The following is a 144179-nucleotide window of genomic DNA, read 5'->3' on the forward strand; positions in this document are numbered from 1 at the left end:
ATACCTCCCCCACTTCCCTCATCCCCCAGTCTTTCTGCCAAGGGAACAAGGAACAGTAGGAGAAATATCAGGGTCTAAATGGTGCCAGAAGAATAAAATTAAATTTAGGTCCACCCACCGCAGAAACGGACAGGAGCAGTGGACTCTTCTCCCACAGATGGAAATGAAATTATCAGGTAAGCATAATTTATTTTTTCCATCTTAATGGAAGGAGAATCCACTGCTTCATTCATTACTTGTGGGAACAAATACCCAAGCTCTAGAGGACACTGAATGAAAAAAAATGGGAGGTTAAAAGGAGGCGGACCCTAAACTGAGGGCACCATAGCCTGAAAACATCCAAACTCCCGACACAAAAACTGCTTCACCAGGAGCAGGAGGACAAAAAGGAAAAGGTATAAGTAACTGCCCAACAGTTAGAACCAGCAAGGCCCTTTTTAGAGACTGCTCAGAATCCGTAGACTCGACCGAGCCCAAAAGCCTCTGAGGAGACCAGCCCGCGAATAAATTCACCAGAATGGAATAAGGACGACTCAGATAAGGGCGTCCAAAAGGACCTCCAGAAACACAAAAGGACTAGGGCATCTTGAAGAAAAAAAAACAAGGGTAACTCCAAGAGAGAAAATAAGGATGAAACAGGGCAAAACCGACGAAAACCCTACCGACCTAGCAGAGCAAGGGAGGAAAATCCAAACCCCTATCTGCATGGATTCCAAGGGACCAAAGTAAAGCCCTGAAAACTAAAAGGGAGAAAGGAAGGAAGAAAGGAAGAACCCCTCCCCTACGCAGAGTGCCAACTCGCACCCGGGATAAAGCAATCGAAAGACAAACCGTCTCCGGGAGCCTCGAAAAACAGCATAAGAATATCTGAATATGTTCCTCCGAAAACCCATAGGCTTCCTGCTTCAAATGTGGTCTAAGCAAACACAAGTCGCCAAACCTAGCCATCAAGCTAGTAAACTGCACAGGACCGTCTTCAGTAAGAAAAACTCCAAAGTAGTGCAGAACAAACACCTACCCAAGAAAAGCAGGAAAGGAAGGAAAGAACCCAGAACCAGCAGAGAAAAAATATCTGCTGAGAAGGGATTTATTGCGAAGTCTCTCTTCTAAGGAAGGTTCACAAGATCTATCTATGATACACGGACAAAGTGCAACAGATCAGACAGATCCCTGACCCTCACAACGGGCAACGGACCCAGCACCAAAGTGATTGGCAATGTCCGAAAGACAAAAGGAAATAAAAAAATTCCTCAAATCACCAAGACCTTCAGGAAGGAAAAGGGAGGGGAACCAGCCCCCCAAAAAGAGCTCAGGTTCCAGAACCCAGTCACAGCTCCCTTCCCAAAGGCTAAGGGTACTCCCAAGAGAAGACCCTCTATTGAACTACAGTAATGGCATGTCACAAGAAAACCAGCCCTTCACCTGAAATTCTGCACGAAAGGCAGGGGGGATATCCCCACTAAACAGAGGAAGAAAGGACCTCCGAGTACCAGGCGGATATTGTGGAATGCCAAGTCCACCCCAAAAGGGGGGGGGACACAAAAAAACAGAACAGCTCACCCACACATAGGTATGGAGTGTAAAGCTGTAGATGGACTCAAAACATCAAGTACCGAATGAAGAACATTCAGCCCCTATGGTAACCCCAGCAGAAATGTCCAATTCTCTGATAAGAGAGAGAAAAATACGCTCATAGGAACAGAAGATGTCCCGGAACTGGGCCGACCCGAACTAGTCCTATGGGATCTGGATACAGAAACCCAAAATGTCCAGTCAAAGACAAGGACAAAAAAACCCAGACCCCAGACCCGGCTTTAAACAAAACTAATAACCCCTGAGAAACCACCAGGTTACCCCATCCGGAGCAGATCTTGCACCACAAGGTGATCGAATCCCAGTCACATCCAAGGCACCTTAGACACTGAAGCAACTCTGTGTCTGGGATACTTACGTGAGAGTTCAAAGACCCCAGGGGGATACAAACTCCCAACCTAAAGGGCGCTAGGCAATGAGAAAAGCAACACAGCGACTCTGGTTGACCCCTAAAGGCTCTAGGGACAACACCCACAAAGTCCAAAGACCAAGGTAAACGAACAAGAGAACAGAACCCAAACCTGGGAAATCTGGATTGAGAAGATAACAGTCTCCAAGATCCTCTCAGGATTAACTTCCTGAAAGCACTGCAACCGCTAAGATTTACGATAAACGAGGATTTTAACCTCTGGCGGATGAAAACTCAAACGCCTAAACTGGAGCAACACCCAAAGGAGACCACATAAACTGTTGAGCTCAAAAAGAATGGGAGTAGATGAGATCCCGTAAGTAGGACAAAGACCAATAGGCCCTAACTTCCAGAAACTGATGATCAGAAGGCCAAATGACCCCCCCGTCTGACGAGCCCTGGTTAACAGAACACGGACAATATCTCATCAACATCTCCCTACCTGGAAGATGTAAGTGTGCCAATGCCATAGATATGGCCACGCGGAACCGTGCCATAACCTCTGGAAGAAACAAGCCACCTTCCGGAGAAGGAGTAATGGCATTAAGGACACCTGCTTGCGTAACCAAAGAAGGTTCTAGGGTACTCGCCTTTGCGGGATATGGGGTCCCCAGGGGCGGATGGCTTGGCGGACTCTAAGTTGCCCGTTTCGGGAGAAAAGAGCACTCATGGGCGTAGATTACCCAGGCCATTTCATACATCCGTCTCCAAAAAATCAGAATCCCCCATAACTTGGATAGAAATTATTGATAGAAAAAATAAAAACGGCACTACACCTCCAATGGCTGGGGAACCACCTCCTATGACCCAGAACACTAGCAAAACAGACTTTCCCCTTCCCCATGCGGCCAGAAATACGAAAAACTTAAATTATGCTTACCTGATAATTTTCTTTTCTGCAGATGGAAAGAGTCCACAACTGCATTCATTACTTTTGGGAATTCAGAACCTGGCCACCAGGAGGAGGCAAAGACACCCCAGCCAAAGGCTTAAATACTCCTCCCACTTCCCTCATCCCCCAGTCATTCTGCGAGGATCAAGGGACAGTAGAAGAAATATCAGGGTGAAAAGGTGCCAGAAGAACAAAAATAACAGACGCCCCACAGAAAATATACTGGAGGGGAGCTGTGGACTCTTTCCATCTGAAGAAAAGAAAAATGATCAGGTAAGCATAATTTAAGTTTTTCTTCATAAATGGAAAGAGTCCACAGCTGCATTCATTACTTTTGAAAAAACAATACCCAAGCTATAGAAGACATTAAATGCAAAAACAGGAGGGTACAAGAGGCGGCCCATTCTGAGGGCACCAGGCCTGAAAACCCCTACCCAACAAAATCCTGCTTCGTCCAAAGCCAAGAACAACTTGAAAAAAAGGAAAAAGCCTAAGGACACTGATCGACAGATAGTCCACAACCTTGCTAGAGACCACAGGGACTAGACTAGACTGAGTCCAAGAGACACCGTCCCCAGCAGTCGGTCTCCAAACACACCCCTTACTAAAGAAAGGGAACAAACTACCGTATTCTTTCACAAAGAAGAAAAGCTACGGAAAAACATGATTGTACTTGTAAAGCACGGCTAATCCCCCTTAAGGGACTCAAGGTGCTACTCATTTTATCAACCTCGAAAGGAGGAAAGGCTGAGTGTACCTTGCCGGGGATCAAACTTGCAACCCTCGGTTCGCTACAGTGCAGAGTAGCCACAGTGCATTAGTATGCTGAGCTAACTTCCAGCTAGCATAAGGAACTCCAGAAAAAAAACCTAAAAAGGGCACAACGAGTCCTAAATAAAAACACAGAACAAAAACCAGAGAAACCGGATCAGGCTAACAGAGACCCACCAAGTCTCATAGAAACAAGGGGAGGCAACGCCCAGACCCCAGAAATACAGAAACCACAGGATAAAGCCGGGAGTCTGAAACAGAGAGAGGATCTTCCCCTAACAGTTCAACCGTATTCTAGAAAGCAACTGAAGACGAAGGTCCCCAAGTCGCAAAAAGGTATCTCAGAATACCGAAATATTCAGAACGAAACCTCGTGCAGCAAGCTCAGATAGGTCTGACGAACACCTGAAGCAAAAACACTGCATGCTGCAGCCATCTAAAAATGAAATACTTGCAGGGAAAATAGAAAGCAGCTGAAGATAGAATCCTTCAGATTGCTACGTATCCACTAACCAGCAGATAACGTCGCAGGCTATGAGCCGCCAGTCCTTCCCACAAATCTTGAATGTGGAGAAAGGAGAAACCTCAAAAAGGCTTACTGTACCTTGAATGCTCCGAGGACAATATAGCAGAGCAATAGATCTCAGATCCTGCTCCAACACCAGACCAGCCCAAGCGACAGTCATGTCTGATAGACAGGGGAGCAGAAATACCACAACCACAGGCCCCCAGGGAATGGAAAGAAAAAAAGGGGACTCACCCACCCCACAGAGTTCAGGTGCCAACCCAATCAGTTCCTCCAAAAAAAGTCACTCCCAAGAAGAACCCCCTAGGACCAGAACAGAGAAAAGTGCAATAGATCCGTAGGAAGACCTGTCACAACTCTCTTAGACAGTCTCTACGTAGAGAGATCAATTTCCAACAGGTGGAACAGAGCCCACAGAACCGCAGATGCTGCCCCTTACAGAAATAAGTCACCTGATCCAACCTCCTACACACAGGAAAGGACAAAGACCTTCCAGAGAGAGGAAACCCCAACTCATAAGGAAGAGAAACTATCCCCTCCAAAGGGAAGGGCACAGATAAGAAAAGCGTACATGTCCACAAGACATGAAGCCATAGTATGATCAAAACACGGACCGAATGAAAAATCATCCAGACACCACTGTTGACCCAACAGAGAAAAAAACTCCCCATAGAGGAGCACACTCTGTCCGAAGGACAAGACAGGCCTTAAAGTTTATAACCAGTACCCGAAGGTGGATGTGAACTCTGGCCTACCTGCTTGCAAGCCCAATGAGCTAGCCCCTATGTTGCAACATAGGGTCCCTGAAAAAAAAAAACTGGGTTGTCCCGAACCAGTCCACCGTATCATAAGTCTCCAGACATCCAAGAAGGATCCAAGACAAGAACTCCAGACCCGGGACCCAGAATCGTCCTAGAACGAACAACACCCTCAGGGAACACAAGATACCCTGTCTGAAGCAATCAGACCTCACAGGGGATGAGAACCAGGAAACCCAGAGAACGGGTACAGGACTCACTCGTAATTCCCAACCCAAAGGGAAGAGAATACCCTTAGCCGGACGTCAACACCCCCCCAGCAAGGTATTAGGCTGCAACAAAGTCACGCAATTTCTCTAGAGCCCAAAGGGCAGCACTAAGGGAAATGAAAACGAGAACAGAGTGACTCGAAAGAGAGTAGAAAGAAAGGCTAGTCTCCATAATCCTTTCAGATTAACGTTTCAGAGGACCACACCCAATGGAGAAGAATGCAAAGCATCCCGAACCCAGGCAGAAAAATATCCCCTAAGCAAAAAGCTTGGAAAAAGAGACAACACCTCCTATCGCCCCTGATATGGAAACAACTAACTCCCGAAGGAAGACAGAGCCTCACTGCCTTCACTTCCTAATTAAGTGGCCAAAGCCATAAGAAAAACAGGACAAAGTCCAGAAAGTCTCGACCCAAAGAAAGATAACCTCTAAAAGGAACAAGTCCTAAAAGGACACTTCTAAAGAGACCATGAAAGGCAACACCGTAAGAATGGTGGTATGAAGGCCCTAAATCCTCCAAGCCACAACGGGAAGGAACACTCTAGTTCCCGAAAAATTTGGAAACGGCTGAGCATACCGCCGAATATCGAAAACTTCTGACACTTCTCTGCCAACCTCCTGGGACGAAAGGCAAAGAATGACTGGGGAATGAGGGAAGTGGGAGGAGTATTTAAGCCTTTGGCTGGGGTGTCTTTGCCTCCTCCTGGTGGCCAGGTTCTGAATTCCCAAAAGTAATGAATGCAGCTGTGGACTCTTGCCATTTATGAAGAACATGGAGACTAGAAATGTGACCACGTCTAGCCACAAGGTACACCGTGCAGGCCTGAAAAAAGCACGCCAAGGCCACAAGGGCCGCACAGCCTGACAAAAAAGACTGTTATGTTCCGATAGCCACGAGCCCAAGAGACACTACACATTAGCAGACAGAATCCCATAACAAACTTGATTAAAGTCCCCCCTGTTTAATAACCCCCCTCAGGAGATTCCATAAGATTAAGGAGTCCCACTGAGACCCTGCTTCTTTGTTTACATTACACTTCACACATTGGAGTAAAATGAAACGATCTTACCGAAATCCACACCGTGGAACAGGAACACAGCCTTTCAAGTGTGGCAGATGGTAGCCCCGCTTCTGACATGGACTTGAGTGAACAAAGCAGGCAGCTAAACTCGTCAACGTTGATTGCTAAGGAGCTGTTAATATGAGTCGGGATGGTTTCGAAGAAAGATTCTCTCTGCATCTCCGGACTGTAACATTCATCCATGCTCTCACTGAGAGGCTGACAGGACCGCTTAAAACTCCAGTCCTATTTCGAAGAGTACTACCCTCCATAAGAGACTATCTTTAATCTTCCAACACTTCTCTGCCAACCTCCAGTGACGAAAGGCAAAAAAATTACTGGGGGATGAGGGAAGTGGGGGAGGTATTTAAGCCTTTGCCTCCTCCTGGTGGCCAGGATCTGAATGAATGAAGCAGTGGACTCTCCTCCCATTAAGATGCAAAAATCTCTCATTCTTGGATCAATTTTCCTCTTGCAGCCACGTCCAGAAATGTTGGATTCAGTCCCATGTGTCTTAAACTTCATAATAATACTGGCGACAGTGCTCAGAGGAACATCAATCTCTTTAGAGATGGACTTGAAGCCTTTACGTTGACCATGCATGGCTATTTACTTTTTTCTAACCTCAGATAACTCTCTTGTTTTCCTTTTCTATGTTCAATGTGAAACACATCAGAGTAGGTGATGTTCTCCATTTAAACTGGCTGAATGAGTGATTAGAAGATTGAAAACTTGTGATACTAATTTAAAGAGAATAGTCTGCTTGAGGTATTACTAAAAATCAATTCTTTATTGTAGCTTCTAAAGGATATCAATATTATCGTACAGTTAATTTTAGAATGTCTTTATAGAATAAGAAAAAAATTGCTCCATACATTGTGCACAATTGCATACTGTATGGATGACAAAAACAAATGACTTACCAGATAATTTCCTTTCCTTTGATACAGGGAGAGTCCACAGCTGCATTCATTACTTTTGGGAATACAGAACCTGGCCACCAGGAGGAGGCAAAGACACCCCAGCCAAAGGCTTAAATACCTCCCCCACATCGTGCAGGGGCTCAAGACTGGCTTTAATACTTAATTCCATATAAATACATTATTCTATATGCTGTTTTACCCTACATGTTATCATATTTTCCCCCCCAATACTATTGCGGCTAGGGGTGAATGTAACCCTCCGTAATCATAGGAAGAGTTAGGTAGCCTCTGCCCTACCTAAAGCGCATGCCCTAGGCATGAGCTAAAACTATATAATTATTAGATAACCTAAAAGTACTGCGAATGTGTTACTTGTTATAGAGATATACTGCATATAATTATACCCTGTTAGAAGGTTCAAAATGGCTCTTATGCTGTTAGATAACCTCCTATAGCTACCGTGATATTAAAAAAAAAAAGCCAGGAATGGCCTTAGTTTGTCTCTGGAGGTGGAAATTTAAAGGGACAGTCTACACCAGAATATTTATTGTTTTAAAAGATAGATAATCCCTTTATTACCCATTCCCTAGTTTTGCATAACCAACACTTATATTAATACACTTTTTACTTCTGTGATTATCTTGTATCTAAGCCTCTGCATACTGCCCCTTATTTCAGTTCTTTTGACAGACTCATTGTAGCCAATCAGGACTGGCTCATAGGAACTCCATGTGTGTGAGCACAGTGTTATCTATATGAAACACATGAACTAACAACGCCCTCTAGTGGTGAGAAACTGTCGAAATGCCCTGAGCTAAGAGGTGGCCTTCAAGGGCTTAGGAAATAGCATATGAACCTCCTAGATTAAGCTTTCAACTAAGAATACCAAGAGAACAAAGCAAAATTGGTAATAAAAGTAAATTGGAAAATTGTTTAAAATTACATGCCCTATCTGAATAATGAAAGTTTGTTTTGGACTTGACTGTCCCTTTAAGTAAAGTTTATTATGCAAATACCTTATCCCTAACAACATGTTATTTATTATTGAAGTGTTTTTATAGTTCCTAGAGGTCCAAAAGTGGCCCATATAACTTAAAAGTATTATTTACTCTGATAGCATTCGTAGTAATTTTCATACATTAATAAAAAACCTCCACTCGGTCCCGGTGTCAACCTAAGATAAGCCTGTTGGCCTAGTCGGGCTTTATTTCTTGGACCCTACATATGTGAGTGTTCACTTATGATATAATTCTATTATAAAATGGGAAGTTGTGTTATGCTACATTTTAGTTTTGTGCTCTAGAATTAATTTTGTTAGGTGTATTACTTGTGTACATAATAAGAGCATTGGATAACACTTGTGTCTTGTAGCTCCTTCACTGGGGACACCCACCATCTGTATATGTTCATATATTTTTGTGTCAATGTGAGACGAATTGTCCCAGGTTGTCTTTACTTCCTCTATAAAAAATATATTTGAACAAAAATTTTTTTTTACAAAAATAATACCTCCCCCACTTCCTTCATCCACCAGTGATTCTGCCGAGTGAACACGGAACAGTAGGAGAAATATCAGGCTGAAAAAGGTGCCAGAAGAAAACAACAAATTTTTAGCTGCCCATCGTAGAGTATGGGCGGGAGCTGTGGACTCTCCCGGTATCGAAGGAAATGAAATTATGTTTTACTTCTAAATACAGGGAGAGTCAACAGCTGCATTCATTAATTACTTTTGGAGGAAAAATAGCCAAGCAATAGAGGACACTGAATGCCAACCACGGGGGGGGGGGGGGGTGATTGTTTTTTTTTCTCCATCGCCTGCTAGGAGTTTTAAGGAATCTCTCTTGTCCTTTCCATCCTTTGCGTTGGATTTGGATTGGAGTTCCTAGGGTAGGCCCCAGGGTGGTTCTTTGGATGCCGTTTGTTCTTTCAGACAGGAAGGCTCTTTAGGCCTTTCTGGATACTGTATAAAAAATAAAAAAAAACAACCTAGATCTCAAGAAAAATCTAGGATCAGACGAGGTTACTGAAAACAATACAGTCCCTAAAAAACGATTTCCTCAACAAGAAGACAGAAAAATATCTATCTCCCTGAATAAAGGAAGAGAGAACCGGATATCAACCCTCAAGAGGAAGAAGAAATAAGCTCTGCATAGAGAGCATAAAAAAAACAAATAGAACGAGAGAACCCCTATGGAGCACCAATAGAGGGAAAAATGTCACCTCTGCAAAAAGGAACCAGGGAAAAAAAAAAAAAAAACACTCCAGAAGAGTCACCCGTCCCCCCTCTCATCAGGCCAGGAAAAACATAGCTCCTAAAGAAAACTGCCACAGCAGAATTCAAACTCCAAGTCAACAGCTTTGTTAAGCAGGGTAATAACTCGTAGGCCACTTGGACTGCACACAATCCAATATCAGACGCCCAACCAAGATGATTTAAAGGACCAGTCAACACTTTAGATTTGCATAATCAACAAATGCAAGATAACAAGACAATGCAATAGCACTTAGTCTGAACTTCAAATGAGTAGTAGATTTTTTTTATAACAAATTTCAAAGTTATGTATATTTCCACTCCCCTTGTACCATGTGATAGCAATCAGCCAATCACAAATGCATATACGTATAGTCTATGAATTCTTGCACATGCTCAGTAGGATCTGGTGACTCAAAAATTGTAAATATAAAAGACTGTGCACATTTTTTTTTTAATGGAAGTAAATTGGAAAGTTGTTTAAAATTACATACTGTATCTGAATCATGAAAATGTTTTTTAACCTGAGTGTCCCTTTAAAATAGGACCAGCCTGATATCTAAGATAGAAGGGCTTCCTTTGGACCGAAGGAACAAGAAAACAACCTCTTGAGAAGAAAGAAGAGAGGTAACTAGTACCCAAACAGGTCCAGCCTGATATATAAGATACAACATATCTGTTATAAACCTCAAAAAGAACAGAGATAACCAATACCCAAAAAGGGCCAGCCCTTTATGTAGGAGGGTCAAATGGAAAATTCTAAAGTTCTAGCAGGGCCAGAAAACTGAGAATAATAAGCTCCGAAGCTTAAACATAGTCTCAGACACATCAAGGAAACATCGCCCCAAAGTGTTTTGCGTTTTATATTATATATATATACTTCCATCGGAAGATCCCATCAATCGCGACCATGAAAATCACTAGTATCAGAATCCCAGAGGCGAAAAGTCTTCATAAGAATAGATAGTATCAGAATCCCAGAGGCGAAAAGTCTTCATAAGAAGAGATACTACACAATCTCGAGCTCTAAAATAAAACCTATCCCAACCGGATTATCACAAGTGATAGCCAAAAGGAAAGTGAAACCAACAGGTCCAGCCCGTCATGCCACACAATTCCTCAAAAGCTCAGAACTGGGAATCTGATATAACAAAGAAATAACAAATAGAGACAATAAGGAATAGGATCACCATCCCTCCTGTTGTCTAAACAAGATCACTATCTGATTCAGAAGACTAAGATTCAGCTGGTGGATCAGAACTGGTAACCTCCAACGTCGCCAAAACCTCTCTCAGTACACGCAGACGAGCTATTCTAAATCTAAAAGCAAAATTCACCTCCGGAGTATCTGGGGACTCAGACTCTGGAGGTAGCACCTCTGACGCTTTAGAGGACACCGCTTCCCCAGAAGACTCCTCGGATCCATTCGTCCTCTTACATGCCGGACTTTGAGTAGGAGCACACAGATTAAGTCTTCTCTTGCACGTGGCAGGAAGATGTAAATGCGTTAAAGCTAGAGATATGGCAATGTGAAACCGTGCAGTAACCTCTGGTGGAAAGAGACCTCTATAGACCCTCAGGAGAAGGGGTAACAGTATTCTGGACAACTGCCGGTGTAGAAAGAGAAGATTCTAGGGAAAAACCTCATGGGATGCAGAATCCTCAGAGGCGGATGGCTCAGTGTTCTCAAACCTCTCAACATTGGAAGAGGAGAACACTCTATGGTGGCATACGGAACATAATTGAGAGGGCTTGGTTACCTGGGCCTCCTCACAATATACACAAGTATCAAAATCTGACACAGAGGAACCTCCCTCTAACATAACAGAATCCTCCATAATTCCACTAAGTAGCTTATGGACAAAAACAACTGGCACCATACACCCCCAATGGCTGGGGCACTTACTACCTCCTATGACCCAGACAGGTAAAGAAACAGATCCTCCCCGCAGACGCTCGGTCAGGAATACGGAAATGGAAACACAAAAAACGTGACTGCACCGGTCACACAGAGGCTGACAAGACTACTAAAAACTCCAGTCCCATCTCGAAGAGTACTACCCTCCATAAGGAACTACTCCGTAATTCTTCTGTTACTTCTCTGCCAACCTCCTGTGACGAAAGGCAAAGAATGACTGGGGGATGAGGGAAGTGGGGGAGGTATTTAAGCCTTTGGCTGGGGTGTCTTTGCCTCCTCCTGGTGGCCAGGTTCTGTATTCCCAAAAGTAATGAATGCAGCTGTGGACTCTCCCTGTATTTAGAAGAAAATATATTTTAATTTTAAACACTTTTCAGGATGAATGGTGCATTATTTGATTAAAATGCAAAGGGTACAAATACATTCAGCCACGTCTATATAACACTTATATAGTGTTTAATGTACCTTTTATTTCTATCATTGCTTTTATGTCAGTTTGGAAAGCTTATGTGTACATCATACCTTACTTTTCATAGGGTAGTTTTACAATGTGAGATCATTAGAATATCAAACATAAGATTGTCCAAATTGCAGTTGCTAAAACCATCTTTAAATTTTAAAACTAAAGAAAAAACATCCATTAAAGACAATATTGAAAGTGATGGCCAGGCGAGTCGGTCAGTCTTAGAGACATGATACCCAAATGTTGAAGCATTTGAAAATGATGCAGCATAGCTGTAAAAAGCTGGCTATAAAATATCACCTGAATATCGCTATGTAAAAAAAGGAAGATATTTTACCTCAAATTTCCCAAGTATTCACACATCACTGTAAAGAGACTTTAAGCAGCCACTCTGGATGCTTGTCCCAGGACTTGCAAGGGAGTGTGCATCTGTCATGTTATTTTGTGAAATCGCATGAGATCACAGCAAAGGCAAAGCATTACCTCAGTACTGCTGATGGGCTATTTTTTTTCAACTTGCACCTGGACAGCAGCTGAAGTATTACCGTTTACACAGCACTTACTCTGGTGAACTGAAGACATTTTGAGGTAAAATATCTTCCTTTACATAGAGATGTTAAGGTGATATTTTCTTGACAGCTTTTTACAGTTATGCCGCATCATTTTCAAGTGATTTAGCATATGAGTATTATGTCTCTTTAATAGAAATGATTAGATGGTTAATGTTGGTAATTGAAAAGTCTTTATAGGACTTTTATAGCATTACTGGCACAGAGACAACCCTTTAATTACCTGGATGTACCCTGCATGTCCTTTTTTTGGAACCCTGTATTAAAGTGGGGCTCGTCAAAATCAACAAAATGCACTATTAAACCCCTTAGAATAAAAATGACAGCCACTATCCTTAAGGGTAAAGTCAAAATTAAACTTTCATGGTTTAGATACTGTATGCCATTTTAAACAACTTTTTTACTTTTGTTATTAAAAAGTTCTTCATGTTCTTGATATCCTTTGTTGAAGAGGACCTAAGAAGCTTATATGTCTATGGTAGCAATGTTTGCAACACTGCATTGCTACAACCATTGTTGCAAACACTGTTGTCATAGAATCCACACATGCATGCTCCTGAGCCTACTTTTCAACAAAATGTAGCCACCAATCAGCAAGTGCTAACCACTAAAAAATGGGCCGGCTCCTAAGCTTACATTCCTGCTTTTCCAAATAAAGATACCAAGAGAATGAAGAAAAACATAATTTATGCTTACCTGATAAATTTATTTCTCTTGTAGTGTATCCAGTCCACGGATCATCCATTACTTGTGGGATATTCTCCTTCCCAACAGGAAGTTGCAAGAGGATCACCCACAGCAGAGCTGCTATATAGCTCCTCCCCTCACTGCCATATCCAGTCATTCGACCGAAACAAGACAAGAAAGGAGAAACCATAGGGTGCAGTGGTGACTGTAGTTTAATTAAAATTTAGACCTGCCTTAAAAGGACAGGGCGGGCCGTGGACTGGATACACTACAAGAGAAATAAATTTATCAGGTAAGCATAAATGTTTTCTCTTGTTAAGTGTATCCAGTCCACGGATCATCCATTACTTGTGGGATACCAATACCAAAGCTAAAGTACACGGATGATGGGAGGGACAAGGCAGGAACTTAAACGGAAGGAACCACTGCCTGTAGAACCTTTCTCCCAAAAAAAAAAGCCTCCGAAGAAGCAAAAGTGTCAAATTTGTAAAATTTTGAAAAGGTGTGAAGCGAAGACCAAGTCGCAGCCTTGCAAATCTGTTCAACAGAGGCCTCATTTTTAAAGGCCCAGGTGGAAGCCACAGCTCTAGTAGAATGAGCTGTAATCCTTTCAGGGGGCTGCTGTCCAGCAGTCTCATAGGCTAAGCGTATTATGCTCCGAAGCCAAAAGGAGAGAGAGGTTGCCGAAGCTTTTTGACCTCTCCTCTGTCCAGAGTAAACGACAAACAGGGCAGATGTTTGAAGAAAATCTTTAGAAGCCTTAAGTAAAACTTCAAGGCACGGACTACGTCCAGATTATGCAAAAGACGTTCCTTCTTTAAAGAAGGATTAGGACACAATGATGGAACAACAATCTCTTGATTGATATTCCTGTTAGAAACCACCTTAGGTAAAAACCCAGGTTTGGTACGCAGAACTACCTTGTCTGAATAAAAAATCAGACAAGGAGAATCACAATGTAAGGCAGATAACTCAGAGACTCTTCGAGCCGAGGAAATAGCCATCAAAAACAGAACTTTCCAAGATAAAAGTTTAATATCAATGGAATGAAGGTGTTCAAACGGAACTCCCTGAAGAACTTTAAGAACCAAGTTTAAGCTCCACGGGGGAGCAACAGGTTTAAACACAGGCTTAATCCTAACCAAAGCCTGACAAAATGCCTGGACGTCTGGAACTTCTGCCAGACGCTTGTGCAAAAGAATAGACAGAGCAGAGATCTGTCCTTTTAAAGAACTAGCTGATAAGCCTTTGTCCAAACCCTCTTGGAGAAAGGACAATATCCTAGGAATCCTAACCTTACTCCATGAGTAACTCTTGGATTCACACCAATAAAGATATTTACGCCATATCTTATGGTAGATTTTCCTGGTGACAGGCTTCCGAGCCTGTATTAAGGTATCAATGACTGACTCGGAGAAGCCACGCCTTGATAGAATCAAGCGTTCAATCTCCATGCAGTCTCAGAGAAAGTCGATTTGGATGATTGAAAGGACCTTGTATTAGAAGGTCCTGCCTCAGAGGCAGAGTCCATGGTGGAAGAGATGACATGTCCACTAGGTCTGCATACCAGGTCCTGCGTGGCCACGCAGGCGCTATCAGAATCACTGATGCTCTCTCCTGTTTGATTTTGGCAATCAGTCGAGGGAGCAGAGGAAACGGTGGAAACACATAGGCCAGGTTGAAGAACCAAGAAGCTGCTAGAGCATCTATCAGCGTTGCTCCCGGGTCCCTGGACCTGGATCCGTAACAAGGAAGCTTGGCGTTCTGGCGAGACGCCATGAGATCCAGGTCTGGTTTGCCCCAACGATGGACCAGTTGAGCAAACACCTCCGGATGGAGTTCCCACTCCCCCGGATGAAAAGTCTGACGACTTAGAAAATCCGCCTCCCAGTTCTCTACGCCTGGGATGTGGATCGCTGACAGGTGGCAAGAGTGAGACTCTGCCCAGCGAATTATCTTTGAGACTTCTAACATCGCTAGGGAACTCCTGGTTCCCCCTTGATGGTTGATGTAAGCTACAGTCGTGATGTTGTCCAACTGAAATCTGATGAACCTCAGTGTTGCTAACTGAGGCCAAGCTAGAAGAGCATTGAATATTGCTCTTAACTCCAGAATATTTATTGGGAGGAGTTTCTCCTCCTGAGTCCACGATCCCTGAGCCTTCAGGGAGTTCCAGACTGCGCCCCAACCTAGAAGGCTGGCATCTGTTACAATTGTCCAATCTGGCCTGCGAAAGGTCATACCCTTGGACAGATGGACCCGAGAAAGCCACCAGAGAAGAGAATCTCTGGTCTCTTGATCCAGATTTAGTAGAGGGGACAAATCTGAGTAATCCCCATTCCACTGATTTAGCATGCATAATTGCAGCGGTCTGAGATGAAGGCGCGCAAATGGCACTATGTCCATTGCCGCTACCATTAAGCCGATTACTTCCATGCACTGAGCCACTGACGGGCGTGGAATGGAATGAAGGACACGGCAAGCATTTAGAAGTTTTGATAACCTGGACTCAGTCAGGTAAATTTTCATCTCTACAGAATCTATAAGAGTCCCTAGGAAGGAGACTCTTGTGAGTGGGGATAGAGAACTCTTTTCCACGTTCACTTTCCACCCATGCGACCTCAGAAATGCCAGAACTATCTCTGTATGAGACTTGGCAATTTGAAAGCTTGATGCCTGTATCAGGATGTCGTCTAGATACGGAGCCACCGCTATGCCTCGCGGTCTTAGAACCGCCAGAAGTGAGCCCAGAACCTTTGTAAAAATTCTCGGGGCAGTGGCCAACCCAAAGGGAAGAGCTACAAATTGGTAATGCCTGTCTAGAAAGGCAAACCTTAGGAACCGATGATGATCTTTGTGAATCGGTATGTGAAGGTAGGCATCCTTTAAGTCCACTGTGGTCATGTACTGACCCTCTTGGATCATGGGTAGGATGGTCAGAATAGTTTCCATTTTGAATGATGGAACTCTGAGGAATTTGTTTAGGATCTTTAGATCCAAGATTGGTCTGAAGGTTCCCTCTTTCTTGGGAACCACAAACAGATTTGAATAAAATCCCTGTCCTTGTTCCGTCCGCGGAACTGGATGGATCACTCCCATTACTAGGAGGTCTTGCACACAGCTTAGGAATGCCTCTTTCTTTATCTGGTTTGATGATAATCTTTAAATATGAAATCTCCCTTGTGGAGGAGAAGCTTTTAAGTCCAGAAGATATCCCTGAGATATGATCTCCAACGCCCAGGGATCCTGAACATCTCTTGCCCACGCCTGGGCGAAGAAAGAATGTCTGCCCCCACTAGATCCGTTTCCGGATAGGGGGCCGTTCCTGGACTGCTTGCCCTTGTTCCAGGACTGGTTAGGTTTCCAGGCCTGTCTGGAATGAGCAACAGTTCCCTCTTGTTTTGAAGCGGAGGAAGTTGATGCTGCTCCTGCCTTGAAATTTCGAAAGGCACGAAAATTAGACTGCTTGGCCTTTGATTTGGCCCTGTCCTGAGGAAGGGTATGACCCTTGCCTCCAGTAATGTCAGCAATAATTTCCTTCAAGCCAGGCCCGAATAAGGTCTGCCCCTTGAAAGGAATGTTGAGTAATTTAGAATTTGAAGTCACGTCAGCTGACCAGGATTTAAGGCATAGCACCCTACGCGCCTGGATGGCGAATCCGGAATTCTTAGCCGTTAGTTTAGTCAAATGAACAATGGCATCAGAAACAAATGAGTTAGCTAGCTTAAGCGTTCTAAGCTTGTCAATAATTTCATTCAATGGAGCTGTCTGGATGGCCTCTTCCAGGGCCTCAAACCAGAATGCCGCCGCAGCAGTGACAGGCGCAATGCATGCAAGGAGCTGTAAAATAAAACCTTGTTGAATAAACATTTTCTTAAGGTAACCCTCTAATTTTTTATCCATTGGATCTGAAAAAGCACAACTGTCCTCAACCGGATAGTGGTACGCTTTGCTAAAGTAGAAACTGCTCCCTCCACCTTAGGGACCGTCTGCCATAAGTTCCGTGTAGTGACGTCTATTGGAAACATTTTTCTAAATATAGGAGGTGGGGAAAAGGGCACACCGGGTCTATCCCACTCCTTGCTAATAATTTCTGTAAGCCTTTTAGGTATAGGAAAAACGTCAGTACACACCGGCACCGCATAGTATCTATCCAGCCTACACAATTTCTCTGGAATTGCAACTGTGTTACAGTCATTCAGAGCAGCTAATACCTCCAAGCAATACACGGAGGTTCTCAAGCTTAAATTTAAAATTAGAAATCTCTGAATCAGGTTTCCCCGAGTCAGAGATGTCACCCACAGACTGAAGCTCTCCGTCCTCATGTTCTGCATACTGTGAAGCAGTATTAGACATGGCTCTAACAGCATTTGCGCGCTCTGTATCTCTCCTAACCCCAGAGCTATCGCGCTTGCCTCTTAATTCAGGCAATCTAGATAATACCTCTGACAGGGTATTATTCATGATTGCAGCCATGTCCTGCAAGGTAATCACTATGGACGTCCCTGATGTAATTGGCGCCATATTAGCGTGCGTCCCCTGAGTGGGAGGCGAAGGGTCTGACACGTGGGGAGAGTTAGTCGGCATAACTTCCCCCTCGACAGAACCCTCTGGTGATAATTCTTTTATAGATAAAGACTGATCTTTACTGTTTAAGGTGAAATCAATACATTTAGTACACATTCTCCTATGGGGCTCCACCATGGCTTTCAAACATAATGAACAAGTAGGTTCCTCTGTGTCAGACATGTTGAAACAGACTAGCAATGAGACTAGCAAGCTTGGAAAACACTTTAAAACAAGTTTACAAGCAATATAAAAAACGTTACTGCTATCACGGACAGTCTAGCTCTACTATTTCATTTTACTATATGGGAGTTCGTTCTCCTTTCTTTTGGAGACTGACGGTTTCTCCCTCTTTTGTTTCTGTTTAAACTTTTGTATCAACAATGACATCCTTTTGTACCATGCTGCTAAATAATGATAATAAAAAGGAATAATAATAATAATAAAAAAAAAAAAAAACGTTACTGCGCCTTTAAGAAACACAAATTTTCCCAAATTTTGAAATAACAGTGAAAAAAAATGCAGTTACACTAACGAAATTTTTACAGTGTATGTAATAAGTTAGCAGAGCATTGCACCCACTTGCAAATGGATGATTAACCCCTTAATACCAAAAACGCAACAACAAATGACAAAAACGTTTTTTAAACAGTCACAACTGCCACAGCTCTACTGTGGCTTTTTACCTCCCTCAATACGACTTTTGAAGCCTTTTGAGCCCTTCAGAGAAGTCCTGGATCATGCAGGAAGAAGCTGGATGTCTGTGTCTAATTTTTGCTGTGCAAAAAAACGCCAAAATAGGCCCCTCCCACTCATATTACAACAGTGGGAAGCCTCAGGGAACTGTTTCAAGGCAAAATTCAAGCCAGCCATGTGGAAAAAACTAGGCCCCAATAAGTTTTATCACCAAACGTATGTTAAAAACGATTAAACATGCCAGCAAACGTTTTAATATACACTTTTATAAGAGTATGTATCTCTATTAATAAGCCTGATACCAGTCGCTATCACTGCATTTAAGGCTTTACTTACATTACTTCGGTATCAGCAGCATTTTCTAGCAAATTCCATCCCTAGAAAAATATTTTAACTGCACATACCTTATTGCAGGAAAACCTGCACGCTATTCCCCCTCTGAAGTTACCTCACTCCTCAGAATATGTGAGAACAGCAAAGGATCTTAGTTACTTCTGCTAAGATCATAGAAAACACAGGCAGATTCTTCTTCTAAATACTGCCTGAGATAAACAGTACACTCCGGTACCATTTAAAAATAAACTTTTGATTGAAGAAATAAACTAAGTATAAAACACCACAGTCCTCTTACGACCTCCATCTTAGTTGAGAGTTGCAAGAGAATGACTGGATATGGCAGTGAGGGGAGGAGCTATATAGCAGCTCTGCTGTGGGTGATCCTTTTGCAACTTCCTGTTGGGAAGGAGAATATCCCACAAGTAATGGATGATCCGTGGACTGGATACACTTAACAAGAGAAATTGATAATAGAAGTAAATTAGAAAGTTGCTAAATTGCATGCTCTATCTGAATCATGAAAGAAAACATTAGGTTTAATATCCCTTTAATCAAAAGGGATGTTAAATGTTTTTTTCTTCTTTGCGTCTGACAGTATTTTAAAACTCATTAATTTTTATTGAATGTCTAGGATTAAAAAAAAAAAAAAAAATTCTGCTTGTGGGTAGTGTCTCTGTCCTCCAATAGAGATGTAGGAGTCACTATCAGACAGTGCAACATTTAACCCACAACCTTTGCTGCACAAACATGTACTTCCTCTTAGTTTTACAATTAAAATAAGCAGCTTTAAATTAAATAGACTTTTCCATGATAAAAAAACAACATGCCTTAAAGGATACTAAATCCAATTTTTTTCTTTAATGATTCAGATAGAGCATGCAATTTTAAGCACCTTTCTAATTTACTCCTATTATCAATTTTTCTTCGTTCTCTTGCCATCTTTATTTAAAAAGCAGAAATGTATGGTTTATGAACCGGACCATTTTAGGTTCAGCACCCTGGATAACGCTTGCTTATTGGTGACTACATTCAGCCAACCAATAAGCAAGCATAACACAGCTTATATATAGTCAACAAGTATTGGAAATGTTAGTGCAAGCAATGCTTTTAACAGGGAAAAACAGCTATTTCATATGAAATAAAAGATATTTCTATAAAACGTAACACACTTCAGCAGTTAGAATGGATAATTGGGAACACATTACAACAAATAACATTTTAAAGTGCAATGTCCCTTTAAATTGCAGCTTTTCATATGCATCATAGAATATGGCGCAACTAAGCTGGACCTTTATTTGTACACCAGTTGCCATTAAAGGGACACTGAACCCAAATTTTTTCTTTCGTGATTCAGATACAGCATGCAAATTTAAGCAACTTTCTAATTTACCGTACTCCTATTATCAATTTTTCTTTATTCTCTTGCTATCTTTATTTGAAAAAGGCATCTAAGCAATTTCCTTTTGGTTTAGACTCTGGACAGCACTTTTTTATTGGTTGTTGAATTTATCCACCAATTAGCAAGAACAACCCAGGTTGTTCACCAAAAATGGGCCGGCATCTAAACTTACATTCTTGCTTTTCAAATAAAGATACCAGGAGAATGAATAAAATTTGACAATAGGAGTAAATGGGAAAGTTGCTTAAAATTGCATGCTCTATCTGAATCATGAAAGAAAAAATTTGGGTTCAGTGTCCCTTTAAGGTTTGGCAATATAATGCTGTGAGATGTTGCATACTAGGAATAAAAACTTTTTTGATAAAATACAGCAGCTGTCCAACCCCATATATGTGTCAGCATGAAAAGCAACGTGCGTTTTATCATCAAGACTAGGCTACACTTGTATTTTATTACTGAAATATGTGGAATAAAATTAGGGTCACTGTGCTGTGGTGACAATTGTGTGCTTGCTTTAAGATGAACAGGTGCTAAACGGTAAGAGTCTTAATGGTTATGGAAAAACTAAAGGATTAGGTTATAAATCTGTCCTCGGGACACCATAAACACTGCTGTGGATAGTAGGAGTCATGCAAAAAAATTATATATTGGTTTACAGTAAACACATACAATACTGTCATTTAATGATGGTGCAGGGCAAGACAAAGTCAAGTCTCATAGTTTAACCATTTCTTTTACTTCCATATTTACATTGTCACATATAAGAGCAAAGCAGAAGATGATATTAGTATTGTATTTTAGTGCATTCAGCACCCACTTGGCAGCACACAAGAGTTGCAAATAGAGTAGGGGCCTTTTTCCAAATCTTGGCTCACAGTATAAAGTTAAGAATCTCTAGAAACTGATTGATCCTTTTCCCTGAGTGTAATAATTTCATATTCTCTAATCAGAAATGATTGGCTATCAATGAAATGACCTGCAAAAAACAGATCCTATAAATAAATTTGCTGCTTCTTTAATACATTTTCTGTCAAAAGCATGAGCAATGCATGACTAGGCCTCACACAGTAGTTTTCGACAGGAGTAGAGAAAGGATCCGGATCTTGTTTATCATAATAAGCCTGGACATATGGACATACCTCTGAGAATTGTATGATGTGTCTTATTTTTGTATTTTTCATTCAATAAAGATTAATAAAAAAATAATTAAAAAAAAAAAAAATTCACATAAAAAAAAAAAAAAATAGTATTGCCAGCAAAGAGACACTAAAGTACAAAGGCAGAGACGAGAACATAAAAAATGAAGTAACAGTGTGATACTATAAAGAGAAACTTGCAGAACTGAAAATGTAAAGTTAGGAGATGGGAATATCTGAAAGGCCAAGATTAAATTAGAAATTGTAGCTAAAGGCATTGCACATTTTTTTTAACAAGAAACACAAACAAAATGCAAGATTCGAAAGAAAAAAAAAAAGGGAATTCTGGGTAAGAAGACAGGAGGAAAATTATATATCCAGTTAAAAAAAAAGGGAATTCTGGGTAAGAAGACAGGAGGAAAATTATATATCCAGTTTGTGCAGAGTATATTCCCTCATGTTTCTACCCACATTAAATATGTACATTGAACAAAACAGAACTAGAAGAGCAAAGCAAGATGCAAAACACAAAAAAGAAAAAAACACAAAAGTAATGTTGATTAAGCATGGATTGTGGCAATCATGTCTCTACACTACAAATACTGCAATAATATTCAGTTGTCAAGCAGCAATATCTGCTCCAGTCTTTATGTCACACTAGAGGGAATCGTCTGAACACAATTTGGTCAAATTACTAAAACCAAGAACCGAGTCTCAATCGAAAATAAGGGAGTTGGTGTCATTGGAGGGGAGAGATTTTCAGTGGAATCATGATCCGAGACTCCATATTCCGAACCAGAGGAACTAAAAGAGAAAAAAATTGAAAAATTAAACAAACAAAATGTAAAATTTGTTAATATGCAATTTTAGGTGTTTATGTACTGAATAAACCATTATTATAATTAGAATTGTGTTATTATAAATTAGTGAAAATCCTGTGATGTAAGAGTTAAACTAAACAAATGTTCTTTAACTAAATTGCTAATAGTTCCCATAATACAGCTAATATACACAACGTTAACAAAAGGCAAAGTCATTGACTCTATATGAACATTACCGCATATAAACAAAAAAAAAAAAAAAAAAAGGAGCAAGCTACTTCCATACCACATCTCCCACCAATTTCATAGCTGGATTCTCCAGATTCATGTGGGAACGTGTGCTGTGGATCTGGTATTTTAAAAAAAACAAGTGACTTTAAGCAGCTAATCAGGATGCTAGTCCCAGGACTTGCAAGGGAGTGTGCACCTGGCATGCGCAAGCAGTGTTATGTTATTTTCCTATTCAGTTTAAGGAAGTTTACTATGTAATCTCACAAGATTATGGTGAAATCTCATGAGATCAAAGCAAAGCATGACCTCAGCACTGCTGATGGGCTATTTTTTTTTCAATTTGTACCTGGACAGCAACTGAATTATCTTGCAAGCTAAAGACATTTTGAGGTAAAATATCTTCCCTTTTTACATAGAGATGTTCCGGTGATATTTTCAGGTCAGCTTTTTACAGTTATGCTGCACCACTTTCAAGTGATTTAGCATAGGAGAAGAATGTCCCTTTAAAGGGATAGCAGTCAAAACTGAAATCTGTGTGGGTGCATTTCAGTTTTACCAGGAGCATTTTTTCTAATGGAAGCTTATTGCAAAAATGATTAAAAATTAGTGTTAGCGTACACACATATGCTGTGAGGGCTTGCATTCCACATGTTTTACCATAATATATGCAGAATTTGAACTGGCTTCATAATATTGATGCATTTTTGGATTATCCTAATATAGCACAGTGTTTAAATAGCCGAGTTTAATTGGTTGTTAAGAATTTTAACTAGCGCACATAAAAACAACATTTATGCTTACCTGATAAATCTATTTCTTTCCAGATATGGCGAGTCCACGGCTTCATCAATTACTGTTGGGAATATCACTCCTGGCCAGCAGGAGGAGGCAAAGAGCACCACAACAAAGCTGTTAAGTATCACTTCCCTTCCCACAACCCCCAGTCATTTGACCGAAGGGAAAGGAGAGAGAAAAAAAAAAAAAAGGAGTAACACAAGGTGTAGAGGGGCCTGAGGTTTAGACAAAAAAAATAACTGTCTTGAAATAAAAGGCTATGGACTCACCATATCCGGAAAGAAATAGATTTATCAGGTAAGCATAAATCTTGTTTTCTTTCCTAAGATATGGTGAGTCCATGGCTTCATCAATTACTGTTGGGAATCAATACCCAAGCTAGAGGACACAGATGAACAGGGAGGGACAAGACAGGTAACCTAAACAGAAGGCACCACCACTTTAATAACCTCTCTCCCAAAAGAATCCTCAGCTGAGGCAAAAAAAAAAATTGGAAAATTTGGAAAAAGTATGCAAGAGGACCAAGTTGCAGCCCTGCAAATCTGTTCCACAGAAACTTAATTTGTAAACCCAAGAAGAGGAGATCGCTCTCATGGAATGAGCCGTAATTCCCTCAGGCGGCTGCTGACCAGCAGTCTCATAAGCAAACAAATTATACTTCTCAATCAGAGAATAAAAAGTAGCAAAAGCTATCTGACCTTTATGTTTCTCAGAGAAACAAAAACAAACAGGACAGAAGACTAGCGAAAATCCTAGTTGCCTGTAAATAAAATTTTAAAGCACAAACATCCAAGGTGTGCAACAAACGTCCTTTTTCTCATAAAGAGCTAGGACATAGAGAAGGAACAACAAATTCCTCATTAATATTTCTGTCCGAAACCACTTTAAGAAAGAAACCTTAACTTAGTACGAAGAACCGCCTTATCGGCCTGAAAGATAAGGAGAATAACACTGCAAATTTGAGATGTCTAACACTCCGAGCAGAAGAGATAGCCATAAACAAAAATTTCCAAGATAACAATATCTATGGAATGAAAAAGGCTCAAACGAAGCCCGCTGCAAAACTTTGAGAACAAGGTTAAAGCTCCACGGAGGAGCAACAGACTTCAACACAGGTATGATTCGGACCAGGGCCTGACAAAGAGTACACATCTGGCACGTCCGCCAGACACTTATGTAGCTAAATAGATAATGAAGAAATCTGATCCTTCAGGGTACCTTCTCCAGACCTTCCTGGAGAAAAGACAAAATCCTAGGAAACCTGACCCTACTCCCAGAGTAACCATGGATTTACACCAATAAAGATTTACGCCATATCTTATGGTAAATCTTTCTAGCAACTAACATGCAAACCTGAATCATGGTCGTAGACAAAATAAGCGTTCAATCTCCAAGCAGTCAGTCAGTTTCAGAGAAACAAGATTTGGATGAAGGAAGGGACCCTGAATCAGAAGGTCCTTCCTCAGAGAGCATCTACCAGAGTGGCCTGAGGATCTCTTGACCTTGAACCTAATCTTGGAAGCTTGGCATTCTGCCAAAATGCCCTCAGAAGCCAACTCCGGAACCCCTCATTTGAGGGTGTACCTAGAGAACAGCTCCGGATGAAGAGCCCACTCCCCGGGAGGAAATATCAGTCTGTTCAGAAATCCGTATAATGTGGGGAGTGGTATACACAAATGCACACCACACCCTTTAGGGTGCGCCTCCCAATTGCCAAAGAATCAGATAGGTAAATAGTCTAGAACCTAGACATAAAACAATACACACAGTAACACAGGATAAAACAACAGAACAGTGAACTATACAGTAGGTATAGGTATGTTAATGTCCATTCATCAATCAAGTCCCACTATCTGGCGGCAGCACTCTGTCAAAGGATGGTCGTCCTGATGGTTAGATACTGCAAATAGAAGAACACAGAGGCGCCACCATGGCCCAGTACCACCAAAACAAAGAAATAAATATATAGAAGGCACTATATATACTCACAAACGTCAAGCACCCAGGTGGTGCTAGTGGGGCAGGCTGAAACTTCACAGTAGTTCAGCTCACTGATATACCTCCAAATAGATCCAGTCGGTGTTCCTTGAGAGCCTAAGATCCTATGCCTAGAAAAGAGAGAGGCAAACCAACATGGCCTAGTATTGTTTGAGCCCAGGGAGAATATAGCCCTAATGGGTATACTCACAGGAAACAAAGCACCTCCAGGTGCAATATCAGCAAGCTGGAACCATAAGTCGCCCAGTAGACAAACCACGGCAAGTGATCCTCCGCTTCCAGTAGTATAACGGTGGATAGGAGAGGGGTGTATGAAACCCCACAACAGGTTATTAGGTCAAAAATACCACACCAGCAAGTGTATATAAAAGTAAAAATCTTTAATAACACAGCGACGCGTTTCTCAGCCGCCTATGGGCTGTTTCATCAGGCTATAATAAAACATTAAAAAATACACTTGCTATATACTAAATTAAAAAACTAAAACATTATCTGATTGGACAATCAATTAAAATTCAACCAATGTGTGATCTTTCTCAATCAATTACTATGGTAACAATTTAGTTAGTATTCGGGTGGGTAGGTGTGGCCAGGTGTGCACCTAATTAGCAAACTGACACTCCACCTAGCTTGCAACCCCTGTTGCTAATTGTTGCCATAGTGACCACCTAACAGTGCAAACACAATATAAGTTTATCTAATGACAGTACATACACATTAAAAGTTTATCTCATACACATAACACATTTACATTTGATTAGCACAAAGGAATAATGACAAGTACTCAGTAGTTCATTTGGTGCCCATCTCCAGAGTTGTACTTATGAGAGGTCAAAGCGCAACCGGAAGGTAGTCCGGAGCTCATATGTGATCTATAAGTGCCTTACCGGCCTGATATTAATAGTATCACCAGCCCCATATGAGAACCTTTGTTGGATTCAATATGTGAAAGTATATTGAATCTATGTATAGGAGTGGTGATCAATGTATAGTGGGCTGTGTGCAAACATAGAGCTGTCATTATGAAATTCTGCGTGTCTTAGCGTAAAAGCCTTCTTAACATGAATACCTTATTGTCAATGTAATTCTTTCATATCGATCTGTTGTGCCAAAAGGCATCTGTTTACCCAATTGCTAGATCCTACTCGATGTTTGTGGATGACCCCAGACGCCTTCGGATGCGTCTCACTCTCTAACTATGTGATGTGGCAACAATTAGCAACAGGGGTTGCAAGCTAGGTGGAGTGTCAGTTTGCTAATTAGGTGCACACCTGGCCACACCTACCCACCCGAATACTAACTAAATTGTTACCATAGTAATTGATTGAGAAAGATCACACATTGGTTGAATTTTAATTGATTGTCCAATCAGATAATGTTTTAGTTTTTTAATTTAGTATATAGCAAGTGTATTTTTTAATGTTTTATTATAGCCTGATGAAACAGCCCATAGGCGGCTGAGAAACGCGTCGCTGTGTTATTAAAGATTTTTACTTTTATATACACTTGCTGGTGTGGTATTTTTGACCTAATAACCTGTTGTGGGGTTTCATACACCCCTCTCCTATCCACCGTTATACTACTGGAAGCGGAGGATCACTTGCCGTGGTTTGTCTACTGGGCGACTTATGGTTCCAGCTTGCTGATATTGCACCTGGAGGTGCTTTGTTTCCTGTGAGTATACCCATTAGGGCTATATTCTCCCTGGGCTCAAACAATACTAGGCCATGTTGGTTTGCCTCTCTCTTTTCTAGGCATAGGATCTTAGGCTCTCAAGGAACACCGACTGGATCTATTTGGAGGTATATCAGTGAGCTGAACTACTGTGAAGTTTCAGCCTGCCCCACTAGCACCACCTGGGTGCTTGACGTTTGTGAGTATATATAGTGCCTTCTATATATTTATTTCTTTGTTTTGGTGGTACTGGGCCATGGTGGCGCCTCTGTGTTCTTCTATTTGCAGTATCTAACCATCAGGACGACCATCCTTTGACAGAGTGCTGCCGCCAGATAGTGGGACTTGATTGATGAATGGACATTAACATACCTATACCTACTGTATAGTTCACTGTTCTGTTGTTTTATCCTGTGTTACTGTGTGTATTGTTTTATGTCTAGGTTCTAGACTATTTACCTATCTGATTCTTTGGCAATTGGGAGGCGCACCCTAAAGGGTGTGGTGTGCATTTGTGTATACCACTCCCCACATTATAATTTGTTATAGGTCAACATTAGGGATTGCTGCATCTTTTATATCTCACACATATATATTATATATATTTATTATCCTAGTGGGTCACTATCAGAATTGTACATCCCAATATGTTATCCTCATCTGAGCGAGCCAACAGGAGGGCTACCTCAGAACATATTGGTACTGACCCATCCAACCCTCCAATGTCTCTGCAATCCTCCTTTAACAAACTTGAAACCCTATTGAAAACGGAACATAGACATTGGTGGGATTTGGATACCCTTAAGAAATATAAAAACAAAAATCAAATACCTAGGGGACTTAGGATGTTCAAAAACTGTTCATTCAAAAACAATGAAGAGGTACTTAAGGATTGGGAAAATGCTCTTAACACTTGCTCCATGACACTAATTGATATATTGATCAAGCACAGACAAACACTTGTTGACGAAGTGGGGTCTGAGATTGATCAACTACAAAAAGATATTGATATATACAAATCATCTCCCCTTTATGAGAACCTGAGAAAGGAAACATACGATAAAGCTGATGAATATCAACATATAATTATTTCCAACAAAAATAAAAAAATGGAGAGGGATAATGAGGATTATTCTAAAGGGGAAGTATATACTTACAATCGGAACAATAGAACGCCCAGGTTCAATGTCAATGCCAACACTACAAATTCCAATAGATTCAATTCTAGTGGGGGCTGGCAAACAGTAGCTTACAAGAACCGTTCTGCTCCCCCACACTATTCACATGGCGGGGGACCACAAACTGACTATAGAACGAATTTAGCAACTAATTTCTCACCACACACTAATCAAAGTTATAACAACCAATCCCATCACCAACCTAACTATAGGAATAGGGAACATATCCCTGCCAAACCTCACTTTTCCAATAGGCCTCATACACCACAATCATCCTCATATCATCGCACCAGTTCATATAATGAACAATATAAGGATAGGAATAGTGAGTCTGGTGAACAGTACAATCATAGAAATAGAGAGTCCAATACTTCTACTTATCACCCTCACAATAGGATTAATAATACACATAATGGCACTATCAATTACAACACTTCCATGTCTACTATGCACTTTGACAAAAGAGGCCCTAATTCCAATATAGAGCCCCATGACACCGATCAAAGAGTACAACACAATTATGAACATCCCAACAGATATCAGGCATTGCAGAATATGGGTGATGCTAACAATGCCAATGGTACTAATACCAATTCACAAGTTTCTTTTTTAGGGGTGGATCATTATCCGAGGGACCCCCCAGTTTGGCAAGGGCCTTTGGGACCACCCCTTTCACAAAGGCTAAAAAGACCATTCGGAAACGAGGAACAAGAGGCAAATCCATCGCCCGCAAAAAGGAGAAATTAGAAAGGCTCAAAAAAGGTATTTTTAACTTATCATCACATGTCCTCACAGAAGACGAAATCAGAGTCTTGGGCAGAGGTCTGTCTTTCAGCCCTTCTAATCAATTTAAGGTCTATGAAGTCTTTGTCGATGTTAATAGTTATATCAGGAAATTAGCTTTGCAGAAATATTTTGCAGACAAAAAAATCAAGAATGATAACCTCAGACCCATCACAACAGACCTAATGGACTCCCATCTTAATGAAGGTTTGATTACCTATGAACCCCATATACTTATGGAGGATCTATTTGATGAGTATATTCATACTAACCTTAGGCCCAAATCTACCTTCATTCCACCTAGGAACAATGGCAATCATATTGAAATATTTGCTAACCTGGTGTTGGAAGACTTAGACAAATTGGCCAAAAAACAAAAAAAGTTAAGGTACAAAAACAACCTCAATCCAAATGAAAGAAAAGCTCTCGCCAGGCTTATGAACAGATCCGACTTGGTGATCAGACAGGCAGACAAGGGGGGGGGCATAGTCTTGCAAGATATGCAAGACTACCTACTGGAGGCGAATCGAATATTAAACAACAAAGAATATTATAATATCCTTTGTGGGGACCCCACCCCCATCTTTTTTGAACAATTAAACAACATTCTACAGAAGGGTGTCAATATGGGTATTATGTCCAAAAATGAAAGAGACTATTGTCTCCCTAAATATCCCTGCACTGCTTTTTACTATCACCTGCCCAAAGTCCACAAGGACCCTATAAAACCTCAAGGCAGGCCTATTATTGCAGGGATAGGGAGCCTCACCGACTCACTATCAGCTTATATAGACCAATTTTTGCAAAAATTCGTGATTACTCTTCCTTCCTATATTAGGGATTCTACTGATCTATTGACTAAATTAGAAGAAGTCAGTCTTAATGAACATTGTTGGTGGGTGACTTGTGACGTAGGAGCCCTTTACTCAAATATTGAACATGAAATAGGCCCTAGAGCAGTGAGGTCCTTTTTGGAACAAGATATGTACATGCCTGCACAACAAATAGACTTCATTATTCAACTGATTAACTTCATTCTCAAGCACAACTACTTTTTATATCAAAGTAGATATTATCTTCAAATCAAGGGAACGGCCATGGGCACCAGGTTCGCTCCTAGCTTTGCAAACCTGTTCATGGGTTGCTTCGAACAAACTTACATTTACGATACCCATTTTGGAGCGAACCTGGTGTTCTATGGCCGCTATATTGATGATTTGCTATTCATTTTCAAAGGGTCAGAAGAGGACATTAGGGGATTTATAGATCACTTGAACAATAACACTTTTGGGATTTCTTTTACCCATAATATAAAAAAAGAGGAAATTGAATTTTTAGATCTTGTTCTGGGGAAGACACCAGATGGTAAGGTCCCCTCAAGAACTTTCTTCAAAACTGTTGATTGCAATAGCTTTCTCCATTATGAGAGCAATCACTACAAGTGCTGGAAGAACAATGTCCCATATGGACAATTTAGGAGAATTAGAAGAAATTGTTCCACTTTGGAGGATTATGACTCACAAGCCACAATAATTGGCGAAAGGTTTCTTGAGAAAGGTTATCCACAGGACCTGATAAATCGTGAAACTCTCAGGGTAAGGAACGAGGATAGGTCAGGTTATTTCATTAAGAAACACAGACATCAAGAAGCATTCAAAGAAAGCAACCCGCCTTTATTCATCACTAAATATAACTCTAACCATCATCAGATTACTAAAATTCTGAACAAACATTGGTCAGTTCTAAGAAATGACCCCACGCTCAAGGAAATTATAGGAACCAAGCCAAAAGTGGTGTTTAGGAGAGCACCTACTCTAAAAAATGTGCTAGCCCCTAGCAAGGTTGTCAGGGACAAGCACACCTCCACTAACGGTGGGCTCACTAACCCATGGGGGGAAGTAATCCCCGGAAGTTCTGTCACTCCTAAAAACAGAATATCCAAATGTTGTAGGAAACGCTGTGGGATGTGCAGCTTCATATCCCATAAGGCTACCACTTTTACATCACACACTACGGGGGAGTCATTTAACATTAAAGGACTTTTGACATGTGAAACATCTTTCGTCATATACCTCCTGAATTGTAAATGTGGGGTCCAATATGTTGGACGTACCTGTCGTAAAATCAAAAAAAGATGGGGGGAACATGCCTATAATATCAAAAAGCATTCCAAGTCCCACAGTGTATCTAGACACTGTCTAATGTATCATAAAAAACAAAAGAACCCTATGAGCATCATACCTATTGAGGCGATTTCTAGATCATTCCCTAACTCCTTCCTTACTCTCAGAAAAAGAGAGACCTTCTGGATTAAAAAATTACAAACTCTACAGCCAGATGGTCTTAATGAGAACCTTGACATGGCGGCATTCTGATGACCGAACAATTTATGGTGCTAGGGGATGGGATTATCATACCCCACTCTCCCTCTCCCCCTCCATCCTGTCCACTAGTGTTCTCCCCTAATGATGAATTGTGAGATCGGTTTCTTTAGTTACCAATAGGTCGTAGGCTTGATAATGTAATAGCTGCCATTACCCAAGGCTAGCTAAATATTGACTCACAAATTGTCAATTCCCTGTACATAGATGTCAGTTAACTCTCACACCCCTAACATATTTTATTATATTATACACTTACACATTCCTTCATTCATTTATATGATTAGACCACCACAAGCACCATATGAGTTTTCATCATCAGTTAAACAATCTATCCCATCTTTTACCCATTATTCTATTTTCTAGACACACTGTTAGTTACAATGACACACCACTTATACTCACGTATTACAAGTATTGTATAATAATGTTTCCACTAATAGCTTATAGTGATTTATCTATGGGTAACATTGGAGGCATCATCTAATCTATATTAACTAAAAAGTCACTTACTGGCACAGCACCACTACTGTATTACATTAGACTGACCGACACTGCACTACCTACAATATTAGATTATCACAGTCCACTTATTATAATTTATTTAAGTCAAGGTATATATATATACATTATATAGATAAAAATATCAGTTTACACTGGTTAAACACCACTGGGTCACTAGCACATCTATTACACATTAGAATCCCACTCACTATTTGTTCTCACTAAGAAGTACACAAAATAAAATAGGTTTATTATCACTTCCGTCTATATTATCACCATCACTATTATATTAGTACAGTGGGTTCAGCCCATTAGGGTACATTGTAACGAGATATAACAGCATCATGTATCTCTGGGCCATTAATAAATAGTTCCCTTGTTTGTTATATCCCCCACCCCCCCTCCCTCCGATCGTTTGCACGATACAACATACAACGACAGATTGTCCCAAATGTCAGGGTTCCGCTAGCAATATATTTTTTTATTATTATTCACTTCTTATTATTTTTATTTTTTATTTCAGTTACAAGACACATATCCCTGTGCGTTCAACACGATATAGGCACCTTATAACGAGGTCAGGACCAATATTGTCCTGGCTTACTGCAAAGGCTCTATAGGGTAGGTAAACATGCCTCACAAGCCCTCAGACTAATAGTAGTAGAGTAAATGGGAGGTGTGCCGTAAGGGCGTGATGAAGAGTGCTCTCATTCGCGCTCCCATTTCTGGGGCTAACATGTATGTTAATTCAAAAGGAATAGGACTCGATCAGGTGCTTATCCCGCCCACAACAAGCATTCTCATTGGAGCGGATTTACACTCCTCTTAGAGCCACCAGAACGATTGGAGAATAGCTCCGATATTTTTAAACAAAGTAACATCACATAGTTAGAGAGTGAGACGCATCCGAAGGCGTCTGGGGTCATCCACAAACATCGAGTAGGATCTAGCAATTGGGTAAACAGATGCCTTTTGGCACAACAGATCGATATGAAAGAATTACATTGACAATAAGGTATTCATGTTAAGAAGGCTTTTACGCTAAGACACGCAGAATTTCATAATGACAGCTCTATGTTTGCACACAGCCCACTATACATTGATCACCACTCCTATACATAGATTCAATATACTTTCACATATTGAATCCAACAAAGGTTCTCATATGGGGCTGGTGATACTATTAATATCAGGCCGGTAAGGCACTTATAGATCACATATGAGCTCCGGACTACCTTCCGGTTGCGCTTTGACCTCTCATAAGTACAACTCTGGAGATGGGCACCAAATGAACTACTGAGTACTTGTCATTATTCCTTTGTGCTAATCAAATGTAAATGTGTTATGTGTATGAGATAAACTTTTAATGTGTATGTACTGTCATTAGATAAACTTATATTGTGTTTGCACTGTTAGGTGGTCACTATGGCAACAATTAGCAACAGGGGTTGCAAGCTAGGTGGAGTGTCAGTTTGCTAATTAGGTGCACACCTGGCCACACCTACCCACCCGAATACTAACTAAATTGTTACCATAGTAATTGATTGAGAAAGATCACACATTGGTTGAATTTTAATTGATTGTCCAATCAGATAATGTTTTAGTTTTTTAATTTAGTATATAGCAAGTGTATTTTTTAATGTTTTATTATAGCCTGATGAAACAGCCCATAGGCGGCTGAGAAACGCGTCGCTGTGTTATTAAAGATTTTTACTTTTATATACACTTGCTGGTGTGGTATTTTTGACCTAATAACCTGTTGTGGGGTTTCATACACCCCTCTCCTATCCACCGTTATACTACTGGAAGCGGAGGATCACTTGCCGTGGTTTGTCTACTGGGCGACTTATGGTTCCAGCTTGCTGATATTGCACCTGGAGGTGCTTTGTTTCCTGTGAGTATACCCATTAGGGCTATATTCTCCCTGGGCTCAAACAATACTAGGCCATGTTGGTTTGCCTCTCTCTTTTCTAGGCATAGGATCTTAGGCTCTCAAGGAACACCGACTGGATCTATTTGGAGGTATATCAGTGAGCTGAACTACTGTGAAGTTTCAGCCTGCCCCACTAGCACCACCTGGGTGCTTGACGTTTGTGAGTATATATAGTGCCTTCTATATATTTATTTCTTTGTTTTGGTGGTACTGGGCCATGGTGGCGCCTCTGTGTTCTTCTATGTTCAGAAATCCGATTCCCAATTGTCCACCCTTGGAAAGTGAAAGACAGACCGCAATTGTGAGCTTCCACTCACTGAACAATCCAAAATCACCTCCTCTATGGCAAAGTAACTGAGTTCCTCCCAGGTGGTTGATGAAAACCATTGGGATGATATTGTCCAATTGGAATCAAGCTAAGGACGACTCAGGCCAAGCTATCAAAGCATTGCAAATCGCTCTCAACTCCGAGATGTTAAAGAGGAGAGCAGACACTTCCGAGTCCATAATCCCTGCATCTTAGACAAGTCCCAGACTGCTTCCCAGCCCAGCAGGCTGGCGTCCGAAGTCACATCACCCAGGAATCTCTCCAGAAACACACGCCCTGAGACTGATCTGGCTCAGAGAGATCTAGATCAGTCTTCCATAGTGGTTTTTCAGGAGTATCTGAGTGTTTTCCCTTTTATGGAGAAAAGCAATGGGAATGATGTCCATGGAAACCATCAGACCAATAACCCTCCATACATTGAGTCACTGAAAAGTGAAGGTAAAATCAACTGCATCTAGAACCAAACTCCCAGCCTTCTGTTGCAAGATGGCTAAGCCATCTACCGAACCACTAGCTTCCTGTTGGCCGGACAGTAGACTGCAGAGAGAGGAAAAGGAATAAATTCCCTGATTTTCTCCTATGTTTCCTCAGCCTCCCTGCCATCGCCCATATTTGATAGAGAATCAATTAAGGTTCTCAATAAATCACCCTTGTAGATGGAACAAGGAAACTCTTCTCCATATTTATTTCCCATCCATGGGAAAGTAAATAGGACAAGATCTCTTGAAAGAGTTGCTCGAAGGAAGGACGACTACTGAAAAATATATTGTCCAGAAAAGCACCCTTGCATAACCCCAAGACCTAAAAGTCTTTCTAGGATAACGAAACTCAAACTTGAGAAGATCCCGAATCATGGGAACAATAAATTCACATCCTTAAGGTTTATGTTTGTTATGAACAGGACTTCTTGAACCAAAGGAGAATGGATACTACTTTGAAGGTCATAACCTGAGCAACCTAAATAGGTAAATACCTAGATGCTGTTCCCAGACTGGGACTGGAACTATCACTCCCAGAGAGGAAGCTCCTGACCCCCCCACCCCCGTAAAATCAGAGGATAATTCTGCCAGACCAAGTCCAAACAAGGTCTCATCCTTGAAAGGAAACATCAGAAGCGTGGATTTGGAGGAAACAAAATATTGAACCTGCAACTGCAGAACTATAAAACCTAGGCTGTACCATTAAGAATTTGCTCTAAATGAACAATTAAACCTCCAGCATCTTATCCATGGATACAAAAAAATAGCAGCTACCCTCCATATGGATCGAAGTTCTTTTGAGCCTCGTAGAAAAGCTCCCTTCTACTTAGGGCACCGTGCATTTTATGGAGTCAGCGACAGGAAAATCCTTTAAAGGATGGGAGACAGGGAGAAGGTATCCCTAGCTTCTCCTATTCCTGTGAAAAAATCCCAGGCACGTCAAGAAACACTTCCTCCTAGGAAGGAACATTATAGAAATTATAAAGTTTACAAAAAAACTTTCAAAAGGTTGACAGCGACAGGGCATCGATGTCGCCCAAATAGCCAAAACCACCTTTAACAGTACACAACGTGTTCAGGCATACATCTGAAGGAGACCACTTCAGCATCAGATGAAGAGATTATACTGACCGAACCGGAGATATCACCCTCAGAAGCTACTAGCGCATGCACCTCATCAGCCTCATGAAGGATAGCAACCTTTGTAGTAGAAAGTGGAGCAGAAACCTTACTATCTGAATCTTTAAATGTCCTCTTGCGTTTTCCCTGTAGGAAAGGAAAGGCAGATAAAGCCGAGGATATCGCAGAGAATACCCGAGCTGCAAAATCTGCAGGCAAAACACTCCTCCAGGAGATTGAGAGGAACAGCGGGGCACTGTATGTGACGCCATAAAGACTTTAAGGAGAAAACTGTGGCATTGCCTGAACAGCATCATCCTGGGAGGCATGAGGCTCAGAAGCAACACCTATCTTTACTTTCAATAGTTAGGTGAAAACTGCAGCATAGAAATTGCATATGCAAATACTCTGGCTAAAATAAGTCCTAAGTGACATGAGGCTCAACAATAGAATAATTCTTTCAGAAGAATTATTTATGAACGTGAGAGATATGCTTCTAAAAACAATTTGATCCTCACGAGTCAAACATTTATGTCTTAGGAACAGTGTACTAGGGCCCTGGACATATTTACAACAGTGGAGAACACTGAATATCTTAAAAATCTTAACTAAAGGTTTTAAGACTGCACACACAAGAGGATCAGAAACATAGCTGTTTAATACTGTTTCAATACTGCACACATTGCACTCATTTGACATAGCAATTCCTCCTTTGCATCAGATACAATGAAGCTAATCACGCAGCCGCTCAAACAGAGCTAAAAATGCGCCGCTCCACTTCTCAGAGAAGGAGTCGGGGCCATGATCTGCAGAGAAAAGAACGCTTCAAGCCAAAAAAATTCTGTACTGTCCGCTTCTTATGATTGTAAAGAAAATGACAGCATACACTGAGGTTTCTGTTCTAGCAGGGCACAAGTAAATTATAGTAACACCGCTCCGCTACCAAGAACGGTATTACTTCTTAGATGTCCATATGAATGGCGCCACATATTCAATATCAAACTCTCCTAACGGACACACATAAGGACCTGGAAGCTAATTAAAAAGCCTCAAAAAACGCTTAACCGCTATCTGTACCACAGAGCCTCTGCTAATTTAACGTGAAAACAAAGGTACATTTAAGGAAAAAGGGAGATTAACCCCTAAGAAACACAATGTCCAATATCCAAATAATTAGGGTAGGAACATCTAACTCTAATTATCGCATACAATGTCCTATAAGACAAGGAGGGCCAAATGGTGCGAGAATGTAAAGAGTACGATGTAAGAAGTGAGAAGTGCAAATGGGTACTCACAAGAGGCGTTGCACATCCAGTGCAATAACTAGCGGACCGAGGCTTCAGAGCTGTCAGCTGAGCGGCTCTGAAGCCTCAGTTCGCTAGTTATTGCACTGGATGTGCAACGTCTCTTGTGAGTACCCATTTGTACTTCTCACATCGTAGTCTTTAAGTTATCACACCATTTGGCGCCTCTTCTTGTTTTATAGGACATTGTATGCGATTCTCTTCCTCATCTATTGAGAGAGCAGCATCATCTTACATAGCGTCTTGTGCACTCAACTAAGAACATATGTATCAGAGACTGTACAGCCCATAAACCGACATATTGTGACTATTATTTGCATTACTATTTGTATTACTATTTACTATTTGCATTTCTATAATTTATCATTTTTATTATTTTCATATTCACATTTATTATTTATTTTTATTATTTTTGCAATCTATACCAGTGCTATGACTGAGCTTATTGTTCCATTGCATTGTAATTCACACATCTGGTATATAGGTTTTGGCACTTGATTTTAGTGGCGCACCTCTCAATCTAGTCTTAGTGCTAGATTGTGTAACTAATTATCCAAGAAAACATGAAAAGGAATCTGAGCCACAAAAGAGGACTAACTCCTTCCTCCATAGTCGCATACATATTCAGCGCCTGCCCATTGCCAGTAAAAAAACATCTCTATGAAGGATTTTATGTCCCACATTAAGTGCAGCATTTTCCTAGAGCCCTTAACCTCTTCAGTGCCAGCCTCCTAGCCCCAGAAGACAAAAGGCACTTACCTGCACATCCAGCTGTCCGGCAGGAGGACAGCTCTCACGGTATGAGAGGACGCCACTTCTCACAGAGACTGGTGGAAAAAAGAAAGAACAGAGTAAACCTACTCTGGCTTTCTATACCAGGGCAGGCAACAACATGTTAGGAACTTGTGAAGTGGGCTTCGCTGCGTTTTTTCCTAACTGCTTAAAAGCCACTACTGCCCTACTGAAGAAACTAACGTGGAACACGGCTAGACCCAATCTTAAGAGGAAAGATCAGAGTTAAAGGGACATGAAATCCAATTTTTTTTCTTTTATGAGTTAGAAAGAGCATGCAAATTTAAACAACTTTCTAATTTACTTCTATTATCTAATGTGCTTCATTCTCTTAATATCCTTTGCTGAAAAGCATATCTAGATAGGCTCAGCAGCTGCGGCTTAGTGGTTGCACATAGATGCCTCGTGTGATTGGCTCACCTATGTGCATAGCTATTTCTTCAACACAGGATATCTAAAGAATGAAGCAAATCAGATAATAGAAGTAAATTGAAATGTTGTTTAAATTTGTATTCTCTATCTGACTCATGAAAGAAAAATTTTGTGTTTAATGTCCCTTTAACCTACTCTGGCTTTCAAAATAATAAAATCTTGATTGAAGTGAAATAAATCCAATCTTCTTCAGACACCAAAACTTCACCTCCTCCTTGCACCAAAGGCAAAGAGAATGACTGGGGGTTGTGGGAAGGAAAGTGATACTTAACAGCTTTGCTGTGGTGCTCTTTGCCTCCTCCTGCTGGCCAGGAGTGATATTCCCTACAGTAACTGATGAAGCCAAGGACTCACCATATCTTTGGAAAGAAATGTATTTAGTTTTCGCTTAATAAAATGTTCATGTACAAGCAGATACACATCACAGTTCTTTCCACTTTTATTTTATTTATTTTTGTGTTAGTATTTAAAAGCTTTGTAACCAGATCAGCACCCATACCTGATTCTGTGGTATCTTGTATTTGTCAGGAACTGGTAAGTGCTGTGGTATGGTTACCAGCACTATTCTAGACATTTTTATCCTTGATTAGGAGAATTTTCCCTCTGAACTACAGCATCCCTACCTGAAGTGAAGGTATCCAGCTATCAACTTGTAAATTGGTGCGTTACGAATAGTAATCCATGTTTACACCTATGGTGTTCTGAGAATTTTGCCATTTTGGCCAAGTTCATTAAAATCTTATATTAAGTGATTTCAGCTCACTTAAAATAGTTATAGTTTAGGTTAAATAAAGTGTACTGTAATCTCATTCTTTTTCTTGGTATTTATAGATTTTTTTTTTATGAGCAGTATGCCAAGACTTAACTTTGTCTTGCATTTTAATAATATAAAATATTGTATGTTCATATTGCAAACTTTATTAGTTGTGCACTGACAGACACACATTTCCAGCTAGTATTTAATTTAATTTTAAAGGGATATTAAATGTAAAAAAAAAAATATTCATTATTCTAATAAAACATACACTGTTCAACAACTTTCCAATTTATTTCAATTATCAATTGTTTCATTCTCTTTGTTTCCTTTGCTAAATAAGCAGCAATGCACTACTGGGAACTACCTTAATACATCTGGTAAGCCAATGACAAAATACATATGTGCAGCCACCAATCAGCAGCTATCTCCCAGTAGTGCATTGCTGCTCCTGAACCAACCTAGGTTTGCTCATCAACAAAGGATACTAAGGAAAGAAAGCAATTTAGATAGAAGAAAAAAGGAAAAGTTGTTTAAAATTGCATACTCTATTTGAATCATGAAAGGAAAAGTGTGGGTTTTGTATCCCTTTTTAATGAATTGCTGAAAAGGAGAAAGTTAATACCTGTACATTATTCTTAAGCATATATGAAAAGGTTGTTTTTTTAGTATCATATTTTGGCAAAAACATATAAGCTCACAGCCAAAAGTAATGATTTTAAAACTGTATATGCTAGATCTCAAATCAGTAATGCTGTATTTTATTTGCAAACAATTTTGTATAGTCTAATTGTGTTATAACTTTTTCAAATACCCCACACTCCAGCCTCCCATTTCAAAAGTAATTTATTTTGATGAGCTAAAGGCTTGAACTGTTCTCCAATCGGCGCTCTAGCTACAAAAAAACAAAAACAATTTATTCTCACCTGATAAATGCCTTTCTTTCTTGGTGGTGAGAGTCCACAAGTCCTGTTAGGAATTCATCACCAGGGAAGCAGACACACCCTACACCAGAGCTTTAAGTATTCCTCACACTTCCCTTACCCTCCCAATATTACGTATAGTCAAGGAGAGGAGGAGGAAACTAAGAAAGGATAGTAAAGGTAAAGAGGAGCAAACTAGAACTGCCACCAACTAGGTAAATATGGGAGGGTTTGTGGACTTATCACCAAGAAAGAAAGGAATTTATCAGATAAGAATAAATTATGTTTTTTGTTTTTTTCTTAAAGTGATTGTAAAGTTGAATGAATTAAAGCCTAAAAACATGGGCACTTTAAGTCATTAAACTTTATTTTTTTTAAAATACTTACTTTTTTGTTACGGTAAACCACCAATCCTCTGCCCACATCTCCTTCAGTATTTAGCATATCTATGACGATCCGGCTTCCTCCAATCGTTGTGTGCCTCAAGAGCTGAACTCCAAAGGCGGCACACTACGATTGGAGGAAGCCAGATTCGTAATCTATCTGCTCAATTACTGAAGGAGACTCAGGTGGAGGATCGTCGGTGTGGTTACAGTAACAAAAAAAGTATTTTAAAAAAGAAGCGTAATTGTAAAGTTTAATGTCTTTAAGTGCCTATGTTTTTAAGAGTATTTTTAAATACTGGGCTTTAAATATTTCAACTTTACAATCACTTTAAGGTGGTGAGAGTCCACAAGTCCTTACTGTTCAGAACTAATACCCAAGCTGTGGAGTCCACAAAACAGGGGTGGGACAGAAAAGAAGGAAAAGGCAGGCACCTATTTACCAGGAACTACTGCTTGAAGAACCTTCCTTCCAAAAGCTGCCTCTGCTAAGGTAAACACATCAAAATGATAAAAAAAATTGTTAAAAGTATGTAAAGACGACCGAGTTGCAGCCTTGTAAGTTTTTTTCTTCTGAAGCCTCATTCTTAAAATGCACAAGTAGTAGAAACAGAACTAGTTAAATGAGCAGTAATTTTTAAATGCAGCATTGTCCCGTCTCCAAGTAACCTCTGTGAATCAAATGCTTTAGCTATGAAGCTAAGGTAACAGAAGTGGCCTTTTGGTCCTTGCGTTTCCCTGAAAATAAAACAAACTTGAGGACTGCCGGAAGTCCTTAGTAGCCTGTAAGTAAAACTTCAACGTCCCGACTACATTCAAATTATGTAATAGTCTCACCTTAGAGAGTTTTGGATTAGGGCATAATGAGGGAACACAAATCTCATGGTTCATATTCTTTTGAGAAACGTAAACAGAAATTCAGACTACCTATGTAACACTTCTTTGTCCCGACGAAAAATTAAATATGGAGGCTCACAAGAAAGAGCAGATAATTTGGAATCTCTCCTAGCTGAGAAAAATGGCTATCAAAAACAAAACCTTCTAAGATTATAACTGAATATCTAAAGTTTGCATAGGTTTCAAAGGGTGGAGATTGCAGAACTCTCAAACCAAACTCATACTCCATGAAGGAGAAATGTGCTTAATAACAGGTCTGATACTAACCAAGGCCTGAACAAACACCTGAATATCAGGAAGACAAGCAAGCTTCCTATGCAATAAAACAGAGAGAGTGCAGAGATATAACCCTTAAGGGTACTGACTGGCAAGCCCTTGTTTAGGCCATCCTGAAGGAAATGTAAGGTACAAGTAATTTTAACCGAATACCACGTATATCCTTTATCTGTATACCAAGATTGAATTAAGGTTTCTATCAGAGAGCCAGAAAACATATTTTAGAGAGAAGTGCTTAATCTCTAAGCTGTTAAATTGAGCGATTGAATTTAATGCAAGAATGGTACTTGAGATAGTAGATCTGGACATTAAAGGAAGCGCTACGGAGGAGAGCTGGACATCTGATTCTGTATACTTCTATATGTATGTTCTGCATGGCCATGCCTATCAATATTGCAGAAATCCTTTCCTGCTTGATCTGAGCAAATTGCCCTTGGAAGACACACAACTGGTGGAAACAGAAAAACTAGGTGGTAAGACCAAGGTACTGCTACAGCATTTATCAGTTCCACTTGTGGATCTCTTAACCTTGACCCATATCTGGGGAGTTTGTGGTTCAAATGTGACGCCATTAAGTCTATTTCTGGAAGACCCCAGCGAAGCATCAACAGGTCAAAAAATCTTCTGGTTGAGGGACCATTCCTCTGAGTGCAAGGTCTAACAACTCAGGTAATATGTTTCCCAGTTGTTGATCCAGGGAATGTGAATAGCTGAGATGGTACACCAGTGAACGTCTGCCCAATTCAGGAAACCTCCATCACTGCCCCCTGATGATTGATATAGCCTATTGCCGTGATGTTGCCTGATTGGAAGCAAATAAAAGGAACGGAACTGAGATGAAGCCAAGCCTGAAGAGCTCTGAAAAATAGCACAGATTTCCAATACACTTATTGGTATGTTCGCCTTCTGAGGTGACTAAATTCCCTGAGACCGTTGAGAACCCTAGACCGCTCCCACACCTGAGAAGCTGGTGTCCTGGTAATTTATTTCCCATGATGGACACAGGAAACATCCCCTGAAACACCAGAGTGGGGGATATCCACCAAGACAGAGATGGCTTGACTAACTAATGATGAATTAACTTTGAAAAGATCCTGGGAGCTATAGCAAGACCAAAAGGAAGCGCTGCAATCTGGTAGTGTTTGTGCAGGAAGGCAAAACTTAAGAATTGGTGATGTTCCTTGTGAATAGGAATTTTCAGATAAGCATCCTCCAAGTCTATTGTTGTCATAAATTGACCATGGACGACTAAAGGAAGAAAAGATTGAATAGTTTCCATCTTAAAAGGAAGGTACCCTCAAAAACTTGTTTAACCCACTTTGATACAATGAAAAGATTGGAATAGAAACCCTTCTCTTGGTTTGCATTCGGTCTCTGATACATGAGATAGAATAAGCTTTCCCAGAGGAGGCTGAAAACCTATTCTGTATCCCTGAGAGATGGTTTCCATTACCCAGGGATCCTGAACAGACTTTAAAAAAAAGTCTTAACAAGCACTTATTAGGTTGAAAAACAAGGTCAGTAGATCTGCCCTCAAGTTGGTCCAGCCCAGCAGAGGCAGCACCAGACTACTCCATTGAGACACAGCAACCTTACTTATAATGAAGGAAATTGCAGAAAAAGAGATTAGTGAGTATAGAGAAAAGTATAGGAAACTAATGACAATATGTATACTATTGCAGTATAAATAGAAAATGTTTCCCAAAAATTGGGATTCATTGTAATCCTGAATAAACTAAGCACCCCACCCCCTCTGCTCCTGGTATGGGGTCTTACCCCCTCCAGTACCACAATCAGGACAGTGAACAAGCCAAAACCTGCTGTGTGCGGTGGAGCTCAGAAGTAGTGAAAGGAAAAGGCGGAGATTGCACGCAAAGTGCTCAGAAGCAAGAAAAAAATAATCTTCCTTCCAGAGGAGATCACTGCCATGCTCTCTGTCTTCCCCTTCATGCGCTGAAAAACCAGCTCTGGTAACTCTGACAGTGTGGAGTGCTAAGAATGCCAACAGTTTGGAGGAGCCAGTGATTTAAAGGGGTCAGTACAAGAAAATGTTAAACATGCAACTGACAGTCAAATAGTACATCTTCCATTATAAAAAAGCACACAACCCACATAACACACCTGATTAATAAAGAACCTTCAAACTGAGGAGTATAACCATATTTAAAATGTTAAATGTTACTGCACAGTATTGAAAGCCTATCATGTTAGACCCTGTGTTAACTATCACATCTTAAGGCTGTTCTGATTGTCCCCAGTGGGAGCTAGAAGGACTGTTTTAGTTAACTTGGAAGCTGATATGTGTGCCAATCTGCTGTTACCTGGTTATGCTGTACATGAAACATTGTACTCACTAATAGCCTGTGGGATGTGTGAGCCATGCTGGTACTTACTCCGCAAATGCCCATTCCACTGTTCTTACCCAGCTGATATTCCTGAGGATACAGTAGAAAGACCATCCTGTACTGTAACTGATAGAGGATATACTGAGGCAGCACATCTTCACTCAGGAACTGTCCCAGCGACCCTGTGGCAGTTTGTGACCACAGCTCCTTAGAGAAGATTTACATTGCACAGCCAGTACTTATCTATGTCTCTCTCTTCCAGGAACTATCCATAGGAGGGAAAATGTGGGATTAATATCCCTATATACTTGAAGTAAATGCAGACCACCACTATCTTCGTCTGCCTCCTAGACTAGGCAAAGGAAATACTGGGAGGGTAAGGGAAGTGGGAGGGATACTTAACGCTCTGGTGTAGGGTGTCTGCCTCCTCCTGGTGGCCTGAAGTGGGCGGCCAGAGCGCAGTGTATTAGACTTTCATCTCTATATTAGAAAGTAACTTAAAGCAAATCTTTATTGCAATTGATGAATTAAACTCCATTCAAATATTTCGGATCTGTATATACAAAGGCAGGCAAGTTTAGCATCACTTTAAAGTCTGAGAATTTTGTAGGTAAACATTTTGATATGCATTATTGCCTTTATAAAAGGATTTACATATACCCCTATATAAGAGGTCTCTAATGTGAACAAGGATGACATTTGGTATACCTTAATGGGAGACATTAAAGGACTATTGAACACAGTAGAATTAAATAATCAACAAGTACATAATGACAATACAATGTAATAGCACTTTTAACCCCTAACGACCGAGGACGTGCTGGGTACGTCCTCTAAAAAATATCAGTTAACGACCAAGGGCGTACCCTGCACGTCCTCGGTCTGGAAAGCAGCTGGAAGCGATCCTGCTCGCTTCCAGCTGCTTTCCGGTTATTGTAGTGATGCCTCGATATGGAGGCATCCTGCAATAACTCTAGATGGCCATCCGATGCAGAGAGACACACTCTCTGGCCCTCTCTGCACGGGACATCGATGGCCGGTATCATTGGTGGATGGGAGCCGACTTGGGAGGCCATCGATGGGCCGGGTAATGTGGAGGGCGGCAGGATCGGGGGCAGGGTCTATGGGGGCGCGCACAGGGTGCAGCGGGCGGGCGCGTGCATGGGGCGGGAACCGCTACACTACAGAAAACAATTTATGATATAAGTGGGAGAAAGGGGTATTTTAATTTTTTTTAAAAATCAATCTAAGGTATCTGGGAGGGGGCGGGGGGTTGGTCTTTGGTGGGGGGGGGAGCTGCACTACAGAAAAGGGGGAAAAAATAAAAAAACACAATTTTATTCTAAACTGGGTACTGACAGACAGCTACCAGTACCCAAGATGCCGCCCATCAAGGCAGAGGGGGAGGGTTAGAGAGCTGTTTGGTGTAAATATGCTTAAAAAAAAAAAAAAAAAAAAAGCCTAAATATACCTTTTTATTTTAGCACTGGCAGAGTTTCTGCCAGTACTTAACATGGCGGGGACAATTGTGGGGTGGGGGAGGGAAGAGAGCTGTTTGGGAGGGATCAGGAGTCTGATGTTTCAGGTGGGAGGATGATCTCTACACTAAAACTAAAATTAACCCTGCAAGCTCCCTAATTAACCCCTTCACTGCTTGCCATAATACACGTGTGATGCGCAGCGGCATTTAGCAGCCTTCTAAGTACCAAAAAGCAACGCCAAAGCCATATATGTCTGCTATTTCTGAACAAAGGGGATCCCAGAGAAGCATTTACAACCATTTGTGCCATAATTGCACAAGCTGTTTGATAATAATTTCAGTGAGAAACCTAAAGTTTGTGAAAAAGGGAACTTTTTTTTTTATTATTTGATCGCATTTGGCGGTGAAATGGTGGCATGAAATATACCAAAATGGGCCTAGATCAATACTTTGGGTTGTCTACTACACTAAAGCTAAAATTAACCCTACAAGCTCCCTAATTAACCCCTGCACTGCTGGGCATAATATACGTGTGGTGAGCAGTGGCATTTAGCGGCCTTCTAATTACCAAAAAGCAATGCCAAAGCCATATATGTCTGCTATTTCTTAACAAAGGGGATCCCAGAGAAGCATTTACAACCATTTATGCCATAATTGCACAAGCTGTTTGTAAATGATTTCAGTAAGAAACTGAAAGTTTGTGAAAAAATTTGTGAAAAAGTGAACGATTTTTTGTATTTGATCGCATTTGGCGGTGAAATGGTGGCATGAAATATACCAAAATTGGCCTAGATCAATACTTTGGGATGTCTACTAAAAAAAAAAATATACATGTCAATGGATATTCAGGGATTCCTGAAAGATATCAGTGTTCTAATGTAACCAGCGCTAATTTTGAAAAAAAAAAAATGGTTTGGAAATAGCAAAATGCTACTTGTATTTATGGCCCTATAACTTGCAAAAAAAAGCAAACATGTAAACATTGGGTATTTCTAAACTCAGGACAAAATTTAGAAACTATTTAGCATAGGAGTTTTTTGGTGGTTGTAGATTTTGGGGGTCAAAGTTAGAAAAAGTGTGTTTTTTATAAAAAAATTTATAGTAAATTATAAGATATGATGAAAATAATGGTATCTTTAGAAATTCCATTTAATGGCGAGAAAAACGGTATATAATATGTGTGGGTACAGTAAACGAGTAAGAGGAAAATTACAGCTAAACAGAAACAACGCACAAATGTAAAAATAGCCTTGGTCCCAAATGGACAGAAAATGGAAAAGTGCTGTGGTCATTAAGGGGTTAAATGAGCAAAAGATTATTTTCTGACAAATATCAAAATTAACTTCCTTATAGTGGGCCACTGTATCATGCAACATCAGGCAATCACAGGCTCCTATGTATACACTGTGGACTTTTACACAGTCTCAGTAGTAGCAGGTGCCTCAAAAAGTGTGCATATATAATACTGTATACATTTTTGGATCATGGAAGTACATCAGAAACCCTCTTATAACCGCATACTTTATCCGACTCAATGAAAGTGTCACTTTTACTTTATACTTACCTGTTTGTAACAAATAAATAAAAATGAGATCACAAACATCACATCTCTCCACATAAAACTAATGAGTAAATATTTTCAAGTTTATAACCCCCCAAAACAGAGTGGGTAGAAGAAAAAATAATCTTGTTACCTGTGTAGTAAACATTTTCATCCCACCCTCGTTTGGTCCAGGCAGCTTTGCGTGTCTCCTCTCGTGACTGCAAGTCTTTGTAAGCTGAGAAATTGAAGGCAATGTAGCTCATAAAATATTTGCAGACACATTATATATTATGTAGTATTTGTATATATTAAAATTATTACCACCTCAAAACCACTAAATTTAAATTGCTACTAAGGATTCTGGTTGTGTGAGTGGTTTCAATGCTCAAAAAAAAACTAACAAAAAATTAAAACAAAACTGTTCAATGACAAGTACTTCCGTCTCCATTTATCATCTGTTAAGCTTGTTGATATATTTATTGTTTGTGAGATTAAACATTTCAAACTTTTATAAGACAAAGTTTGGTTTATTGGTCTGTGCTGTCTAATACTACATAGAAAAGTAATTAGACTATGTTCTGAAAGAGGCAGTGTAAAAAATAAAATAAAAAAATAAAAATCAACCACATTTTCTTTTTTTATACTGTTGCAGCATACAGCATGGTACTATAAGTGCCCCTGCTGGTGCTATGGGCTCATGTGAATTTGCTGCAGTTGTACATTGTAACACCGCTTTCTTTTTAAAGCTAGGAGTGTTGTGGTGTGTAAAGATTGTACAGGGCACACGGAGGGGCCAGACATCATGCTCCAACAACACCACTAAAGAGCAGTGCATAAGTTATTCAGCCACTGTAGATTTGGGGGGGGGGGGGGCAGACTCCCAAGGAGGAACAGACACAGTAGTTATACCTTAGCTCCCAAGTTTACATAAGTATTCTCTCTTATGGAAAGAAAAAGGGATAACAAGCAAAATAAAAAAAGTTTGATGGAAGAAAACTTTTTTTTTTGTTTTTTTTTAAATTGTATGCTCTGTCTGAATCATGAATGTTTAATGTTGCTTTGCTTGAAACAATGCCTACAACCGACATCAGCATAATAATATAATAATTTTGTCAGTGGTGCATAATCACTCTCACAGGTTACTATACTATAGAGAACTGATAATCTGCATGTAGGCAGAATGTTAATAAACTCACCCCAAAGATGATGAACAACATATAATTCCCCAATCTGTGAGAAGAATCCTCCTACAGCCTCCTGATTCTCCTGGCGATATTTAATAGCACGCGCCCTGGGGAGAATGATAGAAATGAAAAAGAGATAGAGGGACAAAAGAGCTCGTCAATCACCCCTGTTTAATGAGTATGGGGTGATTTTCAACTGCCAACTCTAAAATCTGGCAGAGAGGGTTTAAGAAAGCTGCTTCATAAATACCAGGACAGAGTGAGGAGTGAACAGAGAGAAAGAAGGAACAATATAGAGATAGAAATGTAGGAATCAGGAAAGTGTTGGAGAAGAGAGGATTGGGAAAAATAGAACACAGGATGGAGATTTATTAAATAAAATACAATCATTTTAAAAATCGTCATACTTACCAGTTGTTTCCCCATTCAATCATTGTTCCTGGCTAGAAAATAAAAACAGGTTATTTAATCAAAATACCAAGAATAACGCAGCTTTCATTTTGTGAAACAAAATAGGTCAATTTACCTTTAGCCTATAGGTGCGCAGTTCATAGATGTTAGGGCCCTTACGAGGTGCAGGCTCATTCCAGAAGCTAAATTCTAGAAGAAGCTGGTTTCTGCGGGACAGCAACATGTGACTCCTCTCCTCTCGAAAAGCCAGGTACTCCTGCAGGATAATTTATTTGTTCAATCAATACAGTGACTCAGAAATAGTAGTAACATAACAAATACACACAAAAAAAAAAATCTAAAGTGTGGTCCCTGGCAAGAGTAAAAAAAAAAAAAAAAAAAAAAAAAAAAAAGATGGAGTGTGTGGCAAACTTAGTAGAAACTACAAATACATCAAATCTCTTCCTTAATCGGCTTTTCTACTTTTTTTTTCCTCATAGCCAGATGAGGTTGTGATAAACCTTGTCTCATTACCTTGTTATTTCTCAGCTTGTTCATGCAGTCCATAAGGGCAGAGTATCCACCAGAAAACCGCCACAAATGAACTGAAAAATAAATTACAGGTTAGTATAACTGGAAAGTCCTCAAACGCTTACCGGAGGGACTGCACTCACCTGCTTGGTCCTGATCACCATACCATGTGTTCCAGTTGCCCACCAGATCACAGGGGTAATCTGGATCTTCATGTAGTTTGGGCAATACTTTCTCTCTGCGTATATATAGGAAGAAAAAATATTCACAAAAGCAAATAATTAACTTCCATCAAAAAATATAAATGTTATGAAAAAGGACACCAAGCATTATATTTTCTAGTTGCATAAACACAATCTTACTATGAAAAAGAGATGAAGCTGACAACTATTATTTGCAGACAAAGCTGAACATGCAGTGTTCTTAATCAGATCTATAGGATGATGATGATAATAATAATAATAATAATAATAATAATAATAATAATAATAATAATAACTTTAATATGGTAAATTTGTTTTTTTATGTTTATACCTACAAGGATATTAACCATATTATTAGCTCTACCTTGAATGGTGATATGGACCTTACAAACCCATTCTCACAGTTTTAAAGAAACCCTCTGACCTTTAGAGGGAATTAATAGCCTAATTATTCTCACTATCTAAAGAGTGGTGTATGAAAGCAGTTCCTCATAGTAGGGACATTAGCTAGAAATCAGCTGAAGTGTTCACTCCCTGGAAGCCTGCAGATAGGAGGTTGCCATTTGAGGATATAGGTGTGCATGTTATACATGACCAAGTTGCTTTCTTTTAGTCTGAACCACCCACTTTTTTTTTTTTTTTAGAATAAAAAAAAAAAAAAAAAAGTATGGTTAGTGGAGTTTGCCTACCTAAAGATATGTGCACACTCCTTGGCTTACCTAGGATTACTCTTTTAACAAAGTATACCAAGAGAACTAACTGGCATTGTTAATACTATTATTAGTTATTTGTAGAGCTCCAACAGATTCTGCAGCGCTAGAAACAAAAGTGGAGTGCAACAAGACATTTATAGGGGTCAAACGGGTAGAGGGCACTGCCAAGAGTCGCACTGTTGTAGTCATCTCTTAAGAAGGTGATCTACAAACAGCTGGACTCTTAGGCTTGCATGCTAAGGGGGTTCAGGGGATAGCAATGGAGGAGAGGAATTGGTATAAAGAAAGGTTAGTGTAGGTTGTATGCATTCCTGAACAGTAGAGTCTTTAGGGAGCGCTTGAAGCTTTCAAAACTAGGGGAGAGACAGAGTTCCACAAGATGGGAGCCAGTCTGGAGAAGTTCCTGTAAACAAGTGTGTGGAGGTAACAAGAGAGGAGGAGAGTAGGAGGTCATGAGCAGAGCAAAGGGGATGGGAGGGAGAGTAGCTGGAGACAAGGTCTGAGATATAGGGGGGGAGCAGTGCAGTTGAGGGCTTTGTATGTCAGAGTGAGAATTTTGTGTTTAATCTTAGAGGCAAGAGGAAGCCAGTGAAGGGATCGGCAGAGAGGTGCAGCAGATGAAGAACAACATGTAAGGCATTCATTATGGATTGTAAGGGAGCTAGGCGGCAGCAGAGGAGACCAGAGAGGACAGAGTTGCAGTAATCGAGACGGGAAAGGATGAGAGAGTGGATTAAAATATTGGTTGCGTCTTGTGTAAGGAAATATCTAATTTTAGAGATGTTTTTAAGGTGGAAGCGGCACGCTATAGCCAGGGACTGAATGTGAGAAGTGAAAGATCTGAATCAAATGTGACCAAGACATCGGGCATGTGGGGTAGGGGTAATGATAGAGTTTGACAGTAATGGAGAGATTGGGGGTGGAGATTTTGGAAGAAGGGGGGAAAAAAAGGATCTCAGTTTTGGAGAGATTTAGCTTGAGGTAGTGAGAGGACATCCAGAAAGAGAGGTGAGAAAGACAGTGGCACGGGTTAGCAAGGAAGGAGATAGGTCTGGTGCAGAGAAGTAGATTTGGGTGTTGTCTGCATACAAATGATATTGGAACCCGTGGGACTTTATTAGGAAACCTAATGATGACGTGTAGATTGAGAAGAGAAGGGGACCGAGGACAGAGCCTTGCAGTACCCAGACAAAGTGGTGACGGGGCAAAGGAGGCCCCAGAGAAAGCTACACTAAAGGTTCGGTTTGAATGGTAGGAAGAGAACTACGAGAGGGCTGTGTCACAAATGCCAAAGGATTGAAGGGTTTGGAGCAAAAGAGGGTGGTCAACAGTATCAAAGTCTGCAGACAGATCAATAAGGATAAGCAGAGAAAAGTGGCCTTTTGATTTTTTTGTAAGTAGGTCGTTGGTAACCTTAATGATTGCTGTCTCTGTGGAGTGATGGGGACGAAATCCAGATTGCAGTGGGTCAAGGAGGGAGTTAATGTAAGGAAATGTGATAGGCGTGCATATACTAGCTTTTCGAGAAGCTGAGGCAAGAGGGAGGAGGGAAATAGGGTGGTAGTTGGATCAAGGGAAGGTTTTTTGAGGATAGGTGTGACCAGTGCATGTCTCAGAGATGAGGGAAATATACCGATGCTGAGGGAGAGGTTGAAAATATGTGCGAGTATAGAGGTAAGGGTAGAAGAGTGGGAGGGGAGTAGCTGTGAGGGGATAGGGTCAATGGGACAGGTAGTGAGGTGAGAGTGCAGTATAAGTGCAGAAACTTCTTCCTCAGTAACAGGGGAGAAAGAGCTAAGTTTATGGTTATGTGGGTTGTGGATGATTGCGAGCGTTTGAGGGGGTGAGAGAATGGAAGTGTGCGGAGAGCGGATTTAGTTTCTGATGGAGTCAATTTTGTAATTGAAGTGGCTGGCAAAGTCTTGAGCGGACAGATAAGTTGTATTAGGAGGTGGTGTGGCTGGAGAAGAGTATTGAAAGTGGAGAACAGACGTTTTGGGTTTGAAGAAAGAGTAGAGAAGTAATGTTGCTTATAGAGATTAAGGGCAGAATAGTAGGAGTTCAGCTGATTTTCTTCATTACAAATTTTCATCTTGAACGCCGAGATTTTCTCCAGTGCCGCTCAGCAGTACTGGAAAATCTGCGTAGGTACCATGTCAGAGGAGTATGCCAGGGCTGAGGATGAGTGATTTCTGAGCTATGCTAAGAGGGGCCAGATTGTCAAGGACGGATGTAAGGGTGGAACTATAGTGGCAGATAGATTGGTCAGAGCAGGAAAAGGAGGAGAGAGATGAGGAGAAGTTTGAGGGAATTAGCAATCAGTTGCAGATCTAATGGCATAATGCTTCTGTGAAGTTTGGTGTGAGGAGTAGAAGGAGGGGAGAGTTGTAGGGAGGGATGATATATTGCAAGTGAGGAGATGGTGGTCAGAAAGAGGAAAAGGAGAGTTTGTGAAGTCTGAAATAGTGCATCGATAGCTAAAGATCAGGTCAAGGGAGTGACCATCTTTGTGAGTGGGAGAATCAGTCCATTGCGACAAACCGAAAGAGGAAGTGAGTTGCAGAAGTTGTCAAGAGGGATGTTGAAGTTGCCAAGAATGAAGGCAGGGGTGTCTGAGGAAAGGAAATAACGTAGCCAGGCAGCCAAGTGATCTAGAAATTGAGTTGAGGAGCTAGGGGGTCAGTATATGACTGCAACACGTATAGAGAGGGGATAGAATAAGCGAATCATGTAGGTAATAATTAATAAAAGTTAATTGGAAAGTGGTTTACTGTCCCTTTAATCCTCCCATTTCCTTATTTTGTATGTGTCTAGGGAAATTAAAAAGGGACCGTGTTGTTTGTATATCAGTATGTTTCGTTGAAGGCATGCTTTGTATGGCTGTATGTAGAGAGGAAGACACCTTGACGTGGTTCTGGGCCCATCAACATTTGACCAAATGCTTAACTAACTTTTCCATTTTGCTTTCAGGTCTAGCTGTGTGCTTGCAAAAAAGAGTGCCAGACTTTCTATGTATTGTGTAAATATTTTTGTTTTGTAATTTTCCCTATGGGCTTTGCACCCAGGCTTATCTGGGATTCACTGAGGGGACCTGTCTGTCAGTGCTGGCGAGTATCCAGTGCTGCGAGTTTTGCAGCAACATGGGATGCGTATCCAGTCTGGTTTAAGAGTGCAGTCCATTTCTGTATTTTTTAAATTTATTTTTTATACATATATGTAGAGATACATACATATAAACTTTTTGTAATGCAAAACATGCTTATTTGCTGTTATTTTACACAATGCTATTCTATTTTTTAAATGTAATATCTTTTTAAGATGGACCTTTATGTGATAAAAGCTTACAATCCGTTTCTTATTACATAACTAGCAAAGATCCATTTTACATCATGTCTTTAGTTTCCGACACCTATTATAAAAATACTAAGCAGTGGCTTTAAAAGGAATACTGAACCCAAATTTTTTCTTTTGTGATTCAGATAGAGTATGCAATTTTAAGCAACTTTCTAATTTACTCCTATTATCAAATTTTCTTCATTCGCTTGGTATCTTTATTTGAGAAAGCAAGAATGTAAGTTTAGATGCCGGCCCATTTTTGGTGAACAACCTGGGTTGTTCTTGCCAATTGGTGGATAAATTCATCCACCAATAAAAAAGTGCTATCCAGAGTTCTGAAATAAGAAACCGAGATGCCTTCTTTTTCAAATAAGGATAGTAAGAGAACGAAGAAAAATTGATAATAGGAGTAAATTAGAAAATTGCACGCTCTAGCTGAATCACGAAAGAAAAAAATTGGGTTCAGTGTCCCTTTAATATTGTGTTATGTTAGTAAAGGTTCGTACTTAAATAGAATTACAAAAGGGAGAAATACTGCACAGCAGACAGTGCTAGGGTCAAAGCCTGAACAATTATTTATCAAAATAATTGTTTCAATATGTTACATGTTCTACATATCATCCACCCTTTGGAAGCTAATGCTTCTATATAAAGCATTAGAAATGGTGGAGCTTCATACACACCCTGACTGTACTTAGAAATGAAGTATCCTGTTGATAGTTAACATATTTCATGTACCGATGGGTTTTACATAGGAAAAATCAATAGGTCTTAGGTTATTGTGTTCAAGGTAGCTTAACACACAACAATCAAGGGCTCTTCACATGTTTTACACAAAAGAAGCAACTACATCTCATGTACACACATAAGTACTGTCAGTGTTAGTATAGGGCTTCAAGCACAAAACAGCATAGCAAGGAGACGATTGGTAGATACTCACGTAAGTTCGTTGTAAGCTTCTAGGCATTCTGGCTTCACGTTATGAACTGCAAGAGACCAAAGAGGAGTTACTGTAATTTGAGCTGCTACAACCAGAGACACAATGCCTTTAAATGGCTCTCCTATGTAGTGTATCAGTGTGGGTATGCATGTATGTTAGTTTATGAATTATCTAATATACACAAAAACATAAATTATGCTTAGCAGATAATTTCCTTCTGTATGAGGAGAGTGCACGGCTTCATTCCTTACTTGTGGGAAATACAGAACCAGGCCACCAGGAGGAGGCAAAGTCACCCCAGCCAAAGGCTTAAAATACCCCCCACACACACACTTCCCATATCCCCCAGTCATTCTGCCGAGGGAACACGGAACATTAGGAGAAATATCAGGGTATAAATGGTGCCAGAAGAATAAAACCAAAATTTAAGTCCGCCCAACAGAGAATTCGGGCGGGGGCCGTGGACTCTCCTCATACAGAAGGAAATTATCAGGTAAGCATAATGTATGTTTTCCTTCTTAATATGAAGAGAGTCCATGGCTTCATTCCTTACTTGTGAGAAACATATACCCAAGCTTTAGAGGACACTGAATGAAAATGGGAGGGTAAAAAGAGAGGTGGACCCTGTTCTGAGGGCACCACAGTCTGCAAAACCCTGTCTCCCAAAAGCTACTTCCGCAAAAACGCCAAATAAGTAAAATTTTGAAAAAATATGTAAGGAAGACCAGGTAGGTGCCCTACAAATTTGGTCCCTAAAGGCCTCATTCTCAAAACCCAAGAGGGAGCCACAGCTCTAGTTGAATGAGCCTTAATCCTTTGAGGAGACTTGGTCCCGCTAACTCTATAAGCTAAGCGACATGCTCCTCAACCAAAACAAGGAAGTGGACGAGGCTTCCGGTCCCTTACACTTCCCAGAAGAGACACAATCAAGGAAGAAGTTTGACAAAACTCCATTGTAGCCTGAAGATAGAACTTCAAGGCCCGGGCCACATCCAAGCTATGAAATAAACACTCCTTCGAAAAAGAAGGATTAGGACACCAGGAAGGAACCACAATCTCCTGATTGATGTTGTGATCTGAAACAACCACAGGAAGGAAACCTAACCCAGGCAGAACAGCCTTAGCCGCATGAAAAACTAGGTAAGGACCTCACATTGCGAGGCAGCCATCTCAGACACTCTGTGCGCTGAAGCAATAGCCAGTAGAAAAAAAAAACCAAAAAAAAAAACCTTCCAAGACAGAAAATCTTAATGTCAACTCCATGCATAAGCCCAAACGGAGCCTTCTGCAAAACTTAGAACAAGATGTAAACTCCAAGGAGGAGCACTAGATCTAAACACAAGCCTGATCTAGTCAAAGCCTGAACAAGACTTGACATCTGTAAGCCACTCGAGCAGTAAAACAGATAGCTCCCTTAGGGGACAGATTTCGGCCCTAACAGAAGGCCCTTCCCCAGAGCATCCTGGAGAAAGGAAGGATCCTGGAAAACCTGGCCTTATGCCAGGAGAATCCCCGCTCTACATACCAGAAGAAGTAGATCCTGCACGCCTTACGATAGATGCGACTATACACCGGCTTATGAGCTAGAATGAGTGTAACAACATTCTTTCAGAAAAAAAACCTCTCTTGGCTAAGACTATGGGTCCACGCAGTCAGCCTCAGAGTCCTGGTTGTGATGAACACAAGGACCCTGAACCAGCAGATCCCTGTAACAAGGTCCATGGAGGCGAAGCCCCTAAACTTTGACACAACTAGATATAAACGGAGCAAACCGTCTCACTGACATCTGCTCCTGCTAGGATTGACCATCCACAACAAAGAGTGACATGGCGGAAAAGAAGGTTTAAAAGAAACCTCTAAGGAATGCTAGCATATTCAGGAGGAAAAGGCCGAAGCCCCACCTGGTTTCAAACCCACCTTTTGCTACAGAAGCGGCGGAGCCAACACTGACGCCTTGAAAGCCTGATTAGCTTCCCCATCCGACACAAACATTTGAGTAGGGAATGATTGTAGGGGACATCCGAACCTGAAGAATACGCTTATAGATAGGGATGCTGGAAATGAGCCAACGTGGGCTTCCGCCCACCACCAAACACGAGACCCACCCGTTTAGCAGGAGGTACTGTCCTTCAAGGAAGGTCTCACCACTGAGGAGGTCCCAACTGGTACGAACCCAGAAGACCAAATCCTCCAAGCAGAATGCTCGCTGAGGAACCAAAGGAAAAATTGGAAGGAAAATCCCAACCCACGGACCTCCCTAGGGCACTATCTTCCCATCGACAAGGAAGCGACAAGATCAAAACCGCCCCGGTAGAACTAATAGAAACATTTCTGAGAACAAGGAGATCTGAACGGGGCACTGGGAATTGATTTCCCCACCTGACTTCTGGGTTAACTTGTTAAGACAGAATCACCAGCACCATGCCAAAATCACAGCCTCGGCTGTGTCCATCACTCTCCAACCCCGCGTCACAAAGACCAAAAGGGGGCTGGAGGGCATAACCCGATGAAAAATTCTCAAGATCTCAGGATTAAAAGAAAGCTGCCACAGCAGGATTCAACGCTAAGCCTTCAGCTTGCTAGGCAGGGTAGATAAAAATCCCTGTCCCTAAGACAAAACAGCATCCAGATCCACCCTGGCGTCAACAACAGCAACTCAGAACTAGATCCAGAGGGTCGAAAAGACACAAGAAATCCTTAAAAGTCTATTAGCAGGCGAAGGTAAGAAACCCAGAAAAGCTGAGACCCGGGAAGTACCGTAAAATCTGAAAGCAGGATACTGCCACCTTAAAACCCAGATCCCAAGAAGGATCAGAACAAGGTTTACTGAAAGATACGGTTCCTAAGAACCCGCATTTGCACAAAAAGGATGAAACAGGAAAGACATCCTTCTTCCGAACAAGGGAGGGAGAATCTTACCTTCTCCAGCAAAAAGAAGAACTGATAAGCTCTGCTTCAAATCATAGAAACCAATTAGGACGGAAGACCCTCCCCCTATTAGGGCATGCACCAACAGTGGGAGAAAATATCCAGCAGTGTGATAGATACTGGGACAATGACTCCAAAAAAGGTCCCTTGACTTCTCAGACAAGACAATTGTCCAGAAAACAGAATTTATGCTTACCTGATAAATTACTTTCTCTTGCGGTGTATCCAGTCCACGGATTCATCCATTACTTGTTGGATATTCTCATTCCCTACAGGAAGTGGCAAAGAGAGCACACAGCAAAGCTGTCCATATAGCTCCCCCTCTAGCTCCACCCCCCAGTCATTCGACCAAAGGTTAGGAAGAAAAAGGAGAAACCATAGGGTGCAGTGGTGACTGTAGTTTAAACAAAAAATTATTACCTGACTTAATCGCCAGGGCGGGCCGTGGACTGGATACACCACAAGAGCAAGTAATTTATCAGGTAAGCATAAATTCTGTTTTCTCTTGCAAGGTGTATCCAGTCCACGGATTCATCCTTTACTTGTGGGATACCAATACCAAAGCTTTAGGACACGGATGAAGGGAGGGAACAAGACAGGTACCTTAAACGGAAGGCACCACTGCTTGCAAAACCTGTCTCCCAAAAATAGCCTCCGAAGAAGCAAAAGTATCGAATTTGTAAAATTTGGCAAAAGTATGCAGTGAAGACCAAGTCGCTGCCTTACAAATCTGTTCAACAGAAGCCTCATTTTTGAAAGCCCATGTGGAAGCCACTGCTCTGGTAGAATGAGCAGTAATTCTTTCAGGAGGCTGCTGGCCAGCAGTCTCATAGGCCAAACGGATGATGCTTTTCAGCCAAAAGGAAAGAGAGGTAGCGGTCGCTTTCTGACCTCTCCTCTTACCAGAATAGATAACAAACAAGGAAGATGTTTGTCTGAAATCCTTAGTTGCTTGTAAATAGAACTTTAAAGCACAAACTACATCAAGATTGTGTAATAGACGTTCCTTCTTCGAAGATGGATTAGGACACAGAGAAGGAACAACTATTTCCTGGTTAATATTCTTGTTAGAAACAACTTAAGGAAGAAAACCAGGCTTGGTACGCAAAACTTCCTTATCTGCGTGGAACACCAGGTAAGGTGAAACACACTGTAAGGCATATAATTCTGAAACTCTTCTAGCAGAAGAGATAGCTATCAAAAACAAAACTTTCCAAGATAACAACTTAATGTCTATGGAATGTAAAGGTTCAAACGGAACCCCTTGAAGAACTGAAAGAACTAGATTCAAACTCCATGGCGGAGCCACAGGCTTGATTCTGACTAAAGCCTGAGCAAACGCTTGAACGTTTGGTACCTCTGCCAGACGCTTGTGTAACAGGATAGACAAAGGAGATATTTGTCCTTTTAAGGAACTAGCCGACAATCCTTTCTCCAATCCTTCTTGGAGAAAGGACAATATCCTGGGAATCCTAATCTTACTCCATGAGTAACCCTTGGATTCACACCAACAAAGATATTTCCGCCATATCTTATGGTAGATTTTCCTGGTGACAGGCTTTCTAGCCTGAATCAGAGTATCTATAACTGACTCAGAGAACCCACGCTTTGATAGAATTAAGCGTTCAATCTCCAAGCAGTCAGACTTAGAGAAACTAAATTTGGATGCTTGAACGGACCCTCTATCAGAAGATCCTGCCTCATTGGCAATGTCCATGGTGGGACAGATGACATGTCCACTAGGTCTGCATACCAAGTCCTGCGTGGCCACATTCACTTTACCCTCCCGTAGAGAGACCCTAGTGCTTAGAGCCGGCAAAGAGAATGACTGGGGGGTGGAGCTAGAGGGGGAGCTATATGGACAGCTTTGCTGTGTGCTCTCTTTGCCACTTCCTGTAGGGAATGAGAATATCCCACAATTAAAGGATGAATCCGTGGACTGGATACACCTTGCAAGAGAAAAGAAGCCTAGTTCGGGTCTCTAGGACCCCTAGATCCATATGATCCAGTATCAAGCACCCATCCCAGATAATACCTAAACAGGTCCAGCCTGTTAACTAGAATAGATGGGCCTGCTGTACCTGGACCGGAATCTAGAAGAAAAAACTCCTCCTAAGTAGAAAGAAGGAACAGACCTAACTAGTATCCACAACAGGTCCTGTCTGTCATCTAGGATACAACATATCTCCCGGAACACTCCCGGGCTAAAACAAAACTTCTTAAAAAGGGACACTAAAGCCAATTTTTTTCTTTCATGATGATTCAGATAAAGCATGCAATTTTAAGCAACTTTCTAATTTTCTTTTATTAGCAATTTCCCTTCGATCTCTTGCTATCTTTATTTGAAAAAGAAGGCATCTAAGCTAAGGAGCCAGCACATTTTTGGTTCAGATCCATGGTGAGCACTTGTTTATTAGTGCTGTCCAATCAGCAAGGACAACCCAGGCTGTTCACCAAAAATGGGCCGGCATCTAAACTTACATTCTTGCTTTTCAAATAAACATACAAAGAGAATAAAGAAAATTTAATAGGAGTAAATTAGAAAGTTGCTTAAAATTGCATGCTCTATCTGAATCACAAAAGAAAGAAATTGAGTTCAGTGTCCCTTTAACCCCTTAATGACCACAGCACTTTTCCATTTGCTGTCCGTTTGGGACCAAGGCTATTTTTACATTTTTGCGGTGTTTGTGTTTAGCTGTAATTTTCCTCTTACTCATTTACTGTACCCACACATTATATACCGTTTTTCTCGCCATTAAATGGACTTTATAAATATATCATTATTTTTATCATATCTTATAATTTACTATAAAATTTTTTTTATAAAATAAGAGGAAAAATGAAAAAAAAAACCAACACTTTTTCTAACTTTGACCCCCAAAATCTGTTACACATCTACAACCACCAAAAAACACCCATGCTAAATAGTTTCTACATTTTGTCCAGAGTTTAGAAATACCCAATGTTTACATGTTCTTTGCTTTTTTTGAAAGTTATAGGGCCATAAATACAAGTAGCACTTTGCTATTTCCAAACCACTTTTTTTTTAAAAATTAGCGCTAGTTACATTGGAACACTGATATCTTTCAAGAATCCTTGAATATCCCTTGACATGTATATATATATTTTTTTTTTTTAGAAGACATCCCAAAGTATTGATCTAGGCCAATTTTGGTATATTTCATGCCACCATTTCACCGCCAAATGCGATCAAATAAAAAAAATTGTTCACTTTTTCACAAATTTTTTTTTGCAAACTTTAGGTTTCTCACTGAAATTATTTATAAAAAGCTTGCGCAATTATGGCATAAATGGTTGTAAATTTTTCTCTGGGATCCCCTTTGTTCAGAAATAGCAGACATATATGGCTTTGGCGTTGCTTTTTAGTAATTAGAAGGCCGCTAAATGCCACTGTGCACGTGTATTATGCCCAGCAGTAAAGGGGTTAATTAGGGAGCATGTAGGGAGCTTTTTGGGGTAATTTTAGCTTTAGTGTAGTAGACAACCCTAAGTATTGATCTAGGCCCATTTTGGTATATTTCATACCACCATTTCACCGCCAAATGCGATCAAAAAAAAAAAAAACTTTAAATTTTCCAAATTTTAGGTTTCTCACTGAAATCATTTACAAACAGCTTGTGTAATTATGGCTCAAATGGTTGTAAATGCTTCTCTGGGATCACCTTTGTTCAGAAATGGCAGACATATATGGCTTTGGCGTTGCTTTTTGATAATTAGAAGGCCGCTAAATGCCTCTACGCATCACACGTGTATTATGGCTAGCAGTGAAGGGGTTAATTAGGTAGCTTGTAGGGTTAATTTTAGCTTTAGTGTAGAGATCAGCCTCCCACCTGACACATCACCCCCCCTGATCCCTCCCAAACAGCTCTCTTACCTCCCCCACCCCACAATTGTCCCCGCCATCTTAAGTACTGGCAGGAAGTCTGCCAGTACTAAAATAAAAGGCATCCTTTTTTTCTTTTTCTTTGCATATTTACATATGCTGCTGTGTAGGATCCCCCAACCTCCTTGCCCCCCCCCCCCCCCAAAAAAAAAAAACAGCTCTCTAACCTCCCCTCTACCTTCTTGGCAGCTAGTTTACAATATAATTTATCTTTTTTTTTTTTTTTTTCTGTAGTGTAGCTTCTTCCCCCCAAGACCAACCCCCACCCCCATACCCTCCCAGATCCCTTAGATTACTTTTTGGGGTATTCCCTCCCCCCCTTAAACTACTTTTTGTTTTCTGTAGTGTAGCGGTTCCCACCCGATCCCTCCCCGTGCACGCGCCCGCCTGCCGCCGCCCCCCCGTGCGCGCCCCTGACTATCCTGCCCCCCTCTCAGGCTCAGAACCCATCGATGCCTGTCCACCCGCCTCCCACTGCAGCTCCCACCCACCAACGGATGTGGCCATCAATGTCCGGTGTAGAGAGTGCCAGAGCTCTCTCTGCACTGGAGGGGTAAAAATTGTTATTGCAGGATGCCTCAATATCGAGGCATCCAGCAATAACCGGAAAGCAGCTGGAAGCGATCAGGATCGCTTCCATATGCTTTCCAAACAGACGACGTACACCATATGTCCTCAGACGTTAACTGTATTTTTTCTGAGGACGTATGGCGTACGTCGTCGGTCATTAAGGGGTTAAGTTCCAGCAAGGCTAGAACAACTGAATAATCAATTTAAAGAAATTAAGCTCTGAGGCTTAAACTTCCTCTAAAATATCGGGGGGGGGGGGGGGGGGGGGAACTATCACCCCAAGCAGAAATCTATAAGCTTCCACCGGAAGTCTCCAACAATCTCAACCATCAAAGTCGACGTGATCAAAAATCCCATGTGATGAAACAATTTTCTAAGAAGAGTTTCTAAAACAATCCAGAGCTCAAAACAACAAAAAACTTTAAAGTAAAACAAGACGACAAGGAATATAACCATCCTCCACTCATCTTGGTTAAGATAGTTATCTGATTTAGAGAACTGAGATTCAACTGACAGAGCCGTACTGGAAACCTCTAACATCGCCAAAAAAATCTCTCAGAAGTAAACGCAGGCGTGCAAATCTAAATGCTAAGCCCTCTGCAGTCGCAGGACCCAAGTCAGCAGACTCCGACCCTGGAGGTTCTCCCTCTGAAGCCTCAGAGGGAACCACATCCCCAGAGGACTGATCGGACACCAATTGTCCTTGGGCAGAAAATCCTGGATTAACCCCTCGCTTGCACATAGCAGGAATAGGTAACCTTGTTAAGGCCGTAGAGATGGCCATGCAGAACAGCGTAGAAACCTCTGGTGGAAAGAAACCCCTTACAGGCGAAGGAGGATCGGAACTCGGGAAAACATATTTAGGAACAGAATCAAGGTAACACACCTCACTGGATGAAGAGTCCTCAGAGGCGGATGGCACCTTATACCCCCCCAATGGCTAGGAGTACTCACCACTTCCTATGACCCAGACAGATAGAGAAGAAGCTCCTCTCCGCAGACACCCGGTCAGGAATCAGAAGCGGTGAAAAAAACTTGACCATTCCCGGTCACATGGTGCTCATGCAGGACCTGCTCCTGCTAAGGAAAAAGCAGCCAGCTTAATATAAAGAAACTGTGCAGCTCTCAAAATGAAAATAACCTGTATGTTCCGTATGTTCAATAATCCCCCTCAGTAGATATTAACCCTTGATTCCATAAAGATAAAGGAGTCCCACTGTGACCCTGTCTTCTATCGTTAACATGTGTGTAAAATAATGAAACGATCTTACCGGAATCTATGCCGTGGAACAGTGACACGGTTCTTCAAGTTTGACAGATTGTAGCAGCGCTTCTGACATGGACTTGAGTGAAGAAAGCAGGCAGCGAAACTCGTCAATGCCGATTGCTTAAGGAGCTGTTAATACGAGTCTGGATGGGTTCGCAGAAAGACTCTCCCTGCATCTCTAGACGCTAACTTTCGTCAGTGCTTTTACTGAGAGGCTGATAACACTACTTAAAACTCCAGTCCCATCTCGAAGGATACTACCCTCCATAAGGAACTACTCTGAAATATATATATAGTTTCTGCAGTGTAGGTTCCTCCCTAACCCCCCCAACCTCTACGATCCCCCAAACAGCTCTCTTAAACTCTCCCCTCTTTCTATTTGTGGCCATTTTAGGTACATTTTAGTGGCCCTCTCTGCATCGGAGTGCAAAAAAAGGTATTGCAGTGATGCCTCAATATCGAGGTATCACTGCAATTACCTTGAAAGCAGCTGGAAGCAATCACGATCACTTCCACCGCTTGAAACCCAAGAGGACATGCCAGGAACGTCCTTGGTTGTTAAGGTTATTTTTTTGTAGGATGTTCCTGGCACATCCTAGGTTGCGAAGGGGTTAAATCATATACATTTATTTAGGATTCTTTAAAGTAGTGCAAAATGAAATTTCAGTTTCTGATTTAGAATACAACATTTAGCTGTGCCCACCACCATTCAATTAAAGGGACAGTATACACTCATTTTCATACAACTGCTTGTAATAGACACTACTATAAAGAATAAGATGCACAGATACTGATATAAAAATCCAGTATAAAACCGTTTAAAAACTTACTTAGAAGCTCTAAGTTTAGCTCTGTTGAAAAGGTAGCTGGAAATAAGACCCTCCCCCTTCTTTTGCATATGAAAATACCCTTTACACAAACAGGAGCAAGCTGGAGAAGGTAGCTGACGGTATTCTCAAAATTTGGGGCTATATAAATAGATCATCTACAAAACATTTATGCAAAGAAAAAATGAGTGTATGTCGCCCCTTTAATTTCAACTGTTCTAATAAATTAAGGAATGGCAAAGTAAATTATCTTTGTAATTCATTAATAGGTTCATGATTACATTTAAAAAGGGACAGTCTACACCTTAGTCATCAAAGTCTTACTTTAGATTAAATGATGGCGATTTAATACCAACCTGATCCCATTATTTTCTACTTACTAATGATTAAAAGAAAATAAAGTCTACACTGTTGTATATAACCAGAGTTGAAAAATAAACCCTAAATTTGAATGATTTTTTTTTAACCAGAAGGTACTTAAAATAATTATGTGGCTCTGAAAAATGACCTTCTTCTTTAACAGAGAGATTCTGAATGTTTATTTCTTTTCAGTTTGATGGAGCTATTTTTTTAAAAGAATAAATAGCAAGATCCATTTTTTTTTTATCTAGTGTCAAAAGATGCAGACAAAACATATTGTCTTTATCCCCATGTACAACTCCTATGAGATTCTAAAATGAACACAGTTATCAGTATTTAAAGTTTAATATATCTTCATATGTCAAAGATTAAATAAATACGCCGTTATGAAGAATTTGACTTTATCTTGAATCTGCAGATATAGATAGCCATTTCTACTATCTAATATAACCGACTGCTCCTTTTGAGATTTAAAAGTCTCCAATGTGCCTGCATTGAAAATGTTCTTTATTTGTCATTGCAACAACTGAAACAAAATGAGTGGAAGTGAACAATTGTTCTTCTCAGAGTAGAAATAATAGGCAAGCCTTTTAGCTCTATTACTACATATTGTATGGTTACACCTATTAATAGGCTGATAGTGCCCTCTGCTAAAATGATGTGTTATAATGAAATAAACTAGACTAGAGAAGAACAAATGATCTGTTATCAGCTAAAGGACACTACTTCTTACTAATTCTTCTGGATCTATCTGCTGCTTTTGACACAGTTGACCATCCTCAGTCTCATCTAACAAATTCTACAATCTTTTGGCATCTGAGACACAGCCCTCTTCTGATTTGCTTCCTCTTTCTCAAACCGCTAGTTTACAATATCCTTTAATAGCATATCCTCTGATCCTTTACTAAGACTCCTAGACATCCCCCACCTGACATTATTTTCAACACCTCATCCCATGTCCGCTATCTTGGTATCAACATACGACTCTGAACCCACATTCACTCCCACAAATACAAGCTCTTACCAAATCCTGCTATGCACACCTACTCAACACTTCCAGATTTCACCCTTTCCTTACAAAAGAAACTACAATAAATACAGTCCCCACACTGGCACCCAACCATTTCAGAATACAATTCAAAATATTAACAACCTCACTCCAAACTATATTTTCCTCACTCATCTTCAAATACTCCATGTCCACACTCTTCGATCAGCCTCTAACCAATGTCTCATTTCTACTCCCCCCACTCCTGCCTTTTGGAATTCTCTACTCCGCTCAATCACATTGGGCGAGATTACATATACGGTGCAGGCTTCAGAGCAAGCGCTGCAACCCGTGCCGCCCGTAATTTCACCTCGCACATCGGCCTATTGCATATATGGCGCCGGCAGTTCATAAAGTGCCGGATAAACTAGTGATGTCCAGAAATAAGCATAAATACAAATTTCTGGAGTCGCCAGTGGCTTACGGCACTTTAGAAACGTTATATATATATATATATATATATATATATAATCTCCCGTAAAAGTCTAACACGCCTCCCAAAATAAGCCCGACAAGTAAAACCCCTATATCCGCCATGAAACCCACATCGGAACTAATAAAATTATTAATCCCTAAACCGAAAGCCCCCCCAAACGCAATAAGCCTAATTAAACTATTAACCCCTAAATCCGCCATCAAACGCACACCGCAATAAACCTATTAAAGTATTAACCCCTATATCCGCCAACCCCAACATCGCAAACTACCTACTAAAACTTTTAGCCTCTAATCCGCCATTATCCCACAATGCAAACTACCTATTAAAGTATTAACCTCTAAACCGCCAAAGCCCACAACGCAAATAATTAAATTACTAAGCCCCCTAACCCCCCCTAAAAGAACCCAAATTACAAAATACTAAAGTTACTAACTGTTAAAATAAAAAAAATCTAAAACTACTTTAAAAATAAAAAAAATTAACTAAGCATAAATTAAAGGGACAGTCTAGTCAAAATTAAAGTTCTGGTGTAGACTGTCCCTTTAAACTTCAATTACATAAAATTAAAAAAAAAAATCTAAGATTACAGAAAATAAAACACAAAATTAAAATTATCCAATTTTAAAAAATTATACCTAATCCCTATGAAAATAAAAAAGCCCCCCCAAAATAAAAACACCCCCTACTCTAAGAATAAACTACCAGTAGCCCTTAAAATGGCTTTTTACAGGTAATTACCCCATGATAATCAGCTCTTTTACATTAAAAATACACAAAGTCCCCCCCTAACAGTAAAAACCCCCACCCACCAAACCCCCCCAAATAAAAAAAAACTAACACTAAAAACCTAAACTACCCATTGCCCTGAAAAGGGCATTTGTTGGGCATTGCCCTTAAAAGGGCATTAACTCTTTTACAACTCCCCCTAATCTAAATAAATAAAACCCCCCCCCCCAAAAAAAAAACAACAACAACTAAGTTTCACTTTATTGTTGTGATTTTGAACTAACACGGACTGATTGCCATTTTATGTCAAATATTGTTAAAATATGCATGACATATAATGATATGGACGGATGGACTGGTGGTAGACACTACAAATAATACTAAGACACAAGCCCTTCATACATATACATTTTTCTATTAAAAGGATAAATGAAAACATATAGTGAAACATGTGTATAACAAACCAACATAAATATAATTTAAAAATGGAACCCTGAATCGTCAATATAAAGGGGGCAATCTCACTCCAACCTGGCACCAAGATAGGCAAGAAAATATATAGATAAAAGTGCAAACAAAACAACAAAATTGAAGATCGTAATTCCACCAATCAGCAACGACCTAACACACATAGCTCAATACATCATTGCTGTGTGATCATAACAAACGCCCCCCTGTCACTAGGGATGCACACTTAACCAAAGTTAAACTAACGCATTTACATAGAGCCACATCAAACCCTCACTCAGAGCGCTGCATAGACACGATTACTTGAACAGTTATAGATCAAGAATAGCCAATTCACTGATCGATCTTCATCATTCTCGGCAAATGCCGTCAGAGCATAAAATCTTACAAAAATCAAAAAAGGATCCATACCTGTATCTGATCTGATATCTCACAAAGCTCAAAAATCATCTAGACGCGATAAGCTAACACTGCTTGTGCCGCACAATATCACCCTACAGAAACATTTGCACTCGTCACTAAGGTAAACAAAGTGGCGAGGATCATCCAATCAGGGATGAATCCGCCCACATTTAGGCGTATCATAGGGCCGCAATATTTTAACAGGTTATCGGTGTCAAACTAGTAATAATAGGCACACCCACAATAGGGCGTGCCTATTATTACTAGTTTGACACCGATAACCTGTTAAAATATTGCGGCCCTATGATACGCCTAAATGTGGGCGGATTCATCCCCGATTGTTTACCTTAGTGACGAGTGCAAATGTTTCTGTAGGGTGATATTGTGCGGCACAAGCAGTGTTAGCTTATCGCGTCTAGATGATTTTTGAGCTTTGTGAGATTTTTTTTGGGTCATGCTTTAGATATCAGATCAGATACAGGTATGGATCCTTTTTTGATTTTTGTAAGGTTTTATGCTCTGACGGCATTTGCTGAGAATGATGAAGATCGATCAGTGAATTGGCTATTCTTGATCTATAACTGTTCAAGTAATCGTGTCTATGCAGCGCTCTGAGTGAGGGTTTGATGTGGCTCTATGTAAATGCGTTAGTTTAACTTTGGTTAAGTGTGCGTCCCTAGTGACAGGGGGGCGTTTGTTATGATCACACAGCAATGACGTATTGAGCTATGTGTGTTAGGTTGTTGCTGATTGGTGGAATTACGATCTTCAATTTTGTTGTTTTGTTTGCACTTTTATCTATATATTTTCTTGCCTATCTTGGTGCCAGGTTGGAGTGTGATTGCCCCTTTATATTGACGATTCAGGGTTCCATTTTTAAATTGTATTTATGTTGGTTTGTTATACACATGTTTCACTATATGTAGAGGTGGCTTTCTATCATTGATTGCCATTGGTCACTATGAAGGGTGTGTTATGTTTCTTTGGCCGTGATTGGTCAAACACTAGGGGAGGGTAATTTTGAGCCTATTTAAGGGCTGTTTTTTCACATTGTTAATTGGTCAGAGGAAGGGACTGTTGCTGTCCCGAAACGACTTTTATCACAGTTGGAATAAGTTCAGTGAGTGCTTCTTTGCTATATATATATATATATATATATATATATATATATATATATATATATATATATATATATATATATATATATATATATATATATATATATATATATATATATATATATATATATATATATATATATATATATATATATATATATATATATCTCTCTCTCTATCTCGATTGTGATTGGCCATGTGCTCAGTTAGAAACGAGGAGTGCATTGCTGCTCCTTCAACAAATGATACCAAGAGAATTAAACAAATAAGATAATAGAAGTAAATTTGAAAGTTGTTTAAAATTGTATTCTCTACCTGAATTGTGAAAGAAATGTTTTGGGTTTCATGTCCCTTTAATAATGTAATGACACTTGCAGGCTTGCATGCTATGGTGATGTCAGCACTAAGATTAATTATGCATACACACCTGAGAGGTGTTACTTTTAAAAGAATTAGGATTGGTTGTTTGTTGTATTTAAGTCAGAACTCTCATTTAGTTAACAGAAGCCTGATGAAACAGACAGATCTGAGAAACGCGTTGCTTTATGTGTTTTTAATACCAGTCATATTTTGACTTCTGTTTTTATGTTTTATATTAAAATTTTACAATTGCAATTTTATATGAGAGTCTGAGCTTAATTTTCCACTGACGACACCTGGGATACCGGTACTCATACTGGGCCAGTGAACTGGGACACTGCAAGTTCCCAGTCTGCCTGACTTGGCACAATTGGGTGCTGCTCCATTTGTGAGTATCCATTTTTTACCCAATCTTATCACCTTATATCAACTATAATCACACTAGGAGGCGGCTTTGTCTTGTGATTTTTGTTCACAGAAAAAGCTTACAACCCAGACGGAATATCGTGAAAAGGAGCTGACTCCCATCGGGTGTGATCCTTTTTGTGACCCTCCATCAGCCTGAATGTCTAATCAGGATTACCATCATTAAGGACTCATATTCCTTGTATCCATTTATGGACTGACATCTGGAAACAGCCAAGATATATTAGGACTGTGGTCCATTGTTCTATCTTGTCTTTAGACACTTTTGAGTTTTAATATTTTTTTGTAGATTATTAGTATATTTTATTTATTACTTTTATTGTGGATAGTTTCATATCTATTGTGGATAGTATTTTATCTATTTCGCCTTATTTGCTTGTTACGCCCCCTAGAGTTGCTACACAGTTGGTGTATCAATATAATAGGAGATTCCATATAGTTAAAGAAAGTGCACACATATTAGGGCACCTAAAAGAATGGTTCAGCCGCACACAAATTAATAAACGTTAATACGCATTTTATTGAGACATTCTAAGCCAACATCCAAAAATATGTGAACATATAGTAAAAACTTATCTGCAGATAAAAGAAAGTAGATGTGCATCGTTAAAGACACCTAGGGGTTAACCGGATGCACAAAAACGTGTAAGGAAAACAGGTTGCCAAAACCCAAACCTGGGTAACAGTATGACCTTACACATATATTATGGGAGAAATTTTAAGGGCGGGGAATCTTTGTCTCCTCCTAGTGGTCAGGAGAGGTATTTCCCCAGGAGTAATGGCTCCTGGACTCTCACCACTTTTATGAAAGAAAAGGATATTGTTAGTACTGGGACAGAATATACACTCAGATATAAAATAATCATAAGATGTTATGCCTCACCACAAATTGGATGTAGTGTTAGCTCATAATGTATACCAACATACAAAAAAATAAAATAAACACATACAAATAAAAAAAAAACCCATAAATTTATGCTTACCTGATAAATGTATTTCTCTTGGGGGGCGGAGCTAGCCCTGGAGCTGAATGATCGCAAGTCTGTATAGCTCCGGCTCTAAACTGCTTATAATCATATATTTGCCATTCAACCCAGCTCTATTAGCAGCAATAGGGGACCTGAAGTTCCTTAGAACCTTAATAGGAACTCCAGAGACCACAAGATATCTTTTGTGCCTAAGTTCAGTGCCGACAAAGGAGTCAGCGGCAGGTCACATTTGTGTGGCGCGGGTCGCCATTTTACCTAGTGCTTCTCCAGCGTAACCCGTGAACAGCAGCCCTCAAGAGAATCTATGGCTATCCAAAGTATGATGGAGAGAAAAATCAAAGCGTCGATTGAAGCCCTGATCAGAAAATGTGATTTTAATTTCTCTAGCCTACTACATGAAGTAGTTTCGGTGTCAAGACCAAGATGGAATCAAACTAACTATGGAGAGGGTAGCACTACCTCATTATCCAACCCACCAGCCAAAGATCAAGCGAGCAACAGATTGAGTGAGCACCCGGTGGAGATGGTTACGGCCCGACCCTTTAAAAAATCACCTCCGAAGAAAATGCTACTCTTCTTGGAGCGCTCACAAGGTGTTCACCATGCTTATCCGAGCAGTCGCCCAACCACACATTCTGCATATTTTATGATGAGGCTGACACCCGCCGCATGGCGAATGCAGATGGTCAAGTTGAGGGCTAAGTCCCCCAGGGACGGGTCTTCTGCTTTCCCACCAAAGTATTCTACCTACCGGAAAAACTATGAGAGAGCCAAATGGCAGCAATCTCTGAGTGTGAGGTTGAGATCTATACATGAACTGAAAGTTTCCGCTACGAGGTTCATACCTCTGCCACTTACTTCTACTTCTATTAGCCGCAACAGTCGAGTTCTCTTGATGGATGCCCTGCAGTTAGAGTTTAGTGCTGAGAGGGGACTGCTGAACCTGCCAAAACCTACAAATGGCATCGGATAGAATTTTTGCGGTTCAGAGATATAGGTTAAACATCATATCCACGCTGAAGTGAATTGGTGACTTAGTTATCTATATTGTTCGACACCGTTTTGTTTTATTGTTTATTATACTACCTACGTGACATTAATGGATTGTAGCCTATTCTATACTTAGCTTGAGTTCAGAATGTTAACTTCTTGGCATAATACCTCACAAGGACATCCAGCTACGGTGCCAGCTGCCTGGTATACCTAAAAAGGGGGAATATAAGAAAAAACTAATCTGGGATATAGCTGTTATTTTCAGTCTCGTTCTGAATGCTATGTTATATGCTAATTCGTAATGTTTGTTCATGCACACTGTTACTGCAAGGCTAAAATTTGCACTACATACCCGTTCAGTATAAATAAGAGCTAATTTACATGTCAGTGGGAAAAGTGCAGCACTTTTGTTAGATTAGTTTATCAAGCAACTATACTACAGTTATTTATAGCATACTAACATTCTCTACTTCATTTCTACTATCATGTACAGCACCGCTACCTTGTATATAGTACTGTGTACCATGTCCTATTCAAAGGTGTCATTTAAGTAGCTGAGGAGGGTGTACAGAACATGTAGACTTGAAGGCAGCCTTCTGGGGACTTTTTCTTATCAAGTACTATTTGCAGCTGTGTTAAGCTAGCTCCCCTGTTAAATCCTCACTATAATATTTTAGAGATTTATTTATGCGCCCTCTATCAGATATGCCTGCTTGTTTTTTCATAGTTCTCATAGCATTTCCCAAATATGTTAATTATTGTATTAAGATGGTTCATATTCCTATACATGTTTCAAAAGGGTTGTTATAGCTCCAGTGGTATATTATGTGTCTTGAACTAGTGATTAATCTACACTGTATATTTTCTGTGAGAAGTTGGATTTCAATTGATCACCTGTATTTAACTTTCAGCTGTTTTTTTTTTTTTTTTTTTGCATTTGCAACAGCTCAATGCCATATTTTCTGCACATTCATTTTTATACAAAATTCAATTACACATTTGAGGATACTCCCATGTTATCTACTTTGATACTCGTCATATACACCCAGGGGCTCAGGCTATCACACCCTGCTCTAGTTTCAGTAGCCTATGGTATGAGTCACAAGACTATTTTTTGTATCTTTCTTATCCCACACAATTACACTAGACTAGCCCCCAATCATTATATTTCTTATGGCCATCAAATTTATCGATTTTGATATTTGGAAAATTTTACTGTACCATGGTTTGTTTGTTTTTTTGTATTAAGACTTACACTAGAGCTGATATTGATACATGCATTTGACCCTAGTAAACCCTTTGTTTTTCTTTTTATTAGATTGACCCTACCTTTTTTGCGATTACTCTTGACTTTGACTCAATATACAGCAACCCTTATAGGTGGCTCCCATACTACTCCCTATTATAGCTATTCATATTACACTATGAGGAACCTGATTCAATATTATTGTACTAGAGAGATAGAGAGCTATACCACTATATATGATATCCTATCTTAATCCCCCCAAGGTATTAGTAGAGAGTACCTTCGCCAGCAGTGTTTTTGAAAATTTAGAGACCCAATATTGATAACCTCCATCCTGACTTGCTAACTAGCTCCGCCCCCCATCCCCCTAATCCCCCCCCCTATTCCATTTCGAGCGGCTCTTGCCCGCTGCACTCCCTCCCCCCTTAAAACTATATAACTACCTCCCTCACTGGCCCTATCAATAACTGAACAGATACTCTATTTTACTACTTCTATGGCTCAGAGAGGACCATTTAAAACCATAAAGCTAACTCCCCCCTGGTCCTAATAACGCCTGAATCGATATCTTAGTTAAATTTATCTCTTTACCAGGAACAGGGAGGACCATTTTTCCTTACGTTACTCTTATGATACCATGTTATACTTATATTATAAAACCGAAGTCTCTAACTTGATAGCCCAAATTGTATAATAATGTTGAAGATTTGTGGATACATAAGGCCTTTCTACTTGGTTTTTTTTTTTTCTTTTGAAATCTTCCTCTAATAATGCCATGTGTACATTCATATGTAAATGTTTTGGGGCATACCCAACATGTTGTAACTATGTATGACTTCAATAAAAACTGTTAAAAAAAAAAAAAAAAAAAAAAATGTATTTCTCTTGTGGTGTATCCAGTCCACAGATCAGCTATTACTTGTGGGATATTCTCCTTCCCAACAGGAAGTTGTAAGAGGATCACCCACAGCAGAGCTGCTATATAGCTCCTCCCCTAACTGCCATATCCAGTCATTCGACCGAAGACAAGCAAGAGAAAGGAGAAACCATAGGGTGCAGTGGTGACTGTAGTTTAAAATTAAAAAATACCTGCCTTAAAATGACAGGGCCGGCCGTGGACTGGATACACCACAAGAAAAATAAAGTTATCAGGTAAGCATAAATTATGTTTTCTCTTGTAAGGTGTATCCAGTCCACGGATCATCCATTACTTGTGGGATACCAATACCAAAGCTAAAGTACACGGATGAAGGGAGGGACAAGGCAGGTACTTAAATGGAAGGCACCACTGCCTGTAAAACCTCTCTCCCAAAAATAGCCTCCGAAGAAGCAAAAGTATCAAATTTATAGAATTTTGAAAAGGTATGAAGCGAAGACGAAGTCGCCGCCTTGCAAATCTGTTCATGTTCAACAGAAGCCTCATTTTTAAAGGCCCATGTGGAAGCCACAGCTCTAGTAGAATGAGCTGTAATCTTTTCAGGAGGCTGCTGGCCAGCAGTCTCATAAGCTAAGCGGATTATACTTCTTAGCCAAAACGAAAGAGGTTGCCGAAGCCTTTTGGCCTCTCCTCTGTCAGGAGTAGACAACAAACAAAGCAAATGTTTGACGAAAATCTTTAGTAGATTGTAAATAATACTTTAAAGCACGAACCACGTCAAGATTGTGTAATAGACGTTCCTTCTTTGAAGGATTAGGACACAATGATGGAACAACAATCTCCTGATTGATATTCTTATTAGATACCACCTTAGGTAAAAACCCAGGTTTGGTACGCAGAACTACCTTATCTGCATGGAAGATCAGATAAGGAGAATCACATTGTAAGGCAGATAACTTGAGCCGAGGAAATAGCTACCAAAAAAAGAACTTTCAAAGATAAAAGTTTGATATCTATGGAATGAAGAGGTTCAAACGGAACCCCCTGAAGAACTTTAAGAACCAAATTTAAGCTCCAAGGTCGAGCAACAGGTTTAAACACAGGCTTGATTCTAACTAAAGCCTGACAAAATGCCTGAACGTCTGGAACATCTGCCAGGCGCTTGTGCAAAAGGATAGTGCAGAAATCGGTCCCTTTAAGGAACTAGCTGACAATCCTTTCTCCGATCCTTCTTGGAGAAAAGATAATATCCTGGGAATCCTGACCTTACTCCATGAGTAGCCCTTGGATTCACACCAATAAAGATATTTACGCCATATCTTACGATAGATTTTCCTGGTAACAGGCTTTCGTGCCTGAATTAAGGTATCAATAACTGACTCGGAGAAACCACGCTTTGATAAAATCAAGCGTTCCATCTCCAGGCAGTCAGCCTCAGAGAAATTAGATTTGGATGGTTGAAAGGACCTTGAAGTAGAAGGTCCTGTCTCAGTGGCAGAGTCCATGGTGGAAAGGATGACATGTCCACCAGATCTGCATACCAAGTCCTGCGTGGCCACGCAGGCGCTATCAAGATCACTGATGCTCTCTCCTGCTTGATTTTGGCAATCAGACGAGGGAGCAGAGGAAACGGTGGAAACACATAAGCCAGGTTGAAGGATCAAGGCGCTGCTGGAGCATCTATCAGCATTGCCTTGGGGTCCCTGGACCTGGATCCGTAACAAGGAAGCTTGGCATTCTGGCGAGACGCCATGAGATCAAGTTCTGGTTTGCCCCAACGATGAATCAATTGTGCAAACACCTCCGGATGGAGTTCCCACTCCCCCGGATGAAAAGTCTGTCAACTTAGAAAATCCGCCTCTCCCTGGGATATGGATAGCTGATAGGTGGCAAGAGTGAATCTCTGCCCAGCGAATTATCTTTGAGACTTCTAACATCGCTAGGGAACTCCTTGTTCCCCCTTGACAATTGATGTAAGCCACAGTCGTGATGTTGATCCCTGAGCCTTCAGGGAGTTCCAGACTGCACCCCAGCCCAGAAGGCTGGCATCTGTCGTTACAATTGTCCAATCTGGCCTGCGAAAGGTCATTCCCTTGGACAGATGGACCCGAGATAGCCACCAGAGAAGAGAATCCCTGGTCTCTTGATCCAGATTTAGTAGAGGGGACAAATCTCTGTAATCCCCATTCCACTGACTGAGCATGCATAGTTGCAGCGGTCTGAAATGTAGACGTGCAAACGGCACTATGTCCATTGCCGCTACCATTAAGCCGATTACTTCCATACACTGAGCCACCGAAGGGCGAGAAGTGGAATAAAGAACACGGCAGGAATTTAGAAGTTTTGATAACCTGGACTCTGTCAGGTAAATTCTCATTTCTACAGAATCTATTAGAGCTCCCAGAAAGGAGACTCTTGTGAGAGGGGATAGAGAACTCTTTTCTTCGTTCACCTTCCACCCATGCGACCTCAGAAATGCCAGAACTATGTCCGTATGAGACTTGGCAATTTGGAAATTTGACGCCTGTATCAGAATGTCGTCTAAATAAGGGGCCACTGCTATGCCCCGCGGTCTTAGGACTGCCAGAAGTGACCCCAGAACCTTTGTAAAGATTCTTGGGGCTGTAACTAACCCAAAGGGAAGAGCTACAAACTGGTAATGCCTGTTCAGGAAGGCAAACCTGAGAAACCGATGATGATCTTTGTGTATCGGAATGTGAAGATAAGCATCCTTTAAATCCACTGTAGTCATGTATTGACCCTCCTGGATCATAGGTAGGATGGTACGAATAGTCTCCATCTTGAATGATGGAACTGAGGAATTTGTTTAAAATCTTGAGATCTAAAATTGGTCTGAAGGTTCCCTCTTTTTTCCCTGTCCTTGTTCCTCCTGTGGAACAGGATGGATCACTCCCATAACTAGGAGGTCTTGAACACAGTGTAAGAATGCCTCTCTCTTTATCTGGTTTGCAGATAATTGTGAAAGGTGAAATCTCCCTTTTGAAGGAGAAGCTTTAAAGTCCAGAAGATATCCCTGGAATACAATTTCCAACGCCCAGGGATCCTGGACATCTCTTGCCCAAGCCTGGGCGAAGAGCGAAAGTCTACCTCCTACTAGATCCATTACCGGATAGGGGGCTGATACTTCATGCTGACTTAGGGGCAGCAGCAGGCTTTTTGGCCTGCTTACCTTTGTTCCAGGTCTGGCTAGGTCTTCAGACCGACTTGGACTGGGCAAAAGTTCCCTCTTGTTTTGCATTAGAGGAAGTTGATGCCGTACTCGCCTTGAAGTTTCGAAAGGCACGAAAATTAGTCTGTTTGGCCCTTGATTTGGACCTATCCTGAGGAAGGGCATAACCTTTTCCTCCAGCGATATCAGAAATGATCTCCTTCAAACCAGGCCTGAATAGGGTTTGCCCCTTGAAGGGAATATTAAGCAGCTTAGACTTTGAAGTAACGTCAGCTGACCATGATTTAAGCCATAGCGCCCTGCACGCTTGAATAGACCAAACCAGAATTCTTAGCCGTTAGTTTAGTCAAATGAACAATGGCATCAGAAACAAAAGAATTGGCTAGCTTAAGTGCTCTAAGCTTGTCAAGTATGTCATCCAATGGGGTCTCTACCTGTAAAGCCTCTTCCAGAGACTCAAACCAGAAAGCCGCAGCAGCAGTGACTGGGGCAATGCATGCAAGGGGCTGTAGAATAAAACCTTGTTGAATAAACATTTTTTTTTAAGGTAACCCTCTAACTTTTTATCCATTGGATCTGAGAAAGCACAACTGTCCTCGACAGGGATAGTAGTATGCTTAGCTAGGGTAGAAACTGCTCCCTCCACCTTAGGGACTGTCTGCCATAAGTCCCGTGTGGTGGCATTTATTGGAAACATTTTCTTAAAAATAGGAGGGGGAGAGAACGGCACACCTGGTCTATCCCATTCATTAGTAATAATTTCTGTAAACCTTTTAGGTATTGGAAAAACATCAGTGCACACCGGCACTGCATAGTATTTGTCCAATCTACACAATTTTTCTGGCACTGCAATTGTATCACAGTCATTCAGAGCAGCTAAAACCTCCCTGAGCAACACGCGGAGGTGTTCAAGCTTAAATTTAAATGTAGACATATCAGAATCAGGTTGAATCTTTTTCCCTGAGTCAGAAACATCACCCACAGAAAGAAGCTCTCCTTCCTCAGCTTCTGTATATTGTGAGGGAGTATCAGACATAGCTCTTAAAGCGGCAGTATGCTCTGTATTTCTTCTAACTCCAGAGCTGTCTCGCTTTCCTCTAAACCCAGGTAGTCTGGATAATACCGCTGACAGGGTATTATCCATGACCGCCGCCATGTCTTGTAAAGTAAACGCTATGGGCGCACTAGATGTACTTGGCGCCATTAGAGCGTGAGTCCCTTGAGCGGGAGTCAAAGGGTCTGACACGTGGGGCGAGTTAGTCGGCATAACTTCCCCCTCGTCAGATTCCTCTGCTGATAAATTTTTTAAAGACAGAATATGATCTTTATTGCTTAAAGTGAAATCAGTACATATGGTACACATTCTAAGAGGGGGTTCCACCATGGCTTCTAAACATAATGAACAAGGAGTTTCCTCTATGTCAGACATGTTTAAACAGACTATCAATGAGACCAGCAAGCTTGGAAAACACTTTAACTCAAGTTAACAAGCAAAAAATAAAAACGGTACTGTGCTTTTAAGAGAAACAAATTTTGTCAGAATTTGAAAAACAGTGAAAAAAAGCAGTAAATAAAACAAAATTTTTACAGTGTGTATAATAAGCCAACAGAGCATTGCACCCACTTGCAAATGGATGATTAACCCCTTAGTTCAAAAAATGGATAAAAAAAAAAACCGATAGACTTTTTTTTTTAACAGTCACACCAAACTGCCACAGCCTTGCTGTGGGCCTACCTTCCCCAACAAACGATTTTGGAAAGCCTAAGAGCCCTTGAGAGAGGTCCTATAGCATTCAGGGGACTCCTGGAGGAAGCTGGATGTCTCAGTCTGTAAAAGTTACTACGCAAAAAAGCGCTAAATTAGGCCCCTCCCACTCATAGTAACACAGTGGAAAGCCTCAGGAAACTGTTTCTAGGCAAATTTAAGCCAGCCATGTGGAAAAAAACTAGGCCCCAATAAAGTTTTATCACCAAAGTATATATAAAAAAAAGTTTAAACGGGGGGCGTGTCCGAGCAGCGTACCTGATGGGACGCATTTACTATTAGCTCTAAAGGAACTCTCTATAATCCGCCGATTTAAGAGCCCTTAACAACTATAACACCTATACATTTTAATATATAAGAGTCACTGAAGCAGCGGTGATCATAATATATCATTTGTTTGTTGTTTTTATGATATTGGAGCTTTAGTTTGGACGAGCAAGACCTAAGGCGGCGGCCGCCTACTAATAGGTAACGACCTCCCCCGGCTCCTCCGTGTAAACAGTGCAGGCAGAAGGTATCTGCCCTACTGACTTTACTTTTACGATAACGCTTTGAGTTACCAGAAGCTATCCATTTGTGGACTTATATAACCCCCACTTTTGAATTCAAATTAAAAAAGGCATACAGTGTTTAATACTGCATGGACAAGATGGCCACTTCAGGAAAGACATAAGCACATGATAGCTTTCCAGCACGATGGCGCAAGTTTGAACTATTGTGCCAACAATTAATTGACAAGGCTCCGCTTGACAATCTTATGAAGCTCCTTACTCCTGCACCTGCCGATAATGCTGAAGAGTTTTCCCCCGATATGAAAGGCAAACAAGAGGAGCCCTCGGTAACCATCTTACCCTGTGAATCTCAGCAGGTCAGGTCGGCAGTGAAGATGACAGACGGCTCACACGCAGCAGCTCCGGAACAGACAAGCCCAACTGGATATGAGACTTTGGATCCACCCGGCAGGTCTATCTGGCTTCAGTGGAAGAAGGCGCATAACTTATTTGCGGTGGATGGAGGAGGCACCGGGGGGACCCCCAGGAGGCCGCAGCTGAGCTGAAATTACTAACCACGTGGGCAACCACATTGGGCATCACGGATCTATTCCGATTGCTCCCAGAACCAGCCCAAGCAATGCTGGACACTTTTCAATTACTATATGATCCGGAGACTACATATAGTACTTCTTTGCTTCTGCGGAACCACCCTCCTAATGCCCTGTTTAGAGACTTACATAATCTCGCTGGAGTAATCCCAAATGGGTAAATAAGGTCTAGAGGCATGTTATAATACAGAACTTCAACTGGTAAAATGCCATCTAATCTAGTCATGTTATTTGTTCTTAAGTCACTTGTTTATTAATAGGTTTGTGTTTGCAGCGCGTTGTAATTAGCAACTTCCACACACCACATGGCTCCACAAGATATCGTCATAAGATATCAGTACTTTAGTATATTATTAATGTCATAGTGTTGTTGCTTTTAGATCGATGTCATAATAACACTTTGTCTGTTGGTCAGTTCCTGTTGGGGGTACGGGGGGGCCCCTGGGGGAACATAATAAGCAATAAAAACAGAATTTATGTTTACCTGATAAATTACTTTCTCCAACGGTGTGTCCGGTCCACGGCGTCATCCTTACTTGTGGGATATTCTCCTCCCCAACAGGAAATGGCAAAGAGCCCAGCAAAGCTGGTCACATGATCCCTCCTAGGCTCCGCCTTCCCCAGTCATTCGACCGACGTAAAGGAGGAATATTTGCATAGGAGAAACCATATGATACCGTGGTGACTGTAGTTAAAGAAAATAAAATATCAGACCTGATTAAAAAACCAGGGCGGGCCGTGGACCGGACACACCGTTGGAGAAAGTAATTTATCAGGTAAACATAAATTCTGTTTTCTCCAACATAGGTGTGTCCGGTCCACGGCGTCATCCTTACTTGTGGGAACCAATACCAAAGCTTTAGGACACGGATGAAGGGAGGGAGCAAATCAGGTCACCTAGATGGAAGGCACCACGGCTTGCAAAACCTTTCTCCCAAAAATAGCCTCAGAAGAAGCAAAAGTATCAAACTTGTAAAATTTAGTAAAAGTGTGCAGTGAAGACCAAGTCGCTGCCCTACATATCTGATCAACAGAAGCCTCGTTCTTGAAGGCCCATGTGGAAGCCACAGCCCTAGTGGAATGAGCTGTGATTCTTTCAGGAGGCTGCCGTCCGGCAGTCTCGTAAGCCAATCTGATGATGCTTTTAATCCAAAAAGAGAGAGAGGTAGAAGTTGCTTTTTGACCTCTCCTTTTACCAGAATAAACAACAAACAAGGAAGATGTTTGTCTAAAATCCTTTGTAGCATCTAAATAGAATTTTAGAGCACGAACAACATCCAAATTGTGCAACAAACGTTCCTTCTTTGAAACTGGAATGTAAGGGTTCAAACGGAACCCCCTGAAGAACTGAAAGAACTCAATTGAGACTCCAAGGAGGAGTCAAAGGTTTGTAAACAGGCTTGATTCTAACCAGAGCCTGAACAAAGTTTTTTGTGAAGTAACACAGACAAGGCAGAAATCTGTCCCTTCAAGGAACTAGCAGATAATCCTTTCTCCAAACCTTCTTGAAGGAAGGATAGAATCTTAGGAATTTTTACCTTGTCCCAAGGGAATCCTTTAGATTCACACCAACAGATATATTTTTTCCATATTTTGTGGTAAATTTTTCTAGTTACAGGCTTTCTGGCCTGAACAAGAGTATCAATGACAGAATCTGAGAACCCTCGCTTTGATAAGATCAAGCGTTCAATCTCCAAGCAGTCAGTTGGAGTGAGACCAGATTCGGATGTTCGAACGGACCTTGAACAAGAAGGTCTCGTCTCAAAGGTAGCTTCCATGGTGGAGCCGATGACATATTCACCAGGTTTGCATACCAAGTCCTGCGTGGCCACGCAGGAGCTATCAAGATCACCGATGCTCTCTCCTGATTGATCCTGGCTACCAGCCTGGGGATGAGAGGAAACGGCGGGAATACATAAGCTAGTTTGAAGGTCCAAGGTGCTACTAGTGCATCTACTAGAGTCGCCTTGGGATCCCTGGATCTGGACCCGTAGCAAGGAACCTTGAAGTTCTGACGAGAGGCCATCAGATCCATGTCTGGAATGCCCCACAATTGAGTGATTTGGGCAAAGATTTCCGGATGGAGTTCCCACTCCCCCGGATGAAATGTCTGACGACTCAGAAAATCCGCTTCCCAATTTTCCACTCCTGGGATGTGGATTGCAGACAAGTGGCAGGAGTGAGTCTCCGCCCATTGAATGATTTTGGTCACTTCTTCCATCGCCAGGGAACTCCTTGTTCCCCCCTGATGGTTGATGTACGCAACAGTCGTCATGTTGTCTGATTGAAACCGTATGAACTTGGCCTTTGCTAGCTGAGGCCAAGCCTTGAGAGCATTGAGTATCGCTCTCAGTTCCAGAATATTTATCGGTAGAAGAGATTCTTCCCGAGACCAAAGACCCTGAGCTTTCAGGGGTCCCCAGACCGCGCCCCAGCCCACCAGACTGGCGTCGGTCGTGACAATGACCCACTCTGGTCTGCGGAAGCTCATCCCCTGTGACAGGTTGTCCAGGGACAGCCACCAACGGAGTGAATCTCTGGTCCTCTGATTTACTTGTATCGTCGGAGACAAGTCTGTATAGTCCCCATTCCACTGACTGAGCATGCACAGTTGTAATGGTCTTAGATGAATGCGTGCAAAAGGAACTATGTCCATTGCCGCTACCATCAAACCTATTACTTCCATGCACTGCGCTATGGAAGGAAGAGGAACAGAATGAAGTATTTGACAAGAGTTCAGAAGTTTTGATTTTCTGGCCTCTGTCAGAAAAATCCTCATTTCTAAGGAGTCTATTATTGTTCCCAAGAAGGGAACCCTTGTTGACGGAGACAGAGAACTTTTTTCTGCGTTCACTTTCCACCCGTGAGATCTGAGAAAGGCCAGGACAATGTCCGTGTGAGCCTTTGCTTGAGGAAGGGACGACGCTTGAATCAGAATGTCGTCCAAGTAAGGTACTACTGCAATGCCCCTTGGTCTTAGCACCGCTAGAAGGGACCCTAGTACCTTTGTGAAAATCCTTGGAGCAGTGGCTAATCCGAACGGAAGTGCCACAAACTGGTAATGCTTGTCCAGGAATGCGAACCTTAGGAACCGATGATGTTCCTTGTGGATAGGAATATGTAGATACGCATCCTTTAAATCCACCGTGGTCATGAATTGACCTTCCTGGATGGAAGGAAGAATAGTTCGAATGGTTTCCATTTTGAACGATGGAACCTTGAGAAACTTGTTTAGGATCTTGAGATCTAAGATTAGTCTGAATGTTCCCTCTTTTTTGGGAACTACGAACAGATTGGAGTAGAACCCCATCCCTTGTTCTCCTAATGGAACAGGATGAATCACTCCCATTTTTAACAGGTCTTCTACACAATGTAAGAATGCCTGTTTTTTTATGTGGTCTGAAGACAATTGAGACCTGTGGAACCTCCCCCTTGGGGGAAGCCCCTTGAATTCCAGAAGATAACCTTGGGAGACTATTTCTAGCGCCCAAGGATCCAGAACATCTCTTGCCCAAGCCTGAGCGAAGAGAGAGAGTCTGCCCCCCACCAGATCCGGTCCCGGATCGGGGGCCAACATCTCATGCTGTCTTGGTAGCAGTGGCAGGTTTCTTGGCCTGCTTTCCTTTGTTCCAGCCTTGCATTGGTCTCCAGGCTGGCTTGGCAAGTATTACCCTCTTGCTTAGAGGACGTAGCACTTGGGGCTGGTCCGTTTCTGCGAAAGGGACGAAAATTAGGTTTATTTTTGGCCTTGAAAGACCTATCCTGAGGAAGGGCGTGGCCCTTGCCCCCAGTGATATCAGAGATAATCTCTTTCAAGTCAGGGCCAAACAGCGTTTTCCCCTTGAAAGGAATGTTAAGCAATTTGTTCTTGGAAGACGCATCCGCTGACCAAGATTTTAACCAAAGCGCTCTGCGCGCCACAATAGCAAAACCAGAATTTTTCGCCGCTAACCTAGCCAATTGCAAAGTGGCGTCTAGGGTGAAAGAATTAGCCAATTTGAGAGCACGAATTCTGTCCATAATCTCCTCATAAGAAGAAGAATTATTATTGATCGCCTTTTCTAGCTCATCGAACCAGAAACACGCGGCTGTAGTGACAGGAACAATGCATGAAATTGGTTGTAGAAGGTAACCTTGCTGAACAAACATCTTTTTAAGCAAACCTTCTAATTTTTTATCCATAGGATCTTTGAAAGCACAACTATCTTCTATGGGTATAGTGGTGCGTTTGTTTAGAGTAGAAACCGCCCCCTCGACCTTGGGGACTGTCTGCCATAAGTCCTTTCTGGGGTCGACCATAGGAAACAATTTTTTAAATATGGGGGGAGGGACGAAAGGTATACCGGGCCTTTCCCATTCTTTATTTACAATGTCCGCCACCCGCTTGGGTATAGGAAAAGCTTCGGGGGGCCCCGGGACCTCTAGGAACTTGTCCATTTTACATAGTTTCTCTGGAATGACCAAATTTTCACAATCATCCAGAGTGGATAACACCTCCTTAAGCAGAGCGCGGAGATGTTCCAATTTAAATTTAAATGTAATCACATCAGGTTCAGCTTGTTGAGAAATTTTCCCTGAATCTGAAATTTCTCCCTCAGACAAAACCTCCCTGGCCCCCTCAGACTGGTGTAGGGGCCCTTCAGAACCAATATCATCAGCGTCCTCATGCTCTTCAGTATTTTCTAAAACAGAGCAGTCGCGCTTTCGCTGATAAGTGGGCATTTTGGCTAAAATGTTTTTGATAGAATTATCCATTACAGCCGTTAATTGTTGCATAGTAAGGAGTATTGGCGCGCTAGATGTACTAGGGGCCTCCTGTGTGGGCAAGACTGGTGTAGACGAAGGAGGGGATGATGCAGTACCATGCTTACTCCCCTCACTTGAGGAATCATCTTGGGCATCATTTTCTCTAAATTTTGTGTCACATAAATCACATCTATTTAAATGAGAAGGAACCTTGGCTTCCCCACATTCAGAACACAGTCTATCTGGTAGTTCAGACATGTTAAACAGGCAAAAACTTGATAACAAAGTACAAAAAACGTTTTAAAATAAACCGTTACTGTCACTTTAAATTTTAAACTGAACACACTTTATTACTGCAATTGCGAAAAAGTATGAAGGAATTGTTCAAAATTCACCAAAATTTCACCACAGTGTCTTAAAGCCTTAAAAGTATTGCACACCAAATTTGGAAGCTTTAACCCTTAAAATAACGGAACCGGAGCCGTTTTTATATTTAACCCCTTTACAGTTCCTGGTATCTGCTTTGCTGAGACCCAACCAAGCCCAAAGGGGAATACGATACCAAATGATGCCTTCAGAAAGTCTTTTCTATGTATCAGAGCTCCTCACACATGCATCTGCATGTCATACTTCTCAAAAACAAGTGCGCAATACAGGCGCGAAAATGAGACTCTGCCTATGATTAGGGAAAGCCCCTAGAGAATAAGGTGTCCAATACAGTGCCTGCCGGTTATTTTATATAATTCCCAAGATTAAAATAATTCCTCAAGGCTATGGAGTATAAAATATAAATCGATTTAGCCCAGAAAATGTCTACAGTCTTAGAAAGCCCTTGTGAAGCCCTTTTTTTCTTTCTGTAATAAAAATGGCTTACCGGATCCCATAGGGAAAATGACAGCTTCCAGCATTACATCGTCTTGTTAGAATGTGTCATACCTCAAGCAGCAAAAGTCTGCTCACTGTTCCCCCAACTGAAGTTAATTCCTCTCAACAGTCCTGTGTGGAACAGCCATCGATTTTAGTAACGGTTGCTAAAATCATTTTCCTCTTACAAACAGAAATCTTCATCTCTTTTCTGTTTCAGAGTAAATAGTACATACCAGCACTATTTTAAAATAACAAACTCTTGATTGAATAATAAAAACTACAGTTAAACACTAAAAAACTCTAAGCCATCTCCGTGGAGATGTTGCCTGTACAACGGCAAAGAGAATGACTGGGGAAGGCGGAGCCTAGGAGGGATCATGTGACCAGCTTTGCTGGGCTCTTTGCCATTTCCTGTTGGGGAGGAGAATATCCCACAAGTAAGGATGACGCCGTGGACCGGACACACCTATGTTGGAGAAACCACACTCCAAGACAATACATTATATACCCACAGATTGTCATAATATACATTAGCTTGGTGGCCAGCGGCCGGGGCATCGGGCGAAGTAGGTTATAATTTGCATTTTATAAAGAGTTGTGGGTTTCAATGTAAATAGTATTGGATAAAATGCATGAAGTTTGTAAAATGTACTCTGACATTCTACCTGTGGACCACATATAACTTAAGCGTGCTGCAGACCATGAGGTTGTTATTAAGTTTTTAAGTATTAATCACAATTCTAATTCCCAGATATGGAACACAAGGAGCAATAATTTTCTCCACATATATGGGGTTGTGTTATCACTCTGTATAACCATAAGCTATAGAGTATGCTAATAATATTCTATTTCAGATTGTTCCTGGATGGCTCAGTCCACGCCATCTCTTTTTGAATGCTTAACTCTTTGTGTGTGTTATATCTTCTTATTTTTGTTCTCCTTTTAATTTTTGTTCTTAATATGACCCCCTGGACTTTTATTAAGGTAACAGATAGGGTCCAAGAGTGACCTGCATTTGTGTTTTAAGGGGTCAAAAAATGAGGACTTTCACTATTTCTGTGCAATAGATGATTGCTGTATTGTTTTCTCTATATGATATGCTGTGCAATAGATGATTGTTTTTTTTTGTTTTGTTTTTTTAAACTTTTATTTATCATAACAAGGGTTACCATGTAGAGATGTCTCTCTCATGGGTCACAGAGCATTGGAAGACAAAAACATGTTACAATTGGATGTTTACATTACAAAACTGGGTCTATATTGTTGCGAGTGATATTTTTGCGTACAGTCTCTTTGCAGGTACTTCCCGAGTTTTTCTTTTAAAGCAAAAAGGAAAATTTACAAACTGTGTCCCAAAAGTTGGTCGTTTTGCAGCAATAGTCCATGGTAAATCCCTCTTTTCCTTTTTCCTCTCTCAGTCTCCTCCCATCCCTCCCTCATCTCCCACCCCAGTCCTCCAAATAATACAGCATACAATAATATCTAGATAAGGACAAGAATAATCATAACAGTAGCTATCAGAGCTGAATTCGATTCTCTCTCTACACTGATCCCGTTGGGATCTTGACCGTCTCTCATTGTTAGGTCTCTGGTTCTCCCCTGGGCAGTAGCAAGAAGACAGACTTCATTATATGTGGGTAGATGTCCACTAACTCATCTTTCATGTTTCTGTTCATATAGAAAACCCCATTTGCCTTTCAGGTGTTGTTCTAGTAGGATTTCGGTGTTTCTAAGGGGGAATAAAAGCTGTGTTTGTACAGTAGTATGTAGAGTGTGTATGTAGGGTTCCCATTTTTTCATAAAAGATCTGGTTCTCAACTGTACATCTCTAAGGGTGTCTGCTGCTTCATATGTAAGCTGTTTGTGAATGTTTGTTTCGAGTTGTGATAGTGTAGGGGTCCCTGGATTCAACCAATTTTTAAATATGAGTTTCCTAGCTTGTAGGATAATATTTATGATCAGTTTTTTAAGAGAGTTGGGTGTAGAGGCTGGGATCTCCAGGAATACTATCAGTCTGGGGGAGATGATCAGTTCAGTGTGAAACGTGGACTTTATCCAATATGCTGTCATGCCCCAAAATTTCCGTATCATAGGGCACTGCCACACCAAGTGAGGCAGGTCCGCATCTGCTGCTTTGCATTTCTTACAGTGACCTTCTGTTTCTGGCCTCCATTTTTTGAATGTCTTGGGTGATACGTATGCTGCTTGTAACAGTCTGGTGTGTGATTCTCTAGTGGTCGCTGATAGAGTTGCTCCTCTTGTATGTTGTATGCTGCGCTGTATTACATCTGGTGTGATTTCAGTGTCTAGGGTGCGTGTCCATGTGTCACTGATATGCGTGATCGTAGCTACATTCCTCTTTTTTAATGTGCAATCTGTAAGTTGGGGCGATAGACGTGTTACCTTGCATTGTCATATGTAGCAGTCTGTTTACATCTGAGTTTTGGTCAGTGAGTTCTGTGCATCTTAGTAAGTCTTGGATGTAGTGTCTTGCTTGCAGGTATGCGAAATGGTGTGTGCGGGGCAGGTCAAATTGGGTTTGCAGTTCCTGAAAAGGCTTGACCTTCATGTCTAACCCATTTATCAATTGGGACACGGCAGTCAACCCCTTAGTTTCCCATGTGGAGAACACTGGGGAATCAATCCCTGCGGGGAATCCTGGGTTGCCTCTCAAAGGGAGGTATTTTGTGTGGGTAGGGTCGAATCGGGATCTCTTGCAGAATCTCCACCAAGCAGAGAGGGGCTGGGATATTAGTGGGTAATTTTTAATTGACTTGAGTGTGCGTGTCGATGTCATATGTGGGAGCGCCTGCAGGGACCATGGAGCCGCGGCTTGCTTTTCAAGTTCTGGCAGTGTGAAGTGTCCTTTTTCTGTCAGCCAGTCCAGTACATATTTAACCTGGGCTGCCTCACAGTATGCATCAATGTTGGGGACTGCTAAGCCCCCTGAAGTGATCTCTGCCATCAGTCTAGAAGAGTTTATTTTATGTTTTTTCCCTGCCCATATAAAAGAGAACATCGCTTTGTTTAATATTTGTGTGTCTGCTTTATGGATGTGGTGAGGTATCATCTGAAATAAATACAGGAGTTTCGGGAATATGATCATTTTAACGAGGGCGATCCTACCTGGTAATGCTACCGGCAAATTACTCCATCTGAGCAATGTCTCTTGGAGGTCTTTTATCAGGGGGCGGTAATTTAGATGGTACCACTCTCCAGGGTTGTGAGATAGCTTGACTCCTAGGTATTTGAAGGAGTGGGTAACTTGTTTGAAGTTGTATGGTAGAGTGGCGCAGGGTGTCTCTGGGAGTAGCCAGACAAGCTCCGACTTGTCAGCGTTTATTTTGTAGCCTGAGACCTGACTAAACTGGTGTATGATTTGCATGACGTGAGGGATGTTTGTTTTTGGATTTTGTAGGTATAGGATCATGTCGTCTGCAAAGAGAGACAAATGGCATTGGACTTTACCCACCCACAGTCCCTCTGTCTCCGCCCTAATCTTGATGGCTAGGGGTTCGATGGCGATGTCAAAAAGGAGGGGTGACAGCGGGCAGCCCTGTCTTGTTCCCCTGCCCAGTTGGAATGGAGGTGAGGGAATGCCATTAATCAAAACTGAGGCGTGGGGATTCGCGTATAGGGATTCGATCGTGGATGCAAAAGGGCCCTTGATACCGAATTTATCTAAGGTGTTAAAAAGATGGTCCCAAAGGACCATGTCAAATGCCTTCTCCGCGTCTATAAGCAGAGCACAGGCATCTATGCCTGTGTCTCCACCTTCTCCGGCCTGATTCCAGAAGTGTGTCAATATAAATTGGAGCTTGCGAATGTTTAATACCGAGGATCTACCCTTCACAAACCCCGTCTGGTCTCGGTGTATCAGTGTGGGTAGGGCTATTGCGAGTCTATCCGCCAGGATTTTGGTTAGCAGTTTATAGTCCTGATTTAACAGGGATATTGGGCGGTAGGATTGGGTAAGTAAATTGTCTCTGCCTTCCTTGGGAATCACACAGATGTTAGCTTCAGTGAAGCGGGTAGAGATCCCTTCCTCACCTTTCATGATTTTATTGTAGAGAGTGGTGAGTGTTACCACCACCTCCTCCTTGACAAGTTTGTAAAACTCCCCTGGTAATCCATCCGGACCTGGGGTTTTGTCAAGGGGCAGAGTATTTATGGCCTTCACTATTTCTGTCTCTGAGATGGGTGCGTTGAGGAGAGTAAGATGTTCTTCTGAGATGGTAGGGTTGTGTATGGTTTCCCAGAAGGATGTTTTCTGTGTTCTGTCTATTGGCTCCTCTTTATATAGGGTTTTATAATAGTTCGTGAAGGCAGTTTGTATCTGCGGTGTGGTAGTGTGAGTAGTGTTTCCTACTTTGATGGCCCCTATATATTTATTAGGTTTAGCAAATTTAGGAGCTTCCCTGTCTTATTTCCATGTCTGTAAAAGTGTGCTTGAGTTGCTGTCATCTCCCCGACAGTGTTCTGGTGTAATGACAGGTCTCTGAGTGTTTTTGCATCAGTGTAGTGTTGTTTCGTCGTCAGGTTTGGGTTTCGTAAGTATTTATTTCTAGCACTGATCACCCTTCTCAGTAGGTTTTCGCTCTTTTGTTTCAGGCGTTTGGACCTTCTGATTGTGTAAGAGGATATAAGACCCCTCATCACAGCTTTTCCCGCCTCCCAGAGTAGTAGGGTGTCATGTCGGTGCACGGAATTTAGAGTCATGTAAGTTTTCCATTCTCCCTCTAGAAATCTCTTGAAGTTTATGTCCCCATATAAGTAAGTAGGAAAGAACCACCTACGGGGTCCCTCTCTAGTTGGCGTGAGATTGATTTTAAGGCTAATGGGGGCATGGTCTGATATGGTCGCAACATCTATGGTAGTGTTAGTGATCTGTTGTCCCAAGGTATGTGTTAGGAATAGATCAATTCTGGAAAGGGTGTCTTTGGCTGGGGTGGTGCAAGTGTAGTTTCTGTCTTCTGGGTGCTGATCTCGCCATATGTCCGTCAATGCTAAAGAGTATTTGAGTTTGGACAGGATCAGGGTATCTCTCCTCGCGTTTCTATAGGTTGTGTTATGTCTTGTTGCTGAATTTGGATCTCTGAATCTGTCTGCTGGGGTTTGAGGGGCTATATTATAGTCTCCCCCCAGAATCATCGGGGAGTCAGCAAACTTTGTAGTAACAGTGCTGAAATTTCTCCAGAAGTCCTTTTTATCAGTGTGTGGGCCATAGACTCCCCCTATGATAATGTATTTATGATTGAGTTTAAGTTTTGTTAACACGTATCTACCTTCGGGGTCCGTCAGTTGTTTAACTATAGTGTAGTCTAGATTTTTTCTAAAGAGTATAGCTACTCCTCTGGCTCTTTTCCCTTCATACGTGGTGTGGATAACTTCTCCCACCCATCCCTGTCTTAGTTTCTGATGTTCTGCGTTAGTCAAGTGAGTTTCTTCCAAAATCGCTACGTCTGCATGTTGGTTCCTCAAATATTTTAGAATGGTTTTTCTTTTGATGGGGGACGTAATGCCCCCCACGTTCCAGGAAACTAGTTTCATGGGGAAACTTGAAGGGGTGTGTGTGATGGTTATGTGAGAGTATGGTAGGAGGAAAATAGAGTAAGTCTGTCTCTCTTACTTACCGCCAACTGCCCAGGGGAGAGCGTATGTGGATATCAAGATGTCTTAAAGCAGCGTTACTACTGATCAGCTCTCTGCAGAGGTAAATAATAAGTTATAAATTATAAATTAGCACAGTAAGTATAAACAAAGATATATAATTTTTCCTTCTGTCTACAGTTGGCAATAGATATCAGCAAATCTTGATTCGTTTAAATTTCAAACAGTAACTAAACTTGTAAACTTTTCAACTGTCAAACTTCACAAAATCCCAAAAGCCCTCCCCCCCTCCCCATTATGGAAAAGGATATATATGCAGCTTGTAGCACCAATTTCTGTGCATTATGTCCCTCCAGATAGTTCTGGTAAGTTAAAAAGTCCTGAGTTGAGGATTCTAAATCTTGTGTGGTTTTCTCCTACTTCATGTGTCTTCTTCGTCTTCTTGCTGGGCCTGCCTTGGCCGATCTGCTCGCCTCTTGATTTGATCCAGAAACAGCTGAAGGTGTTTTGGAGAGTCAAATATCTTTGGGCCCTGTGGCGTTTGAAGTCGCAGTCTGGCTGGGTAGAGAAGTGCTATGGATTCCCCTTGAGCTATGAGGTCTCTGCAGTAAGGCGTGAATTCTCTCCTTTTCTTTGAGACATCTGCGGAATAATCTTGGAAGATGAAGATTTTCCTCCCTTCAAAATCAATAGGCGTCTTGTCTGTACGCTCTGAGTATTAGCGTTTTATCTTTGAAATTTAGGTAGCGCACCATTATCTGTCTAGGCGCACCTTCCTGCTGAGGAGCTCCCACTCTGTGTGCTCTTTCTGCTATGCAAGGTATGCTTGTAGATGGGAGTTTGAGTATACCTGGGAGAATGGTTTCTACAAAGTTCATTAGGGCCCCCGAGGGGACAGATTCTGGGACTCCAACTATTCTTAAATTGTTCCGTCTTGAACGGTTCTCCAAGTCCTCTACCTTGGCCTGCAGCAGTTTATTGTGTCTTTGGAGAGTAGTGATGGAGGAGGTCGTGTCCCTGTGTCTTTCTTCACCCTCTGCTGTTTTCTGTTCCACAGCGGTTAGGCGTGTGGAGAAGGCTCTGAGGTCTGTGGACAGGCTATCCATTCCTGTTTGCAATTGTTCTATTTTAGGCAAGAAGAGCGCAGACAATTGAGATACAATAGGATGTGTGTCTTGCGTCGAGGTAATGGATGTTTCTAGCAGTGACTGAGTCTGGTCTTGGTTCTCAGTTTGGGTTCTCTGGCGTCTCTCCATTTGCTTCTGTCTACCTGCCATGTTGTCAGTCTTTTTATTGTATGGGGTATAGTACTTTTGCATACAGGCAGTTCACAGCAAAGGTTCTACTGTAGTTGTAACTTAGTAGGAGGATTAGGCTTTTTTTCCATAGGACTAGAAGGATTAGTTTCTTTTCTGTTTCTGGAGGTTTGTGCTTGGGGAGGGGGGTACATTGGCTCCGGTTTAGTGTGTCATATCTATTGGTGTCCCCTGAGTAGAATTAACAATTGAGCTGTTGATGGTCAGTCTTGGGTTGAGGTGTGCTGCTCCCAAGTTGTCCGCTTCACCCGCAAGTCGGACACTGTTGTGCTGCAAGTTTATTCCCCCTCCACGTGGGTTCTATCTGTGTAGCGCTGACAGCCTTCTTGGGCTCTGCGCTGTTAACCACCCAGTGACAGACAGGTCCCCTTGTAAAATGATTACTCTCCTTCTAAGCCTGGGAGGAGAGGGGAGGTAGTAAGGCTAATGAGCTCCCAGGTAAGAAGCAGTTCACTATTTTTTCTGTGTATGCTGTTTCTGAACAATGTTATAGCAGGGCCGATATCCAAGATGGCCGCCGTCAGTTTATTACGCAGCTCTCTGGGTGTTGGGGCAGATTACCTTGTCCGTCTTTGATTTCTAAGAGACTGGAATTTAGCCCTCCTCCGTAAAGCCCCAGCCTGTTCGGCTTCTCACCTACTCCCTTTCGATGGTGCGGGAGGTCTGGCCTCTCTGATCGCCGCCGCGATCGTGCTTCAGTTATTTGTATGTACGGCTGCCGGCGGGGGAGCGGATCGAAGGCGCCCCTCTCTGTGTCTTGTCCGGGCAGGTGTCCGTTGAGTGTCCTGCCAAGGATTACAGCTTTTTGGCACTTTAGGTGGCTAAAAACACAGGTCTGCGAGCATAGATACACGGAGCTCAGCAAACCTGCGTCCTCTCGCCGTGCCCGCCCACCGGAAGTCCCGCAATAGATGATTGTTGTATTTCTTTCTCTATATGATATGTATAAATTTATTTTTCCTCAATAAAAAAAATTAAAAAAAAAAAGTTTAAACATGCCAGCAAACGTTTTATATTGCAAATCTATAAGAGTATTTCCTCAGAAAGTAAGCATAATACCAGTTGCTATTAAATCACTGTATTCAGGCTTACCTTACATAAATCTGGTATCAGCAGCATTTTCTAGCATTCACATCTTCTAGAAAAAAAATTAACTGCACATACCTCATAGCAGGATAACCTGCACGCCATTCCCCCGCTGAAGTTACCTCTCTCTTCAGTCATGTGTGAGAACAGCAATGGATCTTAGTTACAACCTGCTAAGATCATAGAAATCACAGGCAGATTATTCTTCTATTTTCTGCCTGGGACAAAATAGTACAACTCCTGTACCATTTAAAAATAACAAACTTTTGATTGAAGAAAAAACAACAACTACGTTACACCACTTCTCTCTTACTACCTCCATGCTTGTTGAGTGTTGCAAGAGAATGACTGGATATGGCAGTTAGGGGAGGAGCTATATAGCAGCTCTGCTGTGGGTAATCCTCTTGCAACTTCCTGTAGGGAAGGAGAATATCCCACAAGTAATGGATGATCCGTGGACTGGATATACCTTACAAGAGAAATAAGATTAACTGCTCTATTTAATTGAACCAGTTAGCTTTTGGACAAATATGCCTTTGCTGTTGTGTATGACTCTTGCATAAGGGCTATAAATGCAGTTAAACCTGCACAATGTGTGAGTTTTAGTGCTGCCCACAGAAAAGGATACAGATGAATCAGCCAATCAGTGATTGAAGAGCATCACTGAGTCAACTGATCCTCCCATAGCTTATCCTTTTCTGGGGAAGGCAAAATATGCATTCAACTTTTTAGCACATGTCCAAGCATGCGCAGGACTTATCTTTAGGATTTTTATATACCCTTAAATAACTATTTATATATACAAATAATGCAATTAAATAAACGATACAAGCAAATCTTAGTTATTTTTAGTTAATTCAATGTCAACATTTCAGTTAAAGGGCCACTAAAGTTAAAATTAAAAAGTTTAATGATTCAGATAAGGCCTGCAAATAAAAAATAAAAAAAAAAAATACTTTCCAATATGCTTCCATTATCAAAACAGTTACACATTATTTTTATATGCGCACTTTCAGGCTCAAGGTCCTACTTAACATGTGAAAAAGTTAACAGAATATGCATATAGGCATTTTGTGATTGGCTGATGGCTGTCACATGATACAAGGAAAAGGTAATTAACTTTGAAAGTTGCCAGAAAATATACTACTGCTCATTTCAAATTCAAAGTAAGTGCAATTGCATTGTCTTTTTATTATGTATTTGTCTGTTATTCAATTCTACTGTAGTTAGCGGTCCTTATTCAATTCAACTGTATTTAGTAATCATCCAATTGAACTGTATTTAGTGGTCCTTTCAACAGAGCAAGAACTATTATGCTGGACATTTAACGTGGCATAAAAATTAAAGCAAGAAAAAGGCTACCTCTTTCTTGACAGTTTTGATGCCAAGTAGAACAACATAAAACAAATTATCACCCAGTGTTCTTAATGTGATTTTCCAATATGCCTTAATTTAATCTCCTATCACTCACATTGGATTTTGTACAAGCCACTGGTCTCCTTTTTAGACAGCAGATTAGAGTGAGCATCCTTGCGTGGATCTACCTTTCGTACAAACAGGGATCGAATCCAGCTGCCTTCATGGGAATCTGACAAAAACCTGAGGGACGAGAAACAGAAGACTGTTACACACTGGAATATTTTTTGTACTCTTCCATCAAAACTGATTTTACTATTAAAATTTTAAATATATATAAAAAATATTGATCATCCTGCATTTGATAAGAACAAAAATGTAAAAATATTCTTGCATGTAAATTATTGTGTTATATTTAAACCTAGAGTGTCAAACCAGGCTGCACTGCTTACTTTTAAAATACTTCTTTATTGGGCAGATAAAAGCCAAGTACAAAAAAAAAAAAAAAAAAAAAAAAAGACAGTTTTGGACATCCTGCCCTTAGTCATGTATGAATACAAATGCACACTACATTTCTTTGTATATAAATACAGGTATGCTCCTCACACCTGGTGGCAAGCTCCTCCTCTTTTAAATTCCTCATGGTTATTGCAATATATCTACACAATTTACAAAAAAAACTTTAAATATTGCCACCTAGTGGTCTCAGTTTCACATTACAATAATAATAATTACATCCACCTAAAGAAAAAATTATAATCTAGCTCTCTATTGATTCATACCTTTTGGATAGCGAGATTCCAAATTATAAACCAAAAACGTTTATCGCCTTTTCAGCAAGAATTCTCTATTCCCCCCTCTTCTTGGGGTAGGACATGATCTATATTTTGGAACCTCAATTGATGAACTAAATGACTGATTAAGAGAAAATGAATTGTCCCCCCGTCTTATACTGGGCAATCCTGTTCTTAACTATCGGTGGTCTCTCTATATATACACACACAAAATGACATTTAAAGGGACAGTCTAGGCCAAAATAAACTTTCATGATTCAGATAGGGCATGAAATTTTAAACAATTTTCCAATTTACTTTTATCACCAATTTTGCTTTGTTCTCTTGGTATTCTTAGTTGAAAGCTTAACCTAGGAGGTTCATATGCTAATTTCTTAGACCTTGAAGGCCACCTCTTTTCAGAATGCATTTTAACAGTTTTTCACCACTAGAGGGTGTTAGTTCACGTATTTCATATAGATAACACTGTGCTTGTGAACGTGAAGTTATCTAGGAGCAGGCACTGATTGGCTAAAATACAAGTCTGTCAAAAGAACTGAAATAAAATGGGTAGTTTGCAGAGGCTTAGATACAAGGTAATCACAGAGGTTAAAAGTATATTATTCTAACTGTGTTGGTTATGCAAAACTGGGGAATGGGTAATAAAAGGATTATCTATCTTTTAAAACAATAAAAATTCTGGTGTAGACTGTCCCTTTAATTAGGTATATAACAAAGCTTGTATTACATGTGAAATATTCCTTTATCCAAAATTGGTCACATTTAATAAGGCTGTTATAACGTGGACAGCCTAAATAGGGATAACAACCTTTGTTTGCATTAGTCAAAATTTTATTTTATTTTTTTACTTTTCAAAAGAGCTTTATTAGAATAAAATTATTGATACAAAACTGTAATAATGCAGAAGAACAATATTTAGGTCATAAAATTCAAGTACTATATAGTCCTTCATTTTGTACGTTTTTTTTGTTTTGTTTTTTTGTTTTTTTAAAGTGAGGGACCAAAGAAGATGTCCAAATGTCCAGAGCCAAATGGGTGGAAAACTCTGTGTCCTTACATTGTTGGCTCTTGTATTCTTGAATGGTCTCCTAACCAAGTTTGACATTTCAAACAACCTTCTTCAAATATCATAAAGCTTTAAACATAACAGATAAGTATGAATTATGCTAACAATTAAATCTATTGGCAATAAGTGTTCTTTTAATGTAGAAAGGGAATGATAAAATAGAAATTAGGGATTTAGACTAGGGGGCTTGAGATTTGGGCAGGGAAAGTGTATGTTAGTGAAGTGTGTGAGGGGTGGAGGAGGAGAGGGAGGAAAAAAAAAAAGAAAGAAAAAGGGAGTAGGTTTATAATGACCAGATTATCTGTTGGTCGAAGGTGTAGCGTTCCAGAGCTCTAGCATTAGTTTGTGTGTTACGATATTCCAGTCTCTGAGATATTGGAATCCATCCATTAGTAGGTGTCTATCTACTTGGGTTGCCCATTCAGCATGTGTAGGAATGGTTGAGGACTTCCAGTATCTGGGAATGAGCGCTTTTGCACTATTTAGCATTATAACAGTCTGGTTATCGTTACAAATGGGTAATCTATGAAATAATGTTATCTTGGGTGTCTTGGGTACAGTGATGTCTAATTTGGAAATGGCCGTGTTTAGAATTTTCTGCCAAAAAGGCTTGATTAGTTTACAGTCCCACCATATCTGTAGTGGAGTTCTGCGTTTCCCGCATCCCCTCCAGCATTAATCATCTGTGTTCCTGAACATCATCTTCAACCTATCCAGCGTGTAATATCATAGGGAAAGGAATGGTGACCAGACCATTTTTCCATTTTCTTACCGTTAAGGACCAGGGCTATTTTTACATTTCTGCTGTGTTTGTGTTTAGCTGTAATTTTCCTCTTTCAACTTGAAATTTTTAAGTAGATATGTAAATTGGTTATGGACTTATATTTTATAGGATTATGCTATGCAAATACTAACTGAAACCATAACATATTGCTGTTTCAAGTATGTCCGTAGTTGATGCTCAACCTCAAACCCTATGAAAATTCCAAGCTATAAAATGTATTATAGTCATTGTATCTAGTCATCATCTTTTAGCATCAACTGAAGCCGCAACATATTGCGGTTTCAAGAATGCCCAGAGTAGATGTTCAAACTCTATGTAAAGTCTATGCTATGAGTGTATTATAGTCGTATCTAATCATCACCTTTTAGCGTTAATTACTCATCCATATAAATTATCGTGGTATATGCTCATGAAATCCGTGTAAGAAGAGTCAAATGTTAAGAAACAACTATGTTCCAATTTGATTATTGTGATAAATATAATAACCGTAACAATTGTAATTATAAATGTAACATTTTGTAACTATTTCCAATTGCAATAGATCATTTGTCACACTCAGAGATTTTGGTAGTTTTAGACGATCATATATTGCTATGTATTTTTATGTACTTTTAGTGTTCAGCCACATATAATCGCTGTTTTGCGAGCTGTATTTTATTTTGAATGATAATGTATATATGTAATTTTTGTAATATTTCAGATCTGGTATAGTATATTTTATGCATTACTTATTTTTCTCCATATCAATTTAGTAGGTTATACTGTGTTAAATGTGCAATAAGGACGTTATATGCTAAGAAACAACATTGACACGTAGCAGTTCAACACACCTCCCAATTAGGATTGCTCTCATCCCTTCAAATAGAAAGGGTGCAATATCAGAGACATTCGTTGTTACCATTAGCCTCTTGAAGAAGCCCGGCCGTAGATCGAGGGAAACGCATTAGGCATCAATATATCATTTGGAGGTTCTGGCGGTTCTGAAACACTTTGTCCGCACAAAGCCACAGAGCACCCTGGCAGAGGATCCGGAATTACCTGCCAGACGTCTTCTGCTGCAAAGAGGCAGTTCAACCTAGCCTACTGTGTGAGACAAGGAGCTGTAAGAACATAACGCACCATTTGAATGTATTCTTAATCTTTTATTCTAGTAAGTGCAATAATACTTGCATGTGTTATTAATTGTAATAAAACCTATTCACTTGAGTCTTGCCTTGTGTGCCTTTCTTTTCTTCTTTATGTAATTTTCCTCTTATTCATTTACTGTACCCACACATTATATACAGTTTTTCTCGCCATCAAATGGACTTTCTAAATATACCATTATTTTTATCATATGATCCCCAAAAACTGTTACACATCTACAAACAGCAAAAAACAACGGTGCTAAATGGCTTTTAAATTTTGTCCTGAGTTAAGAAATACTAAAGATTGTAAGTTCCCACGGGAATAGGGCCCTCAATTCCCCCTGTATTTGTCTGTAAAAATGTCTTTTATCGTATTGTTTCTGTTTTGTACTGTTACCCTTGTACCCATGGGCAGCGCTGCGGAATCTGTCGGCGCTTTATAAATGAACTAAACAAAAATTATATTGCGCTTGACTTTCTGTGCCTGTATTTTGTTATATTATATGTATATTCTTAATGCTGGTACTGCCTTCCAAATTTTACAAGAAGTTAATACTTTTAAACAACAATTATTATTTACAGCAACAAAATATATGAATAACTAATTAAAAACAAATAAAAAGCAATGGATGCTTCAAATTATACCACTGTTGCAAATCTATCTTATTTAAACACAGTAATAGTAATACCTTAGTGTGGAGTCATTTGTTTTCTGCTCCACACTTAAATCAGAGGTCTGCAATAGTTAAAATACTGGTACACTGATGTATCTGAATAAATACCACCACTAAAATAGATGTCGAAATTACCCTTTAGGTAGTAGAAAAATTATTAAAAAATTGCCAATGCAATAGTTCGTTAGGATAACAAAATTCAAAGTACCCTTGCCGTTGTGAACAGTACCTTTAAAAAAAAAGTATCCAAATATCTGTTGATTGCTTGTTTGTTGGTATAAACAAAAAAAACACTTTTCCCCGTGTGCAGGGCTGGTCTCTCCCGGTGCTGCTTTGAATCAGTCAAAAAGATCCTTATTTGACTTGTTGCATAACCACATGTAAAAGAAAAGAAAAAGCGCACCCAGGGTATGATTCAAGTGAAGATTTATTGACATAAAACACACGCAACTCACAATGTTGCACTTACTAGATTAAAAGCAATGAGCGTTTTCATATAACTTTGTTGTCCTTGTGTGCGCTGGAACAGAAGATGACAAGAAGTTCCTACACGCCGGCCCAGGTAGCTGCAAGGCATCCGGACTGCCCTCTGCCGATACCACAATAGCCGTCCACAAAGGTAAACAGGAGTAGTGTCCTTTTCCTCGACGCGTTTCCCCCGAACCACGGTCGGGCTTTATTAAGAGGTAGATATGTGCTGTTCACTTTTGGCGCCCTTAGGCTTTTAAAATGTCCATACAAAACAAACACACCCCCAGGGTTTGCCGTGGGTGTGACGTTTCCGGTTCATCTGATTGGTCATTTGTTCGTACCGGGTCATTTTATACAAACAAAAAGAATACATAATATTTACAAATTGTACGTTACATAATAGCATATCCTAAGTAGTATCATAATAGAGACGTATGGTTACATATCGTGTCCATATTGTTACATACTCTATGCCATATAGCAAGCGATACAAATTACAAAAAATGTATTTAAAACTAGATTCTACGATCCCTGATATTATCGTAACATAATTCAATAAGTGGTCCTAATTTAAACTTCATTCGGTACATACTTGCAAACAGTGGTTGCAATATCGTATGCCTTCTTCCTGCAACTTACTCTTAGAATGGTAATAGGATATATATATATAAAAAAAATCTATATGTCAAATCTGACACAGATCTGTCAACTTCTGAGACTTACAAAAAACGGACTTATTTATTATTGATCATATGTGTTTCTTTGCAGGAAAAAAATATACGTAAAAGTGCAAAGACGGTTATCTGACCTATATATGTAAATGAGTCTATTAAATTACTGTATCTAATAGACTGATAGTTTATACAAGATCACATTATGAATCCTCCTATACTGAAAATAAAACCGAACAATGAATATCATTAGATTTCTTTGAATTGTTAGGTATATTGCTTCTATACTAGAACTGATTTATAGAAGAACATCTAGTTAAACTTTAAAATTTAAATATAACCTTAATTGTAAAATGAGAATTTAAAACTTTGCATTTAGAATGTTAAAATGTTTAAAAAATTAATTGTATAATCTTAAAATTTGTTACAATATTATTGTGCTAGTGGGTTGAGAGTTAAAATAAATGAAAAAGTTTATATATCGATATTTATGTTTTAAGAGAAAAATTTGTGAAAAATATGGGACATGCTAATGAGAAGCCCTTCATTTTGTAATATTAAAAATTGTGTTAGTTGCATACATATAAATTGGGATTATAATGAACCAATTGACATAGCTGCGTATATGTAGACAGATAGGAATTGTGCAGCATTGTAACTTTCATACGTGGATATATTCTGTTTTAACAAAAGAGAACCCCATTGGTTCATTATAATATATATATATATATATATATATATATATATATATATATATATATATATATATATATATATATATATATATATATATATATATATATATATATATATATATATATATATATATATAATTTTTTTTTTTTTATTTATTTATTTTTTTAGTAGACAACCGAAAGTATTGATCTAGGCCCATTTTGGTATATTCCATGCCACCATTTCACCAACAAATGCGATCAAATAATAAAAAATCGTTAACTTTTTCAAAAAAACTTTAGGTTCCCACTGAAATTATTTACAAACAGCTTGTGCAATTATGGCACAAATGGTTGTAAATGCCTCTCTGGGATCCCCTTTGTTCAGAAATAGCAGACATATGGCTTTGGCATTGCTTTTTGGCAATTAGAAGGCCGCTACGCACCACACTTAGGGGTTAATTAGGTAGCTTGGAGGGTTAATTTTAGCTTTAGTGTAGAGATCAGCCTCCCATCTGACATATCACACCCCTTGATCACTCCCTGACCCTTCTAAAACATCTCTCTTCCCTCCCCCAGATACCTTTAGCCACCTTTTAGCAAGCGCCACCCAGGTGCTTAATCAAAAATGGTCCAGCACGTAAGCGTATATTCCTGCTTTTTAAAATAAATATAGAAAGAGAAAAAAATAATAATTGATAATAGGAGTAAATTATAACGTTGCATGCTCTATCTGAATCATGAAAGAAAACAAAATTGGGTTTAATATCCCTTTAATACACACACACATTTAAAATGATGTAATGCAGGCCTTCACTAATTTGTTGAAAAAAGTATGGGCCAGCAAAGGACAGTTATAGAATATCCATGTTAGAAAGGATTAGTAATTTATGCTTCTTTAGGGATACAACAGTACAGGATACACCTGATTTTGCTCAGAATATTGACATTCTCCATTTTTGGGCCACAGTTATTTAATGGGATGTCCTAAGGTATTATCCCCCCCCCCCAAAAAAAGGGGGGGGAGGGCTTTCACTGCAGGTATCTGAAGGAGAGATGCTATACATGTGCAAACCCGCCAGCACTGGAATCAAGTGAAAGCTAGAGTTCAACATAGCAGCACCCATGAATAGAGGGAGGTGGGGAATAACTTCAATACTATGCTTGCAAAAAAGCAATTAGTATCCCTTTATAAAAAAAAAAAACAGCACATTTCACTAGTATTTTGTTGCCTCTAGTCTCTTCTACTCTTCTCCTGCAACTTTCAATTGAAGTCTATTATCCATTTTGCTTAGTTCTCTTGGTATCCTTTGTGAAAGTGTAATCCTATGAATTCAGGTGTGCATGTGTCTTTAGCCATCTGGCAGCAGTGTTTGCAATAATGTTTATTAGAACAATGCTATGCATAGTTGCAAACACTAGTTCATAGAATGCTAAAGACACATGCACACTCTAAACCAGTGATTTTTAACCTTTTTTTTGCCGTGGCACACTTTTTTACATTAAAAAATCCTGTGGCACACCACCATCCCAAAATTTTAAAAAAAAATCACACATTGTAGCCTAATACAGTATATATATATATATATATATATATATATATATATATATATATATATATATATATATATATATATATATATATATATATATATATATATATATATATATATATATATATATATATATATATATATACATATACATATACACACACACACACACACACATACACATACATACACACACACAAACACACGGTGCTCGGACAAAATTCCGACGGACAAAATGCCGAAACACATTCGTCCGTCAGACATATGTCCGATATACACTGCTTCCGACTGCACGCCGAACAGCACAATCACGCAATCACGTAATTGCATAATTGTCATCAGTATAAAAGCGGAAAATTTAGATATATATTGTGGCTACTGAGGTAAAAAAAACAACACAAACACTTAAATAAATTTAAAAAAAACATCAAATTAAAAAAATGGAGTTCATAAAGACGTGTAAAGGAGGAAGAAAAATGTTATATGAAGGTTATGCATACATTGTAGACAAAAAAAAAAGAAAATGTCACATATTGGAGATGTGAAAAAAAAGGTTTTTGTGGAGGAAGGCTAAAAACCATTAATGATATAATTGAAAAAGATGCATCAAATCATTCACATCCACCTAATGCAGCAAGAATTTTATCTATGAAAACAATTGAAAAAATAAAAGAAGTTGCTAAAAATTCAGAAGAAGTAACATCAAGCATAATACAAAATTGCACATCTAATTTCCCCCTTGAAGCAGCAGGAGCTCTACCTAAAAAAGAAACTCTTGCCAGAATGGTACGTCGACATCGAACAACACCAAATGGAAACATTTTAAATGATGATTTAAGAAAAACAACCAGAGGAGAAAATTTCATCATGCACGAAAGTGAAAATTTAATCAATCATTCTGTCTACTAAAAAAAATGTAGATCTTCTTTCAAAAAAACAACACTGGCTCTGTGACGGAACATTTGACTCAGCTCCTTTAGGTTTTCAGTTGTATACAATACATGTTTTAATAGAAGATAACCATACCATACCATTAGTATACTGCATATCAAAAAATAAAAATCAGGAAACTTAATTTAATTTTTAGTATTATAAAAGAAAAAAATCCAGATATCAATCCTATATCAATTACTGTAGATTTTGAAAGAGCAGCAATAAATTGCATGACAAATTTTTTACAAAATACAATAATTTATGGATGCTTTTTCCATTTTTCCCAATGCCTGTGGAGAAAAATACAATCTTTGGGCTTAAAAATATGGTATAATAATGAAAAAAATGCTCTGATCATAAAATGCTTAGAAGCATTAGCATTTGTGCCAGTGGAAGATGTAGTTGAAACATTTAATGACTTTGTAAAATCAATAGAAAAACAAAACAGTAACATTTTATCTGAATTTTTAAATTATTTTGAAAAAACCTGGATTGGCGAACTACAAGAAGGTACAAGAAGAAAACCTACTTTCGATATTACGATGTGGAACACTTTTGAAAGAACAAAACTAGGGTTACCTAGAACAAACAACTCTAGAAGGATGGCACAGAGCATTTGACCAACGAATGTCTATAACCCACCCAAGCATTTGCAGACTAGTTTCAAAAATAAGAAAAGAACAAGCAGAATGGGAGTTAACAATTGAAAAAATTGATTCTGGAGTTGAACTGAGAAAACCCAAAAAAAAATATGAAATCATAAACAACAGGATAATGAAAGTTTTAGAAAAATACAGTGAATACTCAAGATTAGACTTTTTAAAGGCAATAGCACATAATATATAAGATTTACTTAAATAAATCAAGATACATTCGGCCGAGGGCAGATACGATCCAAAATTTTCTGTTACAATCAGTGACTCGGGCGCCGCAACCGCCTCTGGGAACCTATCCATGGGTCCCTACCCTCACGATGTACTTTTAACACATAATATAATTATTATAATTATAATATTATAATTAATATGTTATATATAAGTTGATTTAATTGTCTTTTGTCAGTCCACTATTAAAAATGTTATAAATGTTATATATAAGTTGATTTAATTGTCCTTTGTCAGTCCACTATTAAAAAAGTTATAAAACCGTGATTTTTAAGCTTCATTCCCACCCAGCAGCCGGATAAATGTCTTTCGGAATATTGTCCGTTGGACAAATGTCCGTCGGAAAAGCGTCAGTCAAATAACAGTCCGGCCACGCAAACACACACATACTGTATGTATTGTGCTGTTATGCCATGCCTCCTACTACCCCTGCACTGGGAGTAAAAAACAAGCAATGTTTAAAAAATATGTCACACTGTTGTCAGTCTGCCGTGGCACACCTGAGGATCTCTCATGGCACACTAGTGTGCCACGGCACACTGGTTGAAAAACACTGCTCTAAACAACCTACCTAGCTTTACTCCTCAACAAAAAGATACCAAGAGAACAAATCAAATTTCAAAATAGAAGTAAACTGGAAAATTGTTTAAAATTGCATGTTCTATCTAAATCATTGTTTAATTTCTGACTTTACTGTCCATTTAAAGCTCTGCAGGATTCCATTTATTAATGGCAGATTTAAACTCTTTCCAAAGATTTCCATCAGATTTAGATCAGGACTCATTGCTGTGAAATATTTTATTTTGCTTTTTGACCATTCTTTAGAGCTTTTGGATTTGTGCTCTGGATCTCTGTCTTGTTGACACTGGGTATCACATTTCACTGTAAAATGCCTTAAGTCCTATAGTAGAGACAGCAAAGCAGCAGCACAACATTGCATATCATCCACCATACTTAACCTCTTAAGGACATATGACGGAATTTTTCCGTCATAAAACAATTGAGCAAACTGAAAGCTGTGTCCTTAAAGGGTTAACTGAAGGTAGGACGTTGTTTTCCTTATAACCTTCATTTTGTCATCTAAAACAAATCACTGCTCTGCCAAATAGCTATACATGTAGTTTACTTTGACAAGTCCATAAAACGTTTTCCCCAGAATGCTAGTTTTACTAGGTAGGTTTAGGCAGAGACCAGTCATGTCTTTTTAGGTTATTGTTTTAGCAGTGGGGACTGCCTGGGCCTTTACCCATAAAGCTTTTCTTGGTTAAGTGTAAGGTGTACGAACAGGCTGAAACCATCTCTCCAGATCAGATTTATGATGTGCGGATATCTTACTTGGTGTTTTCTCCACATTTCTTTTCAACCTTTAAAGACTTCTCTGATAATTTATTCTCTTGCTACCCCATCCCAAGAGGTTCTTGACAGTTCCATGAGCAACAAACCTCTTAATCACTTCAGATTGGTTAAATGACAGCCTCATGTACAGATGTACATCAAACAGCTGGTGGAACACATAAAAGGAGTTGTTACATATGTGCATGAGGCTGTTTTATGTGTTTCTCAATAAAATAGCTTTCAATCATTCACTTTGTTGACTCAATTTGTCGACTGCCACAAGTGGATTATATAGAAAGGAAGCACAGGAGGGTATAGAGCAGCAGTTGACTGAGCGTAGGAGCAGATCCTGCACTACCAGTATTTGTACCACAGATGGACAGGGTAGATTTAAAAACACGGTTTTGCAGTGTGTATCTCAAATGAAGACACTTCTAACATTGTACTTTTTTAGCTACTCAAGTTCACACTGTATTAAACGGGCTTAGTTTTAATATTGAGGTCACACTGCAAAAAACGTGAGTTGCATGATTGTAGAGGCTAAAAAATAAATACAATGGTAAAAAAAAAAAAAAAAAAAAAAAAAAAATAATAATACGTCTTAGACATTTTACATAGTACAATGTTTAAAAAAAAAAAACCTGTGGCTATCTATTAATATACTGTATATGAAATCTTGTTCTTAAAGGGATAGTCTTGTCAAAATTAAAGGAACACTATACACCAATTTTCATATAACTGCATGTAAGACACTACTATAAAGAATAATATGAACAGATACGGATATAAAAATCCAGTATAAAACCGTTTAAAAACTTACTTAGAAGCTCTGTTGAAAAGGTTAGCTTGAACACCCAGTGAAAAGTGATTGTATAGCAAAAAAAAAAAAAAAAGCTGGAGTAGGTATACATCAGTATACTTTACAACTTTGGGGCTTGGTTAGGAGTCTGAAAGTCAGCACAATGTTATTTAGAAATGATCAAAAACAAAAAATGTATGCTTCCCTGATAAATTTCTTTCTTTCCGGACATGGTGAGTCCACAGCATCATCAATTATTGTTGGGAATATCACTCCTGGTCAGCAGGAGGAGGCAAAGAGCACCACAGTCAAGCTGTTAAGTATCACTCCCCTTCCCACAAACCCCAGTCATTCGACCAAAGGTAAATGGAGAAAAAAGGAGTAACACAAGGTGTAGATGTGCCTGAGGATTCAGTTAAAAATAACTATCTTAAAATAAAAGGGCGGGCCGTGGACACACCATATCCAGAAATAAATAAATTTATCAGGTAAGCATAAATTTTGTTTTCTTTTCTAAGATATGGTGAGTTCACGGCATCATCAATTACTGTTGGGAACCAATACCCAAGCTAGAGGACACAGATTATTAAGAAGGGACAAGACAGGTAAACTAAACAGAAAGCACCACCGCTTGAAGAACCTTTCTCCCAAAAGAAGCTTCAGCCGAGACAAAAGTATAAAAATTTGGAAAAGTATGTAGAGAAGACCAAATTGCAGTCTTGCAAATCTGTTCCACAGAAGCTTCATTTTTGAAAGCCCAAGAAGAAGAGACAGCCCTAGTGGAATGAGCTGTAATCCTCTCAGGAGTCTGCTATCCAGCAGTCTCATAAGCCAATCAGAGAGAAAATAGTAGCAGTAGCTTTCTGACAGAGAAACAAACAAATAGGGCAGAAGACTTGCGAAAATCCCTAGTCGCCTAGAAATAAAATTTTAAAGCACGCACAACATCCAAGTTGTGCAACAACATCCTTTATGAGAAGGATGATGACAGAGAAGGAACAACAATTTCCTGATTAATATTTCTGTCCAAAACCACTATAGGAAGGAAACCTAACTTAGTACGAAGAACCACCTTATCGACAAGAAAAATAATAGAAAAGGGAATCACACTGCAAGGCTAAAAATTCCGAAACTCTCCGAGCAGAAGAGACATCAATAAGAAACAAAACCTTCCAAGATAAAAAATTAATATCTATGGAATGCAATGTCTCAAACGGAGCCTGCTGTAAAATTTTAAGAACAAAATTAAGGCTCCAAGGAAGCGCAACGGACTTAACACAGGCCTAAATTTTATTAAGGCCTGACAAAAAGATTGCACCTCTGGCACGTCTGCCAGACACTTATGTAGCAAGATAGAAAATACAGAATCAGACCCTTCAGGGTACTGACTAACAAACCCTTCTCCAAATCTTCCTGGAGAAAGGACAAAATCCTAGGAATCCTGACCCTACTCCAAGAGTAGCCCTTGGATTCACACCAATAAAGATGTATATGCCATAACTTATGGCAAATCTTACAAGTAACAGGCTCGGTCTCGATGACCGACTCAGAAAAATCACGCTTAGACAGAACTAAGCGTTCAATCTCCAAGCAAAAAGCTTCATAAAAATGAAGAATGGACCCTGAATTAGAAGGTCCCTCCTCAGGACAACCGCCAAGGCGGAAGAGAAACATCCCCGCTAGGTCCGTATCCAGATCCTGCAAGATTATTGACCTATTAAAAATACTGATGCCCATTCCTATGAGATACGAGCAAAGACTTGTGGAAGGAGAGCAAACGGAGGGACAGGGATGTCAGACTGAAAACCCGAAGAACCGCCAGGGTTTTTAACAGAGCAGCCTGCTGATCTCTGGACTAAACGTAACGAGAAGTTTGGCATACTACCATCTCCTACTCCAGCACCCCTATTTTAAGGTTAACCTGGAGAACACTTCAGAGAGAAGCATCTACTCCCTGGAATGAACTGACTCTGAGGAAATCCTCTCCCAGAATCCACTCCTGAAATGTGAAAAGTGGATAAACAACAAATGTGAGCGTCCGCCCACCAAACAATCCACGTCAATCATGGCAAAGGAACTCCAGGTTTCTCAGATGGGGTTAATGGAAACCACTGAAAATAAATTGTTTAAAGTGTAGCATATGGGGGTGGATTCAAACTCTAAACCCTGAGTTTGTTAACCAGACTTGCTAACCACTAAGCCCCAGTAGAGGCCCGTCCACTAGAATTTGAAAAACCGGATAAGACAACTAAGGCCAAGCCATCAGAGCATTGTAGATCGCTCTCCAATCCAAGATGGTTATGGGGAGAGCAGACGCTTTACAAGTCCCTAGTCACCAACCCAACAGGCTAGCAACCATGTCACTATCACTCAGGAAGGTCTCCGGAAGCATGCGCCTGAGACAGATGCTCCTGTGAACACCAAAAGATTCTGGAGCACGTGGGCAACAATCTCGCTACCTCTCGCGAGCAAGATGAGCGCTCTACCACAGGGAAGAATCTATCCTCCAAGACAGATCAATAAGATCCCCGGTCCACTATCTGAATGTACATAACAGCAGACTGTCAGATGGAATCGAGCAAAGGTATGGTGTCCAATGAAGCAACCATCAGACCCATTACCTCCATATATTGAGCCACTGAAAGGTCAAACATTAGAACGCAGAAAGAGGCAAGAGGAAAGAATCCTCTGTTTTCTGAACTGTCAAAAATATTTTCGAGATAGGGAAACTAATATGGTCCCTAAAAAACTACCCCTGTAGCTGGAATAAGGAAACTCATTTTCAGATTCACTTCCCTCCGAGGAAATGAAGAAAGACAGCAAGATCTCTGTATGAGAGAGTTTGCTTGTTGAAAAGAATGCCGCCTGAACCATTATGACATCCAGGATCTTTAAGAGCCATGTCAAGACCAAAGGGAAGAGCCACAAACTGAAAATGTTTGACAAAAGGCAAACTCAGGAGCTTAAAAAGACACGTCCTTCAGGTCTATGGTCACCATGAACTGACCATCCTAGATTAAAGTAAAAAATGGAACCAGTGGCTTCCATTTGAAGAACGGTACCTCTTGCTGAGACACTCTAGGTCATACCATAGGATGAAAATATTCCCTCTTTTTAGGGAACCGCAAACAAAGATAAAATCGTAGACCCTGTTCCCTTCCAGGAACTGGAACTATCACTCACAGGGGAAAGAAGTCCCAATGCACTACAAAAAAGTCTCACTGTTATCTGGCCTGCAGATAAAATTGAGAGAAGGAACCTGCCTCAGGAAGGGAAGGAATGACTACTATGTAGTAACCTTGAGATATTAAGTCCACAGCATATCTGGGACATCTTGTATCCATGTTTGAAGACAGAGATTCAACCCCTCACTTGGGCCGATCCCAGATTGGAGGCAAACTCCATTAGTTCTATTCATCTTGTCTTTTGGTAGAAAAGACCCTTTTCCACCCGTAATATAAGAATTATTTATGTCAGAACAGGACCAAACAAGATCTTACCCTTGTACGGAAAGAAACTTGGACTGAGAGGAAAAATCCACTGTCCACAACGTCCTGCGGGCTAGCACAGCAAAGCCAGATGTCTTGGCTCCCGGCTGAAAAACTTGTATGTAGCATCAGAAATAAAAGAATTGGCTAGCTCAAGAGCCTTAATTATGTACTGGATCTCCTTCAAAAGGAGTGTTTACCAAATTGGAATCAGACAAGGCATTGCACCAATAAGATGCCGCCCTTGACACAGTGGCAATACAAACTTCCATGTAAGCCTCCAGCTTAGTCCATTGATCCTGAAAAGAACAGTTATTCTCTCTAGGAATCGTAGTTCTCTTAGCCAGAGTAGAAATGCTCTACTATTTTAGGTACCGCGCCATGATATTTAATGGAGACAGCGACAGGAAACATCCTTTTAAAAAATAGGAGACAGAGAAAACAGGAATCCCTGACTTCTCCAATTCCTGTGAAAAATCTCCTAGCACAGGAAAAAACTTAAAAGTGGAATCCTAGTATTTATAAAGTTTACTAGATTCTCTAGGGTTGACAACGACATGCGTATCGGAGTCAACCCAAGTAGCCAAAACCTCCTTTAACAATACACAAAGGTGTTCAAGCTAAAATCTGAAGAATACTACTTCAGCATCAGATGAAGGAATTATACTGTCCGAATATGAGATTACACCCTCAGAGGCTACCGACCTAACCTCCTCATCAGACATATGAGGTAGGGCAACCTGTGTAGCAGTAGACGAAACAGAAACCTTACTATCTGAACTCAAATTTCATCTAGCATTTTCCCCTTAAAGGAAAATCAGATAATGCCACAGAAACCACCAAAGATAAATGTACAGCAAAATCCATATGCAAATACACTCCTCCAGGAGATTGAGAGGAACCGCAGTGCACTGCATGCGATGCCATTGAGGCATGGGACGTTAGAGGAGAAAACTGTGGCATTGCCTGAACAGCGTCGCCCTGAGAGACTGTTGGCTCAGTAACAAAGAATTTGCCTTTAGCTTTTAAAGTTCTATCTATGCATTAGGAATAATATGACACGGACGTAACTATGTGGTTATCCAAACAAAGAGGACACCTGTCTATGGGAACAGCCTCCTGTTCCATGATGCAGGAAATAAAAATTAAATTTTAACAGTGACTGTCCCTTTAAGAGACCAGACGTAAAGCTGTGTCTCCCAAATGAGCGTTTTAGTTAGCAAAAAAAAGCTCTCTTAATTTAATAGGGCATAATAAATATGGGCAGCAATAAATGTGTAGAATACTTTTTAAATGTTCACGTGTTTACGGTGTTGAAACAAAACTACCAGCCACTACACCTCAGCCATACGACTGAGGTGCCTAAATACCCTTAAAATCACAAAAGGACGCAGGAAGACTGTCCTACTCTCAAAAGATACAGGCAGACCGGACTCGAAGTTGTATTTCGAGAGCAGAGCAATGCGGTCACGTGATTGGTCTTATGAAGCTGTGACTGGTAATGCTACCGCACGCTTCAGACTGGCAAAGAAGATGGAGCCGCTTCCTGTACATCTAAAGTGCAGCGGCTAAATGATCGCAAGTTGCGATCTGACATGAGAGAGTGATTTAGTTTCCATGCTTGCTTCACCTCAGAAACATTGTGCCACAATAAAAAGCCCAAAAAAACTAAAATTCCTCCTATTTTCCTGGACCTCGCTATCAGTGTACTGGCCAACAAAATGGGGTTAACGCTTTCCTATCCATAAAGGAAGTTAACCCCATGTCTCTAATCACATTTACTGTAGGGCCTGAGACTGCCTAAAAACAATCCTGAACCCAGGATACTAGTACCCAAAGTGATGCAGCCTTAGAGCACTTATGCCAGGGTTGGCATCAATTTCTGTACCCAAAACACCATTGGTCCAGGCTAAAAGCAATTGCATGTCATGGAGAGTTAGCTACCCTGTGTAGATTCATAGTGAAATCAGTGGCCCAATGGTTAATAACCCTTTGAAAATATCAGTTACTTATTCAAAAATGAGAATTGCAGCACATATGCCAGGGTTGGCATCAATTTCTGTGCCCAAAACACCATTGGGCCAGGCTAAAAAGAATTGCATGTCATGGAGGAGGATCTACCCTGTATATATTAACAGTAAAAATCAGTGGCCCAATGGTCATTAACCCTTTGAAAATATCAGTTACTTATCCAAAAATGAGAATTTCAGCATCTATGCTAGGGTTGGCATCAATTTCTGTGCCCAAAACTCCATTGGGCCAGGATAAAAACAACTGCATGTCGTGGAGGACGATCTATCCTGTATATATTCATAGGGAAATCAGTGGCCCAATGGTTATTAACCCTTTGAAAATATCAGTTACTTATTCAAAAATGAGACTTTCAGCACCTATGCCAGGGTTGGCATTCATTTATGTGCCCAAAACACCATTGGACCAGTCTAAAAACAAATGCATGTCATGGAGAGTTATCTAGTGCAAAAAAGGAGGATGGTGTGAGTGCTATAAAAAAAAAATGGTAAAATAGCTGTCCGTCCCTAATGGGATCACCGATTCCTCAAAAATGATCCTGGGGTAAAGAGAAAAAAAAAATTGGTGTGGGACAGAAAGCGCTCCGAACAGGGAGCTTACCAGAAGAATTGTATAAAAAAAATAATTGTGAATAATTTAAAAAAAATAAAAATAAATTATATATATATATATATATATATATATATATATATATATATATATATATATATATATATATATATATATATATATATATATATATATATATATATATATATATACATACACACAGGTATACCCCGCTCATACAGCGGGTTAGGGACCGGAGCCCCGCTGTAAAGTGAAAACCGCCTTAAAGTGAAACAAGGCAGTTTTAGCTGTCTTTTCAATTGCCAGTGTGTTTAAAAGCTTAAAAACATGTTTAAACTAACATATATTAGAGGTGTAATATTGCTATGTTTAGTTTAACACTAGCTCAGCACAGTATTCAATAAATACTGTACCTGTAAAATAGTGACAATTACTGTAGTAAAATTTGTCAGACTATAACACTGAGACACAGATGGCACTGTAATGCTGTAAACAAAGTGAACTGCACATAACAAAATGGTGTCAGTCACTTTTCTCGCAATCTCACGCAGATTACAGCACTGTTTCAAATATTTGGAGGTTGAACTTCAGCTCCACAAAGCGCTGTATAAGCGAAGCGCTGTAAAGTGAAGCGCTGTAAAGTGAGGTATACCTGTATATATATATATATATATATATATATATATATATATATATATATATATTTTAATATAAAAGTGTGTCAAAAAATAGTGTCAGAAATTGTTTATATGTGATATAAGAAAAAAAAAAATAAAAAAAAAAAAAGTGGTGATATATAAAATTACAATTTATTCACTATAAAGGAAATATTAACAAATCTTAAAAAAAAGTCTAAAAACAATCTGTATATAGTAAATTTATATAGGATGCCGGCATCTACGCGATTCTAAAAACAAATCCAAATGAAACTAAAACGTAACACTTGAGAAGACTAGTATCAATGTTACATCAGTAGATACAATGTATCAAAAATGCATAGAAATAACATAAAGCATACACGTGTAAACAACAATGAATCTCAGAGAATTGTTGGGCTCAATATAAAGAGCTGAGAGTCAGTTATAATAAACTTTTGCGAATAGAAGGCCTGAAACAATCTATGCATTTCTTCGGCTGTGCACAGCTTATAAAGTTCATACACAGACAACTCACAGTTCTAGGTGTTAGAATTGGTGTTTGAGATCTGCTGGAAGCCCCGATGAGTAGGATGACATCAGACCACGTGACCTGATCGGCCCGTACTGCAGGTCTTTCATCCAATGGTTTCTTTTTCACTAGAGGCAAATTTGATCCGTGATTGCAGATTCAATACAGCCGTAGATGGAGTGTCTTTATTCCGTTTTGAAAAACCTTGTATAAACTTGTGTTGACTCAGTAGTATCTTACAAGTATCTTAGATGTTTGTTCAGGTAGGACCCAATGGATAATAAGTCATTTTCTAAATAGCAGAATACATGTCTAACAGAAATTACACATATAGTTTGCTAGGATAAAGACAAACAATGTACCTGACACGTGTTATAACAAAGGGGAATACAAGTTTTATACAGGAATTACTCATATGCCCAAATTCCGATAAATCAAGAATAGTGGATGAACCTGCATGAAGTATAAATCCCTGGTTTGCAGACAGTAAGCAAAATTCTACGCGTTTCGGTAGACAGCTACCTTTATCAAGGTGAAGAGTTATCTACCCTGTGTATATTCATAGTGAAATCAGTGGCCCAATGGTTATTAACCCTTTAAAAATGTCAGTTACTTATTCAAAAATGAGAATTACAGCACCTATGCCAGAGTTGGCATCAATTTATCTGCCAAAAACCCTATTGGACCAGGCTAAAAAAAAAATAATGTCATGAAGGGGGATCTACCCTATGCAAATTTGTATAGTGAAATCAGTGGCCCAATTGTCATTAACCTTTTGTAATTATCAGTTACTTGTTCAAAATTGTAAATTGCAGCACCTATGACAATGTTGGTATTACTTTCTGTGCGCTAAACACCACTGGGTAAGACTAAAAAGAAATTGCATGTCATGGAGGGGGATCTACCCTACATATATTAACAGTAAAATCAGTGGCCCAATGGTTATTAACCCTTTGAAAATATCAGTTACTTATTCAAAAATGGTAATTACAGCACCTATGCCAGTGCTGGCATCAATTTCTGTGCCCAAAACACTATTGAGCCAGGCTAAAAACAATTGCATGTCATGGAGGGGGATCTACCCTGTATATATTCATAGTGAAATCAGTGGCCCAATGGTTATTAACCCTTTGAAAATATTAATTACGTATTCACAAATGGGAATTATGTAACGTATTCCCCTTTAAGAGGCGTAAACTACCTTCCATCATGTGCTATTTAAGGCCTGTATCCGATATATACATTGCTTGGTATTGAAGTAATTGGACTCTTTACTCAGTTCTGCTTGAATTGTGATCCATGTCCTTTTGGATTGTCTTATGGTTGTGTCCGTTCAGCCATATTCAGCTGTATAGAACATCCTCATCTTCCTACCTGAAGTTGGAGCGTCATCATCCTGAGACCTTACCGACAAACACACTGTGTTCACGTTCATCACCACAAGATGTCGCCAGGCCCCGGATCCTCAGCGCTGCATGCTTCCTGTGTGTCTCTCCACGCTGCTGACAGGTTTCCTACGCTTACTGCCATATCACTCGAATCTGCACTAAACTCACCTGACATCTGCATCCTGCTCTTCCGAGATCAATATACCACTAGTGGTAAGACCATCTAAAACAAGTTCCTCTTAATTACTTGTCTTGATCTGTATTAATTATATATCATAAGTGTAACAATTAATACTTAAAGGGGACACTAAATTTTTTTCTTTCATGATTCAGTTAGAGAATGTAATTTTAAATAACATTCAAATTTACTTCTATTATCTAAATTTGTTTTATTTTTTAGATATCCTTTGTTGAAGGAATAGCAATGCATATGGATGAGCCAATCACACGAGGCATCTTTGTGCACCCACCAATCAGCAGTTGCTGAGCCTATTTAGATATGCTTTTCAGCAAAGAATATAAAGATAATTAAACAAATTAGATAATAGAAGTAAATTAGAAAGTTGTTTAAAATTGCACGTTCTTTCTAAATCAGGAAAGAAAAAATATAGGTTTCATGTCCCTTTAAGCTGCAGTGTGTAAACTTAAGGAAAATTCATATTTTATTTGCAATATACCTATGATATCTCTACCAATTACAATTCCTTAAAAAATATCAAACTCCACTCATAAATATATCAGATTCCACTGTAAGATTGGTTGAAGCTTATATATAATTTATGAGACATATCTACTTTTACTCCTTCATTAAAAGAAAAAAAATCATACAAACATAATCTTATATTACAAATTACACCACCTATGATAGTGTTGGCATCAATTTATGTGCCCAATTTTTAATTTCAGCACCTATGCCAATGTTGGCATCAATTTCTGTGCCAAAAAACTCAATTGGGCCAGGCTAAAAACAATTGCATGTCATGGAGGGGGATCTACCCTACATATATTAACAGTAAAATCAGTGGCCCAATGGTCATTAACCCTTTGAAAATATCAGTTACTTAATCAATATTCTAATATTTGTATTGGTGCCAACGTATGACCTTTTTCCAGTTTGTATATCCAATTTTTGTATAAAGGGAATTCACCTCTGTGTAACTACATTACAGGTAGCCCTCAGTTTACGCCGGGGTTAGGTTCCAGAAGGAATGGTTGTAAATCGAAACCGTTGTAAATTGAAACCCAGTTTATAATATAAGTCAATGGGAAGTGAGGGAGATAGGTTCCAGGCCCCTCTCAAAATTGTCATAAGTAACACCTAATACATTATTTTTAAAGCTTTGAAATGAAGACTTTAAATGCTAAACAGCATTATAAACCTAATAAAATAATCACACAACACAGACTTCACTTGCATTTTTCTGCAAACAGTTCTTTCTATACATTCCAATCTGGACTGATTTATAGACAGGAAGATCTTGTTCCTTTGAAATCTGCCTGATAGCTCAGGTCTGGTTAAACTGATAAATTTCAGCTTGCTTGGCTTTGCTGCAACACAAGTGGCCAGCTCCACCTACTGGTTATTTTAATAAATAACTGCTTCTCAATGCTTTTCAATAGCAGTCACATGACTGGAAAAAAAGGTTGTTATTCTGAAACGGCGTAAATTGAACCGTTGTAAAACGAGGGCCACCTGTATATGAATCCTATTGTTATTTAAATAAAACCTATATTTTTAATTTTAAAGTCAATTTAAAGCAAACAAAACAAAAAAAATGAATAAGAAACAGAATATCATGAATAAGAAACAGCTTTAATAAGAAACCAACTTCCTTGTTGTGTGAAAAATCTGCATTTGTGAGAGAGTGAAGTTCATGTAAAAAGGGGACTGGTAAATTAGTTTAACTATGAAACAAACACAACCTTTATCCCTTTTCACCTGTGGCCTCAAGCGCTGAGGACTTGTTGATAGGAAGAGTAGTATATGTAGGAATCAGACAGGTATAGCCAGTGTTTAAAAGGCCAAACTACAGTATTCTACAAAAAAAACATCATGTGACATCAAAATATGTTAACCATGAGCATAGACATGAATAAAAATAAGGTTGTACTCCGTATTCTTTCATGGCATTCAAAATGTCATTAAAATGTGAAATATTCAAATTAGGGATTATAAAAGGTGCAATGCTACAAATATAAATGAAACTGAGGCTACTGAGCAAATGTATTCAAAGTCAAACTGTCGCACACGGCAATAGATATAAAGTTCTTATTGTTTTAAATTGTATAGGAATAACAGTGTCAAATATAGGTAGCAAACTGAAAGAAACCCTGCACCAATTCAACAGTAGAGCCTGCAGGTGCGGATAAAACAGGAAAGAAATGCAATGAGCCTGATAATCGTTATCAATATTCAATACACTCGCTGAGCAATATCTGCAAAGTAAATATTAGTATATCTGCTCAGTGTTGCTCCGTGCACCTCCAAGGGTTAATGTATACGTAAAACACACTATTTATCTACATCCCTTGATAGATACTCGAGGCCTGAACCTGCCTCCTCACCTGCACATCAGCGGAGACACATGAGCCGGACTTGGCCCGTGGCTACGGAACAATCCGGGAATCCTAGACACCCTTGTCAGCATGTTGACGATCTGCAAATACAGGAAGCCCAGCTAGGGCAGCACTAAGCCGGTTAGTGGTTACCGGCTGGGGGAGGAGATGCCAGGCGGAGCCTGAGAGGGGAGGGGAGAATAAGAGGCCGATGTAACGATTGTAAGGATTATGTACACAAATCAGTTATCTTGTAATGAAATCTAAATATACAACAATTCAGTCTCGGACGTAACATAGCTAAATCATTATACCCATTTAAATGAAAGCATTTATAAATTTGCCAGTCAAAATGTCAATTAAATCGAAGTGCCACTGCCAAATGCAATATTTTATACCATAGCAGGTGCCTAATCTTTCTAAATAAGTGGACTGGTCACGGAAAACTTTATTTCTTACTTCCTTTCTTTATTTCATACAGGTGGTGAGAGTCCACAATCCAATACTCTTGGGAATTACTCTTCTCTACCACCAGGAGACAAAGATTGCCAAACCTCAAGAGCTGTATTAAACCCCTCACACCTTAGTTTTTGCATTTGATTCTTAAGATAGAGGGGTTTTCAGTCTATATTGAGAACCTGTTAGCCCTCATAGTACAGTGCTTGTCAGAAGAATGTATATTGGGTATGGTTTGTAAACATTTTCATAAACCCCCAATAATTGGTCACAGGCACTTGTCTTTTACTTCCATTTATGGATCTAATATACTCCTAATCCATAAATTCTGCTTAAATGTTTAAGTACTTGTTTGGCTGTCTGTTTGCTAGTGGACTAGTGTCTATTGGTGTCTTTTTATTAACATCTAGACACTAATATAGCTATATTTTGGGCACTTTTTACATTATTTAAATGTTTGCTAATATATATGGTACTGGGACAAATCCTTTTTTTTACTATTCCCTTGCTGTTCTGCGCACGTCAGCTTTATTGGCGTGCTTAATTAGTATTTTGCATGTCTGCCTCTAGGTTTACGCACGTCAGTATTGTGCAAGTTGGGTTAACGCTTTTGTGTTTGCGCACGTCCCTTTAGTCTTTCTATAGTTTACTCGTGCATCAGCCAGTCTGGTAAGTACACATACATTCTTGGTTATGTGCACGTCAGGTTTTGGTGCGCAAAATTCCTTTTTAAATGTTAGGTTTTTTTTGTGTGCGCTTATGAGACTTATCTGTCCTCTGATTTAATGTTAATGTCTCCTGTTTTGTTTTGCAGTTCGGCTTATCGCTCATTGTACCTGTGAGTCTATTTTAAAAAGCTACTTAGGAGGGGATAAGTGGTTTCCATTCCTCAATAACTTTTTAGGGGGGTTATAGTGTTTATTGCATTGTTTTGCCATATGCTATAACGGAAATGTTGGATTTTGTCCCTAAATCTACCAAATAAACTGAGTCTCCACAAACACTTTTCTACTACAGATGCAAGTACATTCCACCATTCCTCCTCCTACAAAGCATAGTCTATTTCAGTGTAAAATGCTGTAGCCAATCGTAAAGCACCCCCTTTGCAGGACGCCAATTTTCCAAAGAGTTCTTTGGAGCCTCAGACAAAGGTAACTTTTTTGGGTTTTCAAATAGATTCAGTATCCATAAGTCTTTCTCTAAAAAAGCAGAGAAGTTTAAAATTGGTGTGGGCTTGTCTGAACCTTCAGTCTCTCTTGTTTCCCTCAGTGGCTTTCTGTATGGAAATCCTAGGTCTCATGATTGCAGCCTCAGATGCAATTCCATTTGCTTGATTTCACCTGAGGCTCCTTCAGCTTTGTATGCTGCTTCAGTGGTGTAGGGATTATACTCTGCTGTCTCAGTACAAGTCAGTCTCTAATTTGGTGGCAGGATCATCAGTTTACTATTCAGCGGGCTTCTTTTTCTCATCTTACCTGGGCTGTGATCACTACAGATGCAAGTGTCTCAGGTTGGGGAGCTGTTTGGGCGTCTCTGACAGCACAGGCAGTTTGAAATCGTCAGAGGGCGAGGTTACCAATCAATGTTCCAGAATTGTCTTATCTCCGTTTCTAGACAGACAATTTCACAGCAGTAGCTTATGTCAACCATCAGGAGGGAACTCACAGTTCCCTGGCAATGATGGAGGTGTCTCGGATTCTCTCATGTGCAGAAAACAATTTTTGTCTAGTCTCTGCAATTCATATTCCAGGAGTGACACACAGAGATAGCAGCAGCATAAATTATAACCAATTTTATTATGGCACAAGAAAAAAGTCCACAACGTTTCGGGGTCTTACCCCTTAATCATGTGAATCACATGATTAAGGGGTAAGACCCCGAAACGTTGTGGACTTTTTTCTTGTGCCATAATAAAATTGGTTATAATTTATGCTGCTGCTATCTCTGTGTGCATCTGTTTGGGGGTTTGCAGGAACCCTGGCAGCGAGCATTGAGCATTTAAGGGTGCTGGACTTTTGACTGTTTGCTATTCCAGGAGTGAACAATTGGTAGACAGTCTTCCTCAATCGTCAATCTCTACATCCAGGGGAGTGCTCTCTTCACCAGGACATGTTTAATCAGATTGTGGAACATTGGGGTCTCCCAAAGATAGATCTGATGGCCTCTCATTTGAACAACAAACTTCCCAGGTACTTTGTGAGGTCCAGGGATCCTCAGGCAGAGTTATCAGATGCTCTAGTAGTTCCTTGGCCTTTTCAGCCTGCTTTTCTGTTTCCTCCTCTGGTTCTTCTTCCCAGGCTAGAGAAGTCATCTGTAATCCTGATTGCCCCAGCATGGCCTCACAGGATTTGGTATGTTGATCTTGTTGAGATGTTCAGTTGCCCTCCTTGGCCTCTTCCTCTTTTGTTCCTAGGTCTGTTTTTCCATCCAGATCTCAAGTCTCTGAACATGATGTCATAGAAATTAAACATTTAGACCTTAAACCTAGGGGTTTCATTGAGTCTGTGATTGAAACCTTGATTCAGGCTCGTAAGCCTGTAACAAGGAAGGTTTATCACAAGGTGTGGAAGGCCTTTATTTCTTGGTGTATAGATCATGGTTTTTCTTCGCATTCTTTCAGAATTCCTAGGATTTTGTAGTTTTTGCAGGATGGTCTAGATCCTGGTTTCTCATCAGCGGGGACACGACCCAGTACCGGGCCTTGACAGCCCTCCTGGTGAGCCACAACCTGAAATGTCCCCACTGTGAGGTGCCGTGTGACAGGCCTGCTGCTCCATTCATAAGAAATACTGTGAAGTCCTGTCAGTGCATATGTGCGTGTGCAATAGCAGTAGTTCAGTGGGGGTACAGCGTGGCACAAGGAGCAGATAGGACTGGACCTGGGAACCGCAGTTAAGTGATACCAGCCCACTGACACCAATGTATGTATATATTTTTTTCCCCCACTTACACCAATGCCTTATTTTATATATAAATCAATGAGAAAAATCCACACAATCTGGTGGAAAAGAGTGCCAAACACAAACACATGTTTCGGGCCTTCCCCTAGCCCTTGATCAATGGCATATACACAGACTCCAACCAGACTGCTATTTAAAACTAAATGTCTACATTTAGACACCTGATTTAAATAATCCTTAAAGTGACATGTTCTTATATTTCATGGCTGACATAGAAATCTTATTTTGTGTATATTGCTCATGCATTTTGTACATATATACATCAGAATACAAAATTTCATCAAGGAGAAAGAGAAGAAAAAATAAATTATATATATATATATATATATACACACACAGAAATGAGCAGCATCATTGAATACATTAAAACAAACCAATTGAGGAGGCTTCCAAGTGGTAATATTTAAATAAATATTTAAACAGATATAACAGATCTTATCTCAATGAGGAATACAAACAATAAATCTATTACCAAACAGTTATGCAATAATAGTCCCAAAAGAGTCTGTGCTCTGCACTATTCAAAGGGCCTTGATGGAAATCAAGGTATAGGTGGCTCCTCTCCTCTTCACAGATGAATCTAAACAACTATGAAGTGAAACACAAAACAGAGCATGAAATGATGCAACCAAAATCCAAAAATGGGTACTCACATTTGGCAATAGCACACCAGGTGCTGCTCAGTCATTTGAATCACAAGAAAGATCCCAGGATATGAAGCTCAACTCTGTGTAGCATTCACATGGGAAAAACAAACGGCTAGATTACGAGTTGCGCGTCAAGGTAAAAAAGCAGCATTAACAGGCCCTAACGCTGCTTTTTTACACCCGCTGTAAATTTCGTAAAGGCTTTTTTCTATGGGACTTCCATAGCACCGGTATTACGAATTTTTCCTGGGAGGCCAAAAAGTGAGCGGTATAGCCTCTACCGCCAAGATTCCTAACGCATTTTAAAGTCAGTAGTTATGAGTTTTACGTTACAAAGTTGTAGCATAAAACCCATAACTAAAGTGCTAAAAAGTACACTAACACCCATAAACTACCTATTAACCCCTAAACTGAGTCCCTCCCGCATTGCAAACACTAAAATAAAATTATTAACTCCTAATCTGCCGCTCCGGACATCGCTGCCACTAGAATAAACATATTAACCCCTAAACCACCACACTCCCGCCTCGCAAACACTAGTTAAATATTAACCCCTAATCTGCTGCCCCCAACATTGCCGCCACCTACATTATACTTATTAACCCCTAATCTTCCGCTCTGGACATCGCCGCCACCTACATTATACCTATTAACCCCTAATCTGCTGACACCAACATCGCCACCACCTACCTACATTTATTAACCCCTAATCTGCCGTCCCCAACTTTGCCGCCCCTATTCTAAACTTATTAACCCTTTAAACCTAAGTCTAACCCTAACCCAACACCCCCTAACTTAAATATAATTTAAATAAATCTAAATACAAATTACTATCATTACTTAAATTATTCCTATTTAAAACTAAATACTTACCTATAAAATAAACCCTAAGCTAGCTACAATATAACTAATAGTTACATTGTAGCTAGCTTAGGGTTTATTTTTATTTTACAGGCAAGTTTGTATTTATTTTAACTAGGTAGAATAGTTACTAAATAGTTATTAACTATTTAATAACGACCTAGCTAAAATAAAGACAAATTGACCTGTAAAAAAAAAAAACCTAACCTAAGTTACAATAACACCTAACACTACACTACAATTAAATAAATTACCTACATTAAATAAAATTAAATAAAATTAGCTAAATTACCAAAAAAACAAACACTAAATTACAGAAAATAAAAAACAAATTACAAGATCTTTAAACTAATTACACCTAATCTAATAGCCCTATCAAAATAAAAAAAGCCCACCCAAAATAAAAAAAAACCTAGCCTAAACTAAACTACCAATAGTCCTTAAAAGGGCCTTTTGCGGTGCATTGCCCCAAAGAAACGAGCTCTTTTACCTGTAAAAAAAAAAAATACAAACAAGCCGCCCAAAAGTAAAACACACCATCCACATAACCATCCCCCACAATAAAAGCCTAACTAATAAAACCTAAGCTCCCCATTGCCCTGAAAAGGAAATTTGGATGGGCATTGCCCTTAAAAAGGCATTTAGCTCTATTGCAGGCCAAAGCCCTAACCTAAAAAATAAACCCACCCAATACACCCTTAAAAAATCCTAACACTAACCCCCGAAGATTCACTTAGCAGGAGAAGTCTTCATCTAAGCGGCAAGATGTCCTCAACAAAGCCGGCAGAAGTGGTCCTCCAGATGGGCAGGTCTTCATCCAGACGGCATCTTCTATCTTCATCCTTCCGACGCGGAGCGGCTCCATCTTCAAGACATCCGGAGCGGACATCCTCTTCTTTCGATGGCTAACGACAAATGAAGGTTCCTTTAAATGACATCATCCAAGATGGCGTCCCTTAGATTCCGATTGGCTGATAGAATTCTATCAGCCAATCGGAATTAAGGTTGAAAAATCCTAAGGATGAAGATAGAAGATGCCGTCTGGATGAAGACTTCTGACCATCTGGAGGACCACTTCTGCCGGTTTCGTTGAGGACATCTTGCCGCTTGGATGAAGACTTCTCCCGATAAGTAAATCTTCGGGGGGTTTTTAAGGGTGTATTGGGTGGGTTTATTTTTTTAGGTTAGGGCTTTGGGCTGCAATAGAGCTAAATGCCCTTTTAAGGGCAATGCCCATCCAAATGCCCTTTTCAGGGCAATGGGGAGCTAAGGTTTTGTTAGTTAGGCTTTTATTTGGGGGGGTTGGTTGTGTGAGTGGTGGGTTTTACTGTTGGGGGGTTGTTTGTATTTTTTTTACAGGTAAAAGAGCTGATTTCATTGGGGCAATGCCCCGCAAAAGGCCCTTTTAAGGGTTATTGGTAGTTTAGTTTAGGCTAGGTTTTTTGTTTTTTTTTGGGTGGGCTTTTTTATTTCATAGGGCTATTAGATTAGGTGTAATTAGTTTAAAAATCTTGTAATTTGTTTTTATTTTCTGTAATTTAGTGTTTGTTTGTTTGTTTTTTGGTAATTTAGCTAATTTTATTTAATTTATTTAATTGTATTTAATGTAGGGAATTTATTTAATTGTAGTGTAGTGTTAGGTGTTATTGTAACTTCGGTTAGGTTTTATTTTACAGGTAAATTTGTATTTATTTTAGCTAGGTAGTTATTTAATAGTTAATAACTATTTAGTAACTATTCTACCTAGTTAAAATAAATACAAACTTGCCTGTAAAATAAAAATAAACCCTAAGCTAGATACAATGTAACTATTAGTTATATTGTAGCTAGCTTAGGGTTTATTTTATAGGTAAGTATTTAGTTTTAAATAGGAATAATTTAGTTAATGATAGGAATTTTTATTTAGATTTATTTGAATTATATTTAAGTTAGGGGGTGTTAGTGTTAGACTTAGATTTAGGGGTTAATAAATATAATATAGTGGCGGCGACGTTGGGGGCGGCAGATTAGATGTTAATAAATGTAGGTAGGTGGCGGCGATGTTTAAGGGTGGCAGATTAGGGGTTAATAATATTTAACTAGTGTTTGCGAGGCGAGAGTGTGGCGGTTTAGGGGTTAATATGTTTATTATAGTGGCGGCGACGTTGGGGGCAGCAGATTAGGGGTTAATAAATATAATGTAGGTGTTGGCGATGTCGGGGTGGCAGATTAGGGGTTAATAAGTGTAAGATTAGGGGTGTTTAGACTCGGGGGTTTATGTTAGGGTGTTAGGTGTAAACATAAAATGTGTGCTTTATGTGTTAGACTTTTTCTCAGCCGGCTCTCCCCATTGATGTCTATGGGGAAATCATGCATGAGCACGTATAACCAGCTCACCACTCACTTAAGCAGCGCTGGAATTGGAGTGCAGTGTGGAGTACAATTTTGCTCTACGCTCACTTCTTGCCTGTTAACGCCGGGTTGATAAAAACCCGTAATAACAGCGCTGCAGGGAAGTGAGCGGTGAGAATAAACTGCAAGTTAGCAACGCACCCCTCATAACGCACAACTCGTAATCTAGCTGAAAGTTGCTAGAACTGTGCTTAAGTTTAAGAATGTGTTTATTTAAAAACAACACATTAAAAAACAAAAGCAGTGAGTTAAAATAGGGGTGTCCAAGTTTTACCCCCTATCTACAACGCGTTTCTCGACAACTGTCGTTTCATCATGCCTGATATTTTCAAAGAGTTAATGACCATTGGACCACTGATTTCACTATAGGAATATGTAGGCTGGCAATTGCCATTCACCGAATGGTGTTTTGGGCACAGAAAAGGATGCCAACTTTGGCATGGGTGCAGTATTTCAACATTTTCATGAAGTAATTTATATTTTTAAAGGGTTAATGACTATTAGATTACTGATTTCACTATAGTAATACAGAGGCTGGATTCCCCTCCATGACTAGCAATTGTTATGAGCCAGGTGCAAAGGTGTTTTGAACACAGAAAGTAATACCAACAGTGTCATAGGTGCTGCAATTTACAATTTTTAATAAGCAACTGATATTTACAAAAGGTTAATGACCATTGGACCACTGCTTTCACAATATAAATTTGCATAGGGTAGATCCCCCTTTATGACATGGATTTTTTTTTAAACCTGGTCCACTAGTGTTTTGGGCACAGAAAGTGATGACAACATTGGCATAGGTGCAGTATTTCAAACTTTTCATTAAGTAACTGATATTTTACAAAGGTTAATAAATTTGTGCCACTGATTTTACTATTTTTATTTGACACACAATTGCCTTTAGCCTGGCCCAATTGTGTTTTGGGCATAGAAATTAATGCCAACCCTGACATGGGTGCAGTATAATTCACTGATATTTTTAAAGTGCTAATGACCACTGGGCCATTGATCTGACTATGAATATACATAGGGTAGATCCCCCTCCATGACATACATTCTTCTTGTTAGACTTCAAGGGACATTCTGATGCAAAAAAAAATGTTGTGGCATGTTATTTCTGCATTAGTGTCCACTTTAAAGGGGTTAAAAAAAATAAAAAAAAACAACTGTGTCCTGCTCATGGGCTGCAATGTGTTGTGGCTCCTGAGCAGGACTTTTCCTTGGTATTTAACTCCATTGTGGAGTTTAAGACTTAGAAAGGGATATTAATGCAAAACCAGAATTACAGCATTTAATATGTTCATTTATGGAGGCTATATTGCACAACACAAGTCATTTCCTTCTAGTTTCAATTTGAATATGAAGATTTTACTTAAAGGAACATGATTTTGCAATAAGAAAATGGTTTTATGCATTGGGTAATACTCATGTGCACCATTGCTTGCCTAAACTTACATTTGTAATGCCCACAATGGATATAAACACTTGATCAAAGTCATCTCTAGATCAGCAATATACTGCTCATGGTGAGATGAATACACCCGGGTATTTGTGGCTATGCACATATCCTGACCTTCATGGGCCCAGTGGCCATGTTCTCATCCAGCTGAATAGTGCATTTCAGGTCCAAAATGTACATTATCTATGAGACCAATAGTGCAGTAAGAAAATACTTTATTGTTATTCGGCTACATTACGAGTTTTGCGTTATGAGCGGCTCAGTGCTAACTTGCAAGTTATTGCCACTGCTCACCTCCCTCTAGCGCTGCTATTACAGGTTTAAAAAAACCTGGCGTTAGCAGGCAATATGTGAGCGATGAGCAAAATTGAGCTCCATACCGCACTCCAATACCAGCGCTGCTTTGAGCTGGTTTTACGTGCTCGTGCACGATTTCCCCATAGACATCAATGGGGAGAGCCGGCTGAAAAAAAAGCCTAACACCTGCAATAAAGGAGCGTAAAGCTCACAGTGATTCCTATGGGAAAGAAAAGTTATGTTTACACCTAACACCCTAACATAAACCCAGAGTCTAAACACCCCTAATCTGCAGCCCCCGACATCGCCAACACCTACATTACACTTATTAACCCATAATCTGCCGCCCCCGACACCTAAATTACAGTTATTAACCCCTAATCTGCTGCACCCAATGTCGCTGCCACCTACCTACACTTATTAACCCCTAATCTGCTGCCCCCAATGTCGCCACCACCTACCTATACTTATTAACCCCTAATCTGCCGCCCCTAACATCGCCGCCACCTACCTACACTTATTAACCCCTAATCTGCCGCCCTAACATCGCTGCCACCTACCTACACTTATTAACCCATAATCTACTGCCCTCAATGTCGTCGCTACCTACCTACACTTATTAACCCCTAATCTGCCGCCCCCAATGTCATTGCTGCCTACCTACACTTATTAACCCCTAATCTGCCGCCCCCAATGTCGCTGCCACTATACTAAAGTTTTTAACCCCTAAACCGAACCAGAAGTCTAACCCTAACCCTAACAACCACTAACTTTAATATAATTAAAATAAATCTAAATAAAAATTACAATTAATACCTACATAATTCCTATTTAAAACTAAATACTTACCTATAAAATAAACCCTAAGATAGCTACAATATAACTAATAGTTACATTGTATCTTGCTTAGGTTTTATTTTTATTTCACAGCTAAGTTTGTATTTATTTTAACTAGGTAGGTTAGTTAGTAAATAGCTATCAACTATTTACTAGCTACCCAGTTAAAATAAATACAAATTTACCTGAAAAATAAAACCTAACCTGAGTTACACTAACACCTAACCTTACACTACAATTAAATAAATTACATTAATTAAATACAATTAACTAAATTACAAAATAAACAAACACTAAATTACACAAAATAAAAAAGAAATGATCAAATATTTAAACTAATTACACCTAATCTAATAGCCCTATCAAAATAAAAAAGCTCCCCCAAAATAAAAAAAAAACATAGGCTAAACTAAACTACCAATAGCCCTTAAAAGGGCCTTTTGCGGGGCATAGCCCCAATGAAATCAGCTCTTTTACCTGTAAAATAAATACAAACAACCCCCCAACAGTAAAACCCACCACCCACACAACCAACCCCCCCCCCCAAATAAAAAGCCTATCTAAAAAACCTAAGCTCCCCATTGCCCTGAAAAAGGCATTTGGAAGGGCATTTAGCTCTTTTTCAGCCCAAACTCTAAGATAAAAATAAAACCCACCCAATAAACTCTTAAAAAAGGGAAGTCCTCAGCGAAGCCGGCAGAAGTCTTCATCCAAGCGGGCCGAAGTCTTCATCCAAGCCGGCAGAAGTCTTCATCCAGACGGCATCTTCTATCTTCATCCATCCAGCGCGGAGCGGCTCCATCTTTAAGACATCCAGCGCGGAGCATCCTCTTCTTCCGACGGCTAACGAAGAATGAAGGTTCCTTTAAGGGATGTCATCCAAGATAGCGTCCCTTGAATTCCGATTGGCTGACAGAATTGTATCAGCCAATCGGAATTAAAGGTGAAAAATTCCTATTGGCTGATGCAATCAGCCAATAGGATTGAGCTTCAATCCTACTGGCTGATCCAATCAGCCAATAGGATTGAGCTTGCATTCTATTGGCTGATTGGAAGAGCCAATAGAATGCAAGCTCAATCCTATTGGCTGATTGCATCAGCCAATAGGAATTTTTCACCTTTAATAGCTGCAGCCCTTTTATTGTCATACGAATATATATATATTTTTTTTATCTCTGTCCTTATAAATATTGCACAAATAGATTATTACTATAGATTATACCAATTGTAGATCATCTGCATAAACTGCATCTTAATTCTTGGAAAAAGCATTCTTAATTAAATTGCTAAAGGTTCTAAAACCAGGTTGAACAGAAGTGGTGAAAGGGACAGCCTTGTCGATTGCCTCTTCTTAAAGGAAAAGAGACTTGGATATATTTCCATTTAACAGAACACTTGGGTTAGCTTTTGTATATAATTTAAGAATTATATTCCCAAAATAACCTGTAAAATTGTAATCTCTCAGAACTGCAAACAAGAATTTCCATTCAACCCTATCAAATGCCTTTTCGGCATCTAAGGCTTTCGTTCCAATATTTATCTATCACATGAAAGATTTTCTTAGATTTTTAGATTAAGTTCTGCCCGACATAAAACCTACTTGACCCTTGTTTATTAATATGGAAGTACTTCTTTCAACCTTTCGGCTAAAATCTTAGTTAGAATTTTATAATCCAGATTGAGTAGTGAAATTGGACGATATGATTCTGTGTTTTAAGGGTCTTTGTTTGTCTTTAATATAATTGAGATGTTTGTCCATTTACAGATGGATGATAATGATTGTTTACTTAAAGGGACATGAAACCCCAATTTTTTCTTTCATGATTCAGATAGAGAATATAATTTTAAACAAAATTTCAATTTACTTCTATTTAATTTGCTTCATTCTTTACAATGCACATGTGTGAGCCAATCACACGAGGCATCTATGTGCAGCCACCAATCAGGAGCTATTGAGCATATCTAGATATGCTTTTAAACAAAGGATATCAAGAAAATTAAGCAAATAAGATAAAAGAAGTAAATTGAAAAGTTGTTTAAAATTGCATGTTCTTCCTAAATCATGAAAGACAAAATTTGAGTTTCATGTCCCTTTAAAGGGATAGAAAAGTCAAAATGAATCTTGCATGATTCACACAGAGCATGTAATTTTAAGACACTTTTTTTGAAGACACTATTTTCAAATGTGCTTCTTCCTCCTGGTATCTCTAGTAAAAAAGAATATGCACATATCCTACACTAGTGGGAGCTAGTTGCTTATTGGTAAAGGAATGTATAGGGGGTGCCACTTGTAAACCAGAATATATTGACAAAGCTGGACACAGCAAAAACTGTATTACAATTGACAGTAAACAAATGTGGTCAATATAAGAACAAATCAATGGTAGATAGTTTACATAAAATGTGATAATAATGTGGTAAAAAATTGAAAGTCCCAAGTGACCAGACACGGTGATGTCACAAAGATATATGGAGGATAATAGGGGTTAAGGCAGCTATTTGTAAGAGGATAAAGGCCCAGATCCTGGATCAAATATCTGTAGACAACATAAGAAGACAGAAGTGCCACATGGCCTACCATACCATCTACAGATTGCTGGTCAGCCATTGGAGATAAGTCTGCTGGGTGACTGTATTGATCCCAGTCCGCGTCCTCTACACCACTAGGGGTGTCTCACCAAATGTGAGTGTTTTATTATACCGATACATGTTTATATAGCTTATTAAACAATATTGGGCTATGTGGCGCTTCTGTCTTCTTATGTTGTCTACAGCTGCTTATTGGTGCCTGCACACATTTATCTCTTGTGATTGGCCAACTAGATGTGTTCTGCTAGCTACCAGTAGTACAAAGCTGTTGCAAAGGATAACAAAATAAATAATCAAATTTGATAAATTGGAAAGTTGAGAATATTATAGGGGGCACCCTTACTGTGATGGTAATTATATAATCACCACTCTACTAGATATTTGTTGGTAGTGAACTAATCTTAGTATATACAACCAGAGTATCACATATAGAAGGTAAATGATAAGAAATAAAAAGGGCGACTCCTAGTGCAGATCAATGGTGCTTTCAAGATCCCGGTATTAACCCAAGTATCGCAGGGTACTCACATTTATTAAAGCACCCAATGGTGCATAATACGCCTACTGGACTATTTAAGTGGTCCAGTGCACATTAGCAGCAATATCCTTAATGTATGGTTCCAAAGCTCCTCCGGTGATCATAGGCGGTAGGTAAAACAAAAGGACTCAAAAAAAAGTGCTTGATGATAAAAATTGAAGTTTTATGTTAAAAAGAAATATAAAAGTATACAATATGTAATAAAAGCAGTTACTATATTGCTACTTGTTTCTCTGAGTCCTCTGCACTGTTTCCTCGGGCATATAGTACTCACAGCACTTTGAGTCTCCAAATTTATTAAGCCTGATGAAACAGCCACTGGTGGTCGAGAAACACGCTGCTACTTGTTTTTAATATTTTTAATAAAGTAAGTTGATTACTTTTACCACTTGCTGTCATAATATATTGATATCATTTGGAAACACCATATTGGGTCACCATTTTTCTTTGCTGGATTCCTGGAGTCTCCTGACTATCTGTGAATAAGTCTGTTGGGTGACTATATTAATCCCAGCCCGCTCCAATAGCATCCAAGGAGATGCTTCAACCTAATGTGAGTGCATTTTAACACTTAATATCATTCAACTTGGGTCAAACATTACTAGGCCATAGAGGCACCCTGTGTTTTCTACCACTATTCACAGATTTCCAAATATTCTTGGGAGGCCAGTCTTCTGGGTGACTGTTATTGATCCCAGACTGCTCCATTTGCACTACTAGAGGTGCTCCATCGCATGTGAGTGTATCTGACACACATAATAATTGTTTCTCTGTATCAAACAATATTGGGCCATGTGGCGCATCTGTCTTCTTAAATTTTCTTTAAATTGGAAAGTTGCTTAAAATTGTATGTTGTATTCGAATCATGAAAGAAAATTTGGGGGTTTCCTGTCCCTTTAAAACATAACTATTATCTAGAGTTTGTTAGACACCAATGATTTAATTAATCATACGCTTATAAAAATCAACAGGAAGATTATCTGGGCCTGGGTACTTGTCTTTGTTAATATTTTTTTTTTAAACATTATTTTTATTGAGGTTTTTGGCTTGAACAATAAACAGCATATATCATATGTCCACATACAATAGGAGCAATTGTAAAAAGACCTTACAATCCGACTAGTTTAAGAGTTATACATGCATATTTTATCTAATAACCAGTATACCTGGAACCCTAGCAAGAGATATAATATAATTAGAGTAATATAGTGAGTAGAGGGTCAAGTATAATGACTCCTAAAATAAGAGCCCAGGTAATACTCTTGTAAAAAATCTTCATATAGATAACTTTAACTCTGTCACTCATAAAAGTCGGCAAACAATTAAATATTTTCAACATTATGTATTTAAAAAGACATATTAATATGAAACCTCATTTTAAATATGATTGCATAATCTCCTACACAAGATCAGGTCATTTGTGTTCCAAAGAATATAAAAGAAGTAGTATGGTATAAAGGAGGGTCTTAATTGATATATATGATCATTCTTAGACCACTTATGAGGATCATGTAGCAGCTGATAAGGTTAATAACATAAAGAATCTGAAACTTGCATTCAAGAAATATTTGAAGGGAACCCCCACTATCTCCTATCATGTAAAGGAATAGAAAAACTCCTATACTCCAATACAGAGAGGTAAATGTACCATGTACTTGAGATCTGTAGGATATGTAGTAAATTATGTACTTATAGGAAATTATGAATAAATTACCTAAATAGGGTTAGTTGTTATACGGGGAGTAGGGTAACATAATTTATATATGTGGAGGATAGTAGGGTACTGAAGTTTCTAAGGGCTTATAGAAGTGGTTACTCAAAATAGAGAATACAATTGTGAGCAGCATTAGTAAATGTGTCCCTCAGGGTGGAACTATCTGGGAGTAGAATAGGCGTGTTGGAGGTGAGATGATAAAATATTAATTAAAAAAAAAAAAAACAGCCGGCAAGAGCCGCTCATGTAATAAAGATTAGATGCAGCCTGATTCTATGTGATGTTTAAAGGGACACTGAACCCAATTTTTTTCTGTTGTGATTCAGATAGAGCATGCCATTTTAAGCAACTTTCTAATTTACTTCTATTATCATTTTTTCTTTATTCTCTTGGTATCTTTATTTGAAAAGCAAGAATGTAAGTTTAAATTTCGGACCATTTATGGTTAACAACCTGGGTTGTCCTTGCTGATTGGACAGCACCAATAAACAAGTTCTGTCCAGGGTACTAAACCATAATTATCTGGCTCCTTAGCATAGATACCTTCTTTTTCAAATAAAAATAGATAGAGAATGAAGAGAATTTGATAATAGGAGTAAATTAGAAAGTGGCTTAAAATTGCATGCTCTATCTGAATCACAAAAGAACATTTTTGGGTTCAGTGTCCCTTTAAATGTTGATAGAGGAGTTTAGCGAGTATTGATAGAGGAAAAGCTCTATTTATATATTTACATTATCTGTGAAGGGATGTGGTATAGGATAGAAAGGTAGCTAATTGTGACTTAATGAAGAGAAGTATTGTGGGTTTATGTGATCTGGCAACTATAAGTTAACTGTCAGTTTGCATGTCTCTATAAAGATACACTGTGCCCAGTTAAGGGCTCTGGTGTCCGCTTTTCTAATGGTCTGTGCAAAGCAATGAACGAAGTCTGGAAATTGGTGGATAAGAGATGGGCTGCCATTTATAGCTGTGATGGAGTTCATAATGTCAAGGGCAGTGATAATTCTTCTCTCAGGCTACTAGGTTGTGTGGTGCAGGAGTATGAGGGGTTGAAATTCACGGCTGGTCTTGTTGGATACATTACTTACATCCACGTGGTGTAACTAAGTGTGAGTATGCCTCGAGCTAAAGTGGTTTTATTAGAACTGGTAAGCTTGTGAGGATTTGCTGGCGGTAAATACACTGTTATTCTATCTAAATTTCCTGCTAATCTCAAAGCTAATGATAGTCAGATAAAGTCCATAAATAGCACTGTATATGGGCAGCTTAGCTAAAGGAATATGGGAGCCTTATTTCATATATAGATTCAAACAGATTAAGTAGGTTCACCTAGTAGAAAACAACCAGTAAAGGAAACATTGTTAAAATAGTAGGTAAGGTATAATCTGAGGCTAGTTACTTAGATTCAGCTCATAAAACAGTTTTCTATACTATAAACTTTACAACATCATTAACTACTAATAGATCTCAAACAACCAATTACTTGGGAGCAACGTAAAATATGAAATGCGTGAACAAATGTATGCTGGGACTTAGTGCCTTATGTAGCATGTGAAAAGTCCACTGGATCGCATGGAGATCCTCTCTAGCCCACTCCTGACCTACAGTCAATCTGTATGTAACAATGTGCATCTGGGTCCCCGCATGTAATAGGATCGGAGCCCAACTTCCACAGTTCTAATAGATCCATTGATTCACCAAGAGGCAGCAGCCAAATCGTCCGGACTCTACCCTCCCATGCCATGTGTCTCTTGTGAGAAATGTAGAGAGTTCCCTGCACTCGCCCGTAGGAGCCGGCCGCATCTCCCTGGGACGTGCCCAAGGATGGGTGAGCAGACTTCAGTTCAGCTTGGGGATCCTGGCTGGGAGGAATAGGATGTTATTGGTACTTCCGTCTAACAAACGAAGTAGAACTTTTCTGCAGCAGAATATCTTTATTGAAGCTTGGTGAACTGTCAACAAAGAGTGGTATTGTTCCGTCGTCCGCCTCACTAGTTGTGGCATTGACCGCAGCCTCTCCAAGCGTCTCTGCCTGAGATAATAAGGGGTGCTGTGTGATGAGCAGGTCTGCAATCGGCTCCGTAGATTCAGTATTGTGGGATGTGGGTAAGCTGGCACCATCTTATAAGCGCGTGTGTTCAAAAGTGGTCAGGGGGTCATTAAGCCTTCTTTCAGCTTTGTGACCTTGTTCCTCCAGCAAGGTGGCAACCTGTGCATAGAACTCCTCCATCGTGTGTCTCTAGTATCAAGACTATTACCCAGCAAGATATCTAGTGATGGTATAATGAACTAGGCCATTGAAATCAGTTCCGGTTGGTGTGTTTCTTCTAGAGTTAGGTTTACAGCTTTATTTGTAGCATCTTACTCAGAACCCATACCTCAGCTGATATTGTAAGAGCTTCTGCAGTTAGCATCCGACCATGGCTGTGGTTTAGACACGCCCCCTGCATTAATATTTTTAATCGTGTCTCTGATCTCCTTTTCAGTTATTGGAGTATTTACCTTAAGTAGCTGGTGTTCTGTAATCTTAGGGAGACATAGACCATCCCAAAAGGAACTATTTTCCAAATCATTGGAAGGGGATAATTAAGAAGTATATACTTTCTTGTATGTTAGGAAAGCTTCCATAATAGTATCTGTTTCTCCAACAATTTGCCCATTATATTTAAAAAAAAAAAAAAAATTATTTTTATTTTTATTGAGGAAAAAGAAATGTGAACAGATCATATAAATAAAACAATATAGCAATCATTTGATGTACAGGAATAATGGTAATCCTCATTTTTCAGCCCCTAAAAACACTAGTACAGGCCACTCTTGGACCTTATCTGTTATCTTCATGAAAGTCCAGGGGTTTATATTGAACATATACCATAAATGAAACTAAAAATAAGTAAAGAATTGCATCAAGGAAAATATAAAACATTTGCAAGTAAACTTGAGATAAAGATGCCAAGACTACAACTGGACAAGTATACAGCACAGCAAATATACTTAAAATGTAGAACAAAAAACAGACTTTTACTCTCTTGGTGCATGGTATTGAAGTATGTAACAGAGGCTGTAATTGAAAACTCTACCAGGCAATGGCTACACAAGCAATCCAATTTCCCACCTCACACTGAAAGAATTACTTAGTGGACATTATGTAAGCTGGTTTTGAAGTATCTCAAACCTATAATAGTATTTATACTGCCATGTACAATTAGTTCAGTAGTGCCGCCGCACTAGGTCTCCTTCGTCTGATTTCCTGCTGCAGCTTCACAAATACAGCTTAAAGTAGATTATATGAGTTGCCCCATGTAAATGTGGCAGTACAGTATATCATAACGGCAAGATAGCTGTGTGGCCACTTCAATAACCGGCAGATTAAATGAGATTCTGCTGAAAAAGCGTCCGCTCCCAATCGTGGTTCAGACACGGCCGCAAAATTTTTCTTTTTCTTAATTAAGCAAGCATTTTCCCTGATCTGTTGCAAAACCTGTTCCACCTTTTTTTTAGCCAGCTTGCTGTAACATATAAAGATTATATTCCTCCTCAATTTAGTAACATTCCATTAAGGCCTGTTTACCTCTACCTTCTTTGAGATTTTTTTTTTTATATAATTACATTTTACAAGGTTTATGGTAAGGCATACAGAGATCTTGGTACAATAAAACATAATAATAGTGGGATACAGTCATGATAAGATACAAAATCTTTAAAGGGACAGTCTAGGCCAAAATAAACTTTCATGATTCAGATAGAGCATGTAATTTTAAACAATTTTCCAATTTACTTTTATCACCAATTTTGCTTTGTTCTCTTGGTATTCTTAGTTGAAAGCTTAACCTAGGAGGTTCATATGCTAATTTCTTAGACCTTGAAGCCCACCTCTTTCAGATTGCATTTTAACAGTTTTTCACCACTAGAGGGTGTTAGTTCACGTATTTCATATAGATAACACTGTGCTCGTGCACAAGAAGTTATCTGGGAGCAGGCACTGATAGGCTAGACTGCAAGTCTGTCAAAAGAACTGAAAAAAGGGGCAGTTTGCAGAGGCTTAGATACAAGATAATCACAGAGGTTAAAAGTGTATTTATATAACTGTGTTGGTTATGCAAAACTGGGAAAGGGGTAATAAAGGGATTATTTATATTATTTATTCCTGAAAGAAAGATCCAATAAGAGCTTACATAAATTAGATGCCTGATGATCAATTTGCCTCCAGAATGACACAGGAGGCCTCTTTTGGACCTCATCTAAGAGTATTAAAAGTTTAGGAAGATCTTTTGGGTCTTAAATGAAAAACCTATTTTTATTTTTTTTATCAGGATCTATAGAAACACGCTTAACTGGTCTTTAGGGTAAAATAAATAAAAAAAAATTGCATCATATTGACATCTTTAACGTCTATTAATAAAGAAATGGAGAAGCAAAGACTACAACTGGACAAGCTTATAGCACAACACATTTAACTATACATAAAATGGAAAACAAGTACAGACTTTTACCCTCCGGATGCATAATGTTGAGGAAAGCTAAAGAGGCTGTAATTAAAGACTTTATAGGGCAATGGCTAAATAAGTGACCCTGTTTCCTGTCTCATACTGAAGGAGTCTCTTAGTGGACACTATATACAGTAAGTTCGTTTTGAAGTTGCTCAGACTGATAATAACATTCAAACTTCTGTGTACAATTAGTTTAGTATATAAGCATGATAAAGTCACCAATTTAGCTTACATACAAAGAAGGTAGGGAACAATCCAGTGGTTTAGAGTCAAACCCCTACATCTATACAGGGAGTGCAGAATTATTAGGCAAGTTGTATTTTTGAGGATTAATTTTATTATTGAACAACAACCATGTTCTCAATGAACCCAAAAAACTCATTAATATCAAAGCTGAATAGTTTTGGAAGTAGTTTTTAGTTTGTTTTTAGTTATAGCTATTTTAGGGGGATATCTGTGTGTGCAGGTGACTATTACTGTGCATAATTATTAGGCAACTTAACAAAAACAAATATATACCCATTTCAATTATTTATTTTTACCAGTGAAACCAATATAACATCTCAACATTCACAAATATACATTTCTGACATTCAAAAACAAAACAAAAACAAATCAGTGACCAATATAGCCACCTTTCTTTGCAAGGACACTCAAAAGCCTGCCATCCATGGATTCTGTCAGTGTTTTGATCTGTTCACCATCAACATTGCGTGCAGCAGCAACCACAGCCTCCCAGACACTGTTCAGAGAGGTGTACTGTTTTCCCTCCTTGTAAATCTCACATTTGATGATGGACCACAGGTTCTCAATGGGGTTCAGATCAGGTGAACAAGGAGGCCATGTCATTAGATTTTCTTCTTTTATACCCTTTCTTGCCAGCCACGCTGTGGAGTACTTGGACGCGTGTGATGGAGCATTGTCCTGCATGAAAATCATGTTTTTCTTGAAGGATGCAGACTTCTTCCTGTACCACTGCTTGAAGAAGGTGTCTTCCAGAAACTGGCAGTAGGACTGGGAGTTGAGCTTGACTCCATCCTCAACCCGAAAAGGCCCCACAAGCTCATCTTTGATGATACCAGCCCAAACCAGTACTCCACCTCCACCTTGCTGGCGTCTGAGTCGGACTGGAGCTCTCTGCCCTTTACCAATCCAGCCACGGGCCCATCCATCTGGCCCATCAAGACTCACTCTCATTTCATCAGTCCATAAAACCTTAGAAAAATCAGTCTTGAGATATTTCTTGGCCCAGTCTTGACGTTTCAGCTTGTGTGTCTTGTTCAGTGGTGGTCGTCTTTCAGCCTTTCTTACCTTGGCCATGTCTCTGAGTATTGCACACCTTGTGCTTTTGGGCACTCCAGTGATGTTGCAGCTCTGAAATATGGCCAAACTGGTGGCAAGTGGCATCTTGGCAGCTGCACGCTTGACTTTTTTCAGTTCATGGGCAGTTATTTTGCGCCTTGGTTTTTCCACACGCTTCTTGCGACCCTGTTGACTATTTTGAATGAAACGCTTGATTGTTCGATGATCCCGCTTCAGAAGCTTTGCAATTTTAAGAGTGCTGCATCCCTCTGCAAGATATCTCACTATTTTTGACTTTTCTGAGCCTGTCAAGTCCTTCTTTTGACCCATTTTGCCAAAGGAAAGGAAGTTGCCTAATAATTATGCACACCTGATATAGGGTGTTGATGTCATTAGACCACACCCCTTCTCATTACAGAGATGCACATCACCTAATATGCTTAATTGGTAGTAGGCTTTCGAGCCTATACAGCTTGGAGTAAGACAACATGCATAAAGAGGATGATGTGGTCAAAATACTCATTTGCCTAATAATTCTGCACTCCCTGTATATATTTAAGCTAGTCACCATGAATTTCTACCTGGTTGTTTGGCGGCCATTCTAATGAAGGGTCTAACTTATATTAAATGATGTTACGTGTTTATAAGAGAGAGGTAAGGGAAGGCCCTGCTAAATTGTACAGTATAGGAGAGATTGCTGTCAGTATTAAAACTGTGCGTATTTCACAGCCTGACTGGCAGAAATATATGAAAGTTGCTTGATAAGTTATCAGGCCCTATTGGTTTAGATAATATCCCTCAGCTGATCTCATCCCTTAGTCTAGTAAAGCTTAGCAAAATTATGTTTATAGCTAAAACAGGTTTGTTAGTATAGGCAGATTTATAATGTTAACACCAAACAATATTATTATAACATTGATCACAAGAACTTATTTATCAACAGATTCATACTTAAAGGGTTAACTAAAATACCGGTGATTTGGCAAAGTATAAGACCTAGAGTCAAAGTTAGTTTCAGGTATCGTCTGTATGGAAAAACAGCTGAGTCCCAGTGCCCCAGGACTTTGAATGTATAAGTGGGCCAAATTTAATGAGATCCTTGAAACCTCATATTTTATTATGAATGCTGGTGTCCACAGACCGTGGGGGCTTAATTTTATATGTAGCAGTCAATCCTTTACAATCGCCCGGCATTTGAGAATACCTGCATTTGGAATTAGTTGTCTTCAGGAGGTAGCTGTGCTTATCGCAGTTGTCAAGCGGAGTGTCCCACTGGTATAATATTTGGTCCTTGGCTTTAGTTTCCCGGGGGTTCCCCCAAAACCCCTCTGGGTCACAACTGGCAAGGAGTAAGTTATCATTTGTGGAGGCACATTAGGCGTGCTGTCCAAGGCGATCCCTATTGTTGTTGAGCCTTTCTTCTCTGAGACTATGGTTTCGATTTGAATGTTGTTAAGTATCTTTGGGTTCGCTGTGTCATACATCACCCTGGGTGAGGAGATACCAATGACTTCTACGCAGTCTTCCCATTGCTGATTTTCCTCTAAGAGAGTTAGTTCCAGGGTTCCCTTTGTAGCCGTTGCAGAATCTTGGGTCAGATTCTCAATAAGGCGCAAGCAAAGTGCTTCAAATCTTCACCAGTGCTCATTATTAAAGATGTCTTGAGAGCTAAGGTCCTCTGTGGCAGCCATTTTGGTCATAGCATGCAGTGGATTTTCGGCGCCTGATTGCCGTAGGTAGTGATGGTTTGTCCTCTTTTCTTTCAGTGGTAAGAATGTGAATGAGGGAATTTGGCTATATACACTAGTTTGTCCAGTTGTAGCAAATTACCTCGGTTATCCAAGGGGGTGGTGCTGCCTATTATGTGCCACTGCACTAGGCCTCCTTCGTCTGATTTCTAGTCGCATGTTCACAAATACAGCTTAGTGTAGGTGATATAGGTTGTCCCACGTAACTGTGACAGTGCAACATACAATAGCATTGAAATAGCTGTGTGGCTTCTCTATTAACCGGCAGATTAAAAGAGATTCAGCTGAAATTCTGACTGCAGCTTTTAAATTGACACCAAGCATAGCACTGCTGAACAAACTACCAGAATTCCCTTGCAGACTCAGAAGACAACTGTTACAGGTAGGCTTGAACTGAGCTAAATCCCTTATAGCATTGAACTGGAAAACCCAAAAACCCCTATTGGCTCATGCATGGATAGAAAAAGTCACAGGGTTCCTAGAGATGGAAGAGTATGGCTACCTAAAAAGACAGAAACTCCCTTTTGCACAAGACATGAGATTCATATGGGAGGATTCATTACATTCCCTTTCCAGAGACACTGACTGCCCAATAGACGAGACTGAGGCGGATGATTTGGTGGCTGGGGGCCCCCCCTTTTAAAGCAAAACAAGCTCAGCATAAGCCTCTGGAATAGCCAGTAAACAATGCCCTAAGTTTTACATCAGGGGAACACTTTTAGACATCACAATGGAATACACCAAGATATGGATTGCACAGATGATAACCTTTACCAGCACCATTTTATTTTATTTGGTTTGAATTGACTTGATACTAGATATGAAAGTGCCTAGAAGGATTAGTATAAAAACGATTTACTGAACAAACTAAGCACAGAGTTTCCAAGAATGTTAAGCCTTAACTATGTTTATGATTGTTGAAAGGAGACTTGTAGTCCCCATATATGTTGTACTACCTTCTACGAATTTGCAATAAAGCTTTTGAAATAAAAAAAAACACACAAAAAAAACGAGGATTGGATTCTGATTTGCTGATCATTTAAAGAAGAAGGTAGCTACGTAACGGTGGGGGTTGTTCGGCTGCCATATTTACCTCGTATTAGTGAAGTTATCGATGGTGATTACTACAAGAAGCAGGTAGGCAAGGCAAAAGGGCTATGCTGCATGTGGATCTTCGTTTTTTATTTTTCAAGATTGCATAATGTTACCGCGAGTGTTGACTGTACCTTTAAGTACCACTTTTGCGGTTTCCCAAAAAAGCTAAATATAATTTATGTGTTCACAATTGTTTTTCTTAAAATCTATCCACCTCTCTTCTAGAAATTTTTTAAAGTTGTTAGATTTCGCGAAAAATGAATGTTTTATAAAGAACATTTTGAGCCCCAGAACCAAAGAGATGGGAGTATGATCTGATAAAGAAAAATCTAGAATCTTTACCTCAGAGACCTGTTCTGCTAAATTAGCAAAAATAAGAAATAAATCAATCCTAGATAAAATATTGTGCATCTTAGAATCACATGTGAAATCAGATTCATCCAGGGATCTTTCCCTTGATATATCTATCAATTTTAACAAATCAAAAAACACTGAAAATATGTTACTTTCATAGTTTAACTGTGATTTAGGAACTTTTGTTTATTATCTTTATATGTTTTTCTATCTAGTCTGGAGTTAAGGGGTGAATTAAAATCTCCCCTCACCACTAAATTTTAGTAAGCATTTTCACTAGTGAAAACCAAACTTTTTTTATCCTGTGAATTTGGTGCCTATAAACTAACTGTGTAAACATTTCCTTTCACCTCAATATTCAATATAAGAACCCTTCCTTCCCTGTCCTGAATAACTTTTAATATTTTATAATCTAAATCTTTGTGCAGTAACATGGCTACACCTCTTTTGTGTTTTACAGCTGAGGAAAATAAATAAACTTGATTTATTTAGTGACTTTTAAGTTTATTACATTATTTATATATAAATATACAGTCATGGCCAAAAATATTGGCACCCCTGCATTTCTGTCAGATAATGCACCACTACGCCCACAAAATTGTTGCAATTACAAATGTTTAGGCATTCTCGTGTTTATTTTGTTTGTATTGGTATGACACAAAAAATTGGAGAAAAAAAGCCAAATCTGACACATTCCATGCAAAACTCCAAAAATTGACTGCATAAAATTATTGGCACCTTCTCAAAATTGTAAGAAATAATTGCATTACAAGTTTGTGATGCTCCTGTAATTTGTCATTAAACTCACCTGTATCAATTAACAGGTGCTGACAATATAGAAATCACAACGGCAACCAGTTAAAATGGTGAAAAATGTACTCAACCTTTCTGTTATGTGTCTCTGTGTACCACACTGAGCATGGAGAAGAGAAAGAGCAGCAAAGAATTGTCTGAAGATTTGAGAACAAAAATTGTGGAAAAGCATGGACAATCTCAAGGTTAGAAGTCTATTTCCAGAGATCTTAATGTTCCTGTGTCCACTGTGCACAACATTGCAAAGAAGTTTACAGCCCATGGCACTGTAGAAAATCTCCCTGGACGTGGACGAAAGAGGAAAATTGATCAAAGATTGCAACAAGGGATTGTTCGAATGGTGGACAAAGAACCTCAATCAACTTCCAGACAAATTCAAGCTGACCTTCAAATGTGTCAGCTCACACTATACGTCGCCATCTGAATGAAAAGGGACGCTATGGTAGCAGACCCAGGAGGACCCCACTGCTGACACAGAAATATGAAAAAGCCAGATTGGAATTTGTTAAAACCTACCTGACGAAGCCAAAATTCTTTTGGGAGAATGTGCTGTGGACAGACGAAACAAAATTACAGCTTTTTGGTAAAGCCCATTATTCTACTGTTTTCAGAAAAAGAAATTAGGCTTTTAAAGAAAAGAATACAGTCCCTACAGTCAAACATGGTGGAGGTTCACTGATGTTTTGGAGTTGCTTTGCTGCTTCAGGCACTGGATGTCTTGACTATGTGCAAAGAATTCTATGGTGCAATGTAGGGCCCAGTGTCAGAAAGTTGGGTCTCCTTCAGATGTCATGGGTCTTACAGCAGGACAATGACCCAAAGCACACATCAAAAAGCACCCAGAAATGGTTTAAGACAGAGTGCTGGAGAGTACTGAACTGGCCAGCAATGAGTCCAGATCTCAATCCCATAGAGCACCTGTGGAGAAATTTCAAAACAGCAGTTGGGAAAAGGAACCCTTCCAATCTAAAGGCTGTGACACACTGCAAGCGATGCGGCGTGAGGCGAAGCAGCTGCTTCGCACCGCGTCGCATTGCTTCTGAAGTTCAAATATTTCATCTCTGAGCACTCAGCTACGCGACCTGACGCAGCAGAGTGCTCAGAGATGAAAAGGCAGGACACACTGAGTGCACACAGCCGCATGTACACGCGTGTCACAGCCTTTAGAGACCTAGAGCAGTTGACGAAAGAAGAGTGGTCCAAAATTCCAGTAGAGAGGTGTAAGAGACTCATTGATGGTTACAGGAAGCGATTGATTTCAGTTTTTTTTTTCAAGGGGTGTGCTACTAAATATTAAATTGAGGGTGCCAATAATTTTGTCCAGTCCATTTCTGGAGTTTTCCGTGGAATGTTTTAGATTTGGCTATTTTTTTTCTCTCTACTTTTTGTGTCATACCAATACAAACAAAATAAATAAACATAAGAATGCCAAAACATTTGTAATTGCAACAAATTTCGAAGTGGTGCATTATCTAACAGAAATGCAGGGGTAACAATATTTTTGGCCATGATTGTGTATATATATATATATATATATATATATATATATATAAATGGCTATTATAAGAAAGCCCTATCTGTCCTTAAAAAAAACAATATATATGGGTGCACTAAATATAAAAGCAGAGACAAGCGGCAGGCAGAGGAATTGCTGGTCCGGCTTCATGAAGAAAAGGTAAGTATTTTAACAAAACGGTGAAATGTAAACTTTGATGAATGAAAGTGCCCCTGTTTGGATTTTTAAAAACCGGACACGCATTCCTTAGTTTACATTAACTTTAAACTAAATACAGGCTGAACTGGACATAGGGAAGAATTAATTTCAAGCACCTCCCTCTAATCGCGGGTGCTGCCATTATGGAAACTAGACTAGAGGCAGGCAATAACATCAATGCCATGCTTATAAAATGCATTTAGTGTTTAATGTCCCTTTAAAGGGAGTTATTATAGTTGAACAATTACATGCTCTAATTTGTCAGAGCATGTCATTTTCTGACTAGTGACCCTGATCTAATGTGTATTTAACCCCTGAAAAGGGGTTTAACACACAGTAGATGTTTTGCTCGGGACTTGCAATGCACTGCTGGTCCCAAGCTAAACCTGCTGATGATCCAGCTTGATTGTGTGTTCAGCTTGGGACCAGTAGTGCACCATGAATCTAGAGTTTAACCGCTTTGTGGGGGTTAAATACACACAATAGCCAGAAAATGACATGCTCTAACAGATTACAGCATGTAATGTTTGGACTACAATGGCACTTTTATAGACAGGAAGCCAAACAATGTGACTGGCCTGGGAAAAATGGGACAGTTGGCAAATATCTATTACTTAAAATAAAATAAAAATGACAGATATTTTGCTTGTACAGCTTTATTTTGAAGACAGAAATCAGTTGGCCAATAAGAAGTCAAATTCAGTGAATAAGAAGCCAACTTCAGCCTTGTTAGTGAAATCAATAAAAAAAAAGACAATGCTCTGCAGCTTTCTGCTCATTTTACTGCTGGATTTGTGAAAAAACACACAAATATAGGTATTTGCGTGTAATCTGGGGCTAGAATGAGCTGAAACCTGCTGCCATTTTCATCAATTCTTTCATTAACAAATGGCAAAAAAAAGTATTTTTTTTTTGTCCATTCATATAACGGTGTTTTCCCCTATTATGGTACTTTTCTTAAAAAAAGTTATTTTCTACAAATAACTGGTCTGATGGGAACCCCCCCCCCAAAAAATAAATAAATAAATAATAAGTATACGTTGTGTTGATACATCAAAGAAAGAAGTTGATATTTTTTTCTGTGCGAA

At 39.7% G+C, this 144179-nt stretch overlaps 1 protein-coding gene across 1 annotated transcript; it reads right to left on the minus strand.

Moving 5' to 3' along the window:
* Positions 1-20802: 20802 nt before the first annotated feature.
* NIPSNAP1 (nipsnap homolog 1) lies at positions 20803-116987 on the minus strand. Its single transcript, XM_053702185.1, has 10 exons — positions 116835-116987; positions 93976-94103; positions 53875-53920; positions 48826-48920; positions 48686-48756; positions 48288-48428; positions 48173-48204; positions 47774-47868; positions 46729-46812; positions 20803-22028 (listed from the first exon to the last, which is right to left on the minus strand). The coding sequence occupies exons 1-10, from the start codon at positions 116915-116917 to the stop codon at positions 21964-21966; spliced, it is 840 nt and encodes a 279-aa protein (XP_053558160.1). The 5' UTR covers positions 116918-116987; the 3' UTR covers positions 20803-21963.
* Positions 116988-144179: the final 27192 nt, after the last annotated feature.

This window comes from Bombina bombina, chromosome 2 (genome assembly GCF_027579735.1).
Source record: "Bombina bombina isolate aBomBom1 chromosome 2, aBomBom1.pri, whole genome shotgun sequence".
NCBI lineage: Eukaryota > Metazoa > Chordata > Amphibia > Anura > Bombinatoridae > Bombina > Bombina bombina.

What these genes read in the sequence shown, in the direction of transcription:
- NIPSNAP1 (XM_053702185.1), bottom strand. Translation starts at nt 116,917, where the DNA reads ATGCTGACAAGGGTGTCTAGGATTCCCGGATTGTTCCGTAGCCACGGG. An exon ending in GAAGCTTACAACGAACTTAC is followed by an intron (nt 48,921 to 53,874) that starts GTGAGTATCTAC and finishes ATATATACGCAG; the next exon opens with AGAGAAAGTATTGCCCAAAC. An exon ending in TGAAAATGTTTACTACACAG is followed by an intron (nt 22,029 to 46,728) that starts GTAACAAGATTA and finishes TTTCTCTTTTAG; the next exon opens with TTCCTCTGGTTCGGAATATG.